This window comes from Adiantum capillus-veneris, chromosome 15, assembly GCF_014529385.1.
Source record: "Adiantum capillus-veneris isolate H3 chromosome 15, ASM1452938v2, whole genome shotgun sequence".
Taxonomy (NCBI): Eukaryota; Viridiplantae; Streptophyta; class Polypodiopsida; order Polypodiales; family Pteridaceae; genus Adiantum; species Adiantum capillus-veneris.
This window is the reverse complement of record NC_140945.1, coordinates 134108160-134234485: the sequence shown is the minus strand read 5'-3', so window position 1 is coordinate 134234485 and position 126326 is coordinate 134108160. Positions and strand designations below refer to the sequence as shown.

The window sequence follows — 126326 nt, the reverse complement described above, 5'->3', positions numbered from 1 at the left end:
GGTTCACGTCCTAGGTGGGCTCCCATCCAAGGTGGACATCGCCTCCAGTGGACCCAAGTCTTGAGGCGATAAGTCCAAGCATTGAAATTAAGCTTATATGTAGCTAGTTTTTTGTGAGCATGAGTGTAGCTTTATCTTTGTTATTTGCAGGCATGGCCCTCCTACATCTACGGAGGTGCCAATCCATCTACCCAAGTTCCTCCATCGGTGGTAGATCCAGATCTCCAGAGGGCACTCTCTTTACGAGACGAGTACCTCTGGTCAACGGAGGTACTGTTTGGCCGCTACACTCTATAGCAGCTTGTGGCCTATGGTCTTTCTCAGTAGACCACGCCATGGGGGAGCCAATGAGGGACTCCTTACGTCCAGAGCCTCGCATCAACCGTATCTCCTTCTATGGTCCCTTCTTACTGGCCTACTCCCCTTCCACCATAGTGTCTCACTACCCTTCCAATCTAGGACCCCACGCCACTCCATTCCACTCCTGCTTCACTTGAACATCATCGACACATTTCTTCTGGCACCGCACGCCGACGTTCGTCTCAGGGTAGCGAGCATCGAAAGAAGCGGAGTGGTGGGGGGTCTTGTGGCTTCACCTGTTTTGGTAGTGAGGGGGGTACGGAGTCCCCTATTTCAGAGCATGCCACCTAAGAAGTAGAGGATAGGATACTGACGCACCCGTGCCAGACACGCACGGGCGCTACTATAGAGTAGAGTATGGCTGCAAAGTGGACTTTGGTATAGCACAGGGCAGGGCGTTTCGATGCCAATCTTCAAATTCTTATACGCTTGACATATAAGAATTGTTTTGTAAAGTTCAAAGACCAGCAACCCAATCATGCACGCTATATCGAGGAAGCGTTGCATGCTCAATTCCCAAATGCCCCCAATGAGTGTTTTTCAGCACAATGGTTGGAGGGCTACATTAAAACATTTTGTTTTGATTTGTTAAAATGGTTAATTTGTTCTTCTACTACTATAAAAAAAGTTTCCTTAAATTTGATGTGAGATCCTATGCAAAACATGTGTAGGAGGCATGCATGGTAATTTTTTAAAATACAAAAGGTTAAACAAAGGAGACTTTGCTAATTTTTTTCAAATGTGGCTCCCTCCATGTTACAACAAATTTGCATTTGGTGCTACTCGCTTTCTTGGGGTGTGTTTGGTTTAGTTCTAACGCCCTAGATAAAAGAGTGTAAATGCATTTAGGCAAAAGGGCAATCCATTTGAGGACTTAAATTACTGGTTTTCTTGGGCATAGGGTCATGCACCCTGTTGTATGTCTGTGTCCTAGATTTAATAGAGGTAGGGCACAATCGTATGCCAGGTTGCATGCGCTTCTGCCTGAGAAAAAATTAAATTTACAATATATTTCCACGCAAATTTCAACGCAGATTTCCACCTTGACTCGTTCCTCGAGGACGCCAAAGAGTAGCATAGGGGTAAGATCTTTGCTTATGAGCTAGGTTTCATGAAGAAAGGACCACAATCTGAGGTGAGCAAGGCATTGGCAAACGCAAGGAAAAGATGCCTATGCAGGTGTGTACATTACATATTTACATTAACTATGAACAAGTTAATTTTGGTGCCTACAATACACTACATTGTGTTAGATGGTTACAAAAATGCAACTTCAACATTAAAAGTGTCAAACGTTTATAGACATTTTTTTATGTTGAAAAAGTAGATTGCATTTTCAACGCGATGCAGATAACACGTAATTTCCAAAGCACTGTCTAAAAAGATTTGCCGTGGTTCTTGGAATATGGTGAGGAATACTTCCCTCCCAACGAGGAGAAGGCACACAATAACGCTGTAAAGGATAGGCATGAAAGAGAGGGTCACACTCCTATATTGTACCTACTACTACACAAGGTTATGGGAACCTTGAGCCCATTAAGGTATCTTCCATATTATGGAGTGGCCACATCTAGATTTATGATCGGCTACATCTTTCAAGCAAAAGATGGTATTAGATGTCCAAAAATCCTTGAAATATTCTAAAGCTTCTAGGTATGTGGGCTTGAGTTGGTGTTTGCATGTTCATTGTTTTATGCATATTTTTAAAGAGTTCGCATTTGTGGAGACAACCACAGTGTTTGTATGTAAAGATGGTGTTACAAGGATTTAAGGAGGCTTTTAGAAGAGAACTAGAATTTTGTGGAGCAAAATAATGCCTCTTTGTGTGCAGGAGGCCGCTCCCACGACCATGTCCGACTCTCCTCCTCGGCCTCTGTGTATCCAAGGAACCATGCCCATGTCTCCTCCTTATAACCCCAAGCCCGCCCGCCCACAGAGAGAGAGAGAGAGAGAGAGAGAGAGAGAGAGAGAGAGAGAGAGAGAGAGGACAAGGGATGCTTTGGACGGTTGAAGCACATGCTATTGAGAAACGACGGCAATTCGTGGAGGAGACAGAGAAAATAGAGTTGTTGCATGGCCATCCACAAAAGAGAGAGAGAAAGAGGTGGCTACCTATTCTACGAGAGGGATAGAGATAGATAGAATCTGCATATGTGTATGGTGCATGGATGTTCAAAAACGGGAGAAAAGGATGTTCACACACACACACACACACACCCTCGCATGCAATTGTCCTCACCTACCATACGATCCAGGTGCAACTCTCCTGCATTCTAGGAGCCGACAACTTTTTACTTCTATCATTATCAGTATCTTAGGCCCACTCTCCTTTTTAGCTTCAATTAGTGCACAATGAACTTGTAGAGCCGATGGGCTTCAATGCTTGACTGGGCTGGAGAGCCTCTCTCTCTCTCTCTCTCTCTCTCTCTCTCTGTCTTTCTCTTTGGCCAAAAACCAATTAATCTTACATGTCTCTTTCCTTTTTCTCCACTCCTTTGTGGCTCCAACTTTGTGCTTTGCCAACGCGCGCGTGCGCGCACACACACACACACACACACACAAAACAAGCCGCTATTTCAACCATCCTCTACCTCACAAAATAATTGGCGTGCAAGTTGCATGCATTCACAACTCCAAGGCCCAACAACTCACAACTTTTGTCAGCTCTCTCTCTCTCTCTCTCTCCCTTTAATTGGCCGCCTCACTAGACACAATATGCGCGCGCGTGCACACACACACACACACACACATAGGTCTATGTTCTCTTTTTCTCCCTCTCCCTCCCCCTTTTGATGGTGCTCTTTTTCTGCTAGAGCCATGTGATTTTCCTGCCGCCCACTACAGACGTCTTTCGTTCGCTACATTAGTGCTATATTCAAAAATCAAATTTTCAGTGAATGCAAAATCCCCCTTAAATTTTCCTTTTTTATATTAGGCACATTTAAACTGATATATTTACCCTATGTAGAGTAGAAAGTCTTTTGGCCCGGCAATAAACTTGAGCTACATTCGGACCTGGCATGTGGACGGCCTAACTTTTCCATAAGCAAGCAAGCACCCCTCTGTTTGTAGAAACATACTTAATCCTCGAGTTTTCCTTAGTGTCTCTCTTGTGGATGTGTGCGTACACACACTCATCACAACAATCAACGACTTGGTGGGGGAGGGAAGGGGGACAACAACTTACTCGCAACACATGGAGGTGTCAATTTTTCAAGAACTTTAAGAAAGAGTATATTGAGTAAATTTTCAAATTTCAAAATACAAAATTGCACAATTTGTTAAAATAATATCAATATTGGTATAGAGAAAGGCCCCTAGAAAAAAATTCCAAATATATATTCAAAAGTAAAATTTACATTGAAGAGCAAAATTCCCCTCAAATTTACCTTTTTTCTATCAGGCACATTTAAACTTATACACTTACCCTATGTAGAGTAAAAAGTCTTTTGGCTAAAAAAAGAAAGTAAATCTTTTGACTTTATTGTCAAAAGGCTCTTCATTCCTGCACCCCTTCATTTTTGCACTTTACATTATATGTTTTGTAAGGCTTTCTTTTAAGTAAAACAATAAAATATCCACAACAATTGTCATTTTTTTTTTATGTGCACTTAAGCTGGACCATTTAGTTTATGTAATGTAGAAAGCCTTTTGAATTTATATTTTCAAAAGTCTTTTTGTTTAGTTACTTTGTGTAAAGTAGAAAGTTTTTGATTTTCGATTCCCAAAAGTCTTTTCATTTCATGCAATGTTACTATCCATTTTGCATTTTAAATCTTAATACTCTTGACTTTTGCATTTTAGAATAGAGATCTTGTAAGGTTTTCTCTTAAGTGAAGCAGTGAGTGACACATGGAGCATCTCTCCTTCCTTGAAAAATTTAAGCTGCTTCATATATAGTATAGATAGATGTTATGCACAACATTATGTAACAACAATTGTGAAAAGACAGGTTATTTTCTTTGGTAGTTTCAATAAAACTTGAGTATTACTGCACCTACCCCCCCCCCCCCCCCCCCCCCCCTTCTCTCTCTCGTCCATTGGCTTAGTGCACACTAGGCGGATGCAGGAGAGCATGACACGACCGCTGGGGCGGGGGAGGGGGGGGGAGGGGTGCTTTGTCTCCCCTCTATAAATAGTACTAGTACGGTCGATCGCCTTTTGCGGCCTCTCTCTCTCTCTCTCTCTCTCTCTCTCTCTCTCTCTCTCTCTCGCATGCACATGGGTTTCTCTCAATTTTGGAGTTTAGCCTTCATGTTGCAAATTTCGACACGTGTAAAGGACTACCCCTTCCGCCGTATTATGTTGGTTTAGATATATTTTGCACCGATAAGAAGGGGCTAAAGTTTCTTGTAAGTTTTTTGCCTCTTTCTATAGAGCTCCCTGAATAATAATAGTACTAGGTGAAAAAACTCAAAAGAAATCTTTGGGAGGTGTGCTCTTTCTCGTCATTTTTCTTTTGCATGGTCCAGCAATCGCTATCGCCTTCTGGAGATGTTCGGATTCTAGGTCTCGCATCGGTGAAGCACTCAAGGAAGGTCTCAATCACTCAAGGAAGGTCTCAATCGATATGGTTCTATAATTCATCCAAGTTGTCTTGGCAGGCTCAAATGGCACTCAATGCCATTGGTGGTTTTAAGAAGTCGAGGGGAGTGTGATTTAGCCCTTCTCTAATGACTCTTCTAGTGTTGGGCAGTTTTGTATAATATCCAAATCAATACTAACATGTAAAAAACTTGGTGAGCTTGACAAAGATGCTAGCAAGTTTTTGATACAAAGTGGAAGGGCCCAAGACCATGAAGGTCTTGCAAGAGAACACAAATGCAAAAGATAAGTTGGCAACAATCATGGTTCACATATTTCATGAAGCTACATGTGAAGGTTTTCTAGCTAGCTGAAATTGGCACTATTGGATCTATTTTGGAGCATGAGCTGTGTCATTGGCCAAGAGACACAGGACAAGCTAGTTTTAGAAAATGTTGCACCACTAAGGCCTATATACTCACCTTGACAGCCCTAATTGAGGAGGGACGTGCACGAGGACAGGGAATAAATTCTTGGTTTGTGGATTTTTGCAAAGCTTTTGATACTATGCCAATAAGGAAGCTTATAAGGACACTGGTGTGCCAAGGGAGATGCAATGCAGAATATACAAACTATATTAGACAGTGGTAGGAAGAGTATCTGCCCCAAGGGGTATTTAGGATGGAGTGAAAAGTACTACGGGTATGAAGCAAGGCTCCCTACTTTCACCGACACTTCTTGGACTCTAGATTAATGAGGTTCCAAACTATGTGGAAAAATTGGGAGGCCACACTTTTCTATGGAGGGAGCAGATGCTAGATTTGCACATGGTTATGCAGCTTTGGGAGCACTTGAGAGATACATGGATGCCCAGATGTGCATATGGTTGCCGATACAAGGATGGAGTCAAGAGGATCATGAACTTTGGACAACTGCATAGAATCATGAGCTTTCAAGATCCGAGAATTCCCAACCTCTTTTCACTTGAGCTTAGGTGCCATAGAGAAACTCGCTTGAGAGATAGAGGAGCAGTATGCCCCAGACCGGGGAAACAATGTGCAGTACTTCCTTTCCGAATGCAGCTGATGGAGATATTGGGCCTCACGAGGACTCACCCCACGAACTGCTATATGCCATACAATGGCCTACCACCTGAAGTTATAAGGAGTTTGTTTTTTCCTATTTTAGCTAGGGATTTAGGCAGGATGATACTTTTATTTCTGTAACATTCCATCAGCATCTGTTGTACCTTGATAGGTTCAGGGCCATTTTGGCCTGTAAGAGTCGTTAAAGATCTTCCTTTCTTTCTTTGCCTATCCCTTCTTATGTAATACACAGCTATGGCAATGGAGTTAAGATGAAGAATACTACACCGGTGCCACACAAAACTAAATGATCCTAGTTAGTTTCACCAAGGTTTGTGCAAGGGTTCTATTAGTAAGACATATATTGCACCACATCAATTGCTACCCAATTAGTTCATTTTGCTCATACTGAACCATACCCCTCCATTAGCACTCCTTGTAATCATCTTCGCCGTTATAAGTTTGCTTTCTGTTATACATGGCTTTATCTTTCATATAATGGTTGTAATTGTGGTCTCATCAGCCATTTGGACCTGCGAGACAAAAATAGTAAACGTACTATATGGGACAGAAGACAGATATTATAAACATAAAATCTAAGGTAAGAGACATAATTTTGGATAATTTACTTCTGATGAGTAATGAACAGTCTACCGATTGGCCTACAATAGACCTTGACCTGATTGCGTGATTACAAAAAACAAGTAACATCTCCCTCCACAGTTTCCATATCTAAGGGGAGATAACATCACCAAGCTTTCTTTTCCCACTTTCAGCTGTAGACAATTTAGGTTCCAAAAAGCCCAACTCTCTAGCTTCAAAAAAGGAAAAAGCATTTGGTCACTACCATTATGGTGCAGTGCTCATATATCCAGTTTTGTCATGTACATTCCTGATTGAAAATGGAAAATCCCAAAAACTTCCATTGAACATTAATTTTCAAGGTCCAGAATTCAGCATTTTGGTTATAAATCGCGGTAAATACCATAGATTTGGCTATAAATCGCGGTAAATACCATAGATTTGGCTAAAATCCCAAGCATCTCCCCATTTTGATGTTAACAATCAAGGTCAAGAAAAAGGGCTGTTTTTAGCATATATATATGAAGCATCTCACCAAATTGACGTCAGCTGTGCATTGGCCCTATTAACATCAAAATGATAAATTTCAACACTAACTTTTAGAATTTGAGAGCAGCACAGACCAATACACTGTCTCCTTGCCTTACCATCATGTACATCAAGGTGATAGTTATGTCGAGTTTCATCTTTACCTTCAAAGCAGTCCACCATACTAAAACTGATGAGCTCAAGCTTTTGACAAATCTTGGCACATCAATTGCTCTGTTCCCCCAATCGACAGGATCAAACCTTTTGAACAATAAATACATGTGTTTTGAAAGTAAGAAAAAAATGAAAGACCCTTGAGAGACTAGCTTGAATGGGCAAGCATTTTATTGCTGATTTCAAGTATTAGGAGTGACATGCATGTGCAGTTGTCTGCTTGACCACATGGTATCTAGGACCTTGAATACCCCATGTCCATGTTTTCGACCCGGATGTACTAGTGACACTCTCCGGTTCCGCCATTGCAGCACAATGGGCATCTTCTTCATCACCTTGAAGACCTAGAAAAACGAGCACAAGCTTTCTTTAAATTTTTAATTTCAAATTTTGATATGTCCACCAAAAATAACCTGCGTCTTAGGCATACCAATACCAGCTAATGCGACCTTTGCACAAGCCTCCTTATCTACACTTTGGATGGATGGAACTACCTGAAACATCTAAAAGCTTAGTGTGAAAGGGGTCATTATCAAGAATAAACACAACTCAAAACCCAAACATGGCACCTGATCTGGCTTTTGTGACAATACTCCATCCACAGTACCTACCGGGGCATGGCTCTATGTCAGTACTACCCATTGCTAATTCTTGCTTCTCCTTGAGCACAGTATTCTCTAATAACCCTACATTTTTACAATTCGAGGCTGCTTCCTTTTGTTTAAAACCAGTCACCAAATTTGGCTCCATTTGTCCATCCTCAATATCATCGGTTTCCCCCATCTTCCTATGTTGCTCCTCATTGTACTGCTGCTCCATCAGAATATCCATGTGAGAGAGTGCAAAATGCTGACATCTCTGTTTCTTGTATTCACTAGACTGAGTTACTTTAGCTGAAACACACATTGATAAAAAGAAAGGAGTTAGAAAAGTTAAAAGCCAAAATTTGCATCCTTGACAGCAGTGACTGTTTTTACTCCTAAACAAAATATAAAAGGACATATTGTCCCTACTTGCCTAGTGCCTTAGGCGTAGTGGTCTCAGATTAAATATCCACGATTTTTTTAAGCTCGAGCACTTGAGATTTCTTTTTGGAAACAAAAAGAATCACATTATACATATCAATCTATTCAAAAACTTGCTGGAAGTAAAAGTTACTAAGGCCGGAACAGTTTGAGTCACACACTAAAGTAATCCCAATCCCAGCGGGGGAGCAGCAGAAACGAACGGAGATTCCAACCGGAGCCAACCTCCTTTTGAGGAATCAAGGGAAGATGATGTGACATGGCCTGTTCCTGCCAGGAGATCTCGACAGGATGGAGTACCGGTGTCAACTCCAAGTGGACACCTGAGCCAAAAGGATCATCAAATACTCCAAGGACCTGAAGGCTGAAATAATCAACGTATCTAAAGAACCATCCACTTGATGAGGTCCATTCACGATGCCATCCATTCACCTCTCAAGTCGGCTATGAAGAAGAAACCAAACCCGAGTGCAGAAAAGCAAAAACTATACCCACAAGAAGATAACCACCTCCTCCTGTGGGCCCTCTCATGTGTTGTAAAAAAACAAAGAAGAGTTTGACGACGCTCTTGAGCAGAAGGTCAACAAAATGATGATGACTACAAAACAATCTCGGAAGACGAGCCATTCAAAGGATTATCCCAACTACCTAGGTCAGAAATCTACTTTCGAGGAAGCGAGTCCTATTGGGTATAAAGGCCCTTGCCTCTTTATAAACTCACACAACTCTCACTGGGTGTGAACACACCCTTATTGTACATTGTAGCATATAAAATACATCACGAAGCAGTCAGAAAAAGCTGAAAGCTGCACACCCAGGTAGTTTTCGGGTCACAGCATTTCAAATCCTCTCACACAAGACAAGTCAGAACCCCGTGGGAAAGGTTTTCGGGTCACAGCATTTCAAATCCTCTCACACAAGACAAGTTAGAACCCCGCGGGAAATTTCAGCCTCATCATCGTTCTTCCACAACAGCAGATTTTGCGTCAAAAATTGCACGTTTTGCATAAAAGCTTCACAGATTTTGGGACTTTTCATGTAAAAGTGAAATTTCACTCGTCTAAGTCAATTTCATTGACATTTGTGCACGATTGAGCCCGGAAAATTTGGGGCTTTTGCAAAATTTACTGAAATTTTGCATAATTTGCTTATATCTCGCTTATGAGATCATGTATTAATGCAATTGAGACAGATTCATCAGAGAAATTTTGGGGCTTTTGCTGAAACTATGGATTGTAGCAAATTAACGCAAGAAATTTTGGGCGTTTTGCTGAAATTTCTAAATTTTGGCAAAATTGATGCGTGTAATACACTGTGGGGACATTGCTAATGCAAAATTTTGTATGGTAAATTGTGGTTTTACCTCCCACTTGTGAGATTATGGAGAAATTGCAGAGATTTATTGTTGTTTCGTGTATCACAAATCGATACATATTCTTATCTATGCAATACATGCGTCGGGCAACTCTCATCGAGTTATTATATTGCTGAATATTCAAGTTGCAGTTGTTCTAGAGATCATTTGCAGACCTGGGACTGTGCAAATGCATTTTTGGTGATATTGCTAAAGTGGAAGTCACTCGTTGGCAATGTCTGCGAGTTTTGTATGCTGAAATTTCAGCTTTTCTGCTTAAAAGGTAGTGTTGGATGCTTTCAAATGATTTCATGCTTTTGTTACCACACAAAAGGGGCTTAAATTGAAAGCAATGAGAACGGATAATGGGGGAGAGTATGTCTCTAATGAGTTCAACAAGTTTTGTGAGATGCATGGCATTAAACTGGAGTTGATGGCTCCTTATAACCCTGCATCAAATGGCGTGGCTGAACGATATAATCACACACTTTGTGAAAGGGTCAAATGCGTGTTGTCCACAGCTAATCTCCCACAGGAGTGTTGGGGAGAGGCTCTTAAAACTGCAGTTCATGTATGCAATCGCTCTCCGAATCGTGCTTTGAAGAATGGCATCCCTGAAGGAGTTTGGTCTGGCAAACTTGCTTCATATGACCATTTGCAAGTCTTTGGCTGTGATGCCTTTGTGCATGTACTTGTAGAATTGAGGACCAAACTTGACATGAAATCCATCAAGGGCATCTTCATGGGATATGGAGATGAGGGAGAGATATGTTATGGAATTTGGTTACCTCAGACAGGAGGATAGTACACAACCAAGAGGTAGTGTTTAATGAGGCGGAGTTGTTGAATAATGCTAGACAAAGTGATCTTGACAAAAAGAAGGTCAAAATTCGGCATGAACAGCCAGCCGTTAATCAATTATTAACTGAAAATTTTGTTCCTATTGAAGTTGAAAATGAGCAGCAACCCATTGTGCTACTGCCAGAAGATCATGGGCAGCCAATAGATGTTTAGGATGGGGTAGGACAAGATGAAGAACATGCTGAAAATAGATTAGAGCAGTAAGGAAATGCTGAAAATCAACCATCTAATGATGGTGTGCACATTCCTGAAGATGTAGGCCCATTGCCACAAAACATGGACCATTGGGTAAGGTCTACACATGTCAAAAGGCAGCCACAGAGGTTTCAACCATAATTGGATTGCATTGTGTTGACAGATGAAAATGAGCCTCTGACCTATAAAGAGGCAGAATCGTATGAAAACAAAAGTGGGAGTTGCTATGCAAAACGAGATGAATTCTCTCTGTATGCAAATGATACACGGTGGTGCAACCAAAGTTGGTCGACCATAGAAGGTGGCATGAGCAGGTATGTGCAGGCTAGCAGAAGCATGGCAAAGAGCTAGAGCAGCTACATAAATCCTGGCCAAACATGTAGCAGCGGATATGTATGGCTGATGCGGTGTATAGGCCAAGAAAGGCTCCGAAAGGGGCTAGTTTGGGTGGGAGATGAAGGAGGTTTAAGGAGCAGTCTCTTTGCCTAGAAATGTAGTGCTTGAAGTGTTGAAGGAGCAGGTCCAAACGGCTCATCAAACAGAGCTATGGAGCCCAAGATATTTGAGTTTGAAGTTGCAATGCATTGTAGATCCTCGACCGATATAGGGCAGGTGGAGCCAGTTGGTCCAGCCAATTTGGAGTTGTGGGTGTGTAGAGTTTGATTTGTGGAGCCTGCTGGTCTTTTCAGATCGGCAATCTGAGCGGATATCAAGTTATTAGCAATCAAAGTTTTGCCGGGGGCTAGGTTTCTGTCGGGTTGGTCGCAACGATCGATGTGCCATCTGATGTTTTTGGACCTTTGCCAAGGATAGTATGCATTCTATGCGGTATATAGAGCTAACAGGAATTGATTGCTCGTCAAATAGAGTTTTGGACTGCAAGTTATGGCCGGACAAAGATTAGGTGCGGTTGCTCGAGGTTAGTTGCAGATGAAATTTAACGTTTTCGCGGCTTTGGATGGTGAGCTTAGAAATCTCAAAATGCGGCAAGGAGCAGGTAATGTGAAGATGGAAACGGGGGGAGCCAAAGAGTTGCAATGCTTGGGGTTTTTTTTTGGAAAAAAGCTTGAATTTTTTGAAGGCTTGGGGGTGAATGCCCTGGAGGCGACACATGGCGGCGATGAAGTCCCACACGGGGAGACGTTGGCTCGAAACACAAGTTATATAGCCCAAAAGTGGACTCACTATAGGTTGCACAAAGAGGGAGAGAGGAGAGCTCTCTCACCTCGTGGGCTATGGCACCAAGATGTTGGCTCTGTTGGCGGTACTTGCGGCCTTGCAGGGGTGCGCGACGCTGGTGTTTTGGCCGGTGAGGGAGGAGGCGACGGCAGGTGGCGATGCCCGCTGGGTGGCGGTCCTGTGTAGGGTGATGATGTGGCAATGCGCCCGGTTGGGGGCAGTTCACACGCGCCCGATGAACCCAAAATTTTTGAGAAGGGAAGGGGGGTCCTCCACTACCGATATCGCTAGTGCTAGGGGGGGTCTCCCGCGGCAAATGACAGTTGTGTGTGTGTGTGTGTGTGTGTGTGTGAGAGAGAGAGAGAGAGAGAGAGAGAGAGAGAGAGAGAGAGAGAGAGAGAGAGAGAGAGAGAGAGATGAAAAATGAAATGTTATATTAATGTTGATAGACCGCTTTTGGCGTGTACAAAGTAGCGTTTATATGCATGGTCATATGTACAAAAAGATGTAAATATATGCATTTGGGAGCTTAGCAAAGTGGTTTCAATTGTGAAAAAAGATGCAACGTGTACACATTGTGAATAGACAGGTTCGCGTGCTAGCAGTCGGACACATGTACATGCCCGGGCAGGGTATCGAGGCCTTGGATATGGTTCTAGGTGGCTTATTTTGGCTCTGGAGAATGTGTTTGAGCTTTCTAGAATGTAAATAATGCAAGCGACAAGTATGGGTACTCTCATCCTGCTCGAGAAGTTTGGGACATACAGTAACTGTCTATTTACGGTGCCTGATCTGTGGTGATGCGTGCACCGCCCTAGAAGTGGTCAAAAATAGAATGTTGGGATGTGGCAAAGTGCTTTGGGTATCGAGGATCAAGCGTACAAAATTTGGTGAATTTTGTAGTCTGTTGGGGTTTTTCCTACGAAAAATGCCCGCCGGGGGTTAAAACTCGCCAAAACTGGGTCAAAAAAGGTCCAAAAATGACCAAAAATGGTGTGAGAGGGCTTCAATTTGCCACATCAGTGACGCTGCCGTAAGTGCTTGAGCTGAAGGAGCATTTTCGAAGCCAAGTCTTGGCACTTTCATCTCTCTGTGTGGGGAAGGAAGCAGGGTTCCTACTCTCTTCAATTTTGCACTTGGGAGAGTCTATGGAAGTTCTGAGGTTTCCATGGACGTGTGTGTGTGCAAGGAATTGAGGGAAGAAGGTGCGGCTTTCTGCAAGACTATGTGACCCTGTATCGGTGCCATTAGGGTTGGCGCTACTCCAAAGAGTCCAACAGAGTGGAGTTTGGTGGAGCTTTTGCAATGGTTTGAGAGAGGCCTTTTGTGGCTGGAGTTTTTCATATTTTGATGGTTTGTCTTGTATATTTTGGTCACCATCAAGTGTGATTTCAAGTGTTGATCAACTCGACTCACCTTGTAGTGTCTGCGGGCAGGCAAGGGCTTGTAGGTCGAGGCGTTTGGAGTTTAAATTGAGCTTGTGGGTGGTGTTTTTATTGAGCTCTTGAGTGGTGGTGTGTGTGGGTTTGAATTTAAGCAAATTCCTTGTGGTGTGTTGAGTTGTCTGGGTGTGTGAGTGTTAGGTGCAGCGGAATAATTGTTTGCGCTTTGCTCAAGATGAGTGCTCCGAACTGTGCTCAAGGTTCCTTTTAGTTCTTATGGAAGGGAGAGCCTTCCGTTCTTAATGGAAAGTGCTATGATCACAAACAAAGTGAATGGACACTGTGCATGCAAATGTATGAGACTGAGAGATAGAGAGAGAAGAGAGATACGACACCAGAGACGACGTAAAACCTTCCTCCGAAGGCCCCACTCTCGTCGGCGAGAGTGGTCTACTTATTGATTGCACAAAGTGGTACAATGACGATGCAATGGACTGATGCAACTTGGGACTATGCCGATGACGACGACGACAACTTTAGGGCTGAAATCTGTGGTCTTCTATCTGCTGAATTTCGGGACTGTTTTCGGTGGCTGAAAATGACTGTTTTGGCTGCGTTTTCATGGGCTGAAAATGGCTATCTTCTGCAACCAACTAGGGCTGAATCTGCTGCAAATCTTAACTGCTGAAAATGCTGCTCATCTGCTGCGATAAGGGCTGAAAACCAAAAACGCTGGGCAGCCTGCTAGCGTTAGTGAAAACACTGAGGTCTTGGGGGTGATGGCGATGCATGCACAGCTGAAAACGCCAGCTTGATGGAGAGGCCAACGATGTCAAAAACGCTAGAGTGTAGGTATCTGCTGCGGTCAAGAAATGCTGAAAACGCCAAGCAATGGTGGGGGTTGGCGATGGCAAAATTGAAAACACTAGGCTTGGGGAGGGAGGTCGCCAAGGCTTGCGGGTGCTAAGGGTACTGCGGGTTCTTGCTGAGAAGATGCCTGTTGAGCAGGGAGCTCCTGCTGCCTCTTCTACCAGAAAGTGCTAACTTGGGTTTGCTTATATATTAACTTAGCAAAATTGCCCTACCTACTTTTGTTGGAAAGTCACTTAAAAATAATAAGTGAAAAATACCAAAAATAGGGAAAATAGGCTAAATGCACTGGAAAATTCCCCTGACTGAATCTGATGGATTCTGAAGGGAATACTGATGATCATGCTGTGTGCAACCAGAGGATATGCATCTATGCTAAGTGACTGGGCATGCAAGGTCTATGAATAGACTCACAAAAGTGCCAGATCACTTCTAATCTAGACTTGACTGGACTGACTGAACCCTGATCATGCTGTAGCTTATCCACAGACACGTAGGGTTGGATGTGTCACGTGACAGTGAGTGTGCACACGGTGTCTTTTGTTCCATCAACATCTTCAAAAGGCCAAAGTGACCTATGAGACCAGAAAGTTACAATGTGGTGGATTTGATACAAAGTCAGAGTAACAAGATGACAAAATGACAAAATAAAATACTATGGAATCCTAAACTGCTAGGTGTGAACTAAGCAGCTAGCTGGGATAGCTAGATCACAAGAGATCCAGCATCGGTCGCTGGCGGATCTCATCAATCTCCTCCATGGTCAGTAGTTTGACCGGACGTCATGCATGTCGGGCCAAAGTGATCCGAATCCTCTGATGCAGCCTCCGTTGATGCTGTGTAGTCCTCCGCAGTCGTGGCTGTCTGGATCTCCCCAGCTCAGTCGCTCGGTCGATCAGTGTGCCTCTGGTGTGAGGCGACGAGCTCTGCTGTGGTAGTAACTCCTCCAAGTGTCCAGTGGAAGCTCTAAAGAAGTTTGTGATTTGTCTCTGAGACTGGCTAGCCTCTCCTCTCATTAGGCTCTCTCTGTGTCTGCACAGCTCGAGCAAAAACAAACTTTGGCATCTCTGATCCTCGTACTACATGACTCTGGAGAATGGTCCAAAGCCCTCTCTGAACAAGCAATGGAAGCGGCCTCGTATCTCGTAGTAGACGGGGCAGTCGCATGTGTAGTGCAACTCTGTCTCAGGCTCGATGTCACACAAGGGGCATGTCCTAGCCTCTGCTGTTACTCCGCTGTATCTCCCAGTCTCGATCCGCAGTTAGTGTGAAGATGTGCGTATCTGGCCAAGAGCACATTAGCAGATTTCGAGCTATGGCTGTTGTCAATGCATGAGGAAAAGCTACAGACAGTGCTGCTATTGATGTGCGGGCGGGCCAAGATTTGGTTCGATGGTTTAAAAAGCAGTGATCGAGGATCATGGCGGAGCTGCAAAGTCAGTTTCTGGAGCGGTTTCGAGAGGTGATTACTGTAGAGGAAGCTGGTGCAAAGCTGAAGGCGGTACGCCAGGATGTGAGTAAGGATTTTCCTATTTTCATTGAGCAGTTTCAAGCCTGTTGGAAGCAGTTGGAGGTTGCTACTGGGATAAAAGGCAATCAATATTTGAAGCTGTCAAAGCTGTTAGAGTGCTTGCATCTGAGGATTAGAGAAAAGGTCAAGGACAGTGCGGATTCGTATGAGGACGTGGTCTATTTGGCCAAGATGGACAACCGCATGTTGGTATGGGCTGATGACACCATGGTTTCAGTCACATGGCTTCAGCATGGATAGGCTACCTCCATTCCATTACTCCTTGGATGCACCCTCCCTTTCTCTCACACGGACACACACGACTACACTTATACGTCAGGATTTGATTCAACTAGATCCCAAAAGCACATGGATACAACCGGTACAAGAGTTGGGCATGAAGATGGATTTCTATAGAGAGCATCTTCTCCGACTAACAGAGGATGGATATGTGATCAGACCGGACTATATGGACACTCATTTATCCTATGGGATACGATGTGCTATTGGTCAGATGCGCACATCATCGCATCAGCTAGAGATTGAAACTGGCAGATTTAGGAGGGTACGAGCAGAAGCCAGAATATGCCAGTTGTATCTGTTAAAGTTTAGGCATCTCAAGTGAACTGCCCAATGTGATCCCATTATTTAGGTTGGCTTTTAGGTATTTGTTTTACTTCTTTGTCATAGTCTTGGGTAGGGCAATTTACTGGGATTGCTATATAAGCAACCCCTTGCCTCCATTGTATACACATTCAGTTATTCATTGCCAAAATTGATTGGTTTAGGAGACTCTGGCTTGGGGACGAGGATGTCAGATTACAGAGACCAGTTTCTCACCATACTGTCTGGGGGGTTCATACAGAGACCACGCTATATGGACACATATATGCCACATAGCTCACGGGTGGCGATTGGTCAGCTGAGAGTGGCTTCACACAGGTTAGAGATTGAGATCGGGAGACATACTGGTGTTCCCAGGGAGGAGCGAGTCTGCAGAGCCTGCACAGAGGAGGTGGAGAATGAGGAGCACTTTGTATGTAGATGCAGAGCATACACTGAGATCAGAGGCAGGTATGAGGCCTTATTCAGAGGACAGCCCACTCTCCGAGAGATCATGGACTCTCGAGATCAGAGACAGCTCGGACGCTTCTTACTAGAGATACAGAGCCATCGGGACACACTACTACAGCCACGCACAGCTACACAGACAGAGGGGAGACAGTCGCGGCTCACAGACTTCTTTCAGAGGATTGCCGCCCCTTCCTCACCAGACACTCAGAGGGGAGTGACACTCCCACAGGCGGAGGTGAGCCGAGCTAGACGACGACCACGAGTCACAGGCTACAGGGGCGCGAGCTCCCACCACCGACAGATCGAGGAGATCCGAGCCCGGGAGCGCCGTGCCACTGAGGAGCGAGTAGCTCAGATGAGGGCCGACCCGACAGCTTTCATCCGGGTAGCCTTGGCACCAGCCCCGCCCATGTACCACATCTTACATCCCCCCATTTGTACAGGATGGAGCTAGATAGCTTGATGCATTCTCATTCTCATGATTGTACTACCTTGAGCATATAGACATGCATATACCCCTAGAGATAGAGCTCCATCCCTCCTCAGATACTCCCCTACCTACCTACTTTCAGTTCAGTTTTGTATCAGTTTTGTTTCATTTGTCTTTCCGATAGACGGATGACATACACACCATGTACATTTGATTTGTCTCATAGGCCGATTTCGGCCTGACATAGACGTTAAAAATCTTTCTTTCTCTCTCTCTCTCTCTCTCTCTCTCTCTCTCTCTCTCTCTCTCTCTCTCGGTTTTCTGCACGCCTGCAAGAAAATCTTACGCAGGAGTATCAATGGCACAATTCGAAAGGTGGAACGAGAAGTAGGTACTCTCTCTCTCTCTCTCTCCTTGGGGTTTCTTCGCGCCTGCAGCAGTGCCGTTTTAGGGTTTCTACGCACCTGCAGCAGCGCTGTTTCAGGTTTGGTGAGCCGTGACCTGGGGATCCTTCAAGGCCGCCTCTGCTACTTCGTTTTTCAGCCTTGCGCCAGCACCCTTGCTCAGCTCAAACCCTCAGTTCAGTGCCAACAGGTCCTCTGTTTTGCTGCAGAACGTCATTGCCTACCCCTGGGCTGCTATGTTTTCAAAGAAACCCTGCTGTTTCTTGGTGTGCGTCTTCAACTGTGGCCTCTATTTCTGCACATGAGTGGGCTTTGCAGCACCTTGATGGCTGTTCCATCCCTGTTGTGTACGAAGTGAAGATCCACTTTGTTGGCACTGCCTACTTGCAGGCTGCTGCGCAGGGGCTTTGCGTGAAAACAGTGAGGCACAGCAAGTTCGGTACCCGCAGGGATTCAGCGAGGCTTGGGCAGGTTGGAGGTCCTCTCGCTGTGGGCTGACCCAGCAAGGGGGCCGAGTGCTGTTTGCTATTAACAGCTGCAGATGCGTGAACAAGAACTGCTTGCTCTGGTTTCTATTGGCAGGTACAGGTGACAACAGCATAATACCAAGGGGCTGAGCCTCTGTGACTTTGGTGGTACTGGTCGAGCACCCGCAATGGGCTGAGTTGATGTATACACCCGCATCGGGTTGTGGTATTTTGTTTTCTTCGCCTGGACTTTGCCGAGCCAGAGCATCGAGTTGTTTTGGAGGTTATGCTGATTCCTCGAGTGGGCCACGAACCCACATCTTTGTATGCCAGTAGTTGGGTGAGCCAACCTGCTCTGATCCCTCACCATTTTGTATTGTAAGCCGTGGTGGGCTCGCCGAGCTGAGGAGGATATACCCTCGCTCGCCTATCCTTCTTGTTGGATTGGTTTCTAGTGTGCCCTGTCCGCATGGACTCAGCCGAGTCAAAGCATCGAGCTATACCCGCGTCGCCAATGGAGGCCATGAGCGCTTTGCCAGTGGAGGCCATGATCATTTTGCCAGTATGTAAGCCCCATACGAAGGCAACTTTTGTGCTTACAAACAAGCGGATAACACAAATGGAAAGGGAGTTGAAAGATGGAAAGCAGAGACGGAGGGATGGTGGAAAAAGAAGGCCAACCTTCTTCAAATGTTTCTCAATGAAGGCGCGCAATGGAAGAAGGAGAAAGAGGACTTGCACGCAGAGCTACAAGCATTTAAGGCGGATTCACAAGCACTTAGAGAAGAGGTCACAGCCCTCAAGCGAGAGCTTGCGGATAGAGTAAGCAATGGACTGGAAGAAGGGGAATTTCAGCCCTCGGTGATAGACGAGATCAAGGTCATCAAGGAGCAGGTACGGATGATCACAGAGGAGGAGAAACAGAAGGTGGTAAAGACATCTTCGTGGATGGATGTGATCACGAAGACACAGAAGAAGGCAGATGAGGCCGAGAAATGGATAGAAGTCGCTAAGAAAGGGAAACGGAAAGAAACCACATGCGTCCCCACTCCTACAATCATCAACATGACTCTAGAGGAAGAGTAGCAAAGGAAAACTAGAGCCTTGCATATAAGAGTAACCAGTCTAAAAGACCGAGATGATGTGGAAGGGGGAGTTGAAGAACTTCTCCGCATGATGGGTAGTGAGGCTACTCATTCAAAGGCATGGAGGGTAGGGAAGAAGACACAAGGCAATGGGGAGACTTCAAAAGGGAGAGCTTTAATCATCCGTTTCCCATCCGTAGAGGCAAAGGACTTCTTGAAGAAGTGAAGGGGATCGGGGAGCACCACAAACGAAGAGTGAGAGAGAGAGAAGGAGACACACACACGATTTGGGTGGGGAGACTCAAAAGAGTGAGTAGCCCCCTATACACTTATGCTATGTATAAGGTATACAAGTCAGTGGGCACCCAGACTCTGGGCGGCCGGGCAAGGCACAGACGCCTATACCCCAACAACCTCCCACTTAAAGGCGACTGTGCCTTTAAGCAAGAGAACATAGTCTAAAGACTACAAAAGGCGAGAGAAAACCGCTCTCAACCGATGCCCACTGGCTGGCTGTGATCGTGTGCATCCGGCTGTCCTGCTCCCGTGTAAGTCCATACACCACTAGACGTACCGCACACGTACTGCAAGTATGTACGCAATACCTGCATATCTCCCTCGTGCACTATGCCATCATCAGTCAACAAACGGCTGACAACCCCAACTGCAAATGCTCCCACTGCAGCTGCGATATCTGGTCTCAAGATCAACATCTCATACATGAGACCACCAAATGCCGATGCAATGCTAGCGGGCCCTGCTAGCTCTACGGAGCATGCATCAACATATATATCCCTGGCAATAGGCATCTCTGACTGACAAGGCGTGTCAGCCACATGCATCTCCTGACTGTCCGCAAAAGACGCATCAACCTGTCGTGCAACCTCAGAGCAAACCAGCTGCTCTAGGTGTCTGCTGGAAGACATATCCTGCACAACTATATCCCCATGCTCACTGTCGAGCATAGAAAGGAATGACTGCATAATCACTGACATCTCAGCCTCCTCTGCAATCATCCACTGCAAACATGACCACTCAATCTGCTGTGACTCACTAGAGCTCTCATGCTCTAACTCCGTATGCATAGACTCTTGCACAACGTCCTCCTGTCGTGACTCACTAGAGCAAGACCGCTCTACCTGTCTATCCTGCATAGAAGTATCTCGCACAACTGACTCTCTGCTTTGCTCAGTCACTAGCAAAGCATGCATGTCTGACTCTGTCACCTCTCTGTGTGACTGCTCAAGTTGTGCCCCAACTGTGTGCACAACGAGCTCACTACTCTGCACTCCATGCAAAGTATCCTGCAACCCACAAGCAAAAGAGACTCGCCTGCTCTCTCGCTGTCTACCTGGCTGTATGATCACAGAGACAACACCGTCTCTCGCGTGATCCACATGCAATGGGTAACCTGTACCACTCCTGGCACCTCTCGCAATCATTAGCGAACCCAAATGCATCACAAAATCTCGCTCTCGTAGCGAAATCTGACATCCACTATCCCGTAACTGTCTGACTGAGATCAAATCCCGTCTCAGATCTGGCACATAACGCACATGACGCAGGGTAAATCTCATACCACTGGGCAAGGACAAACATACATCTCCTGTACCCTCAATGTCATACATAGCACCATCAGCCATGTGCACACAACCAAGTCTCCCACTAGAAAACGTGCTAAACCACTCACGATGCGACGTGACATGGAAAGTAGCATCTGAATCTAGTAACCAATGTGAAGACAATGTGCAATCCGATATGCAATCCGTAGACATAAGATCGTCTGAAGACAAGCTAGATATAAATGTGACATTGCCATCACAAGCATACTCAGTAACCACCGTACTGATCTCACTAGCATCTGTCATGCCCAAATCTGCATCACGCATCTGTCGCCTCCGTTGTCTCAAACACCTGAAACATCGACGCCTAATGTGCCCTCTATGTCCACAATGCCAACATGTCAAGTCTCTATGCCGTCGAGACTTGCGTGTGGGACCAATCTCTCCCATGGACATAGAAGTGGGACTAGACTCCCCTGTAGACATGGATGTCGCGTACATAGCATGTAAACTCTGCCATAAAGCATGAGTTGTAGTCTCCCTCGAGACCTGCCAGTCAACAGACTCAACCAGATGCAAACGAATCGTAGACATTGCTAACTCATCAAGATCCTGCCAATCATCATCACGCATAGACTTGGGCTTCGCCGATAAACCACGCAAGGGTTTATCCTGACCCAAATCCGCCAATGCAACAAGCATATGCTCCTTCCAAGCAACAAAATCTGCACCATCAAACTGTGTCAGACCATAACGTTGGAAGTCAAATGAAAAATCAGCCATAATGCTCGCAAAAGAGCAACCAACAATGAGTAGCAAATGTCAACCAAATCAGCCCTAAACTGACTTGAATCGCATCAATAAAAGTCTGCAAATATGGCTGCAAATCAGCCCCAAAACAGCCCCAAAATTCAGCTCTTAAACAACTGCATAAACAAGTCACAAACGTGTCCCAGATCAGCCTACAACTGAGTCATACATAGACACCTACAAAGAGGAAACAATGGCTGAAAATTCAGCACCCAAATAAGCCCTCAAACCTGCCTGTAAACTTGTAAACCTGTAGCTGAAACCTGCTGAAAAAACCTCAAGCCATTAGTGCTCGAATCCGGCTACCTACCTCGTAGCCACACAAGCATACATCACAATACTCACTCCTGTGAGTGTGCCAAGATAACTGTACGCCTGTCAAACCCGTGAGCTAATCACCAAGCCCACAATGTGCGGTATCGATGCATACACACACACAAATCTCCCACCTGCAGAGAACACCGCACGCAAATGCTGAGTGCAACCCGCAATCTCTACCTAGATCGCACAAATGATACGCATAAAACTCCTGAGAAAATTTCGCCAGAGTTTCGTCAGTAAAACGGCCACAAAACCAGTAACCAAACTGACTGCACGCTCAAAATCATGAGCAACCAAAGCACATCAAACCGCACTCCAAATGCATGCACCAATCTCCACACTTTGCATACATCATTGCAAACACCTGTAAATCTAGTACACAAATATCTGCTCTACCTGTGACTGCCAAAAAAACATGCTCGAGGCATACATTGCCGAGCTCAAAATGCAATCACATTAGTCTCCCTGAGCATCAAACCACATAAGGCATACATCGTATCCTCCCACCTGTGAGGAAACTTGCAGCAAATATCACTCTCACATCTGAGAGCAAACCATGTGTGGAATCCTCGACACACAATAAACAACTGCTGCTGCAGAAAATTCAGCGTTCAGAATTTTAAAATTCTGATATGACGAGCGCGTCCGGAGCGTGCCAAAACCCCAAGGTAGACTCCTGGATCATATGTATCCGAGTCCGGGTGTGAAAGCTATGCCAAAAACAGTGTTTTTGGGACCCGAGAGTGCACAAATAAACTTGTTGCTGTACCTGCTGTAATTCAAAGCATAATTTCAGCAAATAGACATCACCATCGCGTCCGGAGCGTGCCAAAACCCTGACCTAGACTCCTGGATCATGTAGATCTGACTCTGTATGACGGAGCTACGCAAAAAACTGCGTTTTAGAGCCCGAAAATGGCAAAAACGAGCTGCACACAGTCTTGAACCTGCTCCTGCTCCACTCTGCGTGATGCAATGTCCTCTCAATGCAAGCTCCAACACAAGAGCTCTGCCACAACAGCATCCAAGCACTCGAATGTCAAGCTCTCCTCCGCCGAGCACTTCTCTAACGAGCTCCACTGAGCTCAAAAGCTCCTCTCACCAAGGAAGCCGCAACCGCCTCCTCGACCAAGCTTGACCACACCAAGCTCCTAAGCTCCAAAGACAATGCTCCTCAAGCTAAAATCGCTCTCCGTGAAACTCCGCGACCGAACTCCACCGTCGAGAGCGAGCGAGCTATCGCCTCGAAGCTCTCAAAGCCGTCGTGCTCTCCGCGGTCACCATAGCTCTGATACCAATTGAAGGGGATCGGGGAGCACCACAAACGAAGAGTGAGAGAGAGAGGAGACACACACACAATTTGGGTGGGGAGACTCAAAAGAGTGAGCAGCCCCCTATACACTTATGCTATGTATAAGGTATACAAGTCAGTGGGCACCCAGACTCTGGGCGGCCGGGCAAGGCACAGACGCCTATACCCCAACAAGAAGCGCCCTACACTAAAGAAAACAAGCATATTCCATGGAGATGACCTCACTCTCACACAACTTGCGCATATGAGAAAGATAATGCCAGAGATTCAAGCGGCAAGGGAGAAGGGAAAGACGGCCTTCTACAGAGATGGCAAGGTGGTGATTGTAGAACGGCGCTCCACATGACGGTGCGAGACCTATGGGACCACACTCAAAGTTGCTACCTCGAATTGTAATGGATCTATGCGCCTTGATGTGGGTGCTTTTGAGGATAGTTTTGCGGGAAGAGACATCGTCTTCTACTCTGAGACACATCAGGCCCCGGGGCAATCTATGCCTCACATTAGTGGATATAGATGGGAGACAACCTGTAGACAAGAGACACGATCAGAGCACAGAGGGCGGGGCTCAGGAGGAGTGGCAGTGCTATTCAGGGAGAAGTTGCAGCCATTGATACATATAGCCCGCAGGGATGAGCAAGCTAGGTATATGTGGGTGAGATTGAGAGCAGAGACAGGTAGGTATCTTTACATTGCTATTTGCTACTTCCCCCCGAGTACGTCAGTTTATGCACCACCCAGAGGACAGTCCCCCTTCTCTATTCTGGATGATGACATATGGGAGTTCTCTAGAGATGGTGACATCATCATTCTAGGGGATTTCAATGCTAGGATTGCCCATCATCAGACAGTATTTTATGATACTTCAGAGGAGATGCTGAGAGAGTTCGATGTTGCAGAGACGGGTCTATCCAGACTATCACAGGATGGAGAACACACTGAGTATGAACGACACTTGATAGACATGGGGACTGCACATGGATTGGCCATCTTGAATGGCCTACAAAGATTTTTCGCTGCGGCGGGTTTTACATGCTTTCCACACAGACATGGAGCCAGCACAATGGATTATGTCATGGCACAGCCGAGCCTCATCTCTAGTATCCAAGACCTCACGGTTGGACCCAGACCTATTGGGGTGGCAGTGGATCATGCTCTTGTGTCGCGGACCATTTCTTTTCAGTTTAGTGTAGCACACAGGCTACGAGCAGCAGCCCCTACTCGCTACACCTTCACGTGGGAGACGTACTCTGTATACATAGATGGGATCTACAGACGCCTGTGCACAGAGGAGCCAGGGCGACCTCTGGAGGAGCTTACTACTATACTGACACAGACACTACATGATGGAGCAGCAGAGGCATACCCACATACCCAGCCTGAGCAGAGACGCCGTTCAGGGAGCATGCCCGAGAACAGTTGGTATGATGAGGAATGCCGGGACACTAGAGCTAGACTTCAGAGGGAGGTGCTTTTGGGGGACATCACTCATAGGCAGTCACAGATTGACTTCCGACACCTAGTGCGGCGGAAGAAGAGAGCATTTTTGGCTCGCCTAGAGCAGGATCTATACCAGCTATTCTTGAGTCACGACTCATGTGAGGCGTAGAGGCTCTTTCATGAGCACCCCCCCCCCCCCCCACCATCACTTCTACAGAGGCTTGGGACCAGTATGCATCATCTTTGTACACAGTTCCTGAGCAGCCGCCCCTTCCCGACCCCCCCGATCCATGCCCACACACATGTGTTTATTTCACCGCTGAGTTTGGTGAGGAAGGCCATTGACAGTGTTAGGTGCAGCGGAATGAATGTTTGAACTTTGCTCAAGATGAGTGCTCCAAACTGTGCTCAAGGTTCCTTTTGTTCTTATGGAAGGTAGAGCCTTCCGTTCTTAATGAGAGAGTGCAATGATCATAACAAAGTGAATGGATACTGTGTGTGCAAGTGTATGAGACTAAGAGATAGAGAGAGAAGAGAAATATGACACCAGAGACGTTGTAAAACCCTCCTCCGAAGGCCCCACTCTCTATGGCGAGAGCGGTCTACTTATGATTGCACAAATCTCTACAATGCTTGGACTTGCCGACGATGTCGACGACGATGAGGACGACGATGAGACGGGCTGAAATATGAGAATGCTAAGGGCTGAAATCTGCAAATCTTTATCTGCTGAATTCTGACTCTATGTCGATGATGATGTCGATGGCGATGATGCGACGACGACGCGCTGAAAACGCAGATGCTGAAATCTGCGTTTTCCGGGCTGAAACTGTGAACCTTGCGGAAACTGACCGTGCGGCGAGGAACTGCTGCGGGAAGGTGAGATCTGCAAGGTTCGGGACTTGATCTGCGGTGTCTAAAGGCTGAAAACTGAAAACGCTGAGGTTTCTTGATGTTCTGTCGCGGTGATTCTGCAAAACACTGGGGCTGATCTGCAAATAAAAAACGCTAGGGCTGAAAATCTGCTACTGTCGCCGGTTGTTCTGCAAAAGCAAAACGCTAGGATGATCTACTGTGTCTTGACGACCCCGGGGCTGATCTGCTGTGCACAAATCGCGAAGGCTGATCTGATGCAAAAACGCTAGGTCTTCTATGGAGAAAAAAGCAGAGTAGTCGCGGGGGTTGGTCTTGTTGAGAAGTTGCCTGTTGAGCAAGGTGCTCCTGCTGCCTTTTCTACCAAATAGTGCTAGCTCTAGTTTGCTTATATACAAACTTAGCAAAATTGCCCTACCTACTTTTGTTGGAAAGTCACTTAAATTAATAAGTGAAAAATGCCAAAAATAGGTAAAATAGGCTAAATGCACTGGAAAATTCCTCTAACTGATTCTGATGGGAATGCTTATGATCATGCTGTGTGCAACCAGAGGATATGCATCTACACTAAGTGACTCATATCCTCTACACTAAGTGACTGGGCATGCACGGTCTACGAATAGACTCACAAAAAGTGCCAGATCACTTCTAATCTAGACTGACTGGACTGACTGAACCCTGTTATGGTGTAGCTTGTCCACGGACACGTAGGGTTGGATGTGTCACGTGACAAACAGGATGAGGACTGGGAGAGCATATGATCATGATGGCTTAGTGGCTAAGCATTTTATGCATGCTAGAGATTTACTAGCAAAGCTTCTAGCAGTTATGTTTAACTGTGCCATGTGTGAGGGCTTACTTGATACTTGGAGCCTATCTACTATTGTACCTATCTTCAAGTCAAGAGACCCTATGGAGCCTGGGAACTATCGCACTATCATGATTGGACACACATTGGCACTGTTGTACGCATCTATTCTTGAGCATCAGCTGAGTAGATGGGCAGAGAGGGAGGGGATACGCGCAGCCAGGCAGGCAGGTTTCAGGAGGGGTTTTTCTACTCTTGACCATATCTTGACACTCAGAGCCATCATTGAGGAGGGCAGATCGCGTGGGAGACGGATCTATTGCAACTTTGTGGATTTCCGCAAAGCATTTGACACAGTGCCCACAGCTAGATTGATGCGCAGATTACAGCAGATGGGAGTACCCACAGAGCTCATTTGGGGGGTCATGAGCATTATACAAGTCAGTAGTGGGGGATGTACGCACCCTAGAGGGTCTATCCGCACCGGTTTACTCCATTATTGGGGTGAAGCAGGGCTGCCCGCTCTCTCCTACTCTATTTGGTATGTATGTAGATGAGGTTTCTGACTACATTGAGAGAGATGGTGATAGAGGTGCACAACTGGCAGGGGCATGGATTCCACTATTGTTATATGCTGATGATATTGTGTTGATCTCTGACTCTCCGGAGGGGATGCAACGTCACTTGGATGCTTTGCATAGGTTTGCCCAAGAAAGTGGTTTGTCCGTCAACCTTGGTAAAACCAAGGTCATGGTATTTAATACCACCCCACAGTGGATCAGGAGGTCAGCGCCCGCCTTTAGATACGGCCAGGAGAAGATGGAGTATACAGATGCTTACACTTACCTTGGAGTGGTTTTTAGTGGGCCAGCATTTTCATTGAGGATGGCAGCACAGACTAGATTGACCGGAGCCCATGCAGCATTGGGTAGATTGGAAAGGATGTGTTCACAGGTTTAGTTTCAGGACCCTCGGACGAAACTCTGGCTCTTTGACACTTTGGTGGCTTCTGCATTGCTTTATGGAGCTGAGATTTGGGGACCTTCACTGGATCATCACGGGAGGGCAGGCCGCAGTGATGGATGGGGGGACATGGAGAAGCCTCTTGTCTCTATGATCTCGCGGCTCATTAGGGGCAAGGCTTCAGTACCACGTGCTATTATACGAGCAGAGCTAGCTGCCCCCCCACTCGTGGTTGAGGCGCTCACCAGATCTGTCTCCTTCATACACCGCACATGGGAACATCCCAGAGACAGATATGCACGCCTTGCACTTGAGTCCTCTCGACAGTTAGCCATGCAAGGAGATACAACATGCTGGTATGGGGAGATGACATCATGGTTTCAGGTGCATGGGTTCAACATAGACAGATTGCCTCCCTTCCGGTACATTGGATGCGCCCTCTATGACTCTTACACAGTCCGAGATCACCAGGCTCATTCGCCAGGACTTGACTCAGCTAGACACCAAGAGGACATGGATACAGCCAGTATAGGAGCTGGGCACGAAGATGGCTTTCTACAGAGAGCATCTCCTCCAGCTTACGGAGGATGGTGTTGTGACGAGGCCCAGATACATGGACACCCACTTGTCTCATGGGATACGATGTGCTATTGGCCAGATATGCACATCTTCACACCAGTTGCGGATCGAGACTGGGAGATACAACGGAGTACCAGCAGAGGCCAGGACATGCCCCCTGTGTGACATCGAGCCTGAGACAGAGTTGCACTACACATGTCACTGCCCCATCTACTACGAGATACGAGGTCGCTTCCATTGCTTGTTCAGAGAGGGCTTTGGACCATTCTCTAGAGTCATGCGGTATGAGGATTAGAGATGCTGGGTTTGTTTTTGCTCGAGCTGCGCAGACACAGAGAGAGCCTGATGAGAGGAGAGGCTAGCCACTCTCAGAGACAAATCACAGACTTCTTTAAAGCTGCCACTGGACACCCGGAGGAGTTACTACCACAACAGAGCTCGTCGCTTTACACCAAAGGCATACTGATCGACCGAGCCACTGAGCTGGGGAGATCCAGACGCCCACGACTGCGGAGGATTACACAACATCGACAGAGGCTGTATCAGAGGATTCGGGTCACTTTGGCTCGACATGCACGACGCCCGGTTAGACTACTGACCATGGAGGAGATTGATGAGATCCGCCAGCGACCGATACTTGATCTCCTGTGATCTAGCTATCCCATCTAGTTGTCTAGCTGCTTAGTCCACACCTAGCAGTCTAGGATTCCATAGTATTTTATTTTGTCAGTTTGTCATTTTGTCATCTTGTTACTCTGACTTTGCATCAGATCCACCACATTGTAACTTTCTGGTCTCATAGGTCGCTTTGGCCTTTTGAAGACGTTAATATAACATTTCATCTCATCTCATCTCTCTCTCTCTCTCTCTCTCTCTCTCTCTCTCTCTCTCTCTCTCTCTCTCTCTCTCTCTCTCTCTCTCTCTCTCTCTCTCTCTCTCTCTACACTTCCGCATCGTCGATTTTGACATGGTATCAGAGTTGTGTGCTCCATGAAGGCCTTGGCGTGGAGGAGTAGCCCAAAGAAGAGAAGAATGCCGAAAACCCTCCCTTCCTTGCTTGCGTTCTAAAACGTTGCTGTGCAGCGGCACCGTAACCCCTCTATCTCCATACGTTTTGAAAGGGTGCTGCCGACAACACCAAAAGAGCCCCAAATGCCACAGCTAACGTATCAAAACGCTGGCGTCTCGCAGTAAATAGCCTCCAACCGGCACCGGTTTCTCCTCATCCCCTGCGTGCATTTTGAAACGCATCTGCAGACGCCACTGCTGCCTCCGCTCCCAATAGTGTTTTAGAACGCTGCGCCTAGCAGCGCCTCCTCTGCTCCTACGCGTTTTGAAACGCCCCTTGCGACTCACGCAACCCTCTCGCCTTGGCGACAGTACCCTCTTGCGTTTTGATATGCAGCGACAGGTGAAGTCCCCCTAGTCAACAGCCTTTTGAAACACATCCAACAACTCCCTCCCCCCTTGTCTTGGCAGAAGCGGCGACCTCCCTTTTCAAGTAGAAAGCCTAATGTTTTAAAACGTTGAGGGCTGAGTGGGCACCTTTTGGAAGCAGATTGGGAAGGTGTGGCTTTGTGCCCAATTTACGGATGTTGTGGAGTGGCATGGGAGGTGTGTACAAGGTCCGAGGAAGGGCATCGAAAGGATACAGATCGACTTTCGGCAGGTGGCTCGCAAGAGGGCCATCGGAGTCACAGCAGTTTTGGAGCAATTTGGGAGCGGGGTTATGTGGAGCCTTGATTTGTTTGAGGGCTCCCACACGCAGATTGTGCGGCTTGGGAGCAGTAACCCAAACTGAAGTTTCCACAGAGGGTTAGCGGACTTGTGTGCGGTGTAGTGCAGAGGAGCGAATTGGCATCGGCTTGGACGGAACTCTTAGCCCTTGTTATGCACAGTTTATTGTGGAGCTTTGGCTTTGTTCGAGGCCTACCACAGGGCAAACGTGCGAAGCGGCTATCGGTGACAGAGTTTCGGATTTCAACGAGGGATAGCAGATTGTGCGGAGCCCATTGCGTGTGGAGTTCCCTTTGCGATGGAGTTGAAGCGGCTTGGATCTTTTTCGGCTTGGTTTATACGGCCATTTTTTGGAGTGCGAGAAGGTACCCGATTACCAAATCTTGCAACTTCAAAATGGCCTCCCCTTGCTCGAGCACCTGCAACAACGACCACCAAAAGCAACAAGTGGCTATGGATAACGGATTGTCAACCATCCATTTAGCGGCCTATGCACCGACACAGTTCTCAAGGAACCCGATATATTGTTTGGTTCGAGTTTGTGAAGTCAAACGCAAATGGAGGAGTTCGCTAGAGGACAGCGGCAAAGGTCAGATGGACAAGGATGGCAGTACTAGTACTCAGTTAGCTGCCTTGGTACCCACGAGGTATGACCACAGTTGTTATGAATGTGATTCGACGCTTTGTTTGGCTCGAGAGTTTGAAGCCAAAGGCAGAAGCACGAACTCACAGGAAGACAAGGACAAAGGCCAGCTGGACAGAGATTACGGTAATAAAGATTTGGCAGAGGAGATCGGCATGGTACTCGTGGCGGTGGCCATAGTGGCCTCGACGTCAGATTTCTAGTCAAATGACAGGTGTCACCACTAGCTTCAGCCAAAGAGAGGCTAGTGAGTGGGGCAAGCACTCCTCCCTATATTTAATTTGGACCCTTGTGTTGGAGTTCAAGTTATTGGTGTTTGGACCCGTAGGTCGGAGTTCAATGCACATGTATCTGGCAAGGAGCCAATCAAATGTCTAAAACACTATGGATGAATGCACCAATCCATTGTTGTTGGTCAGATTATGGACAGGATGTGTTCCAACACTTCATTTTCTTGGAGTTCTATATTTAGGACGTAATGTGTTCACAGTTCACGAATGGGGATTATTGGACGTAGTGTGGACTACAGTTCAAAGTTTCTACAAAGGCAACCGATGCTCAAGATGGCATTACTTCCAGGTACAAAGTTGAGGAGAGCAACACACCAAGGTGTATCCAGTATCCCGGCCGGTGCTGGGGTGTCCATGGTAGCTTCTTCATCAACTTGGTCTCACTATTGATGTCCACTATGAGCTACAGAAAGGGTGTTAAAGTTTAAGCATCTCAAGTGAACTGCCCAATGTGATCCCATTATTTAGTTCGGCTTTTAGGTATTTATTTTACTTATTTGTCAAAGTCTTGGCTAGGGAAATTTACTGGGATTGCTATATAAGCAACCCCTTGCCTCCATTGTATACACATTCAGTTATTCATTGCCAAGGTTGATTGGTTCAGGAGACTCTCTCTCTCTCTCTCTCTCTCTCTCTCTCTCTCTCTCTCTCTCCCCTTGGTCTCTATGCTTCCGCATCGTCGACTTTGACAATATCATATAGAGCCAGAGACAGAGTTACATCACATTTGTCATTGTCCGGTATACTATGAGATACGAGGCCGCTTTCACTGTCCATTCAAAGAGGGCTTTGGACTGTTGGCTAGAGTCATGAGATATCAGGATCAGAGATGCCTCGGGTTGTTTTTGCTAGAGCTGTGCAGACATAGGGAGAGTCTCTTAAGGAGATCAGGTAGTCGGAGACATTCACAAAGGGAGATCATTGACTTCTTTACAGTAGGGACTCAGCAGGCGGATGAGCATGCTTCACAACAAACTTTAGATCCCACTTCTACCGGGGGTTTATTAGTGGACAAAGCCATTGAGCTCGGGAGACGTGGGCGACCACGACATCAATAGAGGCTCCACCAGGGCTATTCTAGCACGACATGGGAGACGCTCAGTACAACTATTTACAGAGGTGGACATTGACGAAGCCCTTCAACGATCGATGCAATACTTTCTTGAACAACGCCCAATCCCGGGCATCCTCGGGCATGAATGATGATGATGATGATTTTTGATTTGATGATTTCAGCCTTTTAGTCTTAGTCTTTCACTTTACTTCATTTTATTTTTGTACTCAGACATTAGATTAGATCCACAAGGATTGTATCAGCTCGATCTCATAGGTCATTTTGGCCTTTTGAAGACGTTTAATATAACATTTCATTTCATTTCATTTTCTCTCTCTTTGACCGTGCAATGGACCTAGGGATATCCAGGCGTCCACGATTAGAGAGGAGGGCATCCCAGCATAGACAAAGATTACAGAGGAGGATTCATATTATTTTGGCGCGCCACGCACGATACCCAGTCAGGTTTTTGACCATGGAGGACATCGAGGAGATCCAACACCGACCGATACTAGATTTACTCTGAACTAGAGGATTATCCCCTTCTTAGTAGCTTAAGTTTCTTACATCCCTCATTAGTTTGTACCTTTGTATTGACTAGAGAGTCTCTAGTCTTTCCCCCACTTTCACTTTCACTAGAACATTTTGTTTAGGATGTTAGTCTTTATTGCAGCACACAAACTTTGTATTAGATTCACCAGTTTGTAACTTGTTGGTCTCATAGGTCATTTTGGCCTTTTGTAGATGTTAATATATCATATCATATCATATCATCTCTCTCTCTCTCTCTCTCTCTCTCTCTCTCTCTCTCTCTCTCTATCATATATACTTTCACGCCAGAAACTGATTCAGTCTATGTGGAAAAGATCTATAATAGGATGTGGGCAGCCGAGCCAGTATATACTGTAGAGGAGATTACTTCTCAGTTAACAGAGATACTACATGGAGCAGCACAAGAGGCATACCAACATACTCAACCTGATCAGAAGAGAGGAGCTGGGAACATGCCTCAAAACAGTTGGTATGACGAGGAATGCAGAGAGACGAGAATCCAGGTCCAAAAAGAGCTTACACTTTGGATCATCACATATAAGCAGTCTCGGATTGCTCTTCGGCGTATAGTACGTCGCAAGAAAAGGACATTTTTAGCCAAACTAGAGAAGGATTTATATCAGCTCTTCTTGAGTCAGGACTCACATGAGGCATGGCGCTTATTTCAAGAGCACTCACCGCCTCCGACGATTACTTCTCCTGAGATCTGGGGTCAATATGTAACATCATTATATATGGTATCTGGACAGCCTCCATTACCAGATCCGCTAGAGCCATGCCCTGCTGCTAGTACTTTCTTTACTACGGAAATGGTGGAAAAAGCCATTGATAAGATGAAGACAAGAAGAGCATATGATCATGAAGGTTTAGTAACAGAACATCTGATCCATGCCAGGGATCTACTTTTAGAAGTCCTTGCTCGGCTGTTTAATCGGGTCATGTGTAAAGGATTACCTGAATCTTGGAAATTATCTAGTATCGTACCTATTTTCAAGTCAGGGGACCCTATGATACCCGGGAACTACCGCACCATTATGGTAGGTCACACTTTGACCCGACTGTATGCTGTAGCAGGGCTACAGTGTCACTTCATAGGACAGGCAGTTGGACAGTTAGCTACAGTTGGTCTGGTCTGGTTCACACTGGCCAGGTCACCACCACCACTCAATTTGGAGATAGACTTAGCTGGCTGGACATTTATGGGCCGTTGGTGGCTCTTATGGTTGTACATATGAGTAGTCGTTTTGGGCCAGTTCCATTATCTTGTACGTAGTCGTCTAGAGAGAGTCTTACACAGAGCATCGCTTCACCATCCCTGCACATCTGAGCCTCGACACCCCCATTTGTACCTGTGAGTCCTGGGCTGGAGCTGAGTGTGCTGCCATGCCAGAGTCTGTACATGGTTCTTTGAGCTAGTCGAGTCCACATGTTCTGGTCCACTGTTGTGTCTCTATTGTTTTCCATTATTTCTGTGTTTCATTCTGTTTGAGAGAGTTTCCATTTGTTTGAGTGAGATTGTCACGCACATTGCACTGAGGGGCACCCACACTGTAGAGAGCACGACACATTATCCGCGCTACAGGTGCTCTCATTTTGGCGATCACGATGGGACCTCAACTGAAGTCTCACTCTGTTGAGTAACTGGTTTCTTCCCTTCGCCTGTGCAGCCTGTTGGTCTGGTCCAGTTTCACCCTTGACAGCTTAATCTAGCTGGTCTAGTCTCTCGCCTTGTTGGTCTGGTCCTCTCTCGCCCTGGTCCACCCAGTGCTCGTCCCTGGTCTAGTCCTTCCTCGTCCTGGTCCAGGTCAGGTGGTCTCTTCACTCGCCCTGGTCTAGTAGAGTCTAGACCAATGTTCAGCCAAGTGAAGGTTGTCTTGCCCGAGTGAAGGTATTCTTACCCAAAGCTTGGTGGGGTTGGCGGTTACTGCATGACACATACAAGGTCGTCTTTGGAGCGTCAAAGTGCACTACTGAGTCCTCTGAAGTACTACCACAGACGGCGTCAACCCTTGGTGCCTAGTAGAAGCATATTAACCCCATCACCCATACCTACTCATACGGCTACCTCCATTCCTTCGACCAGTTCTACATCCTCCAGATCACCTTCTCCGGTAAGGCTCTCCCCCATTTTGTTACAGCAAGCTAGTGAGCAACAGACTCAGGAGCAAGAGGCCATGGAGGAGCTCACAAGTGTTCTGGCAAAGGTGAACATCAAGTTCCCTACCTTTAAAGGTCTCTCCGCAGAAGATGCAGACGACCATGCTCGGAGGTTTGTCTCTCTGTGCAGAGGTCGTGGCCTCAACAGAGAAGACGCATACCTGGTGCTCTTCCCGTCCACCTTGGATGGTCTTGCAGATAAATGGTACAGTCAGTTTGCTGAAAACCACTTTACTACTTGGACCATGTTAAGACAACAGTTCTGTGAAGCTTTCCGACCAGGGGATTATCAAGAGAAGATTCTAGATGAGTTGGCCAACCTGTTGCTCCAGCCCAAGGAGACATTTGCAGAGCTCATGACCAGAACAAAGTCTCTGGTCGCCAAGCTGCCTCAGCAACCAGGGGAATTCATGGTGAAGAAGTGGGTAGAGAAGGCTCTGCCTAAGACTTCTCAACAAAAGCTCAGAGAAAGTCTCCGTCCTGAAGCCAGTCTGGAGAACTTTGTTGCTATTGCTACTAGAATAGAGGGAGCAAGAAGGCAATTCACTGACTCTCCTCAGTTAGATACTGCCCCTGTACTCATGGACAGTACTTCTTTAAGAAGGGAACTGGAAGCCCTAAAGTTACAGCGGGTCCTTCACGAAGAGAGATCCTTCTCTCTCAAACAGGAGAAGCCTCCACATCAAGAGGCTTATGATCAACTTAAAAGAGAGTTAGAAGAGCTCAGGTCTAAGCAGGAGACTAAGGCTATGGTATGGTGTAGTTCATGCCGCTCTCCAGGACACCCTCCATAGGACTGTCCCCTTCGCTCTTATTGCCACTTCTACGAAAAATCGGGTCATGAAGATAAGGATTGCTACTGTATAAAGGGATTGCACAAAATACAGCAAAGTCTTGGTCCTACTCTCCAACAGGGGTTAGCACCAGCATCCGACATGGTTTCCCACTACAACCATCCCAACTACATGCCACCTTTGCTCAATACCCCTGCTGTCCAAGGTATGTCAAGTACTTTCCCGACTCAAAGTTTTTATAATGCTAATGCCACCTCGACCCCTCAGAGCTTCTACACTTCAGCCTCCAACTCCATGCAGCAACCACCTCGTCCCCCGTTTCTTCCTTCCAATTGGCCCATACTCTGCTAGAGATGCGGAGAATATGGGCATTATCAGAGCAAGTGTCCTTTACCTGAGGGGTCCCCTCCTTGTCGTCATTGCCCTGATTCGAAGGATCACTACAGTAAGGATTGTTCCACGCAAAGGGCATCCACGTCTTCAAGCTCGACTCAGAACCAGCAAGAATTCACTGTGAACACCGTGCCTCAACCATCACCTGCTACTCATGTGGTTAAGCCACTGCAAGTGGAGGAGCCTGCTGGTGTCCTTACTCGGGCACAAAGAGCAGCTCTTGGTCTCAGTCTGCCCACAGGTCCACCTTGCTAGTCCCCACTTCCTCAAGCTGGTCTATTTGACCCAAAGGACGAGTCCTTCAAAATTGCTCAGAGCAAACCAACTTCACTGTTATCTGACATTGATGGAGCCTTCTTGGAAGCAATGGCTGACTTGGAACAGATTAAGGTCCCAAAGGGAGCCCAGTTCGAAGGCGCCAAGCCCACAGCAGAAGCCATCTTGAAAAATACTTTTCAGCAGGTGTCACTATACGACATGCTAAGGCTCGACGCAACACTTAGAAGTGACACCCTGTCAGTCATTCAGTCTCTGTATTCGGGGGCTGGGCCTAGTGGCGGGCACCTCCCTGTACAGACCTCAGAGTCTTATTTGATTTCCTATCCATCTTCTCCCCTCACCGATTATAAAAGTCCTCGCCTCACTGTATCTATTCTTGGGCACCAGCTATTCGGCATCATTGTTGATGGAGGATCTGGAATCAATTTGATGCCCGAATTCACTATGATGGCCTTAGGTTTAAAGCCTACCCGACCTGCTCCTTTCACTGTTACATTGGCCGATCAGAGAACAGTCTACCCAGTGGGCATAGTCGACAAGGTGCCTCTGAAGGTACAAGATTTCACTTTTAACTTGGATTTTGTGGAAGTTAATCTTCCCCAAGTAGAGGGAGGTTATCCCTTGCTGATTGGTAGGCCATGGTTGCGACATACGAAAGCACTTCACGATTGGGGAACCGACGCCATGTGGATACATACTCCTGGCTCTCCAATGCAACAAATTCGTCTCGAAGGAGGTATGGATCCGGTCGTTCAGCATAGCTCTTTGTCAGTAGAGTCCAACCCTGACTTGGAGCAGCCGGTCCCTCCTGATGGGTCCGATGAAGACTTACTGCAGTGGTTAGAAGCTACCTCTTCGATGCCATGCTATGTAGTCTCTCTTCAACCTTTGCCAACAGATTCACCCTCTCCCCCTGATCCTACACCTAAAGCTACCCCTGAAGCCAGTAATCCCAGTCAGCCAAGTGAGCCAGAACCAAGTGGACCGGTCTCTGGTGCCCATCCTTCAGAGGGTCCCTTGATGGAAACCGTCGGCCTGGGTGAGCCTATAACCCACCATAGAAGGGGGAAAAAGTCTTCATTGCAAGAGTTGGCCAACACCCTAGCTCCTTCCTTAGCCTCTACTCCATCTAACTCTCCACCCATGCCGGAGCACTTTGAGGTATCTAAGGATTACCATTTGCAGAGCTTCCATCAGGATGGTTGCAGAAAGAGTATGCTGATTTCAACATTGATCAGACGCCAGCTCATAATGTCCAGAAGCTAATAGAGGTGGCACGATCTTCTCCCTCTGACGCAGCCTCGCCTACTGCACCGCCTGACCCAGTCAGAGAGGTCAACCTAGGCGGCCCTGACAACCATCAGCCCATCTTATTAGCCACTTGGTTATGGGATCACCCCGCTCTACTCGACCTGCGCTCTTTCAAGGATGTGTTTGCCTGGTCCTACCACGATTTGGAAGGAATCCCAGCAGAGCTAGGAGTCCACACAATTCCTCTGGTTGAGGGGGCTAAGCCGGTCAGAGGACGGGCTTACAAACTGAATCCCAAGTATGCAGAAGCAGTCAAAATCGAGTTGGAAAAAATGCAAGAAGCAGGTATTATTGTACCAGTAGAGCACTCAGAATGGTTGTCCCCTATGGTTATTGCCCCAAAGAAGCAGTCCAACAAAATTCGAGTTTGCGTCGACTACCGGGCTCTGAATAAGGTCACAATCCCGGACGGATTTCCGACACCTTTCACTGAGAGAGTCCTTGAAGATGTCGCTGGCCATGTACTGTATAGTTTTATGGACGGGTTCAACGGCTACAATCAGTTAGGAATACATCCTGACGACCAAATCAAAACAGCTTTTGTGACTCCCTGGGGTATTTTCATCTACACTAGAATGTCTTTTGGGCTTAAAAATGCACCCCCTTCTTTCAATCGCATAGTATATCTCATCTTTTGTCCTCTGCTTACTGATCACCTTCGCATATTCATGGACGACTTTTCCACCTTCTCGGGTGCTCAATGTTCGACCCCAATAGAAAATCTAAAGGAGCATCTTGCTCAGCTCTCTGCAGTCTTCCTCAGGTGCAGAGAGGCACGGTTAAAGCTCAATCCGAACAAGTGTCATTTTTTGGTCACAGAGGGCACATTGTTGGGCCATGTGGTCTCTGCTCAAGGTTTAGCACCTGACCCAGAGAAGATAGTGGCAATCTTGAAGTTACTTCCTCCCATAAATCCCAAAGGTGTTCAGAGCTTTGTGGGCCACACCGGCTATCATCGCAGGTTTATACGTATGTATGCATAGGTGGCTCAACCATTGACCCGGCTCACTAGTGCTGCTGTTCCCTTCCAATGGTCAACACCTGAGGCCGAAGCATTTGCATACCTCAAAAAACGCCTCACTGAAGCGCCTATTCTAGTTGCCCCGGATTGGGCCCTACCTTTTCATGTGCATACAGATGCCAGTTTGCTGGCTGTGGGTGCTGTGCTGACTCAGCCTAGCAAAGAGTTCAACTTGGATCGCCCTGTACATTATGCAAGTCACCTACTCACCAAAGCAGAGCGCAACTATAGCACCACAGAGAGGGAAGGTTTGGCTATAGTGTATGCTCTACAATTTCGTCACTATTTGCTAGGGGTCCACTTCACAATTATTACTGATCACCATGCCTTGCGCTATCTGCTTAATAAGCCACAGGTCGCAGGTCGAGTATGGCGATGGCTCCTCCTATTCCAAGAGTTTGATTTTGAAGTGGTACTCCGTCCTGGTAAGCATCATGTAATGGCTGACCACCTCTCTCGCATTCACACAAGTGAAGAAGCTACTGGGATTGCGGATGACTTTCCAGATAGCAGTCTTTTTAAAATCGATACAACACCGGAATGGTACGGCGAGGTCTTACATTTTCTATCTACTGGGCTGCACCCAGAGAAGGCATCTCCACTGCAGAAGAGGAGATTGCTGTTGAAGTCCAAGCCTTTTCACTCTGATTGGGGGCCAGCTCTACAAATCGGGACCAGATGGTGTTCTGAAACGTTGTGTCTCGTCTCATGAGGTGGAGTATATTCTGGAGGATGCCCACAATGGTCCCACTGGTGGCCATTACCCTGGTCACATCACTGCCCAGAAGATTCTACAGAGTGGTCTATGGTGGCCCTACGTTTTTAAGGATGCAATAGCATATTCGAAGGTTTGTGATGTGTGCCAGCGCTGTGGGTCGAAGCCAAGTAAGCAATCCAACTATCCTCTGCACGTTTCGATGGCTTGGCTACCTTTTGAGAGATGGGGCTTGGACTTTGTGGGTCCAATATATCCCCTGGCTCAACCAGGTAATCGCAAATATCTGCTAGTGGCTATAGACTATGCAACAAAGTGGGCAGAGGTACTGGCGACAGTAGATTGCACTGGCAATACAGTAGCCAAATTTTATATGAAAATATTTTATGCAGATTTGGATGTCCCTTAGAGATCACCAGTGATAGGGGCAGTCATTTTGTCAATGACATGATCTCAACTTTGCTAGCCAATTACAAGATTTTTCATCGCAAGTCGTGCTCTTATTACCCTAGAGCCAATGGGCAGGCCGAGAGCACCAACAAGGTTCTGATCGCCCTCCTGCGAAAAGCATGTCATCTCCATCCAGCATCGTGGGCTCAGGCTGTGCACGGCACTCTTTGGGCATACCGCACATCTTTCAAAGCAACAACAAATCACACGCCTTTTCAACTCGCTTTCGGTTTGGAAGCCATAGCTCCATTTGAGTTCAACTCCAGATCCCCTAGGGTGGGCAGTCCGCGTGCAAGTTGGGGCATGGAATCTGCTTCTATATCCTGTCTCACCTTATTGGATGAAAGCCGACGTTTAGCTTCACATGCTCTGCAAGCGGAGCAACTTCGTCGCAAAGCGTGGCATGATCGCCACCTCAGAAAGCCAAAAATAACGAAAGGCACACTGGTGCTACTCTATCAGGCAAAATATTTGAAAAAAGCAAAGAAGCTGGTTCCAGCTTGGCAAGGGCCCTTCGTGGTGGAAGAGATTTTACCACAGGGGGCAGTTCAGTTAGTCACTTTAGAAGGCGTTCCCTTGCCACTGGTAAACGGATCAAGGATTAAATGCTATCACTCGCCCTAATTATATACACATCTACTGATGATAGCTATCCCAACACCATATGATTCTTCCCTCCTCTCAGTCCGGTATTTCTCCCTAGCTTACCATTTTCCCCTCTTCTCAAACTTCCCTTGTTTCAATGCATGCATCAGTTACTGTTGTTCTGTCTCTGTCTTTGCTTCCCTCTGTAATTTCCGAGGTTCAAGTCTCATCTAATAGATCTTTTCATTATTGGATATTGTTCGATGATTAAACCAGCTCAACTGCATCTCTCTTTTCCGTCTCAAATTTGTACACGCACTATCTCACCATCAAATCTCTCTCTTTGCCTTCTGGGACTATCTCTTTAGACTCCTCAAATTGATTCAGTACTGATGTTTTCCTCCTGTCAATTGGAGCCAGTTCTGGTTAATAAAACCCATAGCCAAAAAGATAAGGCCTAAATCGTTATTCTCTATCTCTGACAGCATTTTATATCTGGCTCTCTATTTAGGCCTTGTTCTTTCTTTCCCCCGCACTGTTCTTGCTTACTGAGCCCTTGTCATCTCTAAACCTGACCCACATTCTCTCCTCCTACAGAGTTCCCATCCGAAACATGCTTGAATGCGTCTTTTTGCCATGTCTCAGGTTTTATATCCCCTAACAATGCCTCGTAGACATCCACATGGAGCTCTTCTTTCGATGAATTGGCACTTCTTACAGCAAATTGGGATTCTCATACCGTGCTGCCCACCAATTTCCTGATATCTTCAATAAGCCTCATCTCATAAGTGCTTTTTGTCGAATGTGGCTGCCCTCTCACCATTCACCACTAATATCCCAACCCCCTCGCCCTACCTACCCTCCCCTTACTGCTCGCCCCTACCTACCCTCTCCACACCCCCTCGCCCCTACCCTATCCCAACCCCTTACTCCTTCGCCTCTACCTACCCTCTCCACACCCCCTCGCCCCTACCCTATCCACACCCCCTCGCCCCTACCCTATCCCAACCCCTTACTCCCTCGCCCCTACCCTATCCCAACCTCTTACTGCTCGCCCCTACCTACCCTCTCCAACCCCCTCGCCCCTACCCTCCCTTACTCCCTCGCCCCTACCCTGTCCCAACACCCTCGCCCCTACCTACCCTCCCCTCACCCCCTCACCCCTACCTACCCTCCCCTTACCCACTTGCCCCTACCCTACCCAACCCTCTCGCCTCTACCCTCTCCCACCAGCCTCGCCCCTACCTACCCTCCCCTTACTACTCACCCCTACCTATCCTCTCATACCCCAAGCCCTCGCGCCCTACCCCTCCTATTTTTTTCTCGCCACTACCCTCCCTTACTCGCTCGCCTCTACCCTATCCCAACCCCTCAACCTACCCTCCTCCTACTCCACTCGCCCTCGTCCTCACAAATTCCCTCGCCCACCCTACTCTTCCTGCGTCCATCCGCCTGCATCCATCCTCCTGCTCAGCGTTTTTTGAAAGTGCAGCCTACTAGAGTGCAAAACATCGCTTTTTTAAAAAAACTGCAGCCTACTGTGTAATTAGGCTTTTCAAGTACAGCTTTTCAAAGTTCAGCATTGGGAGTTCCACAGTTCCTGCACACTGCCAAACCAAGTAGCTAGCTTTACGATGGCTGGTACAAGCAAACAAGCTAGGAAGAAGAAAGCTCTCTCTCCAGAGAGGCCAACTGAGACATCCCAAAGTTCTGCAGCGGAAGAGGATGTGGATACATCCAGCCATGGCCTCACTGAGGTGTCCTCCACTGATCACAGTGATGAAAATCACAAGGAGTCCGAATCAAGCTCTGCTTCCGACTCAGAGTCTTCGAGCAACGAGGAAGAGAAAGAGAAAGAGGAAGAGGATGAGGAAGCTGTAAAGAACCAAAAGAAGAGGAAAGCCATCATGCAGGTATTGAGTCATCAAATTCCTCGGCCTCCTTCTTCCAAGACCCAAACCAAGTTCACACTGAACTTCCATCTGCAGCAGCCTCATTCGTCTCTTCGAGAAGTCTTATCAAAAGACCAGCTACACAAGCTAGGTCTGTCAGCATTAGCAGACACCAAGCTGCCTTCTGATATTCCCATGGATATGGTGCATGCACTCCTCAAGTTTTTTCCCAAAGTCAGAGGACACCCACTGACTGCTACACGAATTGGTAACGCTTTGGGGATGACAACTTTTCCTGCAGTAAAACCGGCTACGCGAACCTATTCACAACTTTCGAAAGATGCGACAATCGAGGCATGCAAAGAGCTACTTAGTACGAGTCATGCTGACTATGCAAGGAATAAAAAGCTCTGGGCCATTTTCAAGTATTACTTTTTGGTCAGAGATCCTAAAGTCAGCCAGGGCAAGGGCAAGGGCAAGGGCAGATGTGACGTGCCTACTCTATTCTCGCACTGCGAAGGCCTATACTGCCTCATCCACACCATCCCGTGTGGCTTTCATCATATTTTATTTACCTCTTTACAGTCGCGGGCTAAAAGATTCAGAGCTCAGGTACAATCTGTGCAATCTAGCTTTCAATGCTTCGCAGCTCCGATGTTGGCCTGGGTCATTAATATACCTATTAGTCCTATGGATGTGGATGCGGCGATGCAGCGTAAAAGCTCTAAGGGAAAAGGGAAAGATATTGAACAAACAATGGATCTATCTGAAAAGCCAAAGAAAAAGAGAGCAAAGGTCGTGAAGGACACAATAGCATCATTAGTATCCCTGCCAGTTTCGGAAAGCCAACAGCTTCGAGTGAAGCAACCAGTTCGCCGTTCCTCGCATACGGCCGCTACTGATTCGATGGTAAGTTCAGGTGGTGCAGATCACACTATGCATGTCACAGTTGTGGCTTCTACAGTGTGTGTTCCTCTCTCTACTGCTGCTATTTTTACCCCTACCACCACAGTGACTAGCTCCCACATCCCAGTGGTAGTTGCTTCTTCTCCTATGCCTAGTCCTGCAGCAACCACTCCTACCATCTCTACTTCGACAGAGAGGCATGCGCCTAGTCCACCGCGAGCAGTACCACTTGTCACACCAGTCCCACCAGCTGTACCACTCGCCAGCTCTCTTCACCGTGACACTGTTACAGAACCTTCCACAAGGTCGGACTCTACATCATTTTTTCGGCTATCTGAGGATATATTGCAGGAGTCTAGGCAAGCCATTGCCACCATTGAGCTGGGAGCAGAGCATTTAGCAGCCACACACCAGCGTCACGCAGCTATGGAGGGAGCTCTGAAGGTTGCTGAAAGCGCCATCGTTGATAGGGATGCCACTATTTTCGCACTCCAACAGGCCCCGAAGTTAAAGTCTCAAGTGATTAGTGACCTTCAGAATCAACTACAAGGATTTAGAGAATTGCTATTACATGAAAATCGAGCAACGCATCCTACGATGATGGGTATGGGATATGGGTGGATTGGAGCAGGTACACCAGTGCAGCATACAGCAATGGGTCCTTCTCAGCAGTTTATGGGACTCTACTCACAAACTCCAGTTCCCGCTCAGTACTACAATCAACAACAACAGTATCCTCCTCCTCAGGGGTTTTAGTCTTCACCATTGCCTCAGATGCAAAATATGACTTGTGATGGAGTTGCTGGAGCACATCGCCATGGCTGTGTTACTCGACGTCCTCAGTACACTACGGGACAGGTGCTACCATCTGCCCAGCAACAGGTAGCTGGTCATTTCACACTTACTGACAGGAGAGCTCACATACAGCAAGGCCCCACAATCGATTTGATGGCTCCACCTCCAGAGGCTGATACTTCGGATGCAGCAGTGGCCACCACTCTATCTCTTGGATGACAGATTCAAGAGCTCACCATTGTACATACTAGTAGTTTTCTTTCACAGTTTCAGTCTTTCTTTCACCGAGACGGTGAGCGGTCTTGTGGCGGGCAACCTGTAACAGGGCTACAGTGTCACTTCACAGGACAGGCAGTTGGATAGTTATCTACAATTGGTCTGGTCTGGTTCACACTGGACGGACCCTTTGGGCTGGGAGTGACACGTGGCAGGGTACCTACGGTGGTCTAGTGGACATCGTGGCTAGGTCACCACCACCACTCAGTTTGGAGATAGACTTAGCTGGCTGGACATTTATGGGCCGTTGATGGCTCTTATGGTTGTACATATGAGTAGTCGTTTTGGGCCAGTTCCATTATCTTCTACGTAGTCGTCTAGAGAGAGTCTTACACAGAGCACCGCTTCACCATCCCTGCACATCTGAGCCTCGACACCCCCATTTGTACCTGTGAGTCCTGGGCTGGAGCTGAGTGTGCTGCCATGCCAGAGTCTGTACATGGTTCTTTGAGCTAGTCGAGTCCACATGTTCTGGTCCACTGTTGTGTCTCTGTTGTTTTCCATTATTTCTGTGTTTCATTCTGTTTGAGAGAGTTTCCATTTGTTTGAGTGAGATTGTCACGCACATTGCACTGAGGGGCACCCACACTGTAGAGAGCACGACACATTATCCGCGCTACATACGCATCCATTCTTGAACAAAAATTGAGTAGATGGGCAGAGAATGAGGGCATAAGAGCAACAAGACAAGCTGGATTCAGAAGGGGTTATTCCACTTTAGATCATATTCTTACGCTCAGAGCCATTATTGAGGAAGGAAGAGCAAACGGGAGAAGGATGTATTGTTGCTTTGTGGATTTTCGGAAAGCTTTTGATACAGTACCAAAGGCCAGATTGATGCGCAGGATGCAAGAGTTAGGAGTCCCCAAAGAGATTATATGGGGGATCATGGCTTTATACAGGTCAGTAATGGGGTATGTACGTACTCCAGAAGGGGATTCCGACATTGTTCATTCCACCGTTGGAGTAAAACAGGGATGCCCACTGTCCCCTACTTTATTTGGTATGTACATAGATGAGGTATCAGATTACATTGATAGAGAGGGTGACAGAGGGGCTCAACTTGCAGGGATCCCTTTGTTGTTGTATGCAGATGATATTGTATTGATAGCAGAATCACCAGATGGAATGCAGAGGCAGCTAGATGCATTACATAAATTCGCGGAGGACAGTGGACTGTCGGTAAACTTGGGTAAAACCAAAGTTATGGTGTTTTAACACCACACCGCAGTGGGTCAGGAGATCGGCACCTACATTTGCATATGGCCAGGATACAGTAGAGTACACAGATGCATACACATACCTTGGGGTGGTATTTGTAGGACCGAAGTTTACTCTTAAGAAAGCAGCGGATGCTAGATTATCCAGAGCCTCTGCGGCCTTGGGAGGGTTGGAAAGGATGTGTTCACAAGTGCAGTTTCACGAACCACGAACAAAACTTTGGCTCTTTGATACTGTGGTGGCTTCGGCTATGCTTTATGGGGTCCAGATTTGGGGACCATCTGTGGATCAGGATAATTGGAAGTCAATGGAGAGACCTTTGGTATCTATGATTTCCCGAATGATTAGAGCCAAGGCCTCCGTACCACACGCGATTACCCGAGCGGAACTAGCAGCCCCTCCGATAGAAATTGAAGCTCTTACCCGATCAGTGTCCTTTATACATAGTTTGTGGGATACAAATAATTGCCGATATACTAGACTGTCCCTCGAATCCTCTCAACAATTAGCAATGAAAGGGGATACATCATGCTGGTATGCACAACTGTCCTCGTGGTTTCGGAGACACGGGTTCAATATGGAAAGATTACCCCCCTTCCAATACTCTCTTGAGGCTCCATCACTGGCAATTACACGAACGGAGATTAATAAAATCATCCGACAGGATCTTATACAGTTGGATACTAAGAGGACATGGGTAGACCCTACACAAGAATTGGGCACGAAGATGGCCGACTACAAAGAAAACTTCCTACAACTATCTGAAGATGGATTTGTGATTCGCCCGAGTTACATGGATACCCACCTGTCTCATGGTTTGAGATGTGCTATTGGTCAGATTCGTACATCCTCACACCAGTTGGAAATTGAATTTGGCAGATTTAGGGGAATCCCACCTGAGAGCAGAATTTGCAAGTTATGCGGAATGGAGCCGGAGACAGAATTACACTATATATGCCACTGCACAGTATACTATGAGATACGGGGGCGTTTTCATTGCCTCTTTAAAGAAGGCTTTGGACCTCTAGAAAGAATCATGCAATACCAAGATCAAAGATGCTTAGGCTTGTACCTACTGGAACTACATCGGCACAGGGATAATCTAATGAGAAGACAAAGAGCACTACAGCCTCAGAGGCCGATCACAGATTTCTTCGGATCGAGAGAAGCAGGAGTGGAAGGAGAACCAAGAGGCCAACAGCCAGCACAAAGGAATACCCACAATCATACCAAAGGCACGCTAAATGACAGAGCAACTGAGCTTAGGAAATCGAGACGACCACGGCCAAGATGCAGAAGCACACTTCACCGGAGGAGACTACAACAAAGGATTAGAAACATTCTAGCTAGACACCTAGAATGCTCCTAAGAAGTTTATTTAATACTTTGTATTTAGTTTTTCACATTTATTTTCACACTTTCACACTTTCACACTTTTCACACTTAGTACTTTAGTACTAAGGTACCCAGACATTGTAACAGATTCACCACTTTTGTATCAGTTTGGTCTCATAGGTCATTCTGGCCTTTTGAAGACGTTAATATAACATTCATTTCATTTCATTTTCTCTCTCTCTCTCTCTCTCTCTCTCTCTCTCTCTCTCTCTCTCTCTCTCTCTCTCTCTCTCTCTCCACACACACACACACACACACACACACACACACACAGAGGAAAAATATGCAACCATTCAACCTACCAAATTCACGCTTTTTGTAAGCTGACCCATAACTTGATTCAGGACCATGTTCACTTGAGCTGCTGTGGGAACTGGTTCTTAGATCTTTCTTCTGTATTTCTTTTGCATTCAAAGGTTCAGCATCCTTGTCTTGAAACCTCGCATTTTGCAATGACCTATTCCTTTGAGATTTAAAGTGCTGTATCCATGGACTTGTCATCATAATAGGCAACAGTGGCAATGGCCTTGTGGGAGCTCGGAATGTTAACAGTCCTGCTACCTTTCGTTCCAGAGGCTGTAACAAAAAAAGGAGGTCAAACAGTTATATCGTGAATAGAAGTCATGTTTTATATGTGGACTATCTGAATTTTTAAAGCAGTCCAATCCATCCTAAACGCAAAAATGCACCTTTCATGATGTTTTCTTCAAAGAACAGAAATTAATTATAGTTCTAATTCAATTTTAAGGTAACCAGGGTAGGCAGCCTCCCAGGATTAGATTCTCAACTCCACCACCGAATTGACTCTAAGCGTCCAATTCCTGCTGCCCCACGCCAAAGTGAATGTATCCATGATCACAATGGTTGGGATCAAAGCTCAGACCTCCTGGTTGACTCCATTCACTCCTAGAATTAAGCTTCTCTCTTCTCCCATACTTTAGCTGCGATCAAAAGGGGATGCTGACTTTCACTTTCGATGGCAGCCAAGAAGTCTCTTCTCTTACAAATACATTGATCTGAGGATTACTGTTACCAGCAGAGCAAGGAGATTTTGTGTTACGAGAAGGCGCTCAAGATCGTCTGACACAGGTGTATGCAGCACTACCCATGTTAGAGAGGCAGTGTCATTGTGCGTATTTCCAAGAGCCCCGTGCGGGGGCCCACTGGACATTGGGCACAATAATTACACCTGCAGTGAAGTTTGCAGCCCAGTATGGACACTAGGCTCAGCTGCCTGATCACATTACAGCTCCCAAAGATATTGACGTTGTCATGGATGGTTTGCCACAAGCCATCAATCACCCAAGAGATAGTAAGAGCATAGGTTGATGCATCACCCATGATATCAGAGACACTCTTTGAGACAGCATGTTTCATACACCAAATTAGAGGTTAAAGATCAGGCAGGCGCTCCTGTGGCTAGCATGTGAGGCCACTTGGGAGTTAACAGAGTCAAGGAATCATCCAGCCTGGTATGCTTTGGCAACTTGAAAGCCTGTTCTTTTAGCCGCTTGGTTGTGGGATCACCCGGCACTACTCGACGAGGTCGTTTCTTTTATGCACTCTTTCAAGGATGTTTTTGCCTGCTCTTACAAAGATTTGGAAGGAGTCCTACCAAATTGAGTGTCCACACTCTCTCTGATCGAGGGGGCTAAGCCAACTAGAGGCCATGCTTACAAGCTTAACCCCAAGTATGCAGAAGTTGTCAAACTGGAGCTAAAGGAAATGCAAGAAGTAGGGATCATTGTGCCCATGGAGCAATCCGAATGGCTATCACCCATGGTCATCGCACCCAAGAAGCAATCCAATAAGATCCGCGTATGCGTCGACTACCATGCTCCGAACAAGGTCACAATCCCGAATAGCTTTCCAACATCTTTCACCATATGCATGCTCGAAGATGTGGCTGGGCACATACTTTACAATTTCATGGATGGGTTTAGTGGCTACAATCAGTTGAGCATTCTTCCTACGCACTAGATCAAGACCGCATTCGTGACTCCATGGGATATGTTTATTTATACAAGAATGTCTTTTGGGTTGAAAAACGCTCCTCCTTTCAATCGTACAGTCTAAATCATCTTTTATCCTCTGCTCACTGACCATCTTTGAATCTTCATGGATGATTTTTTGACGTTCTCCGGCGCTTAATGCTCCACCCCAATGAGAAATTTGGAGAAGCATCTAGCTCAACTCTCTGCAGTCTTCCCTAGGTGCGGAGAGGCACACCTTAAGCTCAATCCCAACAACTACCACTTTTTTGTCACGCAAGGTACGCTTTTGGGTCATGTGGTGTCTGCTAAAGGTTTCACTCTTGACCCTGATAAAATCGTGGCCATTCTGACGTTGCCTCCTCTAATCAGCCCCAACGGTGTTCAGAGTCTGTAGGACACACAAGTTATCATTGTAGGTTCATTCGTATGTATGCCGATGTTGCCCAACCCTTGACCTGCCTGACTAGTGCTCTTGTACCGTTCTAGTGGTCCAAGGCTGAGGCCCAAGATTTCACTTACTTAAAAAAGCACTTGACTTAGGCACCCATTTTAGTTGGCCCATATTAGTCTCTCACTTTCCATGTACATACTAATGCTAGTCAGACTGTTGTGGTTGTTGTTCTGACTCAACTTAGAAAAGAGTTCAACCTGGATCGCCCCATTCATTATGCAAGTCACATGCTCACTAAAGCCGAGCGCAACTACAGCACAACAGAGAGAGAAGGTTTGGCTATTGTTTATCCCCTGCAAAAATTTCAGCATTATTTACACTTCACATTAGTAGTGATCATCATGCTCTGTGTTATCTGCTGAATAAGCCACAAGTTGCAGGTCACGTTTGGCAGTGGCTACTTCTATTCGAGGAGTTTGATTTTCGAAGTGGTCCTTCCTCCAAGCAAGCGTCATGTCATGGTTGACCACCTCTCTTGTATATAAACTGGTGAAGAAGCTACAGGTGTTGATGATGACTTCCCAGATAGCAGTATCTTTAAATTGAACACAATCCCGGAATGGTATGGCAATGTGCTGGATTTGCTTTCCATTGGCCTGTACCCAGAGAATGCATCTCCCTTGCAAAAAAGAAGACTACTATTGAAGTCTAAACGATTCACTCTAATTGGTGGTCAATTCTACAAATCTGGACCAGATCATGTTTTTCGTCGTCGTGTCTCCCCTCATGAAGTCGAACATATTTTAGAGGATGCCCACAGTGGTCCAACTGGGGGTCATTACCCTGGTCACATCACATCACATCAGAGTGGTTTATGGTGGCCATATGTGTTCAAGGATGCCAGATTTGTGATGCCTATCAGGGTTGTGCACCTAAACCTAACAGGTAGTACAATCATCCTTTATAGGTTTCAATGGCATGGTCATTGTTTGAACGGTGAGGTTTAGATTTTGTTGGTCCAATCTCTCCCCATGCTCAACCACGCAATCCAAAGTATCTTTTGGTTTCTACCGATTATGCCACCAAATGGGCAAAGGTAGTGGCTACCACTGACTGCACACGTAACACGGTGGATATATATATATATATATATATATATATATATATATATATATATATATATATATATATATATATATATATATATATATATATATATATATATATATATATATATATGAATGAGAGAGAGAGAGAGAGAGACACACACACACATACACACACTTTTTGTTTTTGTAAATCGATTGATTAATTTACTAGTGGGAAACCTCAAAGCGAGGAAAACCCACTAAAACGATCATATACAAGGGGAAGAGCACAGAACTCTTCATCTGTAGAACGTAGCAAAAAACATTCATATGAAAGCTGATGCATCTCTGAGGTGATATCACCAACTTCCAAAGCAAACCGTAACGATTGCCGAAGAGAAAGCCTGAAGCGAGGAAATGGATCCGCATGAGTACGATGGAACATGTAAGCATTACGCTGACTCCACACGGTCCAGAAAGCCCAGTATCTAACCCACATGAAGAAGACCGCAAAACGCTGTAACATCAGTGAGAAAATGCCAAATGCCCAGAACCTTTTGTGAAAGACAACCCCAAGAAAACGGAGCCGCATACACGCCGATACATGGCGAAGGGAGTCTCTAGTAACGCAGCAATCCCACAACAAGTGACAAATATCCTCTTCTGCAGTAGAGCAACGAACGCAAGAAGAAGGACGAATATGACGCGCCCGAAGAAAAGTGCCAACGGGAAGCACTCCAAGCAAACAGCGCCAAAGAAATAGACGCTCCTTCAAAGGCAACTGGCTTTTCCACAAGGCAGAGAGGAGCCTCCCTTACCAGAGGTCAAATTTGTGCATGCGCCAAATGGCATTACAATGACCATCAAGCCATGCTCGTGGTAGAAGAATAGCATAAATTCGAGCTGCAGAAATATCTCGAAAAGGCGTTTCCCGAAAGGCCCAATCAAACATGCGATGCCATCAGGCAAAGGTGAAACAGGCAAAAAGTCGAGCAACATTCTTTGAAGCTCTCTCCAAAACTAACGGTAATGCATGTCCAACCCAAAACAACGAGCAGCAAAGGAAAACTCAAAAGTATATCCAACCTCATCGACCACGTCCTCAACCACACGAATGCCACGACCAGAGAGAAAGTAAGCCTGACAAGGTGAGCGGTCGACCAAAGTAAGAGAGAATGCCCGGCTCCAATGGAGGCTTTCCAATCGGATCGAATCACCTTCCTGCCGAGGATTCCACGATAAATGCATCGTAACCTCTTTCCAAGCAGATACTAAAGATGAAGCAAGTGGACATCCAGGAATGTGCCCTTCCATCTTGCCAAAAACCACCTCCCAGAGAGAGGGTTGCCAATGGCGCACACACACACACACACACACACATATATATATATATATATATATATATATACAAAAAAAAATAAAAAATATATATATATATATATATATATGTATATATATATATATATATATATATATATATATATGTATATATATATATATATGTATATATATATATATGTATATATATATATATATATATATATATATATATATATATATATGTGTGTGTATGTATATATATATGTGTATGTATATATATATATATATATATATATATGTATATATATATATGTATATATATATATGTATATATATATATATATATATATGTGTGTGTGTGTGTGTGTATATGTGTGTGTATATATATATATATATGTGTGTGTGTGTGTGTGTGTGTGTGTGTGTGTATAGGTTTGGAATCCTTCAATTCCTTTTGTGCCTGCTTCTGAATCCAGAGTTCCTGTATAACCACCTGTAGAGCTTGGATTATATCTCCAAGAGTTGCTGTTTGGAGATGTAGATTTTGGTTATCCAGCTTCTCAATAAGGAGCTTTGTAATTGCTTCTGGTATCAGAGCCATTTTCAGAGTCATTAATCAGTCATTAATTAGTGTCTAATTAATCTCTTGCCATCATTAAGCTAAGGTTATCTTTCATACTACCAAGAAGGCTAGCAAAGTGTTTGTTCTCTTTCAACAACGACAGCCAAAGAATCAAGTTGATGTTTTCCGAAATCGTGTTGTGAGGCAAGGTCGCGTGGTCGCAGGTCCGACGGTCGCCGCAGGCATCTAAGAGTGTAACGCCACAAGCATCAAATCCACGAGTAAATTCCAGCAGTAAATTCCTACCACACGACTCAATTTTAAGTAAACACTCAATGGCATTCTTGAACAGATCTTTGTCAAAAGTGACCAAGTCTTTTGCACACCTCTCTATGGCTGTAGAAGAAGCCGAACCTTCTGCTCAATGGCAAATCCCAGAACTCAAACCCGATCAAGTATATAAACATAAAAATTTATTTAAACTTAGAGCCTCCACTGTCTATCTAGATAATAGGTCAGTAGCATCTATTCCCTCAGATAACTTAATGCATTTTATTAAGCTTACTGAGATCCTCCAACATGACAAAGCAAAAGCCCTAAAAAAGGATTATCACTTTGATCACCTTGGCTGTGTACAAATAAATATAGATAGTATTAATTCCTCTAATTATTTAATTAGTTCACAAAAGCCCATTTCTTCTGCTATGGTGCATAAAGCCCCTACAAAGTCTAAAGCTATGCGAGTAAGATTGCCAACAGTTGGAAACCTTTGAGCAACAAGATCAAACCTTTTGCAGGCATTGCTTAAGACTCATAGGAAGATTAGACTCTTCCTCCTCTGCTTTTACTATCCAGTTTTGCATGATCGGAGAAAAAGATTTTATTGTCTCCGACACAGATAAAATCTTTATAGCTCCTTATGTAACTATGCCTGATCAAGCAAAACCTCGCCCTGAATTGCTTCAAAGCAATTACCATACTGTCAAGTTGCATTTCCTTGAAAAGCAATTGAATGACTTGCATAAGTTAGTTATTGAGTCAACTCATAAACTTGCTCATATGCAAATTCAATTACAACAAATGCTTGACAACTCTCCCTCCTCTGTACATACAGATTTAATAGTTCCCTCTTCCCTTGAGTTACCTTACTTTTCATTTTATAAGCCCTCAATGCATAATCGCTCTCTCTGGTCACTCTGGCAAAAATTTGTCCTTTAATGTCATGACTATTGATCAAGAATAGGATACTTCTTCAGACATTGAACCGGGGTGGGAAGACTGGAAAGCTGCGGAGCAGCTTTATTACCAACCACGAAGTGGCTTATCAAACGAAGATGATAGCGATCTTTACACTCTAGCTTGTTGCCACAAAAATCGCAACAAACTAATTGATAACGCAGGTAAATCTCCATCCACAAAACCCAAAGGTGTAACCATAGAATCCATCGACTACCAATGGACTGATGACCAACTCGAGCCAATATGGGATGTGACCGATGCAGAACATAGAGTTGGAATTAAAGATTATGGTCCAGCATTTATCAATGGTGATTGGGATCAGTTCGATTCTTTCTATGATGAAAGAATTTACAATGGTCTTCAAGCAGAAACCATTCCTGACAATCTTCCATCTCCTCCAATAGAAATTGATAATCCTTTTTCTCAGGAAGAGTCAGAGATTGATGAGTCGCAAGCCGACATCCCTGTAGTGCCATTACATATGGAAAAGGATGAACCTATGGATAAAGCCTCCACCAATGCCGCCCAAGCTTCTAAACATCCCCAATTTGTGCAAGGAATTAAAAAGGTAGGTGACATTACCTTTTATAACATTGATAATTTAGAACAAGAGGACATCATTCTTGTTCTAGAATACATGCATAATTGGATCTATCAGCAAATGTTATTTGGGCGAATGCGACAAGAAACTGCAGTAGAAGCTGCGGTAAATGGTTTTATAGGTATTCTCAAAAGATGGTGGAAAATTTACCTCCAAAGATCAAAAACTCTATCTTCCGACCTGCTGGTAATGCGTCGCCTCTATTACTACTAATAGAGAGCATCTACAAAGAATTCATTGGACATCAAGAAGATCAAGCATCGCTGGCCTTACAAGCCTTTCCTGAGGCTAAGATCTATAATTTCTCCTCTATATGGAATTTTTGTATTTATTGCAGAAATCTAATACATAAAGCAGGAAAATACCATTTTGGAGAAATCAAAGCAGAATTTGTGCATAAGCTACCAACAGCAATTACAAAGCTCCTTATTGAGAAGCTGGATAACCAAAATCTAAATCTCCAAACACAAACTCTTGGAGATATAATCCAAGCTCTACAGGTAGTTATAAAGAAACTCTGTATTCAGAAGCAGGCACAAAAGGAATTGAAGGATTCCAAACCTTCAAAGAAATTCTCCAAACAAAATTACTACTCCAGAGATTTTGGATGCACAGATAAAAAGACAAAATGTTCTTGCAAGCATTCAAAGAAGGAAAAGAAGGAGAAACACTATAGAAAGAAACCCAAGCACAGGTTTTTCAAGAAACGTAAGTCCACATCTTCAAAGAATGACAACAAATGTTTTATTTGTGGAAAACAAGGTCATTGGGCTTCAGAATGTCCAAAGAAGAAAAAATCAGTAGCATTCAAGAATATAATTCTTGAAGATGGATATAGCTACTCTGAGATATCCTCCTCTAATATCTCTGATCTTGAGTTCAGTATTGCTTAACTTGAAAGCAAAGTACCTTCAACAGAAGAAAGCAGCTTCGACTCCGACTCGAGCTTTCAAGATTGCCCTATTGCAATGAATGTCATGAGCCTAGAAGACTTTATGCCTATTCCCTTCAACCCTCAACACTGGAAGTCTTCTAGGCTCATGACATCCATTGCCCTATTGTAATGAATAAGCATTAAGTCTTCTAGGCTCATGACATTCATTGCCCTATTGCAATGAATGTCATGAGCCTAGAAGACTTCATGCCTATTCCCTTCAACCCTCAACACTGGAAAAGGTTTTCCAAAGGAAAACAACAGTTCCAATCAGATGACTATGCTTCAAGCAATTCAGATTCTTCTTTTGAATATGAAAAAATCAGAAGCAGCTTAGAAATGCTCTACGTGAAGCTGACAAACCTAAAGTACCAGCTTTAGAAAGAATGGTCATTCCAGCGTTTAGCCACTAAAATGAAATTAAAGCAAATCAAAGCAAGTCAGCCTCTCTTTGATCACAACTTCATCAGTAATCTGATCTCCGGCAAAACCAAAGCTCGACCTCTCCAAACTTTGCCACCAGGAAGAACACCTTCCAATTCTTCCAACTCTGATGAAGAAACTTCTGATTACCCTCAGGATATTCCATCGACATCCCATTCTAAACAGGATCACTCTTATAAAGAATTGTGTAAACAAGAGCAGGAATTACATCGCGAGCTCTTGTTTGAAAAACGGCAGGCTCTCCATAAATGGGAAAGCCAATTTAACTGCTAGAGAAACCACTTTCCTTTCTCGGGGGGTGAGACTTCTCAGACTTCTCAGTTCTTTCCAAATACCCCAACTCCACCTACTCCAATTTCATGGGATATCTTACTTCCAAAAGAACAGCCAACTGAGCCAACTTCAAAAGGTAATCAACTATCTGAAGAAGATATTAAAAATCTAAAAGAGTTGATAACCCTGTTCAAGCAACCTAAGCCTCAGCCAGAAGAAACAAGGGAATCCACAGAAATGAATATGGCCAACAAAACACAAATCATCAATGATTATAATGTGGCCATCTCTATTATAGGATTGCTAATCAAACCAAAAGGCTAGAACGAGACCTGTTTTTCTTAGCAGCTCATAGAATTCCCTTAGATGCTCTGTGTTCTGCCATGTTTCTAGAGTATACAAGGATGTCATCCAAATATACTAGGCATAATTTTTTGATAGGGCCGAATATCGTTTCAACCCTGAGTTGGCACTCTGAAGGGGCATTGGCTAATCCCATGTTCCTTGAGGTACTACAAAAGCTGTTTGTACCTATCTTCGGGATGCACCTTAAATTGCCAGAATCTGCTTTTCAGATCAAATTTAGAGAAGACTTTTCCGCCGTTTATTCTTCTGATCAAGTCTTCTTGAAGAGGGATAGGAAATTTCTTTGAGACCAGAAATTTGTTCAGGGGTTTGTAATCAATTACTAACCTCTTTTTCCCTCGCTTCTGTTCGCTGTGATTGTTGACGTAGAAGGCTCTGGAAGCCCAATTTGAGTTGGATGGTTGGATTATACCTTTCTGCAGTAGCCTTTCTATTTCTCTGTGGCAAAGCTCATTATCGGAAATTGATATTCCTAGATGGGAAGCTTTGGTTGGATTAACTTCAGGGATAGTGGGAAGAGTGATCACTCTGCATTATCCTTTCTCTTATTTCTTCTATTTGGGTTTTGTATTTTGCTTTTTCTTTTTGGAACCACTCTCTAAATTTGCTATCACAATAGTTGATGGAAACTAAACAACTATTAATAGCATAGCTGGCTCTCTGCTTAATTGGAGTGGTATATCTTTTACCCAGATAAGAGAAATGAAAGCTTGTTTCTGTGAATGTGCTAGGGGCTAGCTTTGATATTAGATCAAATCCAATTACTAGATCATAGCACATATTTGAACTGTGTAAGGATAGTCTAATAGGTATTCTAGCATTGCCTAGCTCTATCCTTGCATAGACATATTCTTTGATCGTTGCCTTGGAGCCGTTACCATATTTTACCTGCCTGGCTTCTGGATATTGCTTGATCATAGTTGACGGGAATAAAGCTTTTTTGCAAAGCTTCCTCCTGCATCTGTATCGATTAAAGCATCCAGAGAAATTGCTTGAAAACCTTTTGGTTTGATTAGCAATCCTATAATAGAGATGGCCACATTATTTTCATTGATGATTTGTGTTTCGTTGGCCATATTCATTTCTGTGGATTCCCTTGTTTCTTCTGGCTGAGGCTTAGGTTGCTTGAACAGGGTTATCAACTCTTTTAGATTTTTAATATCTTCTTCAAATAGTTGATTACCTTTTGAAGTTGGCTCAGTTGGCTGTTCTTTTGGAAGTAAGATATCCCATGAAATTGGAGTGGGTGGAGTTGGGGTATTTGGAAAGAACTGAGAAGTCTGAGAAGTCTCACCCCCCGAGAAAGGAAAGTGGTTTCTCTAGCAGTTAAACTGGCTTTCCCATTTATGGAGAGCCTGCCGTTTTTCAAACAAGAGCTCGCGATGTAATTCCTGCTCTTGTTTACACAATTCTTTATAAGAGTGATCCTGTTTAGAACGGGATGTCGATGGAATATCCTGAGGGTAATCAGAAGTTTCTTCATCAGAGTTGGAAGAATTGAAAGGTGTTCTTCCTGGTGGCAAAGTTTGGAGAGGTCGAGCTTTAATTTTGCCGGAGACCAGATTACTGATGAAGTTGTGATCAAAGAGAGGCTGACTTGCTTTGATTTGCTTTAGTTTCATTTTGGTGGCTAAAGCTGGAATGACCATTCTTTCTAAAGCTGGTGCTTTAGGTTTGTCAGCTTCACGTAGAGCATTTCTAAGCCGCTTTTGATAATTAGATGCTTCTTTAGAGATGTGTTGAGAAGAGGTCTTCTTACCTGGTTTTTCAGATTCAAAAGAAGAATCTAAATTGCTTGAAGCATAGTCATCTGATTGGAACTGTTGTTTTCCTTTGGAAAACCTTTTCCAGTGTTGAGGGTTGAAGGGAATAGGCATGAAGTCTTTTATGCTCATAACATTCATTGCAATAGGGCAATCTTGAAAGCTTGAGTCGGAGTCGAAGCTGCTTTCTTCTGTTGAAGGCACTTTGCTTTCAAGTTAAGCAATACTGAACTCAAAATCAGAGATATCAGAGGAGGATATCTCAGAGTAGCTATATCCATCTTCAAGAATTATATTCTTGAATGCTACTGAATTTTTCTTCTTTGGACATTCTCAAGCTCAATGACCTTGTATTCCACAAATAAAACATTTGTTGTCATTCTTTGAAGATGTGGATTTACGTTTCTTGAAAAATCTGTGCTTGGGTTTCTTTCTATAGTTTTTCTCCTTCTTTTCCTTCTTTGAATGCTTGCAAGAACATTTTGTCTTTTTATCTGTGCATCCAAAATCTCTGGAGTAGTAATCTGTTTGCAGAATTTCTTTGAAGGTTTGGAATCCTTCAATTCCTTTTGTGCCTGCTTCGGAATACAGAGTTCCTGTATAACCACCTGTAGAGCTTGGATTATATCTCCAAGAGTTGGTGTTTGGAGATTTAGATTTTGGTTATCCAGATTCTCAATAAGGAGCTTTGTAATTGCTTTTGATAGCTTATACACAAATTCTGCTATGATTTCTGCAGAATGGTATTTTCCTGCTTTATATATTAGATTTCTGCAATAAATACAAAAATCCCATATAGAGAAGAAATTACAAATCTGAGCCTCACGAAAGGCTTGTAAGGCCAGCGATGCTTGATCTTCTTGATGTCCAATGAATTCTTTGTAGATGCTCTCTATTAGTAGTAATAGAGGCGACGCATTACCAGCAGGTCGGAAGATAGAGTTTTTGATCTTTGGAGGTAAATTTTCCACCATCTTTTGAGAATACCTATAAAACCATTTACCGCTGCTTCTACTGCAGTTTGTTGTTGCATTCGCCATAATAACATTTGCTGATTTATCCAATTATGTATGTATTTGAGATCAAGAAAGATGTCCTCTTCTTCTAAATTATCAATGTTGTAAAAGGTAATGTCACCTACCTTTTTAATTCCTTGCATAAATTGGGGATGTTTAGAAGCTTGGGCGGCATTGGTGGAGGCTTAATCTATAGGTTCATCTTTTTCCATATGTAATGGCACTAGAGGGATGTCGGCTTGCGAATCATCCATCTCTGACTCTTCTTGAGAGAAAGGATTATTAATTTCTACTGAAGGAGATGGAGGATTATCAGGAATGATTTTTGCTTGAAGACCGTTGTAAATTCTTTCATCATAGATCGGATCGAGGCCCGCTACTGCTGCTCGCCCCCCCCCCCCCCCCCCCCCCCCCTTTTTGCTGTTGCGCCATCGCTCTCCTCCCCCCCCCTCCCTCCCCCCGCTGCCCCTTCGCTGCCCCCCCACCCCCTTCAGCCCCTGCGCACTGCCTCTCAACCCACCCGCTGCCCCCCCCTATCTGCGCGCGCTGCCCCATTAGCTGCCGCAGCCCGCTGCCCACCCCTGTCTGCGCACTGCCCCTTAGCTGCCGCAGCCCGCTGCCCTCCTCTCGCTCTGCCTTCCCCGCTCCATCCCCCCCGCTCGCCCTCGCTGTCTCCTCCCCCCCCCCCCCCATCCTCTTCGCTCCCGAAGGCCCTCTGCACCTGGCTCGGCAACACTTTCTCTTCGGAAAAGTGCCTGGCTGACTTGTTTGCAGGTTTCTTCTTCACCGCCCGCTTCTTCGACTCAGCAGTAGACACAGATGGAGGCTCCAGCTTCACCTCAGAGGGACTCGCCTGAAGCCCCCTCGCCCGACCCCGCTGAGCCCACCATTCGACTTGCTCTTACGCCGGCAGAGCAAGCGAGCCTTGCCACAGAGGTAGAACGCTTGCAGGCGACTTCTGTCATCTGCAAGGTTCTCGGCACTCGTCCCAGCAGAGGAGAGCTGCGAGACCTTCTCCAGGCCCGCCTCCTCGCAGAGGTGGGCAAGATCTTGGATGTCCAGATTCTCGGACGGGGGTACTACCAGATTGAGTTCAAGACTTCCGAGATGGCCTCCAAGGTCATAGCTATGAGTCCATTGGCCATCCGAGCATCACGCGCCCACTTTCGACAGTGGCGACATGGTTTTGACCCGTCTTCGGATGTGCTAGTAGAGGAGGCGGACATCCCCATCTCAGTCTGCTTTCCGGGTTTACGGAGGGAGTACCTTTCACTTCTCTCCAGGATTGGCTCCGCCATCGGAACTGTCCTGGAGACACCTCGTACGGCAGCATCAGTAGCTGCCAAGGCGGCTGGCATCCCTTCAGTTCGAGTTTTGGTCAGAGATACCCACACGCTCCCGAAGGTCATCCTTCTGCCTCGGGTGAGTGGGGGTTGGTTTAGACAGAGTGTGGAGTACTCGGGTCTCCCGAACCAGTGCTTCATTCGTAGACAGATGGGCCACCTAGCGAAGGCCTGTCCACGGAGGAGACCACGACCCGCACCCCAGCCTCAGCCCCTGCCTGCCAAGGCTGGGCCGCAGCCACAGCCAGCGACACAGAGCACAGATTCAGCGCCACCCTCCGAGCCTGGGGCTCCAGCGGAGGAGGGGTGGCAGCAGGCCCGTGGCCGTCGACGCTAGGGGCCACAGCGATAGCCTGGCACTCAGAGTGGCCCCCAGGTGCCTACTCAGCAGCAGTGGGTTCCCACAGGGAACCGCTTTGGTCCTCTTGAGCAGGAGGAGCCCCCTACGCCAGCCACCACCTCCGCTTCACCCTCGCCAGCAGCTCCGCCTTCCGATCTCCCCTCCTCCTCATGCCCTCCCCCGCCCTCCGCTACCGCTCACTCCCCACCTCGCCCCCCCAATGTCTCTGCCGCCCCACCTCGCATCTCCTCTCCCCCGCCCCCCCCAGCCCCTTCTCCCCCTCCTTCTGCTTCAGTACCACAGTCGGCTCAGGAGACTGGACCCTCGCCGGCGGCTAGGAGATCTCTTGGCAGCGCCTTCGCCACGAGTCACCTAGCGAGAGAGGGTCAGCCTTTCATGCAGCCCCCACTGCAGATTCAGACATCTCCTCTTGCAGCTATCCCTCGTGGTTTGACGAGCTTTGACCTCCGACGCCGCTGGGATTTCTTCGATTACGGGTTTACTCGTTTTCTTGGCGATTCCGTAGCAGACCACGAGGCAGCCTGCTTCAGAGTCCAAGCTTTGTTCCTCGCCACTAGGGGGACAGAGGCCTTGGACTCAGCCGTTGGTTTCTCCTTCCCCCTCTGTGGCAGGACTGAGACAGAGTGGTCCCTCGACTCAGTGGTGGGATGGTTGCATACACAGGTTCTCGAGTTCTCTCACCACATGGGAGAACTGGGCGTTACAGATTTGCTGCAGACTTTGTGGCCACTGGCCAAGTTTGCGGTGACACCCCCAGATTCAGCAGGATGTAGACACATTGTGGTGTACTTTTTTGCTGATACGCAGTGTTTGCCTTGCTATGTATTCATTCATGAGGACTCCTGGACAGAGGAGGTTGCTTTACGCACGGCTCGCTCTACTTGGGCTTGGACCAGGCACTCACTGCAGTCTCGCCTATCTAGAGGACGCTCGGATGCGGATTACTCCCCATCCAAGCCTGCTTCGAAGATAGCTCGTCTTGCTGCTGCGGCAGCATCTGTTCTCTCTCGCTCCCCATGAGGATCGTCTCGTGGAACGTGCAGGGACTAGGTGGGCCCCAGTTTCAGCGACAGCGGGGCCGATTGCGTCAGGAGCTTCAGCGTTGCCTTGTGGGAGGAGAGATTGATCTCCTTATGCTTCAGGAGCACCATTTGTCTGAGAGCCGCATTCGGCGATGTGGTCAGATTTTGCGTGGACGCTATGATACCTTTTGGTCAGCTGCTTTTGGACCTGGAGGCATCCAGGGTGGGGTATGTATGACTATTGCGGACTCATTACAGCAGGCCATTGTGGGCAGAGGGATTATTGTACCAGGCAGGGCTCAGTGGATTACTATGCAGGTTCAGGGTAGCCTTGTGGGTTTCCTGAACATCTATGCGCCCAATGTGGCGAGTGCTCGTGCAGAGTTTTGGTCACAGATTGTTGAGTCTTTGCCACAGGTTGACCAGTGGTGTGTAGGAGGGGACTTCAACATGTTGGAGGACCCTTGACAGGATCGGAGGCAGCCATGCTACTTTGCACGGAGTCGAGTTAGCAGCTTGGGAGAGGTTTTGTATGACGTTGAGGGTCTCGGATACATGGCAGCATTCTGGCTTTGTGAGGCCTCCAGAGAGTCTTGCCTTCTCTAGATCGGACCGCAGAGTGGGAGGAGTGAATCTATCGCGCATAGATCGCTTCTACACTAGTGACCACTTCAGTGACTTGGGGGGATCAGTGGGCATCTTGGCAGGGACATCCTTCTCGGACCATGCACCAGTGATCCTCACAGTGGCAGACAGGCAGAGGAGTGGGAGCACGATGCTTCGCATCCCAGAGCGGGTCTTGTTGGACTCAGCACTCAGAGAGAGGGTCGAGGCTCTATGGACAGAGGGCATGGACAGCCAGGCTCCACCTGCAGACAGAGTGGCCTCAGGCCTAGTTCAGCTTAGCCACTTCTTTCTCCAGGAGTCTTTGGCTCGACGGGCTGCAGCGAGAGAGGAGGAGCAGCGTCTCAGACGAGGCATTGCTTCACTACAGAGGATGCAGGAGCAGCATCTAGACAGTCCATGGTTGGAGGAGCAGTTACAGCTGGCTCGACAGGAGCTTGCTTGCACAGAGGAGAGGCGCCATGAGTTTGCCTTTCACCGACAGGCATCTCAGTGGACTCAAGTGGGTGACAGAGTGACAGGTGCTTTTTTTGAGACAGTGGGACCTCGGCACTCGCATGCCAAGGTCAATCAGTTCAGGAGACCCGATGGGTCAGTTGTTTGTGAGCCAGAGGATATGCGTGCAGTTGCTACTGACTTTTATCGTGAGCTACTGTCGGCTGAGCCCGAGTCAGAGAGACAGGATGCATGCAGGGAGCAAGTTTGGGCACAAATGCCTTGTCTTGTGACTGAGGAGATGCGGCAGAGGCTTGAGTTACCTCTTCAGCTTGAGGAGCTGCACACGGCTCTTAGGGCCCTCCCTCGTGGTAGCTGTCCAGGTGGGGATGGGCTGACTTTCAGCTTCTTCTTGGAGTACTGGGACCTGCTTGGCCCAGATCTTTGTAGTGCCTTTCAGTACATTCTGCACACAGGAGTGATGCCGGATAGCATGAGTGAGGGCCTGATTTACCTCATTCCAAAGGAGGGTGGCTCCTTGGATGAGATTCGATAGTGGCGCCCCATCACCATTCTCAACTCAGCCTACAAAATTCTTGCCAAGGCTCTGAGTTTGAGGATTCAACCACTTTTGGAGAGCCTTATACATGGGACTCAGACAGGTTTTGTCAAGGAACGCAGTATCCTTGACAACATCTTCACTTTTTGGGAGGCTTCTGCCCTTGCACGGCTCCGTGGGGAGGACCTTGTGATTCTTCTTCTCGATTTTGAGAAGGCATACGACAGAGTTGACTGGGACTTTCTAGAGGGCACGCTACGCAGGATGGGCTTCTCAGAGGCTTGGATCAGAGGGGTGTCAGCTTTGTACAGACAGGCCCACAGTCAGGTGCTTTTGGCAGGAGGTAGAGGTGAGCGCTTCATGCTCACACGATCGGTCAGACAGGGTTGTCCTCTTGCCCCCTTTCTCTTTCTGTTCTATGCGGAGGCGATGAGCAGATTTTTGGTGTCACAGCAGGTTGGTTTGAGGGGCTTAGCACTCCCTATACGGGGAGATGAGCTTCTGGACGCTGAGTTTGCCGACGACTCAGCCTTGTACTTAGAGGGCCAGGAGGCCAATTTACACAGATGTGGGCAGGCTTTGGAGACCTTCTGCTGTGCATCGGGTGCATTGATCAACTGGAGAAAGACAGTGGCTTTCTCAGTTGGTAGTGCTCCTATGCCAGATTGGATGCCAGGAGAGGGTTTCAGGTGGTTTCCTCCAGGGACTGTAGTTCGGTACTTGGGTTGTCAGGTTGGTTTGGATTTGTCCCCCGAGCAGCAGATTGCTCCTCTTCTCCTGTCCATCAGGAGAAAGCTGTTACATTGGAGCTCAGCACGACTTTCGCTGGCTGGTAGAGTAGTAGTTGCCAACCAGGTGTTGTTGGCGACTATGTGGTACATCACTTCTTGCTGGATCTTCTCGAGTTCTTGCATCAACCAGGTAGAGAGGCTGATCAGGAACTTCCTTTGGTCAGGTCGCGACACTCAGATTGCCCGAGCCAAGGTGGCTTGGTCGGTCATCACACTTCCTTGTTCTCAGGGAGGGCTTGGGATCATTGATCCAGCACAGCAGAGCAGAGCCCTTCTTGGGAAGTTCGTAGTCAGAGGACTTCTTCCAGGCGAGGAGCCCTGGAAGGAGTTCTTGTTGCAGAGGCTTCGTGCCAGGGTGCCTCAGTCAGGAGGCCCTTGGCAACCTTCGACCAGATGGATCTTTACAGAGTTGCGCCGAGTTGGTTTGAGCAGGAAACTGGAGGACCGATTCGCAGTGAGTTTGCTTCGTTCTTGGGAGCTATTGCGGCGTGGCCTAGAGCAGCGACAGTCGACGTGCACGGAGGAGCACCTACGGCAGCCCCTCGTCTGGAACCCCATGGTTAGCACTCAGAGAGGCCACTTGGTTGGGAGTAGGCCTCATGTTTCTTGGGGTCCCATGGCAGCAGGTCCTGCGCGCTCTCTAGGTGACTGGGTAGAGTTCACAGGTTTGTCAGAGGAGGTGCAGGTTGTCCAGCTACAGGGCATGAGAGGGGTTCAGAGCATGTGTCAGGACATCTCAGAGTCAGTTCCAGCTGATTGGCTCACGCCTCTCGAGCCAGTAGCACCCCGGTGGATGGGAGCCTTCACACGACTGGAGGTTCTCATTTCAGTCAGGGCTTGCTCAGAGACTGTCCCAGCCCTGTTCTTCGAGCTTCAAGGTGGGGGACGATTACAGAGAGTTGCATTAGAGGCCCCGCAGGTAGCAATGTTGTTTCCAGAGGATCCAAGTTGTGGGCATCTGTGGGAGGACTTGCGTCATAGACCCTGACCCAGCAGCTCTTGAGACAGGACACTGGAGGCTATGGGCTTGGGAGTGCTGTCCACTGGCACGAGTACAGTGGGACCCTGGTGAGTGGCTTTGGAGGGACCCATTCTCTTCTGCAGACCGCCCAGGAGTCCCTTTCTTTCAGTACACTGTTCGGCTTGGACTTCATATACTTGCAGCACAGAGAGAGGCCCGCCCCGCTGCAGCACGTCATTGGCAGGAGGAGGGTCTCACTGTTGAGTTCTTGGCAGCTTTTTGGCAGAGTCTGTGGGACTCCAGACAACCGAGGCGCGTCACCTTGTTCCAGTGGTTGGTTGCACACAGAGCCACAGCAGCAGGGAGCTGGCTTGTACATAGTGGTCTCTCGGCCGCATGTACAGCCTGTGACCAGTTGGTGGAGAGTCAGCGACACTGTCTTTGGGACTGTCCCTCGGCCCAGCAGGTGTGGCTACAAGTTCTTCGGCTGATGCCTGCCCTCTCCACGGCTCGACAGTACACTTGGGGGGCGGTGGCTTGGTCCACCCTCACGGGCCCGGCACTTCAGTTTGAGCTATCTTCCACCAGCAGGATGATAGTGATACAGGGGGGTCGACCTACACTCCAGCCTACTACAGACCTTACTCCACAGGAGTGGAGCAGTGAGAGAGTGGAGTGTTGGGAGCTCATCAGCGGCCTAGCTCTCTGGTTCATCTGGCGGGCCCGTTGTTTCCGCATCTTTGAGGCTCGCCTTGTACCACCAGCAGAGACTGTTCGTGACTTTTGGCTAGAGCTGATCCATACTCTCAGAGGACAGCTTGAGGGACTACAGGGCAGCTCCGACCGCATGCGGGAGCGCCGCGAGGCTTTCCTTCGTCTCTGGCGCCCTGGGCTGTTTTACTCCATGGTCCAGGGGGTGCTCAGATGGCACTACTGTCCACCTGTGTGGCTTTTCCCTCCTCCCATCTCTTGATTTAGCCCCATTGTATATATGATGTTTTTTCATTGGGAGAGTCTCCCCATCATGTTTGTTGTAGCCCTCCCTTGCAGAGGTGGATGTAGCCCTATGGGCAGCTTTCATTAACTAATAGAAGGATCTTTTTCTCGGAAAAAAAAAAATTCTTTCATCATAGAAAGAATTGAACTGATCCCAATCACCATTGATAAATGCTGGACCATAATCTTTAATTCCAACTCTATGTTCTGCATCGGTCATATCCCATATTGGCTCGAGTTGGTCATCAGTCCATTGGTAGTCGATACATTCTATGGTTACACCTTTGGGTTTTGTGGATGGAGGTTTACCTGCGTTATCAATTAGTTTATTGCGATTTTTGTGGCAACAAGCTAGAGTGTAAAGATCTCTATCATCTTCGTCTCATAAGCCACTTCGTGGCTAGTAATAAAGCTGCTCCGCAGCTTTATGGATTCTATGGTTACACCTTTGGATTTTGTGGATGGAGGTTTACCTGGGTTATCAATTAGTTTGTTGCGATTTTTGTGGCAACAACCAAGAGTGTAAAGATCTCTATCATCTTCGTCTGATAAGCCACTTCGTGATTGGTAATATAGTTACATAAGGAGCTATAAAGATTTTATCTGTGTTAGAGACAATAAAATCTTTTTCTTCGATCATGCAAAACTGGATAGTAAAAGCAGAGGAGAAAGAGTCTAATCTTCCTATGAGTCTTAAGCAATGCCTGCAAAAGGTTTGATCTTGTTACTCAAGGGTTTCCAAATGTTGGCAATCCTTTACTCGCATAGCTCTAGACTTTGTAGGGGCTTTATGCACAATAGCAGAAGAAATGGGCTTTTGTGAACTAATTAAATAATTAGAGGAATTTATACTATCTATATTTATTTGTACACAGCCAAGGTGATCAAAGTGATAACCCTTTTTTAGGGCTTCTGCTTTGTCATGTTGGAGGATCTCAGTAGCATTAAGTTATCTGAGGGAATAGATGCTACTGACCTATTATCTAGATAGACAATGGAGACTCTAAGTTTAAATAATTTTTTATGTTTATATACTTGATCGGGTTTCAGTTCTGGGATTTGCCATTGAGCAGAAGGTTCGGCTTCTTCTACAGCCATAGAGAGGTGTGCAAAAGACTTGGTCACTTTTGACAAAGATCTGTTCAAGAATTCCATTGAATGTTTACCTGAAATTGAGTCGTGTGGTAGGAGTTTATTGCAGGAATTTACTGCGAGAATCTACTGCTGGAATTTACTCGAGGATTTGATGCCTGTGGCGTTACACTCTTAGATGCCTGCGGCGACCGTCGGACCTGCGACCACACGACCTTGCCTCACAACACGATTTCGGAAAACACCAACTTGATTCTTTGGCAGTCGTTGTTGAAAGAGAACAAACACTTTGCTAGCCTTCTTGGTAGTATGAAAGATAACCTTAGCTTAATGATGGCAAGAGATTTATTAGACACTAATTAATGACTGATAAATAACTCTAAAAATGGCTCTGATACTTAAAATACGCACACTATAAAGATTGCAAGCGGAAGGAGTATATTAAGTGGAATTGGACATACAAAGTATAGACAAGGTGTGCAGGGGATCGCTATAGAAGTTGCAAAGTATAGAATTAAAACATAAGGCTATGCCTTTCTTGAGATATCAATATACAAGGCTTACTCTAAGGTATGCTAAGCTTCACACAAGATATTCTAAGGCTTACTCCGAGATAGTTTAAGACTTACTATGAGATAATTTACAATGAGGGGGAGTCTCCCTTTTATAGGAGATTGGATGGCTTCCTTTTCAAGCTTCATGTAATGCGTATTCTACAAAGTGGACATGTGGTCTTCCACTAAAGAAAAAATGGACATGTGTCTTCCACTAAGGTGATCATGTGTATTCCACTGAAGTAGAATCTTCTTGTGTGTTCCATTATGCCTACGCTTTTTTCCAGTCACTATGTGCTGGCACAGCCGTAGCATCGTGGATGACATCAGTGCTTGTGTCTCTGGGAGATAGTGGAGAGGAAATAATATTATTCCACCCGGCCTCTGGGATGAGACGGCTTAGGATGTCAGCGAGGACGTTGCGGGTGCCTTTGATATGTTTATACTTGTAGTCCCATTGGGCAAACGGATGGGCCATATGTATGTATGTATGTATGTATGTATATATATATATATATATATATATATATATATATATATATATATATATATATATATATATATATATATACATATGTATATGTATATGTATATATATATCTATATCTATATCTATATCTATCTATCTATATATATATATATATATATATATATATATATATATAAAAACCCGTGTGTCGCTTTCTTTGAGCTGTGAAACGAAATGTTTCAGAAACCTCGAAACCGCGAAACGTTTCATGTCACACTAATATTATGTATAAATCCATGTAGATATGTATGTATGAATACATATATATATATATGTAAACCCAAATTTTATAAAATTAAATTAAAAATATCGTGTATATTACTATTATGTTGACTAGTACAAGGTCCACAATGCCAGATCTCATTTTTTCCTCGTGCAATATTAGCATTGCAAATGAGATCCCCACAATATAGATGCACACAGCATGCCACTTGCACAAATAGTCTTAGCAAATCTTGTAAGACATCGTTTTTGTGGACTGACATGATAATTATATTTGTAAGACTTTAAAGTTCAAGGCCTCAAACAATCAAGATGAACTGAAGCTAAGTATAGAATCAGAAGCTGATACCTTCCTTATGTTAAGGCACAATGGCTGAGACTCCACACACTCCTGATCGAGAGTAAAAGATGAGTGAGAGGAATGACCACAAACGTCCATAGAACAGTACTCTTTATCATACATCTTCTGCACAAAACTTGCTTCCATTGAGTCCAGGTATGAAGAATGCTTTTCATCCGTCCAGGTTGTTTCTTCAGATTCATCAGCCTACATAACATGGCACCAACTTTTGGGTGAATAAGAAGTCACACAGCGCAAATACTATTATATGCATGCAATCAACACATACTTCCATGGCAATTGACTGATTTCTACTCATACAAAAGTTTTGAGAATTTTTCAAAGCTGATTTGTTTGCTCTCCTTGATGAATGCATGCCCTCCACTTGGATTAGTGTATGAGCACGGAAAGTTAGGTAGAGACAGAACTAGATATTGTCGAATGGCAGATATATATAGTAGAAATGCACAAAGAGGACCGCAGCTCAAGGAAAAACAAATTTAAAGCAGTATCTCAGATGCTTCCCTCCATCATTTCTTAATTAGTCCATCATCACATATATTGCATATGTTTGAGAGATTTTCTTTTTTGATGCAGAAAATGGACCACAGCAGGTCATCAAAAACTTTCCAATGGATGCATGCCCTCCACTTGGACTTGTGTATAAAGGACTGGAAGTTAGGTGGAGATAGAGCTAGATATTGTCCAGTAGAAGAAATATAGTAGAAATGCACAAAGAAGACCAGTTCTCGAGGAAATACTAATTCAAAGCAGCAGTTTAGATGCTTCCTTCCATCTAATTTCTAAAATTATTGCAAATGCTTGAGACATCTTCCTTTTTGAACACATTAACACTGGTGCTCGGAGGCCACGACAGTCAAATACAACTATGAGGCAGTGCTATGGTACTCAATTGCAATGCAAATCATAGGCCAAAGACACACGAGCATTAGACTCTGCTTGAGCACACGACTAAAAATATGCAAACAAGTTTCGATCCGGACAAACAAAACAAATCTACGAGCTTTGGACAATGGAGAGAGAGAGAGACTCACACTTTAATCACGACAAAATCAATGTAAACATAGTAGCATTGGATAGAGAATGTCAAAAAATGATGCCAGGGCTATCCACTTAAAGAGGACTTGTTTTAAGTGCCCGAAAATGATTGGATTGGAACAGACCAATTTGAACACTCAAGAATTGATGGCGGGGCTGTTGTACGAACATTTCGAAAATCGTGCCACCAATCACGGAACTGTACGGAATTTACAAAAATGACTTTTTTTGGCACCGGCTTTTCATATCTAATGTTTTTTTGCCTTGGGGCCTTTATCGCCATAGTCACAGGGGACGCCCATTTTTGGCGTCCTGTCCCCACTTTTCCGTCCCATTTGCCGTCCCACCCTTTTTTTTAACTCTAAAAATCCATTTGAGCCCTGTCCCCCGTCCTCACTCCTCGGGACATGTCCCTTGTGACTATGTTTATCGCTCTAGCATAACAAAGTGTGCAAATTGTAGAGAAAGGACCCCCCCCCCCCCTTCGACAGTTGTACCTTGTTCAAGAGCATTATAAAAGAAATACCAAAAGGGGCACGAGGGTTTTGGGGCTAGTGCACCTCTGTGTCTGTATGTGTGTGTGTGTTCAATTGTGTTTGGAATGCTAAATTGTTCCAGTTCTATTCTTTTCAGTTGGCATGTGTGTAGTGGGAAAAGTGTGTCGTGCCCTCTAGTGTGGGTGCTCCTCAATGCAATATGCATGAAATTTCACTCCAACAGAAAGGAAAACACCACATAGCAATGGAACAAACTAGTCAAGGCACAACAACAGACTCAGAACTCAATGGAACTCCACAAACCATACAGACTCTCACTGGCAGCACACTCAACTCCAAGCATAGGACTCACAGGTACAATGGGGGTGTCGAGGCGCCAATGTGTAGGGAGGGTGCAAATGTGTGGTACTCGACTCAAGACTTAAGACTCAAAGACGCTGGAGAGGGAAATGTGGAACACACCCAACACGCACACAAATGCCTCTCTACAGCTCGGGGCATTCACAGCACCCATGTCCTCTCAGAAACACCTTCAAAAGATACAACACGGGTCCAAGTTCACATTCACGCTGATAAACCACTTTTGGCCTGTACAAAGTAGTGCGTATATGCATGGTCATATGTACAAAAGGATGTAAATACATGCATTTGGGAGCTTTGCAAAGTGGTTTCAAGTGTGAAAAAAGATGCATCATGCACACATTGTGGATAGACAGGTTCGTGTGCTAGCAACAATCGAACACATGTACATGCCCGGATAGGGTATCGGGGCCTTGGATATGGTTCTAGGTGGCTTCATTTGGCTCTAGAGAATATGTTTGAGCTTTCTAGAATGTAAATAATGCAAGCGACAAGTACGGGTACTCTCATCCTGCTCGAGAAGTTTGAGACATGCAGTAACTGTCTATTTACGGTGCCTGATCTGCAGTGATGCGTGCACCGCCCTAGAGGTGGCCAAAAATAGAATGTGGGGATGTGGCAAAGTGCTTTGGGTATTGAGGATCAAGCGTACAAAATTTGGTAAACTTTGGAGTCCGTTTGGGGTTTTCCCCACGAAAAATGCCTGCCTAGGGTCAAAACTAGCCAAAATTGGGCCCAAAAAAATCAAAAAATGGTCAAAAAGGTGTGAAAAGGCTTCAAATTGCCACATCACTCACGGTGCCGTGATGGTCCACACTGAGGGAGGATTTTTGAAGCCAAGTCTTGGCACTTTCACCTCTCTGTGTGGGGAAGGAATCAGGGTTCCTACAGGTGGTCTAGTGCAATCCCGTTGCGTTCGCGTCCTGTTTTCGAGTGTGTAAAGGAGTGAATGAGAGCTTTCTCTCTTCAATTTTACACTTGGGAGAGTCTATGGAAGTTCTGAGGTTTCCATGGATGTGTGTGTGCGAGGAATTGAGGGAAGAAGGTACGGCTTTCTGCAAGACTATGTGACCCTATATCGGTGCCATTAGGGTTGGCGCTACTCCAAAGAGTCCAACAAAGTGGAGTTTGGTGAAGGCTTTGCAATGGTTTGAGAGTGGCCTTTTGTGGCTAGAGTTTTTGAGTTTTTGATGGTTTTTCTTGTATATTTTGGTTACCATCAAGCGTGATTTCAAGTGTTGATTGACTGGACTCACCTTGTAGTGTCTGCGGCCAGGCAAGGGCTTGTAGGTCAAGGCGTTTGGAGTTTGAATTTAGCTTGTGGGTAGTGTTTTTATTGAGCTCTTGAGTGGTGGTGTGTGTGGGTTGGAATTCAAGAAAATTCCTTGTGTGGTGTTGAGTTGTCTGGGTGTGTGAGTGTACGTATGGTGTCTGTTGCTCCATCATCCTTTGGTGATCCCGTTGGGGAGCGAAAATTGCCGGTTGTGCACCCAGAATTTGGATTTTGAGCAATGATGTATGCGCATTTTGGATGTTGAAGGGAATTTCAAGATGGTGGTGCCATTCCAACCATCAATTTTCACAGGTTGCGAGGATGCATACGATTGGCTTGCATCATATGAGTTTGATTTGACATGTTTATGTTGTGGAGTTCCAAGTGAGGCGCAAAAGCTTGCAGGTATCAATCTAGTGGTCAAAGGGAATGCAAGAGATTAGTATGAGGGCTTGTCACAAGATGAGAAGGGCAATTGGGACATGTTTAAGAGATGCTTTTTGAAGCGGTTCAAGAAGGTGATTCCTCACCAAGATGCATGGAAACAGATCACTAGTTTGTTTATGCAAAAGCACGAGTCTATTGCAAAATTTTGGTCAAGATTTGATGACGCTTGGAGAGTTTGGAAAGATGCTCTACATGTCTAAAGAAGAATTTTATTCCGCATTTACAAATAGCCAAAGAATACAGGTATTCACAAGTTTGTTGCAACCAACCCTTAAATTGAAAGTGCAAGAGAAAGAGCCCAAACCCATGTGTGAAGCATTGAAAATAGCGCTATGGAAAGAGAGAAAGTTGTGCGTTGCTACGGACATGAAATTCCCTTTGTCAACACGGTATGGATAGTGTGGATGACCTTTATGTGCACAAGGTCATTGTTGCAGGTGCTCATGCTAGCAAGGATAATAGCTTGGATACAGGTGTGGATGCCCATATGCGCAAAGTCAATGCAAATGAAGTATGTGAAGCAACTTTGGAGACCATGCACATGCCTATGGTGCAAAATGGCAAGGACATAGTAGATGAATGCAAAACTTTGAGCACTAGTGTGGAAAGTAAAGATTATGAGAGTGAAATTGACAAGGATGAGGTAACCTATGATGGTGACACATCTGATGCTTGTGAGAGTTGGTGCGATGATGTATGCAATGATGACATAGAGTCACTAGATCCATTGAAGGATATGGTAGCCTTGCACAAAGAGCAATGTATATTTGGGAAGGGGCTTTACAGCAAACAGGACATGGATGCTTGCTTTGACGATGAGATGGTGGGCTATGGTTGTGGAGTTTCCACATTAAGTGAGGATGACATAGAAGAGGATGATGCTATGATGGTCGATGTGACCTTGGGTCCATGTGCTTTACCAAAGCTGGGGGTTGGGCAACCCTCTAGTGGTTGTGATGCTAGTGGTTGTGATGCAAAGACATTGGGTCATGAAGGTTATATGGATGAGTTCTGTGTGTGCAAGGATTTGATGCTAGAGCCATCTCCAAGGGATGTCCGTGATGATATGCGCCATGCGGTTGTTAAGTATAAACTTCTTGAGGATGGGGTAGACAAGGAGGTTAAAGTGATCTTTTGCTTGCACAATGATTTGGTGGATGCATTTCTGCGGAATAAATGTTTACGCTTTGCTCAAGATGAGTGCTCCGAACTGTGCTCAAGGTTCCTTTTAGTTCTTATGGAAGGTAGAGCCTTCCGTTCTTAATGAGAGAATGCTATGATCACAAACAAAGTGAATGGACACTATGCGTGCAAGTGTATGAGACTGAGAGAAAGAGAGAGAAGAGAGATACGACACCAGAGACGACGTAAAACCCTCCTCCGAAGGCCCCACTCTCGTAGGCGAGAGTGGTCTACTTATTGATTGCACAAAGTGGTACAATGACGATGCAATGGACTCATGCAACCTGGAACTATGTCGGTGACGACAACGGGGACGACGACGACGACTTTAGGGCTGAAATCTGTGGTCTTCTATCTGCTGTCCATAAAAACGCTATGGCTGAAAATCTGGGACTGATTCGGGTGGCTGAAAATGACTGTTTTGGCTGCTTTTTTGAAGGCTGAAATTGGGGTTCTTCTGCATGGATCTAGGGCTGACTTGACTGCTGTCCTTAACTGCTGAAAACACTGACTATCTGCTGCGGGAACTGCTGAAAATAGAAAACGTTGGGCTGCCTGTAGCGTTAGTAAAAACGCTGGCCTATCTGGTACTGTGGCGATGAAGGGACTGAAACGCAAGGGCTAGGGACTGTGGTGATGAACAAAAACGCTAGCTGAATGTGTTGGCGATAAGGCAAAGCTGCAAACGCCAGGTGCTTGTGGGGAGGTGCTGACTATGTCCAAAAACGCTAGGCTGGTGGGATGGAAAACGCCAAGCTTGGGGGTACTGCGGGGTTCTTGCTGAGAAGATGCCTGTTGAGCGGGGAGCTCTTGCTGTCGCTTCTGCCATTGAGTGCTAACTTGGGTTTGCTTATATATTAACTTAGCAAAATTGCCCTACCTACTTTTGTTGGGAAGTCACTTAAAAATAATAAGTGAAAAATGTCAAAAATAGGGAAAGTAGGCTAAATGCACTGGAAAAATCCCCTAACTGATTCTAATGGATTCTGATGGGAGTACTCATGATCATGCTGTGTGCAACCAGAGGATATGCATCTATACCAAGTGACTGGGCATGCACTGTCTACGAATAGACTCACAAAAAGTGCAAGATCACTTCTAAATCTAGACTAACTGAACCCTGTTATATTGTAGCTTGTCCACGGACACATAGGATTGGATGTGTCACGTGACAATTTCATATGCTTCAATATATGTTTAGGCCATATCCCTCTATTTGTGAAGATCGTGATTGGCAGTTAGTAAATCTTGGGGCAAGTTGGCATGATGAGGATTTCATTATGATGTGTTATGTGGCTTTGTATGCGTGTTTCCAGCTTTTCAAGTGGAAAATGTCTTATGTGGAAGAAGAAGATACTCGTGATAGTGTTTTAGAAGAGCATTTTCAATTTTAGAATGGATTTGTGAATGCTTGGGGTAATGGTCTCTTGGGAATAGGAAATGAAGAGCAACTGATGCGCCAGGGAGATTATGTGAAATTTATGATTATCAATGGGATGAGCTCAAGCTATGAGACGCATTTTGAGGTATTTGTGAGTTTGGCTGATTGGAACAAGTATGGTACAACATGCCATGTGCCAACCTTGGAAAAGATTCAAATTATTCTTGGGATCTAGGTGGGCGGTGGAATTTTGGCAAGAAAAAAGATGCTTTTCCGTTTGATAGGGGTGGCTTTGTTGAGCATGTAGTTGGTTCTATACGGATGGATAAGTTTCCCTATGATCCAGGAGGAACTTTGGGGTCACTTTTGTAGTTTTTTTGTCACTGTTTGATGCAAGTGTTGAGCATAAATGCTCAACTTGCGGTTGGGCAATGATGATAAACTACTTTTGGCATGTACAAAGTAGTGCGTATATGCATGGTCATATGTACAAAGGATGTAAATACATGCAAAGTGGTTTCAAGTTGTGTAGCAGACTTGGACACTCCAAGTCAAAAATCAACCGCGACAGCACCAAATAACCACTTCAAAACAATTCATAGATCACAATAGATTTGCACTGGCCCGGTGGAGTTCCGTGCCTAGAGATATTGGCCCCAAAGACTGGCGCCCCTTTCGGTATTTCTTTTTATATTAATCAGTTCAAAGTACAAGAGAGTGGGTCGGGATTCACTCTCAGACTCTGCCTCCAGATACTCTAAGAAGTGAGGTTCTCACCACTAATTTAAAGGTTACAAGGGATGCCCAAAAGCAGAGCCCCAAAAGCTTCAAATAAAAAACAACTGCTCTCTCTCTCTCTCACAGAGAGTCAAAACTTAAAGCAAAAGCATTCTCTCTCTTTCTCATTGCATAGAGAAAAAGCAAGATTTGCGTCGCTCATCATTCTTTTTTTATTATTATTATTATTTTTTTGTAGCCTTTGCGATTTCCGGAAATTAGGGTTTTTGGCAAAAATTAGGGTTTGCAGGAATTTTAGAATTTCTAGCAGAAATTAGGGTTTCTGCTGTCAGTAGCTACATCATCACTTTGTGACATACCCCCCTCTTGAAAGCATTGTAATCGACCGCGATTACGCCTGCAAAACCGACAAAAGCCAGAAACCGTCTTAGCAGACACTGACTGTTAGTACCTACGTACTCTAGCACATGTATAAAATCGACAGTCACATCACACGACATCACAGGACATCACATGACATTCAACATTCATTCGGATCTTAGACCATGATTTATCGGCAATGTAGCTAGCAATCACATCTAGGTCCAATCGGGACCTCATCGATGTCTGATTGACTAACCCCTATTGCAACCATGTCTATTCGAGATCAATCAGACCAAAATGCTGCAGTCATTTCGGCTATAAGTTCTTGCACTCAAAAGAAGTCAAGAACAAATCAGTATCATTATCAGGAATTCCATTTTATAAAATCATCCAGCAGAATGCTGTCAGCTCTCAGTATCCCTGAAGCTCATAGAGACATTAGTGACTTTAGTATCAAAATCGAGGCATCTGTTGACAAGGGAGCGGAGTGACTCCCCTCTTGTGCATCCCACTGCACCAGATCTCCGGCCAAGCTGAATTCTGGGTTCCGTTTGGAGTAGACTATGCTAAACCAAAACATCGAGGTAAAGTTTCACAATCCGAGGAGTATCTACTAGGTCCTCCTCCTCCATCCACTTCGCATCAAATGCAGGAAAGTTCTTGAACTTAACCAAGAATCGCCTTCGGACTTTACCTTTCTTCGTATCGTTATGTGCCAAAATCTGTTCAGGAACAAGGATCTCCTCATTTTCTTTCACTTTGGGTTGCTCATCAGGCTCCCCATCATCAGGCACATCACCCTTAACAGGTTTCAAGAGACTCACATGCAATGCATTGTGAGTCCTCCAAGTATCTGGCAGTTTCAATCGAAAAGAGACATCATTTATCTTTTCAGTTATCTGGAAAGGTCCGTAGTATCGCATACTAAGCTTTGGAAAAAGCCTCTCCTTTCCCTTTTTCTTTCTTAAGCGTGCCTTCGCAAAAGTAAGAGGACCCAATTATCCTCCTTCAGTTTCAAGTCGCGACGATGGCGATCCGTTGCCTCTTTCTGTCGTTCTTGAGACTCCTGCAAAGTCTCACGAACCTTGGCAAAAGCCATATCCAAATCTCGCATATATTCATCCGCTTCAAAGATCTTATCTTTCGTGCTCAAGAAGGGTGGAACCTTCGCAGCACCTTCAACAATCTCAAATGGCGCCTTCCTCGTCGAAGAGTGTATCGTGTTATTGTAGGCAAATTCCACCAAAGGTAAGTTCTTTTCCCATTGAGTCTTTTGATCCGAGATCCAAGACTTCAATAAATCTAAAATTACTGAATTGGCAATCTCAATTGCCCGTCAGTCTGCAAGTGGAACGATGACGAGAACTACAACTGCGTGCCAATGTTCTCCCAAAATGCCTTCCAAAACAAACTCATAAATGTGGGGTCTCTGTCGGAGACAATCAGACATGCCATGTAATCGGAAAATCATTGTGATCATTCTGTGTTCTCGGGAGATCAAAAATGAAATCCATTTCAATATTTTCCTAGGGGCGGGTGGGTATAGGTAAAGGCTGTAACAATCCTTGTGCCTTATGCCTGTCAAACGTGACCTTCTGGCATACTGTGCACAACTCTTTCACATCCTTTTTGAGTCTCGGCCAAAAGAAGTCTCTCTCTACCCCCTTCATGGTGGTAGCAATGCCGCGGTGACCCATAAAAGGTGGACAGTGGCATTCAGTTATAACCTTTTCCCTCAACGGCTGTGTAACGCACAACATAGTCTTTCTCATCAAGCAGCCTTCCCGAAGGGAGTATCGAGCTACTGTCTCCCCATCCCGTATCCGTGTGAAAAATATCTGCAAAATCTGTATCTGTGGCATACCGATCGACCATATCCTCGAAGCTCCTATAATGTATCGCGGAAATAGCCAGAACCAACGGCTTCCGAGACAAAGCATCTGCCACCACATTCTTTTGTCCCTGCACATGGACAATCTGGAAGTAAAACTGTGACAAGATGTTCGCCCACCGCATCTGCTTTTCCGAAAGCTGCTTTTGTGACAAGAAGTAGCGCAAACTCTGATGGTCTGTAGAGACAGTAAAATCCGCTCCGAGTAGGTAGTGCTGTCACTGAGTAAGAGCATGGATCACTGCCAAAAGCTCTTTCTCATATATCTGTGCTGTCATCTCCGGCCTAGAGAACAATCGGCTCTCGTAAGCAATGACATGGCCTTCTTGCAGCAAGACCGCACCCAAACTACGACCACAAGCATCACAATATACTTCAAATGACTTTTGCAAGTCCGGCAAAGTCAAAACTGGCCCCGTAGTCAATTTCTCTTTCAATGTCTGAAAGGCAGTCACTTCTGTGGATCCCCACGAGAAAGGTACTCCTTTCAGTGTCAAGGTATGCAAAGGGGAAGCAACCTCTGCAAACTTTCGTATGAACCGCCTGTAGTACGAACACAGTCCCAAGAAGCTTCTAACTTCATGGACATTCCTCAAATCGGGCAAATCACGGATAGTCTCTATCTTGGCCCGGTCCATTTGCACTCCAACTGCTGACACAATGTGTCCCAAAAAAGTGTATCTCTGATAGGAAAAATTCGTTTTTCTTTGCATTAATCACTAACGTGTGATCTCGTAATGCCTGAAAGACTTGAAGCAAATGATCTCTGTGTTCTGCCTCATTCTTGGAGAAAACAATGATGTCGTCAAAGAAAGTGCCAACAAATAGCATGTACTCTCGAAAAATCTTGTCCATCATCCGGTTAAATGTCGCAGGAGCATTGGTTAAGCCAAAAGGCATCACCAAAAACTCAAATAACCCAAAAGTCGTCCGAAAAGGTGTCTTGTAGACATCTCCTGGCGCTATCCTGATCTGATGATATCCACTCTTCAAGTCAATCCTGCTAAAGCACGAGGATCCCTGTAACCTGTCGAGTATATCATCGATCCTAGGAATCGGAAATCTGTTCTTGATGGTGATTTCGTTGAGAGTGCTATAATCGATGCACATTCTCCAAGATCCGTCTTTCTTCAAAACCAACAACACTGGAGAGCAATACGGTGAAGTACTAGGCTGGACAAGACCCTTTTCCAAGAGGTCTTTCACTGGGTTCATAATCTTTTCATTCTATACTCGGCTCACACAGTAAGGTGGCCGATTCGGTGGCATGCTTCCAAGTATCAAATCAATGGTTTGATCTTCAGGCCCTTTGAAAAGCAATCGGCATGAGTGTGGAGAAAAATCTTGGCGTTCTTTTGATCAGGTCAAAACATATTCAACCTTTATCCATCGTTCAGTTCTCTCCCCAAAAGAATGAGTAAGAAAACTGAAGTTCATCAAGTACAATGTCTAAGCCCTTCATTTATCAAAGTCGCTTTCTCGGCCCGATAGTCAACCACGGTGTAGTTCTTGTGGTACCAAAGGATCCTGAGTAGAATGTCACTCGCGTGCCCTGAACACCCCTGTCATTGCAAACGAAGTTTGCCAATGCTCGGTGTAATGGCAACATCCCATCCGGGTGCCAGTCGAACTACCTCCGCCTGTGGCGTCAGTCTGTCGGGCGTAACTCCAAATCGAGCCGCCACTTCCAAGTGAAAAGAAGTTGGCCTTGGCTCCTTCAAAAGAGCTTCCTGATCCTTCACTTTGCCCCAAAAGCGGCAAAGTTTGTACTTTCATTCATTAGATTCGGTGCAGGTCCCACGCCATGTGGTACCAGTTCTACTTTTCTATCTGCCTTTTCTGCCACATTCCTCAGCTGCTCTCGAACTCTCAGGCCAGTCGTCTTCTTTATCATTCTGTTCTTTCTGTGCCTTTTTAGGGCACTTCGCGGAGATATGTCCATGTTCCCCGCATCCAAAGCACTTCCCCTCTCTGATGAAGCGAGTCTCTCCTCAGGAGTAAGCTTGGGTCGTGCATCCTTTTTCTCTGGGTTGCTCTTTTTCTTTCTACTTTCATTCCCAGAAGTCAGTTCGGCCCGTTGTGTCATGGCCTTATCTGTGGGGTAGGTCAAACTGCGAGAGTGAATGGCAAAGCCCCGCTTCGCATGACTCATCAACTCCTAAATAGAAGCTGACTTCTATTCCAAGCAGTGATCTTGGATCTCTGTAGGTAGACCCAAGGTAAACCGCTCAATCTGTTCTCTGAACGAGATCTTCTTGAATGAAGAGGCGGGTAGAAAAGAGCTCCAGAATCTTTCACAGTAAGCATTGATTGTATCTTTCTTGGTCATCCGAAGATGGTTCCAAGCAGCTCGTATATCTCATTCATATTCTTGCATCAACCAAGAAGAAATAAAAAGCTTCTTAAATTTCAGCCATTTAATTGGCGCAGTCTTGTTTAAAAGAAGCGTAGACCACCAAGTACGAGCATTCCTCTTAAAGTAAGAGGCAGCTCTCCGAATCTTGGAGTGCTCTAAATAGCGTCCTCCCGCGAAAGCGATGTCAAACTATTGTATAAAAGACAAAGCCTTCGAAGCATCTGAGTATCTTGAAAAAGTATCAAACTTGATCGAGTGGCCACCTTCCTTAAACTCTCGGACTTTCTTGCTTTTATCTTCGAGAAAGTCATACTGGTTAGCTTTGTAAAAAAAATTCTTCTTGTTCGCATAAAAGTTTCCGTCATCGGAATCTGAGCTGTCTGTAGACGAGTCCTCAGTAGAACTGTCAGTCTCTGGGCGAGATGTAGCCTTCTTTGCCTTTTTCTTGCCCTTTCCGAAGCTTTGTTTCTTGCTTCGCCTTTTGCTTTTTCTGTCTTCTTCGCTCGAGTCTGAAGAGCTAGAAGAACTGTCAAAAAAAGAAGAAGAAGAAGAACTGGGTACTCCTTCAAATCGAACACGCTTCTTCTGTTTCTTTGCCTTGTCAAATGTCGACCGACGACCCAAATATCCCGGGAAGTCAGTGCTTTTCTTCTGCTTTTTGCCGTGCTTTTTGTCTTTCTTTTGCACGTCGAAAAGCTGAGAAATCCGTGCATCAACCACGTTCTCCAGTTCCTTCTCCGTATATTTCTTCGAAGCAGAAGGTTTCTTGAGAGCGGGTTTCGGGAGTGGTGTTGTGGTTCTCTGCCACTCCGTCTGTACCTCTTCTAGAGAGGTCTGGTTCATATATTTTGCCATCTTCGGGTCCTTGGCAAAATTGAGCATCATCTTCGTTGCATCGCCAATCAATTGACGACGCTCCATCTCTTGTCTCTCCGCCTCAGTACGCCGAGGCGGGCCATACTCTCTGCCTGAATCTTCGTTGTGATCCCAGCCCGCATCTCCGGATGTAGAGGGAGTCGACTGATCATTGCCAGAAGCCTAGGTGCTGGGGAAAAAAAATTTGGGGATCGGATTTCCCGTAGAAGAGAAATCGGCCGTGCTCTGATACCACTGTAACAGATTTGGACACTCCAAGTCAAAAATCAACCGCGACAGCACCAAATAACCACTTCAAAACAATTCACAGATCACAATAGATTTGCACTGGCCCGGCGGAGTTGCGTGCCTAGAGACATTGGCCCCAAAGACTGGCGCCCCTTTCGGTATTTCTTTTTATATTAATGAGTTCAAAGTACAAGAGAATGGGTCCGGATTCACTCTCAGACTCTGCGTCCAAATGCTCTGAGAAGTGAGGCCCTTACCACTAATTTAAAGGTTACAAGGGATGCCCAAAAGCAGAGCCCCAAAAGCTTCAAATCAAAAACAACTGCTCTCTCTCTCTCTCACAGAGAGTCAAAACTTGAAAGCAAAAGCATTCTCTCTCTCTTTCTCGTTGCATAGAGAAAAAGCAAGATTTGCGTCGCTCATCATTCTTTAAAACAATATATATTTATTTATTTATTTATTTTATTTTTTTTTAAGCCTCCGTGATTTCCGGAAATTAGGGTTTTTGGCAAAAATTAGGGTTTGCAAGAATTTTAGGGTTTTGGCATAAATTAGGGTTTCTGTTGTCCGTAGCCACGTCGTCACTTTGTGACAAGTTGGATAGGGTATCGAGGCCTTGGATATGGTTCTAGGTGGCTTATTTTGGCTCTAGAGAAAGTGTTTGAGCTTTTTAGGATGTAAATAATGCAAGCGACAAGTATGGGTACTCTCATCCCGCTCGAGAAGTTTGGGAAACGCAATAACTGTCTATTTACGGTGCCTGATCTGCAGTGATGCGTGCACCGCCCTAGAAGTGGTTAAAAATAGAATGTGGGGATGTGGCAAAGTGCTTTGGGTATTGAGGATCAAGCGTACAAAATTTGGTGAATTTTGGAGTCCGTTTGGGGTTTTTCCCGCAAAAAATGCCCGCCTGGGATCAAAACTAGCCAAAATTGGACCCAAAAAAGTCAAAAAATGGTCAAAAAAGGTGTGAAAAGGCTTCAAATTGCCACATCACTCACGGTGCCGTGATGGTCACAGTTGAGGGAGGATTTTTAAAGCCAAGTCTTGGCACTTTCACCTCTCTGTGTGGGGAAGGAATCAGGGTTCCTACAGGCGGTCTAGTGCAGTCCCGTTGCGTTTGCGTCCTGTTTTCGAGTGTGTGAAGGAGTGAATGAGAGCCTTCTCTATTCAATTTTGCACTTGGGAGAGTCTATGGAAGTTCTAAGGTTTCCATGGATGTGTGTGTGCGAGGAATTGAGGGAAGAAGGTGCGTCTTTCTGCAAAACTATGTGACCCTGTATCGGTGCCATTAGGGTTGGCGCTACTCCAAAGAGTCCAACAGAGTGGAGTTTGGTGAAGGCTTTGCAATGGTTTGAGAGTTTTCCTTTTGTGGCTGGTTTTTTTGAGTTTTTGATGGTTTTTCTTGTATATTTTGGTTACCAACAAGCGTGATTTCAAGTGTTGATTGACTCGACTCACCTTGTAGTGTCTGTGGCCAGGCAAGGACTTGTAGGTCGAGGCGTTTGGAGTTTGAATTGAGCTTGTGGGTAGTGTTTTTATTGAGCTCTTGAGTGGTGGTGTATGTGGGTTGGAATTCAAGCTTGAGTTGTCTGGGTGTGGGAGTGTACGCATGGTGCCTTTTGCTCCATCAACGCGTCCAGGTTCAATGTGAACCTGGACCAAGTATAAAAATGTCCAAAAGGGGTTATTTAGGCTTTTAACCCAACAGCCTCCCACTTAAAGGCATAAATGACGCCTTTAAGTCAACCAACTCTCACCAGCTGTATGCAATGCTCATGTTGAGCTTTAGCAAGACTCTTGGTGAGAACATGTGCAGGGGTATCCTGTGTATTGATCTTAGTCAAGGTGACTAAACCATCCTCCAATACCTGACGTATGAAGTGGTACCGCATATCTATGTGTTTGGTATGCGCATGAAACATGGCATTTTTGGCTAAATAAACAGTACTCTGGCTATCACATCGCAAAACTGGAGTATGAGCAAGCATGCCAAGTTCTTTTGCAAGTCTGCCCAACCAAATGGCCTCTTTTGAAGCCTTTGTGGCTGAAATGTATTCAGTCTCAATAGTACTCAGTGCCACAATTTTCTGCAACCGAGAACACCAGGAGACTACACCACTAGCAATAGCAAATACATATCCACTGGTAGATTTCCTGGTATCTATGTCACCTGCCATGTCTGCATCACAATATCCCTACAACTTTAAGTCACTTTTGCCATAACAAATAAACTGTGATTGTGTACCTTGCAAATATCTCAAAATACAATTGACAGCTTTCCAATGCGCTTTGCCAGGATTCGACATGTATCGACTAACAACTCTCACTGCATAAGCAATGTCGGGACGAGTGGCAACCATAGCATACATAAGAGAACCACAAGCTAATGCATAAGGGATTCCCTTCATTGCTTTCAATGCCACCTCATCCTTTGGGCAATCTGCTTTGCTAAGCTTGGTGTATGGAGGTAAAGGTACTCCAAGAGAGTAAGATGTAGCGGATGTGAATGTTGAACTTTGCTCAAGATGAGTGCTCCGAACTGTGCTCAAGGTTCCTTTTACTTACGGAAGGGAGAGCCTTCCGTTCCTGTAGTGAGAGAGTGCAAATGATCACAAACAAAGTGGTAAACACTGTGAATGAAAGTGCTGAGACTGAGAAATAGAGAGAGAAGAATACGACACCAAAAAGTTGTCAAACCCTCCTCCGAAGGCCCCACTCTCTATGGCGAGAGCGGTCTACTATTGATTGCACAAATCTCTACAATACGATGGACTTGCCGACGACGTCGACGACGATTAGGACGGCGTCGAGACGGGCTGAAATCTGCAAATCTTGTATCTGCTGAATTCTGACTCTACGTCGGTGACGACGATGCGACGACGATGCGCTGAAAACGCAGATGCTGAAATCTGCATATAGCGGGCTGCCCGACAGGGATCTGCTGCGAGAAGGTGAGATCTGCGAGGTTTGGGACTTGATCTGTGGTGTCTAGATGCTGAAAACTGAAAACGCTGATACAAAGGCTAAATCTCTCGTGGAGAATCCATTCTTAAGCAATTTTGCCTCATTGAACACTACATCTCGCCTGCAAATTACCTTTCTAAATTGTGGTAACCATACTCGATAGCCCATTTCACCTTCTTCCCCATAACCTAGGAAGACTCCTTCAATGGACTTTATATCAAGCTTTGTTCTCAAGTCATTGCGTACACGATCAAAAGCTTCGCAACCAAATACTCTCAAATGATCATAAGAGGCAAGTTTGCCAGACCAAACCTCCTCTGGAATGTCACTTTTCAGTGTACTATTCGGAGAGCGATTGCAAGTATGTACTGCAGCTTTTAATGCCTCTCCCCAAAACTCTTGGGAAAGATTAGCGATGGACAACATGCAATGCACTCTCTCACATAAAGTACGGCTGTACCTCTCAGTCACACCATTCGAAGATGGATTACAAGGGGCTGTCAACTCTCTTTTGATCCCATTATCATCACAAAAACACTGAAATTCAACAAATACATATTCTCCTCCATTGTCCAACCTAAGACATTTACGCTTAGCACTCTTTTGAGTAGTGACAAAAGCATGAAACTTCTTAAAAGCATTAAAAGTCTCACTCTTACTTTTCAACAAATGCACCCATCCTTTCCTAGTACAGTCATCAATGAATGTAGCAAAATACAATGCACCACCAAAAGACTTAACAGGCATAGTGCATACATTGGAGCAAATAAGATCAAGAATTAGCTTTGCGAGAGACACTAGAGTAATAAGAAGATTTCTTTTGCTTTCCATAAAGACAATCGTTACAAAAATCCAAGTTTTTACCTTTTCATCAACCCTCTTCAAAGAGGAAAGTACATCAATACCCCTTTGGCTCATCTGCCAAGTCTCTTATGCCACAATTCCGTATGTGAAGCAACTTCAGCAACAGCAAGAAACTTGTCAGGCAAAGCTTTACATCGAAGATAGTACAAAGTATCTCTATTAGGTCCTTTTGCAACAAGCATAGAGCCCTTAAGCAACTTCTATGAACCCCAGCAAAGATGGTAGTAAAACCATGTGCATCTAGCTAGCCAACTGATAGCAAACTTTTCTTAATGTCTGGTATAAACCAGACATCATTCAATACAAGCTCTTGACCATTGTTAAGAGCCAAACGCATGGTACCCATTCCCTCAATATTGCAATCAAAATTATCACCAAGGTGCACCTTGCCATAATTGCCTGCAGCATATGTAGGAAAACACTCCAAAGATGGAGTCACATGGAAAGAAGCACTAGAATCTACTATCCAAGACTGGGATAGACTATCATTAGCACTTAGCAATACATCAATGACATCTTTCTTTGAGATAAGCATGTATTTTGCATTAGCTATCACCAAATCTGAGGGGCATAAAGCCGCAATCAAAATTTCCTCAATGTCTGACAACTCCTCAATGACCACACTAGAGCATACATTTGCATTTTCAATATCCTTGGAGGAATCACCTGCTGATTTTTCCCCTTTCTTATCATCTTTCTTCTTCCTATCCTGCTCTTTCTTGAAATACCTGCAATCGGGTTTCTTGTGACCCTTTCTGCCACATTGATAACAAGTGACATCTTTATCCTTTGTCTTGCTCTTACTTCTATTTTGAGTCATGTTGCCCGCATCACGCTTTCATCACGCTTTTGATTTCTACCTCTTGCATTGTAGGCAGAACTGCCACCTTCCCCACTAGACTTGCGTCTAATCTCTTCATTGAGAATAGACCCTCTCACACCGTCAAACCTGAGGCTGGAACTGTTACTCTAGGAAACAACCAATGTTTCCCAAGTATCTGGCAACGTCATAAGCAAGAAAATAGCTTTGAGCTTATCATCAAATTGTTGAAGCCCACTGTCTTGCAACTAACTCAACACACCTGTAAAAGCACTCAAATGCTCAGAAATTGACTTCGAGTCATCAAGCTGCATATTCACCAACTTTCACATCAAATGCACTTGGTTCACACGCATGGTGTTCTCATAAGTGGACTTTAGCTTTTTCCATATTGCATAAGCAAAGTCCAACGTCAGAATGTCATCATTGATAGCCATTTTGATGTAGGCCATGGCCTTCTTATTCAACCTGGTCCACACTAAGTCAGACAAACCTTACGACTTATTCTCTTCCAATGCATCTTCACAATCCTTTGAGAAAAGGATACCTTGCATGCGTTCTTGCCAAAGGTCAAAGCCTTGACCATCGAATCGCTTGATTTCCATCAAACATTTAGTGTCAGATACGGAAGAGGTAGCAACCATCTTAACTCAACCACAAGTGTGTATACAAGAGATATGCAATAGGCTGAAAATTTCGACAAATAAGAGCAGCCACAAGACTTTGCATACAATTGACCACATTTTTTTTACATGAAACTGTCCAAATTTAAATTTCCAACTGAATATGCGATTTAAATCACCTATACTCAACTTTTCACTCAAATCCTCACACAAAACATCAAGACACGTGATTCCATAAATTTGGTACACCTGGATATTGCTGTTTTAACCTGTAAATCATTTGTTTTGACCTAAAAGCAGTCTGTTTTGGACTGTTTTGACAGTTATGGTGACCTTCTTGACCCCGGAAGCAAGGGACTTCGCAATGGAAACGAAAATGGTTGCAGGAAAGCAATATAGCTTGCTATCCAGCAGCCTGCGCAGGGCCTGTTTCGGACCCTAGGGATCTCATACCAGTTGAAAGCGCGAAGCAGAGGCTACCGGAAGATGCGCGAGGTGAAGGAGTGAAAGATTGGGTCGGGTAGAGCCAGGCGCAGGTGTAGCAAGAGGGTAGCGCTAGAGACCGAAATCACACAGCGAGAGAGAGAGAGAGAGAGAGAGAGAGAGAGAGAGAGAGAGAGGGCTCGTACGATTTTGGGAAAAACTCACTTGTGAGTTTGTGGGTTTTCCCACTTTATTTTAAGTGACTTTAAAAAACGTGTGCAGGTTCAATGTGAACCTGGACAAAGTATAAAAATGTACAAAAGGGATTATTTAGGCTTTTAACCCAGCAAAGCATCTGACATCGTCTCTCGAGCAACTGCTCTAGATTTCAACCTGGCATAACTTGCCGTGTTAGGAAATAAGACGTAGCTAAATAGATAATTGAGTAGATTACTTAATGGAGAGAGACAAATTTATATACACGAGATTATAGTGTATAGAGAGAGAGAGAGAGTACACACGATATACGTGGTTCACCCAATGTGGGCTACGTCCACGGGAAAGCAGCCACTCAATGGCTTTGGTACTTCAAAACAAGAAGTAGTTTACAAAGGGATTATACCCTTAATGGAGCTCCCGCCTTGCTTCACTCTCACCACCTCACACTCACCTTGTTGCATCAACTTCACACTATGAAATGTGTGTAGAAATGGCCTCCTTTTATAGGCCAAAAGGGCTGCCCTCTCTTATGAGAGACAGCCATGTGTAGCCGCCCTTGTGCGAATAAGTCCAAATCGGACCCTCCAATCCGCCCATGTGTGGCCGCCTTTGAGAAGACAAGTCCGCTTTTGAATTCGGCCACCGGCCATTGAATTCGGCCACCGGCCACCGGCCATTGACTTCCGACCACCGGCCACCGGCCATTGACTTCCGACCACCGGCCATTGGCCATTGACTACCGGCCACCGGCCAACCGACCGGTTGTTTTCCGACCACTTTCCGACCGCCGTCCGGCCATAATATTCCGGCGAAAAGGAATATTCCGGCGAAAAAAAGTCTCGGGGGCCTCCGCCCCCGAGGCCTTTAAAGTTGCCCCTGATTCTTGTCCGTGAAAATTTTGGTTTCCGGTGAGTGATTTTCCTTCACGCACGATGGCTTCTCCTCATAATGGGGGCCTTACAAATGTGCGCTTTTACCACAGAAAATTACAAGGGTAAATCAGGCTCCATACTTAACAATCTCCCACTTGGAGACTGATCTCCAAACCAAACCTGTGACTGCTTTCCATTCTGGCTTTTTATCCTTGAATGCCGATTGAAGATGAGCAAAAGCTCAACTTCTCCTTGTTGACCACCTTTGTAAACATGTCTGCAGGATTTTCACTTGTATGCACCTTTCCTAGCTTTAGTTGTCCCTCTTCCAAAAGAGTGCGTATGAAGTGATATCTCACCCCAATGTGCTTTGTCCTTGAATGAAAGGCTGAGTTCTTCGCAAGATGGATAGCGCTTTGGCTATCACTGTACAAGACACAATTGTCTTGTTTGAATCCAAGCTCTTCTAAGAATCTGTGAAGCCACAGAATTTCTTTGCTTGCCTCCGTCATTGCTACATACTCTGCTTCCGTGGTAGAAAGTGAAACCACTTTCTGCAGCTTTGAAGCACAGCTTACTGCTGTGCCTCCAACCGTGAACACATAGCCAGTAGTGCTCCTTCGAGTATCTTTGTCACCTGCCATATCTGCATCAGCATACCCTTCTAGAAAAATATCAGCTCCTCCAAAATACAAAGCATTTGTTGTTGTCCCTTTTAGATACCTAAGTATCCACTTCACAGCTTGCCAATGCTCTTTACCTGGGTTGTCCATGAACCTACTCACAACTCCCACTGCATGTGCAATGTCTGGCCTTGTCCAGACCATAGCATACATTAGAGAACCTACCGCTGCATCATATGGAACTTTAGACATATAGGCTATCTCCTCTTGTGTCTTTGGACACATATCCTTCGTTAGTTTAAAATGACCAACCAAAGGTGTAGAAACTGGTTTTGCATTTTGCATTGCAAACCTTTCTAGTACCTTCTTGATGTAATCTTCTTGAGATAGCTTTATTGTCTTCTTCGTCCTGTCCCTTGATATTTTCATACCAAGTATCCTCTTTGCAGCACCTAAATCTTTCATTGAAAAAGATTTGGACAGCTCCTCTTTTAGGTCTTTGATGTCCTGCATGTTAGCACTTGCAATCAACATGTCATCAACATACAACATTAGGATGATGAATTTCCCATCTCCCAAATTCTTCGTGTAGACGCAGTGATCCGAGTTGCATCTTGTGAATCCATGATCCAACATCCATCGATCAAACTTCAAGTACCATTGTTTTGATGCTTGCTTTAAACCATACAAGCTCTTCTTTAATCTGCAAACCATTTTCTCCTTACCTTTTACTTCATACCCCTTTGGTTGAAGCATGTAGATTTCCTCCTCTAAGTCACCGTGAGGGAATGCCGTATTTACATCCATTTGCTCGAGATTTAGATCATGAGCAGCCACAAGGCTTAAGACAAGCCTAATTGAGTTCATTTTTACAACAGGAGAAAATATTTCATTGAAGTCAATACCTTTCTTTTGAGAAAAACCTTTTACCACAAGCCTAAACTTGTACCTTTTCTTCCCACCTTCTTCCTTTATCTTGTACACCCATTTGTTTTGAAGTGCCCGCTTACCTTTAGGCAACTCAACCAACTCCCATGTTTGGTTCTGATGTAGTGAGTCATCTCCACTTGCATGCTCTTCGTCCATTCTTCTTTGGATTCATGTTGCATAGCTTCTTCATATGATTCCGGCTCTCCAGAATCTGAGATCAAGAGATTGTTGAAGGAAGGAACAAACCTTTCTGGAGGTCTACTTGCTCTTGTAGATCTTCGGAGAATAGGTTGAGGCTCCTCATTTGGTTGATGTTGTTGCACATTGTCACCGTTTGCAGTCCTTGAGTCTTCACCGTCCTCAAGCTCCATGTACTCATCACCTGTTTCTTTTGTTTTTTTTTCTTTCCAAGTAATCTTTGTACATATTTTGTTCATTAAAAATTACATCCCTACTCCTTAAGATTTTACCGTCTTCAGGATTCCATAGGCGATACCCAAAGTCTCCTTCTCCATAGCCAATGAAGAAACACTTTTTGGACTTTGCATCTAACTTTGATCTTAGGCTTCTATCTATGTGCATGAAAGCCTCACACCCAAACACTTTGAGAAATGCATAATTCACCGGTTTACCTGTCCATGCCTCTTCTGGAACTCCCCCATCCAATGCCGTTGAGGGTGACCGATTGATTAAGTACACAGACGTACTTACAGCTTCCGCCCAAAGTTCAAGCGGTAGGCCTGCATGTAGCCGCATGCTTCGTGCTCGTTCCATGATTGTCCTGTTCATCCTTTCCGAAATCCCATTTTGTTGAGGTGTCCTTGGGGTTGTCCTTTGCCTCCGAATTCCATTGCTAGCACAAAAGCTTTCAAAAGCTTGGCTGCAATATTCACCTCCATTGTCGGATTTGAGGCATTTAACCTTGGTACCTGTTTCATTCTCCACAAAGGCTTTCCACCTTTGAAATATGGAAAATACATCGGATTTATTCTTCATGACATAAACCCATGTTTTTCTAGTCGCATCGTCTATGAATGTTACATAGTACAATGAGCCACCAAGTGATGGTGTACTTGCAGGACCCCAAACATCAGAATGAACCAACTCAAGTTTTTTATTTTTTCTTTCATTTCCTGATTTTTGAAATTTTACCCTCTTTTGTTTACCATAAACACAATCTTCACAGAACTCTAAGTCCACTTCTTTCAAACCTGGTAGAAGCTTCTTTGTTTGAAGGATTTGCATTCCTTTGGCACTCATATGCCCAAGTCGGTAGTGCCACACCGCACTGTCAACTTCTGTAGTTGCTGCACAAGCTGAAGGTTGCGTGCTAACAGCACACAAGTAAAGTGTACTGACTTTTTCACCCTTGGCAACCACCAAAGATCCCTTTGAGATCTTCCACCGTTTGTTTCCGAATGCAATGTTGTGACCTTCATCGTCCAATTGTCCTGTAGAGATCAAATTTTTGCGAAGAGAAGGAACATGCCTAACATCTTTAAGCTTCCATTCATTTCCGTTAGCAGTTTTGATAGAAACTGTACCTTTGCCGACAATCTCACAAGCTTCATCATCTCCCAAGTATACATACCCAAAATTACCTTTGGTGTAGTCTTGGAAATGTTTCTTGTGTGGTGTCGCATGGAATGAAGCCCCGGAATCTACTATCCAGGAATTAGACACATTGTCTAATGAGAGAATTAGAGCATCTTGCTCTACTTTACCTGCCACATTGGCCTCCGATGTTGGCTTGTTGTCTTGAGACTCTGTCTCCTTCTTCTTCTTGGACCAGCAATCCTTCTTGACGTGGCCCTTCTTGCCGCAGTTCCAACATTCAAGAACTGACTTTGTTCGTGATTTGCTCCGTCTTGAGCGATCACGACCCTTTTGGTTTTTGAACCTCTCCTTAGGCCTTCCTCTTGTTTCCACTGATAGTGCAGCACTTGATGATTCTCCTGTGCTTCTCCTTCGCATTTCCTCGCTTAGAAGAACACCCACAACATCATCAAACTTAAGAGTATTTGTGCCAGAGATAGAATTACTTACAGCCATCACAAGGCTGTCCCAACTATCCGGTAGAGATGATAGTATAAGGAGAGCTCGCACTTCGTCATCGAAATTGATTTTCACTGATCGAAGTTGACTTATGTTTGTGTTAAAGTCATTTAGGTGTTCTGCAACTGAACCATTCTCTGCCATCTTTAGATTGAACAAGCGCTTCATAAGAAATACCTTATTGGATGCCGATGGTTTCTCGTAGAAGTCGTCAAGTGACTTCATCAAGTCCTCCGTGGTCTTCATCTCCGAAACATTGAAGGCCACCGTTGACGCCAAGCTTAACCGGATTGTTCCCAGTGCCTTTCGATCAAGGACAATCCATGCTTCATCTGCCATTGTTGCGGGCTTCTTCGCAAGACCGCCTAGTGGCAAATAGAGGTCCTTCTGGTAGAGATAGTCTTCAATCTGCATCTTCCAATGTTGGTAGTTTTTGCCGTTGAACTTCTCAATCTTGAGCTTCCCCTCCTCCGCCATAACTCCCACTCAATTCAAGGAATCCTTTCCTTGAGATAATTTAGCTACGAGCAAACCTTGCTCTGATACCAGTTGTTAGGAAATAAGACGTAGCTAAATAGATAATTGAGTAGATTACTTAATGGAGAGAGACAAATTTATATACACGAGATTATAGTGTATAGAGAGAGAGAGAGAGTACACACGATATACGTGGTTCACCCAATGTGGGCTACGTCCACGGGAAAGCAGCCACTCAATGGCTTTGGTACTTCAAAACAAGAAGTAGTTTACAAAGGGATTATACCCTTAATGGAGCTCCCGCCTTGCTTCACTCTCACCACCTCACACTCACCTTGTTGCATCAACTTCACACTATTAAATGTGTGTAGAAATGGCCTCCTTTTATAGGCCAAAAGAGCTGCCCTCTCTTATGAGAGACAGCCATGTGTAGCCGCCCTTGTGCGAATAAGTCCAAATCGGACCCTCCAATCCGCCCATGTGTGGCCGCCTTTGAGAAGACAAGTCCGCTTTTGAATTCGGCCACCGGCCATTGAATTCGGCCACCGGCCACCGGCCATTGACTTCCGACCACCGGCCAACCGACCGGTTGTTTTCCGACCACTTTCCGACCGCCGTCCAGCCATAATATTCCGGCGAAAAGGAATATTCCGGCGAAAAAAAGTCTCGGGGGCCTCCGCCCCCGAGGCCTTTAAAGTTGCCCCTGATTCTTGTCCGTGAAAATTTTGGTTTCCGGTGAGTGATTTTCCTTCACGCACGATGGCTTCTCCTCATAATGGGGGCCTTACAAATGTGCGCTTTTACCACAGAAAATTACAAGGGTAAATCAGGCTCCATACTTAACATGCCGTTCGTGATTCGGTTTGAAGCACTCTTAACTCCAACCCGCTCCACGTGATGCACACTACCTTCAAGAACTCTAGCGAGCCCAAGAAAACACGAGATGACACGTCTACCAATGCCGTCAAATCACCACACAACTAGTCCCCTTAAAATCTTCACCTGGCCACATCTTGCTCGTTTGAGCTCCGGTTGGCAATCCGAGAAGACCGGCATGCTCCACAACTCAAGCACTACAATCCTATCACTTGACATCAAATCCGACCATTTGTCTCCACTTACCCTGCCCATCGAGGATCTGCAAAACCTTCCATCTTCAAACAGCTCGTTCTTTCACACCGTGACTCCGAATGAGGAGCCGTCTGAACCGGCTTCTAGGGCACCTCGAACACCACATTCCAAAGCACAATTCCCGCATTTCGGACACCTGAACCTATCATCCCAATTTGCCCCTTTTGGAGCCTTTTTGGCCTTAAAAACCGCATCATGCACACATATCCGCTATCACCTGCTTGCCCAAGACCTTCATACCTACTTTAGCACTCCAGCTTGCATCTATCAGCATACATATCCATGCTTGTGCCTGCTCCTAGCAACGACCAACTTTGGTTGCACCAACGCTAGATCATAGAAAGTGGATGATGTGTGCATCACGACTAGACCCAACCACACATATGTATAACTATAAAGAGCCACCAACAACTAGCAACATATCCTAGTCCAGCTAAGTCTATCTGCAAACTATGGTGGTGGTGATCTCGCCACGGTGTCCACTAGATCACCACTAGTATCACTGCCACGTGTCACTACCGAGGCGAGAGTCCGTCCAGTGTGAACTCTAGACCAGCTGTAACTAATTGACTGTCCTATGCAAGTGACACTCTAGCCCTATTACAACATGGTGCACGTCAATTACAATGGTATCAAAGCTTCAGCCATTTGATGTCTTGACAAGTAAATCGATCCTACCGGACCAAACAAAATTGACATTTCTTGATTACTTGTAGTTCCTCCTCAATGAACTTTGTGACTGCCTCTTGAAGCAGAATTTACCAATCCTGCAGAGCTTTCAGCCATGCTTGAATTACGTGCTACCACAACTAATGCCTCAGGGTTTCCCTTCTCTGGCACATGACCAAACAAGGTCTTCTTCTCGATAGCCCACAAAAACTTATATTCCTCTTGGGGGAGTTTTCCAACACATGGTTGCACCATCTGAATGGTTGCACCATCTGACTTCTCACCACCAGTGCCGCCACTTCCCCACTGCCACTTGTGTTTCACACAGCCTACCCCCTATTATCCACCTCGAGGACCTACAGCAAATCAGGCCAAAGACTTCATGTCACAAGATGGGCACCACGTGCCAATAGAAAAGAAGAGACTGAACAGACTTTTAGCACTTCAATAACAACTGAACTGAAAGAGAGAGCACACGCGACACAAAGTGGCGAAATTCCACCCCAGAGAGTATTGGCCCCAAACCTTGAGGCCCCTTTCGGTATTTCTTTATATTGCAGCAACACAGTACAAGCCGGTACTCCATAGATTTTTGGAACAGAGGGCGGCCATCTTCCTCTCCCCGACTTTGGGGGCAACTGTGGCCAGGATCGTCCTTTGTTTCTCTGCAGGATCGTCCTTTGTTTCTTACTTGTGCTTTCCACGCCAATCAAACTCGGACGCATCGGAGAGTAAGCTTGCCCAGTTGGACGCATCCGGAAAAAACTATGGATCAAAGAAGATAAGTGCTTTGTGGCCATGAGTCTTTCCATAAGCTCTACACAATTCCTTGGAAGCATTGGGTAGAGAAATTGCACAGATGTCTCGAACAAGTCCCATTGTGTTTCTTGCTTTCTTGGTAGGAGGTTGCTTGGGAGGTTTAACACCATTGTGGGGATTGTAATGGGATAGCCACCACGTGCCAACGGAAAAGAATAGACTGAACAACTTTAAGCACTTCAAATAACAACCAAATCGAAAGAGATGCATGACACACGAGATGGGGAGTGGCGGAGTTCCACCCCAAGAGAGCACTAGCCCCAAACCCTAACGCCCCTTTCAATATTTCTTTATATTGCTTCAACAAGGTACAACTAATGGCTCTACCCTGCATCCCCCACGGGTAGACTACGAGAGAGAGAGCCCATGGGTCATATTTAAAGGCCCTTGGCCTCTAAAAGCAGCTTACATGAAAAGCATTCCAGTTCTAAAAGCATCTGATCCAAAAGCACACATTGAAAATCAATCAGCGCAATTTCAAGGGATCCATACACCTGCCACGTCAGCAGCCAACAGCGCGAATTGCAGAGGTTCGTACCATCTACCACGTGGCACTGTCAACGCAAAACACGAGCGTCCATACAGCTGCCTCAACATCATCTATTACGCAAGTGTGTGTGTGTGTGTTGTGGGTCCCTTTTAATTTAGGCCCCGTCGGATGGGGATCTTCGAGTTAGATGGGGGTTAGGATTTCAAAATTGGGTGACTCAGTCAAACTCCATAAGTTTATGGAACTTCTACTGCTGCTTCTTCTCTTAGGGTTTAGGCCCCTCGGCCAGGATCTGCAGGTTGGCTCTGTTCTTCACTGGCTCGACATGTTAGCAGTTTGTGACATCCCCCCTTCTTGAGAGAAGAGGAATCGTCAGCGATTACCGTATACCTGCGGAGATCAAGGGCAGACTCAGCCATAATGAAGCCTAGCATTAAAAGAAACATTAAATCGGAAAAATTAGCACAAAAAATGAGGTAGTTGATAGGGCATACGCACCACAAAGATAGAAAGAACTAGCACAATATCAATTGGTCCTAACTCGAACGAAAACTTCACAATGTGAAGTCTGCATGTCCGCTATACGACTAAAAAATATACCTAGATGAATCCAAGATAAGCCTAGATTCACCTATTAAGGAAAGTGCAAGGTATAGACCCATGGTAGTCGCCCACAAGACAATATAACCATCAGCTCATCATGCGTAGTATTGACAAAATACCACGACATCCCCACTAACGTCGTCAGTGCCCAATAGTGGGTATAGAACAACCAAGTGCTCACCAATATGTCATCTCCATAATGCATGGTGAAGACAAGAAGATATGGGATACATTGGTATCCAATTTAGAAGTTGAGATACAAGAGTATAAAGAAATGCTTGACTTCCACATGCCCGGACTTGGTTTTGGAAAGGGAACCGTATGGGGACTAGGACCTTCTTTGAAACGTAGTTACCAGCAAAACTCACTAGAATTTGAAAAAGATGTCACATGAAAACCTAATCGAATGGATTCGTCTGGACATGCAGGTCTTGCGAACAAGCTCACAAAATTGCCGCTACTAATCCTCCTAGGATTCTAGAGACTCCTAACTAGGAAGAAGGGGAAAACTAGCTCTCAAAGTCAATGAAGCATGTCCATGTGGCACACAGAGCCATGTGCACATGACAAATAAGGTTGAAAGGCTTACGATGGCAGGATTACTCCATCCATTAGATGGGAGAGTATCTCCATGGATTTTATCGTTGGATTTGTCAAAAGAGGCAGCGGAAGATGCAATGAAGACAAGAACTCACTCATGATTTGGTGGACACCTCGACTCTGATCTAGAAAACCCACAATGCCACACACATGAAACAAACAGGATATCCGAGAATGAGAGAGAGAGAGAGAGAGAGAGAGAGAGAGAGAGAGAGAGAGAGAGAGAGAGAGAGAGTCACGTGACAAGCACCACGTGCCAATAGAAAAGAATAGATTGAGCTACTTTTAGCACTTCAATAACAACTGAACTGAGAGAGAGACGACACGCAACACGGAGTGGCGGAATTCCACCCCAGAGAGTATTGGCCCCAAACCTTGGCGCCCCTTTCGGTATTTCTTTATATTGCATCAACACAGTACAAGCCGGTACTCCAGACTCTCCACCTTCTACAGGAAGCATGCCAAAGAATGAGCCCATGGCCTCATATTTAAAGGCCCTAGGCCCAAAAGCAATTTACATAAAAAGCCTTCAAACTCAAAAGCATCTGGTCTAAAAGCGATGCCCAAAAGCTGCCAGCATAAATCACGGAAATCTGTGCAGCACGTCAACAGTCAACGCTAAACGCCGAAATCCGTACAGTCTGCCACATCATCATGTCAACGCAAATTGCGGAGATCCGTACAGTCTGCCATGTCAACAGTCCAGCGTGAAATCCGGGTTTTCTGTACAACATGTCAACGTGAATTCCGCGAATCCGTACAGCTGCCAGGTCATCTCCTTCTATTGCTTCTGCTTCTTAGGGTTTAGGCCCCTCGGCCGTGATCTAAAGGTTGGATCTGTTCTTCAGTGACTTGACAAGTCAGTAGTTTGTGTGTGTGTGTGTGTGTGTGTATGTGTGAGTGAGTGAGAGAGAGAGAGAGAGAGAGAGAGAGAGAAGGGGGGGAGGCTATAACCGGCCCGTACAACGTAGAGGGCGGTACTATTTCAATTACCTGTTAACTTTACACAGAGCACTGAGAAGGGAAGAGAACACAGTTGCGTCCAATGACTAGAATGTCACTGCGCACACGAGACTGACACCCTGTAGGCCCCAAAGACTGGCGCCCCTTTCGGTATTTCTTTATTCAAATTAAGGTAGACGATCCGACCACTTAGCACAAGCTTTCACAAAGCTGTCCAAACCAGGCGAGGGCTGAAAACGCAGGTTTTCGACCGGATTTTGACAGCATAACGGCGCAAAAACCCCTGTAGGTCAAAAACACCTGTCTAGGACAGATTCCCTCGATATCTGGAAGCTTTCTGGTGAGCTGTCACAGAAATTCAGCGGGCTGTTATTCTCTGTTTTTCACTGCCGGGAGCCCAAAAGCCTGTACACACATCCCAAGGCTCTCACGAGACTCCCCCGATGTTCCCTTGCAGTTTAGGTGCGAAACCCTACACCTGCAGAAAAACACAGCAGGCTGTAATTCCCTGTTTTGGATCGTTTTTAGCGGAGCGAACACACCTACGCGTGTCCCAAGGGCTCCCGCACGCAATGGGACAGTTCCCCTGTGAATTGGACGAGTTTTCACGCGAGAAAACTCTCCAAACTCGCAATCTTTCGTGATGGAACTGTGCGTATCTATGGGGGATTAGCAATTAGCTAATCCGGTTCCTGTTCAGAAGGCTCTTGCCTTGGCAAACGCGCATAAACCCCCAGAACTGTACATAGGTCAAATGAGAAGCCCACTAGTGGGGCATAACATACTGTACGTAGGGGAGAAAGAGAGCAGTATGTAGCGTGCGGGGCATCACTCCCGTCACCATACTGTGCATAGAGGGCAAGGTAAGCATTCCATAGCTTCTGTACCTGCTACAATCCACCTGAGGCTGAAAATGGCGCCCCCTTTGTTGATATGCAGCTCGTTTTTGCCTCCTAGAGTGGCAGAATCGCTCACAGGCTTACACGTCGCCCAGTTTCCGAGTTTGGGCTTTCCCTGCTAAAAATATCTCAACTGGTGCGTCAGTTGACTTGGCAGCAGAGCAATAAAATGTTCCCCTTGTCATTCCAGAGCTAATGACGCGAACACATTTTCCGGTCAAAAATAGCAGTTCCCTAAATTTTAGGAGATGCTTCCATGGCGTCCCTATCGGTATCCTGACCGTCATTGAAGACTACCATTTGACCAACATCTACAATGTGGGTTGATTTACTGGCCCCTTTCAACTTATAAAGTTGCAGTGACTTGACGAGTGGCCCAAATTCCAGTTTGGCGCACACGAGCTTCCATACTCATCAGAATTCAGTGCTAACTGGCCCGGGCAGTCCCTGTCTGACCGACCTAGATCCCCAATGTGAGAAACCCATTTGGCTGCAGCCGTTTCACACTGGCCATGCAATGTCCACTTGCACCTTTTCAAGGGTTTTGGGACAAACAAGTAAAAATAAAATAAATATATCTAATACTTATTTACGAAAGGCAACAGGAAAAATACACCTCCTGGTGACAGAACCCACCCTTGAAATACTGCAAGCGACCTCGCTTGCATGCCAATAATACATGCAGATATCTCCTGATATCACATATATTCTATGATGGAAATCCAAGATATACATGCTTCCGGAAATGTAGCGTTGGACGATTAAACAATCCCACCAACCTGGCTACAACACATATATCAAGCATAGAAGTCTTCTAGTGTACTCTTGAGCACAAACTTCTCTAGCTAAATTCTGTATGGAAAGAGTAGATACAATTGCTTAACTACTCTCTTGAGCATCATGAACCATGCTCTTGACTTGCTCCAAAAAGGTTGCATCAAGTCACTGTGGGTTCCATTTGAAAGGCTTCAAGATACAATTGCAATAGCTGAGGTGAATCAAGCAATTCAAACTCTTCCATCCATTTGGCATCTAATGATGGATAGTTCTTGAACTTCACCAAATAGCGTCTTGCAACCTTTCCTCTAACCTTTCTTTCTTTATGTGCCAATATCTGTTCAGGAACAAGGATTTCATCCGATTCTTCCACTTCGGGTTGTTCCTCATCAAGCATATTCTCTGGCACATCACCAACAAAGGGCCTTAGAAGGCTGACATGAAAAGCATTATGTATTTTCCAGCCTTCTGGTAGCTTTAACCTGTAAGCTACATCGCTGATCTTTTCTGAAATCTGAAAAGGACCATAATATCGCATACTGAGCTTAGGAAACAAGCGTTCCTTGCCTTTCCTTTTCCTTAACCTGGCCTTTTCAAAGCGCAAAAGTACCCAATCACCAAGTGAAAATACAAGTTCACGACGGTGACGATCAGCAGCTTTCTTTTGCTTAGCTTGAGTCTTCTCAAGAGCAATCTTTATCTTCCTGTATGTTTCATCCATATCTTGCACATACTTGTCTGCCTCAAATATCTTGTCCTTAGTCTGCAAAATGGGCGGGACTTTCTTTCCTCCTTTCACTATCTCAAATGGTGCCTTACCTGTTGACGTATGCACAGTGTTATTGTAAGCATATTCAACCAATGGGAGATGGTGTTCCCAAGTTGCCTTGTGCTCTGAGACATAACATTTGAGCAGGTCCAAGACAGTAGAATTTGCCTCTTCTGATTGTCCATCAGTTTGCGGATGAAACGAAGAAGAGAACTTGAGCGTAGTGCCCATGTTCTCAAACAATTCCTTCCAAAAAAGACTCGTCATACGTGGATCCCTGTCACTGACAATTGACTGAGGCATCCCATGATATTTAAAGATATTGCTCATGAATATCTTGACCATGTGTTCTGGCTTTATCTTCTTCCTAACAGGAATGAAATGGGTCTGCTTACTGAACCTACAAATGATAGTCCAAATCCCATCATTTCCTGTTTGCATCCTTGGAAGATCAAAGATAAAGTCCATTGCTATACTTTCCCATGGCCTATCAGGGATCGGCAATGGCTGCAACAATCCCTGTTGCTTTTGTCTGTCAAATTTGACTTTTTGGCATACTAAGCACGATCTTACAAATGTGTCAACATCTTGACGCAAAGCTGGCCAATAGAAGAATGCCTCAACCCCTTTCACTGTCACATCAATTCCACGATGCCCAGCATAAGGTGGAGCATGACTTTCCATCAAAATCTTTGGCCGTAACTGTTTAGTAACGCATAACTTTCCATGCATCATGAGAAAGTCATTCTTAAGCATATAGTGCTCATGATGTTGCCCATCAACAAGCTGGTCATAGATCCTTGCAAAATCTGAATCTTCAGCATATTGTGTCTTCATTTCGTCTAGTTCACAATGGTACGGAATTGACACTGCTGAAATTTGGGGCTTTCGTGACAACGCATCAGCCACCACGTTCTTTTTCCCTTGCACATGCACAATCTGAAAATGGAACATTGACAAGATATTTGCCCATCGCATGTGCTTCTCAGACAACTTCGTCTGTGTAAGAAAATATCGCAAGGTTTGATGATCCGTTTGGACAACAAAATCAGCCCCTAGCAAATAGTGTTTCCAACTAGTGAGAGCATGAATTACTGCCAGCAATTCTTTCTCATAGACTTGCAAGTTCCTTTCAGTCTTCAAAAGAATTCTGCTCTCATATGCGACTACTCGGCCATTCTGCATTAAAACTGCACCAAGACTATGGCCACACGCATCACATTGAACCACAAAAGGTTTAGAAAGATCCGGCAAAATAATTACCGGATCTAAAGTCAGCTTCTCTTTCAAGTGTTTGAACGCTAAAATTTCCTTGGCTGTCCACTTGAAAGTAACTCCTTTTCCTTGCAGTGCATGGAGTGGAGAAGCAATCTCAGCAAAATTTCGGATGAACCTCCTGTAATAGGAACATAAGCCTAGAAAGCTTCGAATGTCATGTACGGACTTCAAGTCTCGCCATGACCTAATTGCTTCCACTTTAGCGGGATCCATGCGTACCCCATCCTTTGAAACAATGTGCCCAAGGAAGTGAATCTCTTGCAAAAAGAACTCACTTTTCTTCGCATTAATGAGTAGCCTATTCTTGCGTAGCTCATTGAAAACTGCGGTCAAGTGATCCCTATGCTCCTCTTCAGACTTTGAGTAGACAATCATGTCATCAAAGAAGGTACCCACGAAGTTTCTATGTGGTCTAAAAATTCTGTCCATCATTCTATTAAATGTGGCAGGAGCATTTGTGAGACCAAATGGCATGACAAGAAACTCATAGAGACCAAATGTTGTCCTGAACGCAGTCTTATGGACATCTTCTGGTCTAATGCGTATCTGATGATACCCGCTCTTTAGGTCTATTCTTGTAAACAATGACGCTCCCTCAAGCCAATCAAGAATGTCATCTATCCTCGGTATGGGGAACCTGTTCTTGATAGTATTCTTATTCAAGGCGCGATAGTCAATGCACATGCGCCATGAACCATCCTTCTTCTGCACTAAGAGTACAGGCGAACAAAAAGGGGATGAACTGGGCTGAATCAGCCCCTTCTCTAAAAGCTCGTTGACCTGACCCATAATCTCTGTCTGCTGGGCTGCACTAACCCTGTATGGTGGTCTATTCGGTGGACTAGAACATGGCACAAGATCTATAGTATGATCCTCAGGTCTCTCAGGAGGTAACTCCCCTGGCAAAGAGTCCGAAAAACAATCACTGAAACCACTCAAAAAAGTTGACCTGTCTTTATCTAAGGTAGACAAATTAGATACAACTTGAGGTACTTCTTTTGCAAAGATCAAGTACGCAGAAAGATGATTCTTTATTACAGATGAAATAGCAGAAGCAGAAACAACTGGAACAGACTCGCCTTTAAGCTTTACATCAAGGACATGAGTCTTTCCTCTATGTACAAGGGTAATCTTTTTGTTGTAAGTATCCACCATAGCATGCAACCTGTAACACCACGGGATACCCAATAACACATCACAGCCCTCAAGTAGCATAATATGAAATTCTTCCGCATCCACATAGCTCTGAATGTGCAGACGAAGCTTTCCCAGAATGGGAGTAACAAGCTCTGAATGTCCTGGGCATGCCAAACCTGCTTCGCCTGTCATACCCATCTCCTCTGCACGAATGCCCAACTTTGATGCCAATTCTGGTGATATGAAATTTGCACGGACTCCTGGATCAAAGAAAACCAGCACTGTCTGGTCTCTAACTTTGCCCCAAGCTCTGCATAGCTCCGTGGCATCTGTGTTTGGCTGATCTCCAACCAAATCTGGAACAAGTCCTGCACTCGGCTTTGGCTTCTTCCCTTTATGGTCTGACTTGTCATCCTTATCCTGTGACTTCTTTTGTGGGCACTCATTTGCAAAGTGTCCTTCCTGTTCACAAATGTAGCATTTCTTGGCCTCCCTAAGAGCTTTCCTTCCTTGAAAAGTTTTGCCAGAAAAATGCCTTTTTTGTCCTTGTTCTCGTTCCGAAGAAGATTTAGATTGCTTCTTGGACGTATCAGCTTCTTGAGTGGAGGGCTTCTTTGCAGGAGACTCAGAAGGCTTTGCTGCAACATTGCCCTTGGCTGAAAACTGTTTGCCCTGGGCCCCTTTCTTGTGGCTATTAAATCCATCGGAATCTCCCTTCGACAGATTGTTGGCCACTCTTGCATTCTCTATCAATTGAAACATATTCATGACAGTAGTCTTTGTGCAATAGTCCCTGATTTTCTTGGGCAATCCGCAACAATACTTCTCAATCTGTTCTGACAATGGCACAAACCTGTAAGAGGTGACTGGCAACAGTGCGGTCCAAAACCGTTTATTGTACTCTTCCAGATCCGCACACTGTTTAGCATTCAACTCGTGCCATTCCGTCATCACATCCACTTCAAAAGTGTTTGTCAACCATGCAGGCGCAAAAAGTTGTTTGAATTGGACCCACGTTGTTGGGGCTTGACCCTGGTTCAACAATGCGGTCCACCATTGGAGCGCATTCCCTTTCAAGAAAGTGGCAGCCTTGCGTATCTTTGAAGATTTCGTGAAGTTGCCTCCAGCATAAGCTGCATCGAACTGCTGTATGAAGGTCAAAGCCTTTAATTGGTCCTCAGTTCCTCTGAAAGTTTCAAACTTCACTCCTTGCCCACCTTCCTTGTAATCCTTAGGCTGACTCAAAGAAGCCACATTATCATAAACAAGTGCCTGTAACAGTGGTGCTCCATGAGTGTTCATTCCAGCACTCGTATCAACTGTTTTCCCTGTCATATCTGCATTTTGTACGTATGGCTGCGAAAAACCAGCCATACCAAATTGTGTTCCAGGCACTCGAAACTGACCATAGGCACCCTGAAAACCTGGTTGGACACCCATGTTCGCGTACATAGGGTTACCCATGCCTGTTTGCATTGTCCCGAACACATTCCCTGGCATATAACCTGTGGAAGGTCCAGCCATAGCTTGAAACACTGAACCACCTCCAAAATAACCAGGATAAGTATTAGGTAATGGAAGGGTCTGACGCATAGCCTGTTCATTGCTCCCTTGACCATTCACAAACGGTTCCTGTCCAGCTAAAGCAAGTTGCTTTGGATCATTGGACACCGCTAGTTGCTCAACCACATGGGCTTTCCCTCGAGCATCATGAGTCCTCTGCGCATTGGAAATCTCCTTTTCCTGCAACGGCTCAGTCATGCCCTGTGTAGGAGGCTGAAAACCCTGTGTCGGAGCCTGTAAGAATTCCTGCATCCTTGGGTTGTTAGCCAACTGCTGAAACATGTCCATGCAACAACGCAGTTGAGTTCTAAACAACCTGTCCTCTTCTTGAAGAGTTGAAGGAATTTTCTCTGTGCCATGTGAGGAAGATCCCTCTTCAGGTACTTGGTCTCTCTTCTCTGCCATAACGACAAGCTCTGTGTTGCTTTCACCCACAACAATCCACGCTACACTTTTTGAAGAAAAAGTGACTATCCCGTCGATGGAACCATATAACCGGCCCGTACAACGTAGAGGGCGGTACTATTTCAATTACCTGTTAACTTTACACAGAGCACTAAGAAGGGAAGAGAACACAGTTGCGTCCAATGACTAGAATGTCACTGCGCACACGAGACCAACACCCTGTAGGCCCCAAAGACTGGCGCCCTTTCGGTATTTCTTTATTCAAATTAAGGTAGACGATCCGACCACTTAGCACAAGCTTTCACAAAGCTGTCCAAACCTGGCAAGGGCTGAAAACGCAGGTTTTCGACCGGATTTCGACAGCATAACGGCGCAAAAACCCCTGTAGGTCAAAAACACCTGTCTAGGACGGATTCCCTCGATATCTGGAAGCTTTCTGGTGAGCTGTCACAGAAATTCAGCAGGCTGTAATTCTCTGTTTTTCACTGCCGGGAGCCCAAAAGCCTGTACACGCATCCCAAGGCTCTCACGAGGCTCCCCCGATGTTCCCTTGCAGTTTAGGTGCGAAACCCTAAACCTGCAAAAAAACACAGCAGGCTGTAATTCCCTGTTTTGGATCGTTTTTAGCGGAGAGAACACGCCTACGCGTGTCCCAAGGACTCCCGCACGCAATGGGACTGTTCCCCTGTGAATTGGACGAGTTTTCACGCGAGAAAACTCTCCAAACTCGCAATCTTTCGTGATGGAACTGTGCGTACCTGTGGGGGATTAGCAATTAGCTAATCCGGTTCCTGTTCAGAAGGCTCTTGCCTTGGCAAACGCGCATAAACCCCCAGAACTGTACATAGGTCAAATGAGAAGCCCACTAGTGGGGCATAACATACTGTATGTAGGGGAGAAAGAGAGCGGTATGTAGCGTGCGGGGCATCACTCCCGTCACCATACTGTGCATAGAGGGCAAGGTAAGCATTCCATAGCTTCTGTACCTGCTACAATCCACCTGAGGCTGAAAATGGCGCCCCCTTTGTTGATATGCAGCTCGTTTTTGCCTCCTAGAGTGGCAGAATCGCTCACAGGCTTACACGTCGCCCAGTTTCCGAGTTTGGGCTTTCCCTGCTAAAAATATCTCAACTGGTGCGTCAGTTGACTTGGCAGCAGAGCAATAAAATGTTCCCCTTGTCATTCCAGAGCTAATGACGCGAACACATTTTCCGGTCAAAAATAGCAGTTCCCTAAATTTTAGGAGATGCTTCCATGGCGTCCCTATCGGTCTCCTGACCATCATTGAAGACTACCATTTGACCAACATCTACAATGTGGGTTGATTTACTGGCCCCTTTCAACTTATAAAGTTGCAGTGACTTGACGAGTGGCCCAAATTCCAGTTTGGCGCACACGAGCTTCCATACTCATCAGAATTCAGTGCTAACCGGCCCGGGCAATCCCTGTCTAACCGACCTAGATCCCCGATGTGAGAAACCCATTTGGTTGCAGCCGTTTCACACTAGCCATGCAATGTCCACTTGCACCTTTTCAAGGGTTTTGGGACAAACAAGTAAAAATAAAATAAATATATCTAATACTTATTTACGGAAGGCAACAGGAAAAATACACCTAATACACCTCCTGGTGACAGAGGCTCTCCATGCTGATAACAGGTTGCTCATACAAGTAACCAAGGGTGGTCCGGCATAGAACCGACATACCCAATGGATAGACCCGAAGTACACACAACTGCGACTGCTGACCATTGACATGGTCTCCACATGGGCTATCACTCATGGACTGATCCTCGTCCTAGAATCAAGATAGAGATGGAGAAATGGAGAAAGAGAGGTACATGCCTCAAGGCTAGAAGCATGGCCGTTATCTAGAGGAGGTGTAGGTCTTTGCACTCCTAGGCCTGCACCAAAAACTAGGTGCTTTGCCTCTGTACCGAATACCCACCGGACGAGCTGCCTTGAGGAGGAAACAAGGAGCGACCGCAATGCTGCCCATCACTATCAGTGGTGTTGCTCGACTGTTGAGAATGAAAAACGCTAGTGCTGAATGGGAAAATGTTGGGGCTGATCTGTAGCAAAGCACTAGACTAATCTGCACCGTCTGCCCACCGTCTCTCCTAGGACTTCCCCCTAGGGGTGCCCCCTGCACCCTAGGGCCACTGTGCACACTATCCCAAGATGCCCTTGCCCCCACCTTTATACACCTGGAGGTCTCTGTCGGTCAATTGTCCACCGGTCTCCACGACCTTTAAAATAGGGAAACGTGCAGAAATGGCACAAGATGCCCAAAAGGGCTCTCGGAAAAATATTGGCAAGGCTGGGAAAAATACCACCAGCCTGCAAGAGCCTACTTGCCATGGAAGAAAGCCAAAACCCTGAGCTAAACATGGCTAAACACAACCCGGCATGAGAAAACAACCTCACACTGGCTGGGCACAACCACAAAACAGCCCCCACTCCCTAACACTTGTCCCTGGGAGAAACTGGGACCGGCTAGACGAATCCAGAGAGATCCCTCAGCTCTTAACACCCCCTCCCAGCTCCTAGAAAGGAAGACGGATCACGAAGCTGGAGTAAGCATCTGCAACTATAAAGAGAGGGTTTCGTGGACGAGGATATCTGCAAACTCCGTAGTAGAAAAGTATCCTGCAATAAATACGATACAAGTGCTACCCTTGAAAGACATCCAAAAAGTAAAGTGTTGTCCACTGTTGAAAGTAAATCCAGCTTAACAAAGAATCTCCTCAACTCAACTGACTCACAAGTCGCACAATCAGCATCTGCAGAAGGTATTGTTGCTGACCGCTCCAAGAAAATTCATCAAAACTGAGCGTAAAGACAAACTATTGGTATCCGGATCATTTGCTTAAGGTGCACGGGCCTACGCGCAATGGCAGTACCTGCAGTTCCCTGAGTGAGAGAAGCGTCCTTGGGCAAAACGCTACAACACATTCAAACACTCGAGAGGAAAAAAAATCCAAATATTGACGGATTAGTGAAAAATCTTCAAAGCTCTGATACCAAGTCAGGTGCAGTGCAATTGAAGTTGTGAAGATCTAGTTTTACACTTCCACAAATCCTTTTCTTTCTTCCTTGCGTTAGTGATTCCTTTTAGCTTGAATGATGGTTCCTATTACTTTTCCCTGAAAAGGGGGGATGAGAGAGTGAGGAGAATGACACCCGATGGGGTCCCAACCAACCCTCTCAAGGGTCCCCCACATCGTTGTTGATGTGGTATTTTTGATAGCATAAATGGAATGTACACACATGCAATACCTCAAGTGTAGACTCTACCGACTCGAATGATGATTATTGTCACGGTTACTCCTCAAGACTAGGCACCGCCAGGGCTGATTTGATGCATTTTTGGATCCTTCTCGATGTAGGATTGCGGATGGCCACCAAGGGGTAGATCGGGGGTTGAATTGCGCTCCCGATGTGAGAGGAATGAAGGCCTGAAAATGCAGAGCTCGATGACAGCAATGATGGACAGCAATGGAGCACTCGTTGCGGGCGAGGGAATGGCCGCGGAGAGGCTCGATGGGCTGTCCAAGTACCGGACCACAACGAAGATGGCTAGCGATCACAGACGCGGGCCGATCCTACGAGGGAAGGGGTGCAAACTGAAAACGCTAGGGCTGAATCTGCAAGTTTGGTGGTGCTATGGCTGAAATCTGAAAACACTGGCTGCTTGGCTGGAAAAACGGTAGGCTTGATCTACTCCTCAGCTAGCGCTACCAAATTTGCCTTCAACTGCTAGATCAAGTGCTCCCTTTATAGGGAGTAGGCTTGATCTACTCCTCAGCTAGCGCTACCAAATTTTCCTTCAACTGCTAGGCCAAGTGCTCCCTTTATAGGGCTGGAATTTGGGCTATAAACCAATTAAGGGCTAGGTAGGGCAAACTATCCACCAAACCAATAAAATAAATCATAAAAATGATTTGTTAAGCGGGAATCCGATCGACGTGGGGAATGGCTCGTTGGAATCTTCTTAACCTAGAACTACATGCTCGTCATGTCAGATGCCCACCATAGTGTAACAACATCTGTCAAAACGTATGTACAACCATTTATGCAAGAAAACTAGAAAACCTAATCTAATATACTCGTTCGGTCAGTATTAATCCTTCTAGAATTCTAGACAAATAGAAAGTCCACCACCCAATTTTTCAAATTGAAAAACCTTCAGGTTCGACACATAGTTACTTCACCTCCACGATGTGGCTGCTCTACTCTACTGGGCTAAGTGGGGTCAATTAGAGGGAATCTCCCCCACTCCTATCTAGGAAGAAGGGGAAAATTGGCTCTGGAAGTATATGAAGCATGTCCACGTGGCACACAGAGCCATGTCTGTGTGCCACATGCACATGACACTCTATAGCTAAAAAAGTTTTCCTTGCGCGATGGCGGTAGGAGCAGCCCTCAAGACAAGAAAGGGGGCGAAGAGGATATGCTCTTTGTGTGTGTGTGTGTGTATGCGTGTGTGTGTGTGAAGTCTGATCAATGGTGGAGGCAAGCTCATACTGCACTCTGAAAGTCTCACTTGCCTCTTAAGGAGCGTTTGTTTCTTTGGCGTTGTTTGCTGGGAGTCCTTCCAGTTGGAACACTCCTTGTGGCGCGTCATATTAGCGCGTCAGTTGCTCCGCTGATGATGAGACTGTAAGGCATCTGCTTTGGGAGTGTCGCTGCACCAGGGCTTTCCTTCACGCGTTTCTACTTGTATGCACCTTCGATTTCCCTCAGCAGTCTTCCACAAACGATTCTGGCTTTTTGGCATTCTTCCAAATTCCCTCCAGCAATTTGCCATTTTCTTTGCATGGGTCAGATTTTGGCCGCACCTTCGCAATCTCCGCATGTTCCATCAGCACTATGCAGATCCTTTTCCATCGTTCAAGATTTCACTAAGGCAATCATTACATTTTGCCTTTGACATTAGGGACATATCCTTGGAAATCTTGCAACTCTTCTATGTTTGCTTTTAACGCTTTTGTATCGCAACACTTCTGTGTTCTTCCCTTTGTGATCTTTTTGGTGGGTTTTCCTCGCCTTGAGGTTCCCACAGGTAGATTAATCAAAACAAATTTACAAAAATAAAATAAAATGTGTGTGTGTGTTGTGAGGGAAGACCTCTTGAGAAGGTTCTAGCTCGTCTTCTGCTTGCACCATAGTTATCCTAAGCTTGACACTTGGTGGTGTTAGAGGTGACCATTCTGAATTAAATAGGGATATTCATTCTCTCCGTTTTGTAGCTTTTTCCAAATGGAGAAGTCTGGGTCGTATAGATACAAGTCGGGAAGTGATTCCACTTCTTGATGATATACAAAAGTGATTGCATTCATCCTCGGCCGTCTAGACAGCGCGTCAGTAGCCACATTCTTACTTCCAACCGTATGAAGGATTTGATAATGAAACATGGACAAGAAGTTTGCCCATCTCATCTGCTTCTTAGATTATTTCCGTTGTGTAAGGAATTACCACACACTCTAATGATCGATTTTGATCACAAAATCCGCTCCTACAAGGAAATATTGCACACTCTGATGATCAGTTTGGATCACAAAGTCCGCTCCAAGTAGAAAAGGCGTGAATCACAGTCATAAGTTCCTAGACCGAGGCTTGGAATTATGCATCCTTGAGCCGTCTACTCTCATAAGCCACTGCATGGGCTTCTTGGTTAAGCACTGCACCTCTGCAATCACCTAAAGCATCACAATGAACCTCAAATGGTTTCCTTAAGTCTGGCACTATCAAAATAGGACCATGGCTCAATACGTACTTCAGCCTATCAAAGGCAGCTTGTTGTCTTCTTTCCCATTTAAAAGGGATCTTCTTCCTTGTTAAGTCATGGAGTGGTCCTGCTACATGAGCAAAGCCTCAGATAAATCTCCGCTAATATGAACACAATCCCAGAAAGCTACGTACATCATGTACAGTAGTGGGAGTTGGCCAGTCTTGTACAACCTGATCTTTGTTGGATCCATGCTCACTGTATTGTGAGAGACTATATGGCCTAAGTGGTGAATCTCCGTGAAAAAGAACTCGCTTCTCTTTGCAATGATATGCAACTCATGCTTACGCAACTCTTGAAACACTATATCCAAGTGCTTCCGATGTTCCTCTTCTAATCGAGAGAAGATTAGTATGTCATCAAAGAATACTCCGGTAAAGGCTCGGTACGGACTGAAGATACGATCCATCATTCGATTGAATGTGGCGGGAGCATTGGTTAAGCCGAAAGGCATGACCAAAACATTCATAAAATCCAAAAAAGGTGCGGAAAGCAATCATATGGCCATCTTCAGGGGCTATGTGTCTTTGATGATACCCACTCTTTAAGTTTATGCGACTAAAGGTACTTGCACCCTATAACTTATCGAGAATGTCATCAATCCGAGGAATCAAAGAGAGATTCTTGATTGTGATCTTGTTTAGAGATCGGTAATCTATGCACATTCAAAGGTGTCATCTTTCTTTTGTACTAGTAAAACTGGGGAGCAGTAGAGCGAAGTACTTGACCGTACCAGACCTTTCTCTAGAAGCTCATTGACTTGCTTCAAATTTCCTCTTGCTGAGCAAGACTTACCCTGTAAGGGGGCTGGTTAGGAGGAGAGCTACTTGGTATGAGATCAATGCAATAATCTTCCAGACGTTCCAGAGGTAGCTTATAAAGAAGAGTTTAAGTGAAACGGTCCATGTTCCTTTTAATAAAGTGAAACGGTCCTTGTACCTTTTAATAAAGTGAAAACCTATTATATCAAGACTCGAGAGTGAACTCTACTTAGATTTATTTCTCTCGTGCGAAAATCAAGCAAGCACAAACGTACTTCTTCATTACATTTTTAATAGAGATGTGGCTTACAATAGAGAATAGCCAATCCCCAGCATAGTAAAAATTCTCACTTTCTTGATCTAAAATTCTAAGGTGAGAGACTTTTCCACATAATCTCGGACCGGTTGGATGTGGAAGTGCCATAACATACCCAGGATAATGTCCTGCCTTTGATGGGTGCAGTGCCATCAGAAATGATTCTTGGTCCTTGTACTCGCCAGTTCAAAGATTGACTTGTCTTTACACAAGAGTTGCATTGGTAGTCAACCCTTCAAATGAGGCTCCCCATGTGATCGGAGTGCCTAGCTGAGCAAGCGTGAGGCTAAAGGGCTCTATAGTATCAAGAGAGATAAAGTTGTCTGTAGATCCTCGACCATAAATGATTAATACTTGTGGGTTATTCAAAGATCCCCAGCCGACGCATCCCTTTCTCCGTTTCCATATTCCCTTGTACATCACGAATAGAATTTGAGCTTGATGGAACACGTTCCTTCTTCGTTTGTTCCTTCCTCGAAGATGCTTGTTCCTGCCGTTGCTGTCAAAGAAGGCAGTCAGGCTTCATATGTCCTTTCTCTCCACAGTAGAAACATCTTTCTTCTTTCTTGAAGTTCTCTACTTGGGCAAGCGAGCGATATTCAAGCCACTTACCGGCACCCTCTGGTTTCTTAGACTGATCGGGGTCCCCAGAGGGATGCTTTCTGCCTTGGTTGCCATGATCATCCTATACCGCTCTTTGTCTTGCACGGTAAGTGCTTTGTTCCATCCTTCTTGGAGTTCCCGTGGAGTGTAGGTCTTCAGCAATGATTGTTGACTCCATCATCCTCTAAAGGGTCCCTAATTGATGCTCCGAGAATATCAGTTACCCAATCTCTCCGTCTGAACCTATGGAATAACTCCTTCACGATGCTTAATGTCACCCATCATATGATACATCAGTGATGTCCGTTCCTCATGATTATCAGTTCTTGTAGATCTACAGTTCCTAACTTAAGAGTTCTAAAGTGCACAAATCTAAATATCCTAATTTCATTAATAAAAAATCCTCAAGAAATTAAAAAATGGTCAATTTAGCAACAATTTGCAAGAGCGCGCACGTGTGGAAGAGAGAGAGATAGATAGATAGATTCATTATCGTCCACTGAGGTCAAATATGACCCATGGGACCAAAGATGCATACAAAATCGATTTCCTCTCTAGAAGAGGAGGGTGGAAAGTACGTCCTCTTCTCGTGAGAGAGGGCGGTGTTCACAACCTGCAATGGAGAGGTCTTACTACTAGCCATCTCCTAGACGGACTTAGTGGCAGTGTCTAACTCCGTTTTACAAATAGAAGAGAAACTCCTAGTTATGTGGTATCATTAGGGGTTGTCTTGGTAGACCGAAAGTCCTCAATGATTGCACGTCCTCCACGGTAAACTGCCCATTTCCCAGCTGCTCTGGCTTCACGGACCTTGGTAAGCTCTTCTCTCTTACATCGAAGTTGCAAAGAAGTCAAATCCTCTGCAAACCAGAACTCTGTGTCTTTGAGATTTTTTGATTGGTACAACATAGTATCACAGGCTACTTTGGACTTGAATGTTATGATTCCATGAGAGCCACCATTTTTGGTGACATGTGAGGCTATGGAATGAACCTGCGATGTGTCGAGCGCTGTATCCCACTTGACTGTTGGCATTAAACTAGCAAGCTGATGTACTGAAGCGTGAAAATTACCTGATGTGTACCACTCTTGAGGCCCTCCAATCCGCAGGTTGAGGGATGCAACATCTCGGCGTTTGAACTCGCGTATCTCCTTGTTAACATGAGTTTTGATTTGGGATGGAAGACTTGCGGTGATCTCTTGAACCTGTGCTTGAACGGTGTTTAAGGCTTTGGCCTCCATCTCTCCTTCGTTGGTGGAGTGCTTCTGTTCGAGGTTCGTGAGACGTCCTTCAACTGTATCTAGGCGTTGTCGAAGGAGGAGGTTCTCCTCTTGTAACGCCTCAATTTGTGCTTGGAGGGCATCCCAGTCCGAGGTTCGTATGTCGGACGGTTTCTTTGGGGTACGCAACACAGATGCAAAGGTTTTTCTCCCAACCGTGGTGATGGTGCTGGAGAGGGGGGTACTTGGAGACGATGCCTGGTTCAATACTGAACTGAGGGAGCCGATTGGGCGGCTGTGTGTCAGCATGGGAACAGGCCCTCGTCCAACCTTAATAGGTTTTTTGAAAGCCATGGCTTGTGGCTGGGTCGAGCGGGTGAGAAGGCGGCGCCGCGACAAGCAGGGGGAATGTCGTCAGGATGCTGCAGTGGCTCCGAAGCTCAGGGCGCCCCTCTGGGTGTGTTGACTGACGCAGGCAACAGATAAGCGCCGGGCAGGTGGGGTGCAGTGTCGCGCTGAGGACGGGCTGTAGCGCAGCCGCGGGCTGGCTCTAGCTAGACAGGAGGGTGAAGAGAGACGCCCACCCACGCGCCTCCATCGCGTGAGCAGACTCGCAGAGTCGCAGGCTAGGGTCGCACACAGAGAGAGAGAGAGAGAGAGAGAGAGAGAGAGAGAGAGAGAGAGAGAGAGAGAGAGAGAGAGAGAGAGAGAGAGAGAGAGAGAGCAAACTCTGCAACACAAAACCATGATGAATGACTACCCACCCTAGGCATACGAATAATGAAGTAAGTGTGGGTAGGGCAAACATTCAAAACTACAGATGTTGGAAAAAAACTTAAAAACCCTACAAAAATGGGTGAAAATGGGAAACCCCAAATTGGACCCAAAATGACCAGCTAGACCGAACTGAAAGTGTCTGGCCATGCATCTATCTTCAACTGAGCAGGACAAGACATAGGAGGAGGAGACCCACCCCAAAGAACAGCAAGAACATGCACAGGCAACAACATAAGGCGCACACTCACAACACATGCACATGCCACACATGCACAGCAGGCAATGCAAGGAGACAAACAGAAAATGCAGACAAAAGAGAAAACCAAAGGCATACAATAAGCAGGCAAATATAATCACCGCAAGAAAGCAAAACAAAACAGGCAGGATAAGGGGCCATAGAGCAACGGCAGTACCTTGCACATGGCAACAGTAGCTCTCTCTCTCTCTCTCTCTCTCTCTCTCTCTCTCTCTCTCTCTCTCTCTACATACCTTCCTCTCCCAACCACGATGTGGACTCTCTATTGCGACGCTCATTTCAGCCATTTTTGAGCATCGAGAGTCACTTATGAACTCCACTCACACCACGTGACATGTTCATTTGGTCCCATAGGTCATATTTGACCTCCCAGGACGATAATAGAACTATCTATCTATCTATCTATCTCTCTCTCTCACACACACACACACTCACACCTAAGCAACAACAAGACTATATCAAATTATATGAAGACAAGAAACAAGACTATATCAAATTATATGAAGACAAGAAACAAGGCAAATGGGCAGTCTACAAAAGAGGTGGAGCAATAATCGAAGACTTCTGGTCAGCCAAAAAAGACATCAAGGACACATCGAGGTGCATGTAATATGTAGCTCATCCTCATGAAGAGCATACTTTTGGATTCCCGCAGTAAAATATACTGACAAAGACGTATCTGATCTGTCCTATAGGCTGAGTTCAGCCTGAACAAGATGTTAACATAACTCTCTCTCTCTCTCTCTCTCTCTCTCTCTCTCTCTCAAATACAAGCACACACTAGCAAAGATACAAAAGTAGAGGTATTTGGAGCCTTACTGTGGAATAGCCTACTGGCTTTTCCATAAAGAAGGCGACTGTAGCACTTTGAGAATTGTTTAGCCCTGAAGTAACCGAACAGTCTGAATCATCAGAATCCGAATCATAAATGTCTTGGCCACTTATTGCTTGCTCGGCTTGGGAGAAAGTAACTCCATCTTCAAAATCTTCAGAAACAGCATCCTTGCTTTGAGAGGAAAGTTGGGCTTTGTCGTCATCATCAACAAGTGACGCGGATGCCATGAGGCCTTCAGGAAACAGCTACAAGATTTTGTGAGGTGCACTCAATGCATGTTAGACGAAATTGAAAATGGGAAGCTCATGTATGTGACTAAGATCGCAAAATTCAATCACAGAAAGCCTACTGCTCTTGCGGAAGCTGGAGGTGCAGAGGGTAAAAATTATCTGTCAGCTGCGGCTTTCCAAAGAAGGTAATGTCAAGTTCGAGCATCCCGACCGCCTCATTTTCATCTTTGCCTGCGGGTCTAGTATGAAAGGCCCTTGTACTGTCCAATGTCTGGCCATAGAGGAGGGGGACCAGGCTCAAACTCTTTCTAGCGCTCTGCAGCTCTCTGCTTCGTGAGGGTGACCAAGACAGAAAAGTGCACTTACTACAGAAATGCTCCTTAATTTAGCAGAGTTCATTCGAGAGTCGACCTAGAGATGCTGATCGCCGCAGGCCATTGTTCTGAACCACTGGTTTACTCCCCCTGAAAAAGTGCCCCCCAAAGCGAAAGGTGGCACCAAAAAAGGACTAGACCTTTGACACGTCAGGTGCACTTTATCGTATTCACTTTTTGAATAGTTCATTGAACTTCCGAAGGTTCTGGTCTGGGAGCACCACAAAAGTGCAAGATATTAGAGTGGCTTCACAAGATTCCGGTGTGACAAAAGAGATAGGTGTCCTCGAAGGGGTTGAAGATTTTCAGCAGATCCTATGGCGAGACTTGTTCCGAGATCGTGGACGCGTTGAGTCACACAGGCTAACCATGATAATTCTCTTGTTCCAAATTCAAGAAAAATCTTATTTGTCTCTTGTATGTGAATGACTCAAATGACTCAAATACGCTCATAAACAACAACCACACCCCCACACCCGCTCGTCACTAATTGACACCTCCCTAGGGAGGTGGGATCAATGGCCCACATTAGGCGCCACGAAGCGTGTGCAATCCGGGCCATCCTGTAACATTTAATGGCCTAGTAACTTGTGTGTAGTGGAAAATAGCATGAACATAGTGAGCATTTCATTAGAATAGATTCCTAATAAAGTAACGAGAGTGCTTGGGTGGAGAGAGCAACAAAAAGTATAACACTTCGTTAGATAGCATGAACAATACTTCAAAAGAGAGAGAAATTAAGCAATTGACAACAGTTGAGGACCCGATTTACATGGAGCGGGTCCCCCCTCCAAAAGGCTTTGTATTATGGTTTCTCCCATCAAGAGAGACATTTTACAATACAATTCTTTGTGTTCCTTCAATACTAGCTAGTGCAATGAAGATGGGAACTTCAAGCACTAAGCAAAACACTTATTAAACACAACATCAATTCCCTCACGGTCTCAGACCCAAGACCTCACACACTTTCGAAGATGGTGAGAGCTAGCGGGGTATGAGAGTAGATTGAGAGGAAGAAGGACTAATCTTACGAGAAAGATGTACATCTCCTCACATAATCACTCGTTTTAGCATAGCTTCACTTGAGAAGGAGAGAGAGAGTCTTCTAACTCCACCATGGACTTGTCTGAGTGTGTATGCAATAATGCCTTTGAAAAATCAGCCCCCTCTCTCTCCTGGTCGACCCCTCTTTCTATTTGCTCATGCTATCACCCCATTGGACTTCCCCAGGCTTAGCCAATAGGATTTAAGCAGCATAAGTGATAGCCTTCTGACATGTGTTCCCCTTTCCCATGCCCCGCATAAGGAGGAGCATGAGATTCATACATTACTTTCTCACATAGTGAGTTAGTAACACATAGTCTATTGCCATAGAGAAGATAACCATCTTGTAAAGTAAATGGTTCATGTTTCTTCCCTAATGCAAGGGCTGAAATCACATCTCTAAAATCGGGATCCAATAGCATACTCATCTATCATAGAAGATAGATCATTGTGAGTTGCTATGGAAACCGCATTCACTCTCGGCCGTCTTGAGAGTGCATCGGCTACTTGATTATGCTTGCCAACAATGTGAGCAATATGAAAATGAAATTGCGAAAGGAAAATTTGCCCACCTCATTTGTTTGTTAGAGAGCTTGGTCTGTGTCATGAAGTACTTAAGTCTTTGGTGATCCGTTCGTAGAATGAAAGGAGCCTCCAATAAATAGTGCTTCCATGAGTCTAATGCATGTAGAGCTGCAAGGAGTTCCTTTTCATATATGCCTAGAGCTTTCTCAACAAGGTCGAGCCTTCGACTTTCATAGGCTATGGCGTGCCCTTCTTGGAGTAAAACAGCTCCAAGGCAATCACCATATGCGTCTCATTGGACGTCAAATGGCTTTGAGAGATCCGGCAATGTAAGCACAGGTTGAGAAATAAGCTTTTCTTTGAGCTTTTTTAAAGCATTGTTCTCCTTGGCAAACCATGTATACCTAATGTTTTTCTTTGTTAGGTCATGTAATGGTCCTGCTATTAGTGAGAACTTTTCTATGAAGCGTCTGTAGTATGCACACATACCTATAAAGCTTTTTTGGTCATGAAGATTCCTTGGTTTAGGTCATCCTTTTATTACCTCTAACTTTGATGGGTCCATTTGGATGCCATCTTGAAAGATAATGTGACCTAAATACTGAATCTCTTGCAAGAAAAATTCACTTTTCTTTTGATTAACATAAAGTTTATTCTCTCTTAGAACTTGAAATATTACATGGAGGTGTTTCTTGTGTTCATCTAATGAATTAGAGTAGATGATGATATCATCAAAGAACACTCCAGTAAAGGTTCGGTGAGACCCTAATAGCTTCTCCATCAAGCGGTTGAATGTGGCTGGTACATTGGTCAAGCTAAAAGGCATGACAATATATTTGTAAAGACCAAACGTAGTGTGAAATGCGGTCTTTACAATATCTTAATCAACTATCCTTATTTGATGGTAGCCACTTTTTAGGTCAATCCTACTAAAGTAAGTGGACCCTTGTAGCTTATCAAATAGGTCTTCTACCCGTGGAACGGGAAACCTATTCTTGATAGTGATCTTATTTAGTGCTCTATAGTCGACACACATACGATATGTGCCATCTTTCTTTTGCACTAATAGCACAAGTGAGCAAAATGGAGATGAGCTAGGCCTAACCATGCCCTTCTCAACTAACTCATGCACTTGCCGCATAATCTCCTCTTGTTGAGCTTGAGAAACTCTATAAGGAGTTTTATTAGGTGGTGAACTTCTTGGAAGAAGTTCAATTGCATGGTCATCATTGCCTCGTTTAGGAGGTAGCTCACAAGGGGTGTTGTCAATAAAGACATCTTGAAACCCCTTGAGAAAATTGGATAACTCTAATTCCTTGTGAGTGTGTATATTTTCTTTTGCTAAAACATTAGGTTCATTTTGAGAATCTTTAACAAAAATCATGTACACATAAATAGAGCTCTTTATTGACTTATTGAAAGCTTGTGTATGTACAATGGGTATGGTGTTACTCATTTGCTTAGCATCTATGTACATATATTTTTCCCTGAATCTAAAGTAGATTTTCCTTTTAGGGAATTTAACATTGGCAGCCATGCAATCAAACCATGGTGCCCCTAAGATTACATCCTTATGCTTGAGAGGAGAGATAAAGAAGTCTTCTTTGTCCACATAGCTTTGGACATGGAGCCTCAATTTCCCGATTAAGGGAGTGACTGAAGATTCTTGCCCCTTGAAAGCACCGTCTGCGGGTAGGACATCTCCCATCTCATAGGATTGTATGCCTAGCTTGGTGGCCAACTCTGTGGATATGAAATTGTGAGTAGAACCAAGGTCAAAGAGAATAAAAGCATCATGTTCTCTTACCTTTCCCCAAGCATGGCATAGAGGAGATCCTTTGTAGTGAGTTTCCTCCTCTTGGATTTCGACCAAGGTAGCTCTAGGAGGTTCATGGCGGTTGTTTTTTTGCGGACAAGCACGGTACACGTGTCCTTGCTCGCCGCACTTGAAACAACGGTTATCCTTGCGATAGCGCTCAAGCTCTTCAGGAGAGAGTTTGTTTTTGCCTTTGTAAACTCCCTTCTCCTTAGCTTTGTTGGAATTGCCCTTAGGAGACTTTTGCACATTGTCCTTCCCCTTAGGATCATTGGAACCTTGTTTTCCGTGGGCTTAGAATTTCTTTTAGCCCCTGTTTGGAAATTGATTCGAGAAGCCACCATAGTATGGTGTATAACTGCCGATATGGTGTGTGGCCTTTGGGAGTTGACATAGTCCGCCATTTCTTCAGTTAATCCCGGACAAAATTGTTGCTTTTGCTCTCCAAAATCCTACTTTTTGAAGACATCGGCTTTGAGTTGTAGGTCCCAAAACTTGTCTACATATTTGTGAATGGATTCATAGGGAGAGAGCTTCCAGCTTTGCCATTCGGTGAGTACTTTGTCTTTGGCATCGATGGCCAAAAACTGCATCATAATGGAAGCTTTCCATGTTCGTGGAGCTTCACTGTTGGCCCATAGGCTAGACCACCATTGCTTAGCGGGCTTTTGAAAGTGCATAGCTACATGGTGTAGCTTAGAGGACTCCGTGAAGCCCTCATCTCCAAACGCCGCATCGAATTGTTGGATAAAGGCCAAGACTTTGTCAGTAGCACCAAAGGTGCCATCGTAAGTAAGGAAATAGATTCTCTTCCCTCCCTCTTTGAACTTCTTGAGCTTGGACGACCTCTTCCACGCGGCATAGGATTTCCTATGGCCTCTTCTTTTTTATGGTTCAAAAGTTGCACCATCACTTTCTTCAGAAGATGAAGAATTTGAGGAAGATGGAGAAGGGGGTGACCTCTTTCTCGCCTTTTTCTTACCTTGATCTTCTTTGTCTGCACCATCGCTTTCATAAGAGGAAGAGGATGAAGAAGATGGAGAAGACGGTGTCCTCTTTCTCGCCTTTTTCTTCTCTCTCTTTCATAAGTGGAAGAGGATGAAGAAGATGGAGAAGAGGGTGTCCACTTTCTCACCTTTTTCTCATCCCTCTTTGAATTATAATGTGGAGAAGTATGCGATGGTCTTTTCCGTTTTGGAGGTGATGGAGAGCGTTTAGCCCACCGTCTTCGTGGAGCCATCTCCGCCGAGGTGGCAGGAGACTCACTTCTTTCTCGTTCCTTCGGTGGGGGCTCTTGAGTTCTCCTTTGAGAAGGAGATGTGTCATCAAGAAGCAAATTTTTGAGCCCTTCGTATGGATCCTCTTCTTCTTCCCAAATTGGAGAGAGGCCTCTTTTGGAAGTCTCACAAGGAGGCTTCTTAGGTACTCTCTCATCATGGTGGGGAGCTTGGAGAATCCCATGAGCACGAAGCTGCTGTTGCACTTCACTTTGGAGGAATGGATTGCCCATGGCTTGTTGAAGCCTAGAAACAAGATAGTTAACAAGCATAGGGGCATCATTAGTAGCCTGCTCATTAGCAAAATCAAAGTTATCAACATTAATTACACTCTCTTTACTATTGTGAGTCATTCTAACAACTTTTAGATGTAAACTTTTTAGGTGTAATTTGGCACTTCGATCCCCAATTGCTACTCCTCTTTACCCCTTTTTAAAAAGCACTCAAGCTACTATACCCGTCGCTTGAATACCATTAATTGCAAGGAATAGATAGGGTCTTTCAACACCAAAACAGCATTGGCTCCTGTCAAGCTTCTAATAGCTCAATAGTGGTTAAGCCGTAGGCAAGCCCCGTAGGACTCCACTATTAAGACATAGCTCTCGACGGTGATGCCCCGTTATATGCACGAAGACAGGCGCTACAAGGCTGAAAAATCCCTATTCTACTTACTCAAATGCAATTAATAGTACCAACCATTTGTAGCTAGCTTGAGGACCTCCCTTCTTGAGCAAGAAAAGAGAAACCTTGTGCTCTGATACCAATGTAACATTTAATGGCGTAGTAACTTGTGTGTAGCCAAAAATAGCATGAACATAGTGATCATTTCATTAGAATAGATTCCTACTGAGAGTAACGAGAGTGCTTGGGTGGAGAGAGCAACAAAAATTATAACACCTACTTAGATAGCATGAACAATACTTTAAAAGAGAGATAAATTAAGCTATTGACAACAGTTGAGGGCCGGATTTACATGGAACCGGTCCCCCCTCCAAAAGGCTTTGTATTATGGTTTCTCCCATCAAGACAGACATTTTACAATACAAATGGGAACTTCAAGCACTAAGCAAAACACTTATTAAACACAACATCAATTCCCTCATGGTCTCGGACCCAAGACCTCACACACCTTCGAAGATGGTGAGAGCTAGAGGGGTATGAGAGTAGATTGAGAGGAAGAAGGAGTAGTCTTACGAGAAAGATGTACATCTCCTCACGTAATCACTAATTTTAGCATAGCTTAGCTTAGTAATTAGCATGGTAGAGGAGATGAGCATGCATTGAAGCTTGGCTCTTGGTTGGATTTGCATCACAAAGCCAAGAGTTGTTGGTGTAGGCCTCCCTTCTCACAAGCTTGGAGTAGGTGATAAGCTTTCCATTAAAGCTTGAGAACGAGAGAGGGAATCTTTTTACTCCACCATGGACTTGTCTGAATGTGTATGCAATAATGCCTTTGAAAAATCATCCCCCTCTCTCTCTTGGTCGACCCCTCTTGCTATTTGCTCATGCTATCACCCCATTGGACCTCCCCATGCTTAGCCAATAGGATTGAAGGAGCATAAGTGATAGCCTTCTGACATGTGTCCCCCTTTCCCCTTTTGTGAGAGCTTTAGCTAATTAATTAATGCAACTAAACTCTCATTGGACCCCTTGTCTCCTGGCCAATAGGAATCAGGCAAGCCATTGGGCTATTGAATGCTCATTGGACCCCTTGGGAGACTGTCTAATAGTCTTCTAGAGAGCTTAATTCTTATTGGTTCTTTTATTAAGTGTTTTTGAGTTAATTAAACTAGATTTTCTCTAGCCTAATTCTCATTGGTCCACCTCCAAGGCCATCCAATAGGATTTGAGTACACCTTGTGGGCATCTGGCCTAGGATGTGTCCCTCATTCCCTATGTGTAAAGGGAGCTTGTGTGAGTGTGTGTGTGTGTGTGTGTGTGTTTCTCTCTCATCTCCTACTTCTAGGGCTCGCCCCCTCCTATATAGGGATGCATGAAGACTTTTTGAGCACACAAAAAGCATCCAATTTTCCTAGGCTTTTGACCTTTGGACACAACCTTTGAATTTTGGAACCTTAGCATTTTGGAAGTCTTAATGGGCTGAACCTTAGGGTCTTTTAAGCCCATTGTTGCACCTTGATCTTTTGCAAATGGCCCCTCTTTGGATCCCTATTTTCCCTCCTTTGGATCCCTACTGTGGCCGGTCTACCAGCTTAACCAATATTCTAGCTTTTTCTCCCTTGGCACTTCGCCATATTAAATGATCAGTTTAACATGAGAAAATCATGTAGGAGAATTAGATATTAGTTACTATGACATTAAATCTCTCTTGAAATCATAGTCGTCCTCGACTATGCGGTAGAGAAGATAAAGCCTATTCATTAGTTCTTTTTCTAGCGGGTAGAGGATCCCTATGTTACCATACAACATCGTTCCAGAATGGATGACTAGTCCATTTGGCGCTTGAGAGCTTAAGCTGCCGCAAGCATCTCTACACATTAGTCCTATCAATCTTCCAACTTGGTATTTGGGAGACGTCGTCTCCGCAAACTTGATCTAAGCATGCATACTACTTCATTTTTGTGCACAATAAAGAAAAAGAAAGTCTTATAAGACAAAATCTTTGTTCATTTTTAACATTTGTACATTTGCTTACTCTAGGAAGTATTGTAAGCATTGACAAGGTTTAGGTTATCCTTTGATTGTATGCCTTGCATCCATCTAGAATCTTCAAAAGGATAATACTTAAATTTAATAAGATATTGTCGGATAGTCTTATCGCCTCTTAGTACCTTGTCTTCATGTCGGAGAATGGACTTGGGCTGCAACACCTCTTCTTGGTCCTCGATCTCCGGTGGGTCTTCAATAGTTGGTTACTGAGGTGGCTCTCCTTTTTAAGGCTTTAGTAGGCTCACATGGAAAGCATTATGTATGAGCCAATGGTTGGGCTACTTGAGTTGATAGGCCATCTCATTGATTGGCCTAAGAATCTGGAAGGGACCATAGTACCTTTTTGCTAACTTAGCATAGTACTTTTGGTGTCGCGAAGGATTCTTGCATGTCGTGTGCCTTAATTGAGCCTTGGGAAATTTGAGTAAGACCCAATCATTTTCTTTAAAGGCTTGGGTTCTTCTGTGCTTGTCAGCAGCAGCCTTTTTCCTTTGCTGTGAGATAGAGATAGCATCGTTAATCTTTTGGAAAGATTCTTGTAGGTCTCGGCTATACTCATCTGCAACGAAGATCTTCCCGTGTACCTTAAGTAGCAAGGGACTTTTTGATCTTCCCTCAATTACCTCAAAAGGTGCTTTTCCCGTGGAAGTATGTTCAATGTTATTGTAGGCATACTCCACTAAGGTTAAGTACTTCTCCCATTGGGACCTTTGATCTACTTCCATTACATAGGCTTTTAGTAGATCAAGAATTGTTAGGTTAGCTATTTCACTTTGGCCATCCGTTTGCGGGTGATAGGCCAAAGAGAAGTTTAGCCTTGTCCCTAAATTCTCAAAGAGACCCTTCCAGAAATTACTAGTCATTCTAGGATCTCTATCCGACACTATGGACATTGGCAAGCCATGGTACTTGAAGATTTGTGAAATGAGGAGGGTTTCCATTTGATGGGCTTTGATAAACCCTTTGACAGTTATAAAATGAGCTTGTTTACTGAACCTATCTACTATCGTCCATATTCCCGTGTTCCTATGGATAGACTTAGGCAATCCAAATGTAAAATCCATGAATATGCTCTCCCATGGTGAATTAGGGATTGGCAAAGGTTGAAGCAATCCAGGTTGCTTCCCTCTATCAAACTTGGTCTTTTGGCATACCACACGTATGTTTACTTTCATGGTAGGCCAATAGAAATATGTTTCAATCCCCTTTAGGGTAGACTGAATCCCTCTATGCCCCGCATAAGGAGGAGCATGAGATTCATACATTACTTTCTCGCGTAGTGAGTTAGTAACGCATAGTCTATTGCCATAGAGAAGATAACTTGAGAAGGGGGAAGACACACACACACACACACACACACACACACACACACACACACACACACAGAGCAGATGGAGAAAATATAAATTCTCTCTAGGAAAGATATTGATAAGATAGAGACTTGACGAATACATAAGGGAATGTGAGCCAATGTCGTAGAGTATATAGACTTTCAAGTTGTATGGCATAAAGTTGAGTATAGGTTAGAGAAAAGAAGAGAGAAAATAGATTGTAATATAGAAGTCTAGCATACACTTGGATTTGGTAATGAGGAAAACTTGTTGTGTACAAGATACCATTACCATCTTAACATGCAACATGGCAAGTTTGAAAGATTCATTCAAGAATAGACTAGGTGTCATTGTCATAAAATCTAATTTCTAATATCTAACCAACCCAAATGATTTTCTCATATTAAATTGATCACTTAATGTGGGAGAATAAACGGGAACAAGTGTTAAGATATAGACGTGTGCTTATAGATCTATCTCAACACGGGGCCAATGGTAAAGGGGCCCAAATGAGAGATGGTCTATCAAAGAGCAAGGCTAACAAATGGAGCATAAGACCTTAGGGTTAGCTTCATTGAAGACCTCCAATAATTGTGTAAAAGGCCTTTGACCTTGGGTAAGCTAGGGCTGAGCTTGAGGCGCCGGAACCCGACCCAACCCGACCCAGCTCGAGGTGCTTGTCATGCTTGTCATGCTTGATGACTAAGATGCTTGAGGTGCTTGAGATTCTTGAGGTGCTTAATTATTGAGATGCTTGAGGTGCTTGACATGCTTGAGATGCTAGGGTTGCACCTGAGGTGAGAACCCAGCCCAAGCTTAAAGTGCTTATGAGTCAAGCTTGTGGTGGGAACTGGGCCTATGCATGAGGGGCTTGAGGTGTCAAAAAGTCAAAGATTCAATCCCTACAAGGAGGGGGTGAGCCCTACATGAGGGGGGATGAGAGAGAACACCCACACACTCACACAAGGCATGCATGGTACAAAGAAAGCAAAAGGGACACTTGTCAAGTTCCTCCTCATGTTGCCCTCATGGTGTGCCTAAAGCCTATTGGTTGGCCACCCAAGGGGTCCAATAATAATTTAGGATAATTAATTAATTGATTTGGCATTTATCTAGCCCTCTCTCTCAAAGGGGAAAGGGGGACACTTGTCTCAAGGCTACCCTTGCTGCTTGTAATGCCTCCTGCTTGTGATTGGCTAGGCTTGGAGGGGTCCAATGAGCTTCAAGCATGAGCTACAAGGGGGGGTCGACCCAAGCAAGCTAGGGGGTTGCTTAGGTGGTATACTCACCCACACACACTTACAAACACTCTCATTGTGTGCTATGGAAAGTGCAAGATCTCCCTCTCCTTCTCCAAGCTAGTAGAGGTTGAGAGCCTACACCAACACTCTTGGATATGGAGTGCAAATCCAACCAAGAGCCATGCTTCAATGCTTAAGCTTGCCATTTCCTTCTTCTTCATTACTATGCTATTATGTATGCTAGCAACAAGAGTTATGATAAGTGAGGAACTAATTCTTTCTCCTACGAAATGTTTCTTCTTCCTCTTCCCTACCCTCATTCCCTGCTAGCTCTCTCCACCTTCGAAGGTGTTTGAGGTCTTGGGACTGAGGCTTGGGATAGTTAAAGCTTTCTCCAAGTTTATGTTATGTTTGTGATGCATGAAGCTTTCCATCTTCATTGCATCACCTAGGTCACAAGGAACACAAAGATTGTATTGTAACAAGTCTCTCTTAATGGGAGAAATCATAATACAAATGCCTATTGGAGGGGGGACCGGCTCCACATAAATCTGGTCCTCAACTGTTGTCATGTTCTCTAAATTCTCTCTCTTGCAAAAGTATTGTTCATGCCAAGTTAACTAATTGCTATGATTATGTTGCTATCTTCAATTATGTTCACCCGCTATGCTCACAAAGTCATTTCTCAAAAGTACTCTCATTAATTTCCGCTACTCTCAAATTAAATAGGCCAATTTCATTACATTGGTATCAGAGCATTTGGTTTCTCTTTTCTTGCTTAAGAAGAGAGGTCCTTAAGTAGCCTATAAATGGTTGATGTTGTTAATTATATTAGGGTAAGTGGAGCTGGGATATATTAGTGGTTTTGTTGAGCCCATTATGTGGGGGATGGTGCACACCTTGGGAACTTTGGACTTAATAATGGAGTCTTTTTAGACTTGCCTACGGCTTTACCATTATTGAGCCATAAGAAGTCCGAAAGGAGCTAGCCCTTGGCAACTCTGCTATGTTAGACCTACTCCTCTACTCTCTATAATTAACCACTTCGAGCCATGGGTGTAGATACTTAAGAGCCGATTTTCAAAGGCTAAGAGGAGTGGCAACTAAGGTTTTGAATTGCCAAAGCATACACTAAGTACATACATAAATTTTGTTAACATGGCTGACAATAATCAAGAGAGTATTTTGAACATTGATAGCTTTGATTTTGCACATGAAGGTGCTAATGATGATGCTCCCATGTTTGTGAATTATCCCATCACTAGGTTGCAGCAAGCTATGGGCAACCCTGCTTTGCAAGCCAAAGTCACTCAACAAATTCGTGCTTATGGAATTTCCCTTCCTCTCCAAGAGGACAGAGAGCTTATGAGGCCTCTTGAAGAGACCCCCAAAAGAAGACTCTCTCCCATTCGAGAGGAGGAATCCAAAGAGAAAGAAAGCAATGAAAGTTTAAGTTCCTCTGAAGATGTGGCTCCATGAAGACAGCGGTCTAGACGATCGCCCACTCCTCCCAAGAGGAAAAGATCAACATATGGTCCTTCTCCGCATCACTCTGAAAGGCAAGAGAGGAAACAAAGGAAGAAAAGGGC

At 45.2% G+C, this 126326-nt stretch overlaps 1 protein-coding gene and 1 pseudogene across 3 annotated transcripts; one reads left to right on the top strand and one right to left on the bottom strand.

Moving 5' to 3' along the window:
* Positions 1-7457: 7457 nt before the first annotated feature.
* On the bottom strand, positions 7458-114948 carry LOC147441521 (uncharacterized). Of its 3 annotated transcripts, XM_086483134.1 has the most exons (7): positions 114579-114948; positions 114214-114474; positions 68053-68250; positions 46526-46799; positions 7823-8146; positions 7690-7747; positions 7458-7597 (listed from the first exon to the last, which is right to left on the bottom strand). In XM_086483134.1, the coding sequence occupies exons 2-6, from the start codon at positions 114454-114456 to the stop codon at positions 7719-7721; spliced, it is 1068 nt and encodes a 355-aa protein (XP_086339260.1). In that variant the 5' UTR covers positions 114457-114474; positions 114579-114948; the 3' UTR covers positions 7458-7597; positions 7690-7718. The 3 variants fall into 3 exon arrangements, with proteins under 3 accessions (XP_086339260.1, XP_086339258.1, XP_086339259.1); XM_086483132.1 differs by having other exon boundaries at positions 114214-114947; XM_086483133.1 differs by having other exon boundaries at positions 7459-7597; positions 7684-7747; positions 114214-114948.
* LOC147441522 (uncharacterized) lies at positions 18474-29558 on the top strand (annotated as a pseudogene).
* Positions 114949-126326: the final 11378 nt, after the last annotated feature.

Excerpts from the sequence above, each read along its gene's own strand:
- LOC147441521 (XM_086483134.1), bottom strand. The coding sequence starts at position 114,456 with ATGGCATCCGCGTCACTTGTTGATGATGACGACAAAGCCCAACTTTCC. Across the intron at positions 68,251-114,213 it reads AGCCAGTAGGCTATTCCACA|GCTGATGAATCTGAAGAAAC; the intron begins GTAAGGCTCCAA and ends CATGTTATGTAG. Across the intron at positions 8,147-46,525 it reads TTACAAAAAGCGTGAATTTG|CTAAAGTAACTCAGTCTAGT; the intron begins GTAGGTTGAATG and ends TGTGTGTTTCAG.